The 144,179-nt window shown below is 34.0% G+C and overlaps 1 protein-coding gene across 1 annotated transcript in view; it reads right to left on the bottom strand.

The window, feature by feature from the left end:
- Positions 1-143,792: 143,792 nt before the first annotated feature.
- Positions 143,793-144,179, bottom strand: part of LOC149561767 (pentatricopeptide repeat-containing protein At1g11290, chloroplastic-like) — a 4,072-nt gene continuing 3,685 nt past the window's right edge. The window contains exon 1 of the mRNA XM_089825310.1: positions 143,793-144,179. This exon is cut by the window's right edge and continues 3,685 nt beyond it. The gene's annotated coding sequence lies outside the window, so the exon portion shown is untranslated.

The following is a 144,179-nucleotide window of genomic DNA, read 5'->3' on the forward strand; positions in this document are numbered from 1 at the left end:
TAACATTGATGTTGGCCAGTTCCAAGCCATGGTTGGGAACCTATCTGCATCACAACATATTACTTTTTCACCTTGAGATATTCCTAAGGACAAACCTAACCATAATGATCCCCTTTATCTCAAAGTCTTCATCCATAATGCAAAATTTAGACAAATCTTAATAGATGGAGGAGCAGGACTGAACATCTGTACTCTTTAAGGTTGTCAACAATTTGGGTTATTCTGAAGATTATGTGGATCCCTCTCGAAGAATCACAATAAAAGCTTATGATGATGGTGAACGCTTCTCTAGGGGCATCATCACATTACCTATTAGAGTTGGTCCAATGACTAAAGACACATTGTTCCATGTCCTAGACATCGAAATGAATTGCAACATGATACTAGGATGCCCTTGGCTTCATGCTATGAAAGTAGTCCCTTCTGCATATCATCAATTTTTGAAGTTTTCCTATCACAACATAGAGGTTACCATCCCCGGTGATCCAGATCCTTTCCAATTTTGTGCTAATCTAAGAGATGGTACTGCATTCCAAATCCCAACAAACAATGAAGCACAACCCAAAAATCCCTCTAAGTATGTGGATGCTGATATACTGCTCAGTAAAGCCAAGGAAAAGATGAAGATTGAAGAAAATGGGTGTGGAGAGTACTTTATGTCTCAAGTCTCTCACATTAGGGAGTCACTAGTTTCTCCCCAATCTCATGGTAAATCACAACCACTTCAAGCACAACATTCAGAGATGAGTACAAAGAATGATACTTCTATCAATGAGAATACATCCATATGTATTGAGAAAGCAAAAGCAGAACGAGAACCCACTTTGATATCTCCTAGCAAGTATGGACTTGGGTTTACTATCATGGAAAAACAAGGCTATGATGGCTATAGTGGTCTTGGATCTCAGAAACAAGGAATCATTGAACCCATCACTACAAAAGGATAACCTCCTAGTTTGGGGCTTGGATTTAAACCATTACGAATAGGTCCTCCTAGTACTACGGTACCTATGTGTAAGACTATGGATGTTTTGAACGATGAAAAGGCATCTAAGGATATCCCACCTAAAACCAATAATCCTCTAGCTTCTAAGCATAACCCCAATGACCCAATTAAATCAGATACCCATATATTTACCTTCAACCAAAGCCCATTCAACACTGATGATGACATCTCCTCAAGTTATCTTGAACCTTTGGACTGGGACCAGCATGGACCACCAATTTTTGATCGATTCAAAAATGATGACACTCTCATAATGGACTTCAAAGGCATTATGATTGAAGATCATAAAGAAGTAGTTTCTCCTAAAGAGAACACATTGGCATATTTTGGCGAGTCTACTCCACCTTCTAGTTACAAAGCAAAAAGAGAAAGAAATAGCAAGCATAGGTCTCTTAGTGAAAATCAAAAGGTGCCATTAGACTATAAAAAATCAAAAGCTAAGAAGCTCCCAAGGATACAAAATGAAAAATATGATACCACGAATATCAGTGTTCCAGTGTTCAACATGCCACAAAGTCTTTTGGAGTTCTCTCAATCAACATTCATGAAGAAGGTCATTGGTCTCAACCCTCCCTTATATCCCTTTGTTTATCCCCAAATCCAACTACCTACTTTGTCTAATTACCAAAATCAATCCTTTATCCAACAAGCCTTTGCATATGTCATCATCAGTGAGATCCCACATGATACATCTATTGAACCAATTATCCTCAAATTCCTTGATTCACAAGAGATAAACATTGTCTTACATACGGTACACGATGGTATCTCTTGAGGCCTTTCTAGTGGTTTGATTTTAGCTACAGACTCAGAAAAAATCCTCCATAGTTATGGTCAGTCATGGATTCAGAGCTCATCAGCTAGTAGCACCAACAACAGATATCTTCTCAGCATTTGTCAGTGACATTCTTGATTCCCTCTAAAAGTCCTGAAAAAATATCAAAAAAACAATAAAAAGTCATGGAAAAAAAAAGGATGCCTTGAAGAAAACTTGGCAAACAGGCATCTTGGCACGAAAATTTGAGTCAAGAGAAAAATTCTATCCAAAAGTGAAAACCTGGCAAACAGGCACTTTGGGCAAGTACCATGGTGAAAACCTGGCAAACAGGTGCCATGTGTAATTAGTTATTGCTCCTCCATCTATCAGGATTTCATCTGGTCTTTTCCCCCTCCATCATTCCTTGATCATATCATTCATATTGCAAGACATCCTTGGTCCCTTATCATGGCTCACGAACTGGTTAATGTCCCTTGTTACCTTGCTTAAGCATCACCAATCTACACACACACTCTGTTATTGGCCTTTGTACATAATTTGCATCTTGTCTGGGGGCATATTACCTACATGGTGTGTAAGTTTGAATTTGAACTAGGGGCATACCTCTAAGTTATTTTTATCCATTGGATCTATCACATAATGGATTGGAGCTAACACTTGTATATGCTTATACAATCTTGAAAAAATCCTTAAAAATCATAAAATGTCCTGAAAAAAGTCCCTAAAAATCATAAAATGTCCTGAAAAAATCCCTAAAAATCATAAAATGTCTTGAGAAAATCACTAAAAAAATAACATGTCCTGAAAAAATCACTAAAAATAATAAAATGTCCTGAAAAAATCCCTAAAAATCATAAAATGTCCTAAGAAAATCACTAAAAATCATAACATGTCCTGAAAAAATCACTAAAAATCATAAAATGTCCTTAAAAAACCCTAAAAATTGTAAAATGACCTGAAGAAACTAATCATGCAAAAACATCAAATATCCCCAAAAACCCTAAAAATCATAAAACTCATCAAAAATTTGCAATAAAATTTGCACATTTTCACTATGGATAACCACCCCTTTTGTATAAACACTTGCACTTTGCAAACTAAAATCAAAGCGCTACGCTTCAATGCCAATCATAATATTTGTACAACATGAACCAACAATTAATCCAACCAATCACTATGAACTTATCAACTAAATCCACAACTAGAACTATCACATCATCAACATGTCAAATGTCATCTCAACACCTAAAACACTAAAAAGCAAGTAATAATGGATAAGGATAGTTGTTGGCTCATGCTGTTTAGTGAGTGATTTATTTTTTTTGCTTTTTTTTTCTTTGATCATGTTCCTATGCCACTCGATGATATAAAACTAATCTATGAGACTGGCCGGGATGGTTCATGGTCATCTTTTTTCATTTCTATCTATTATAATGTACCTTTGAGAGTCTAGGGTATGTACATATGCCTCAGGAAGGACAAGCTCATTCTCTATTTGCATCATGCTTGTTTACACAAAAGGCTTGCATTTGCGCTCTGGCCCTTTATGCCATGATGCGTTGCACTCTATTTCCCATATCAAAATAAAGCTCCATTTGACATATAGTGCACTTTTTAGAAGCAAAAGTCTTTCCATCATACTAACATATCCTCATCTCATCTTTCTTATTCATCTCATTCTCCATCACCATGATCATGTCTTCTGATTCACCAAATCATCTTCATCTTGCATTCATGCATTCCTGCATCATCCTACACTGTCAATCAACTTTCTGTAGCTTTTCGCCTGGTTTAACCTTAATCTCACATTTTTCTCATCATATTTGACCAAATATGACCATTTTTGATGATTTCCCTCATGTTATGACATCTTTCCATCATTTTGGGCATGCACACACAGTTTCGAGTCATTTCGCATCTAATCGGGCTGATTCTGGGCCCCGGAGCCTTTTAGGGCGCAATCCACACTTTCAGGGCACAGTTGGGCTTCCCAGGTGCATCATTAAAGCACTTGGTACTGTCAAGGTGCACTTGGTCATGCCAGCTACATCATTGATGCACTTGGTAGAGTTTTGGTGCACTTGGGGACCTAGGTTATCCAAAATTGCTCCCGGAACCCCTAGGTTGCACTTCGGAGGCCATAACTTTTGCGTTTCAACTATGATTTACAAACTGTTAGTTGCGTTGAACTCATATCTTCCTTGTGAACAAAATGAGCTATCATTTTCATTGTTTAGTCACTTTATGGAGTGTTAATCCTTGCAATTACTCTTGGGCTCCTAGTTGCCCCCCGTCATGTTGACTTTGGACCCCAGGGCCTTCTTGGGCACATTTTTCACTTTCTGAGACCACTTGGGCTTCCTAAGTGCATCATTGACACACTTGGTACTGTCATGGTGCACTTGGTCTTACCAAGTGTGTCAATGATGCACTTGGTTGAGTTTTGGGCGCAGTTAGGGACCTAGGATACCTAGAACTGCTCTCGAAGCCCCTATGTTGCACTCCGTAGCCCATAACTTTTGCATTTTAACTCAGAATTGCAATTTGTCAGTTGTGTTGGATTCATATCTTCATTATAAACAACATGAACTACAATTTTCATCATTTTTTGTCTTTCTTGAGTGATAACCCATGCAATTATTCTCGGGCTATGGATTGACCCTGTTCTGCACTCTAGGCCTCATAACTTTCACATCTTAGCTCTGATTTGCGATCTGTCAATTGCTATGGTTTTGTCTTCTTTTTTTCAATAAATTGAATTATCATATACTTATCTTAGTCAATTTCTCTAGGGGGTACCCATATATATCATCCCTACTGGGGCATGTTGTGGCTTTCTCATCAGTTATTCTTTGATACAACGCTCTAAATCACATTGTATCAAAGAGGGACAAAATGTAGACACTCAAAAATGGTTCACATCTACAACTTCATCAATTATTCATACTAATTTTTCCCATTTTCTCATTCTACTAACTTTGATCTTTTGGCCAGATTGACCATATTTCATCATTTGTATCCCCTTTCACATCAATTTCATATCAACTCAGAATCATATCAAATCAACTCAGAATCACCCCAAATCAACTCATAATCACTCAAAATCAGTCCTAATCAACCAAAAACATATCAAACATCCCAAATCAATCATAATTTATCCACTCCTAGGCATTGTTGTGGCTTTCAATATCTTGGAAACCTATCAACTTATCAATCTGACCTTAGTACTGTCATGGCTCTCAGTGCAAGGTCAAAATATCACTCATGTCATTCAATCTTTGACATTTTTGAGGCTTTCAATGTTGGATCATGGCATCATTTACCATTTTAATAATATTGACAGCGTTTGTCGATGTTATTATGATCAAACTTTATCAATCAATTTCAATCCTTTAGCATTTACAATGTCGGTTAAATGTTACATATAACCCAATTCATGTCATGTGTCCTTGGCATGTTATCAACTTCAATCAATCAATTTAACCATGGCTTTGGTCTACCTTTTCATCATCTTATTCCATATCCATCATTGTCACATTTTTGTCAAAGGATATGGTCGCATTCATTTAATCAATTTGGCCAATTATCTACTAATTTTCTCTATAGGATTAAGTAACCCATAATTTAATCCTATTCTTTCTAATTATTCTTCCTAATTATCATCCTCAATTAATTAATTTTATTAATTAATTGGTTTATCATCTGCAAAGCATGGAAATTCTTAATTTCCTAAGTTCCATTTTCCATAATTAATTCCATTTTCTACTAATTCTTATTCTGTGGAATAAGAGGAGTTTTAATTCAAATATTCCATAAAATACTCCATCATCATGACACTTGGATATGACACCTCATGGATTCTCCTTTGACACTTGGCTGAGATTTGTCATAATCAAATATTATAACCTCTTATGCATGTCCCTATTTGGCTTATTCGTCATAGATTCTTGGCTTTAAGTGGGTTGAGGAATCTTATGACGCGTCATAGATTCTCTTCCAAATTTGACTTGCATGTGTCATAGAATCTCACAATTGGCATATTCTATCATATGCATCATAGGAATCTCTTACCACATCGCACATCTATGGGTGACAAATCCAATGCCCTCACTTTGAGTGTTGATTATAAAATGAACACTCTTTCTCTCATTTTGGGTCCTTGAATCCGAATGCTTAAGTTTTGAAAGTCCAAATCTTTGAATCTTTGAGTCTCTACTTCTTTGCATGTTGCATTCTCTCTCTCACATAAAATCACACTTCAAGTATTCTCATGGCATTATCCACATCATAGGCTTTGGCTTCAACCTTGTGTGCACTATAGGTGAATTGGAGCTACAATCATTGGAGAAGAAAGAAGAACATGGAAGCTACAAATGAAAAAGGGGGTTTCTATTGCTTTCTTAATTAGTTTGGCTTTCATGGTAGACTAGTGGGTGCTAATACATGTTGATTGAGTTTATGATTTGCTCATAGTGTGTTATGCATATTACCCATTTTTTTGGTCCTACAGAAACACTCGATGTCAAGGGGGAAGTGTTAAGAAATAATGTTTTATATGAGTTGTCTAAGAAATCCTAATGCACAAGAAGATCTTGATAAGATAAGTAGTTGTACCCTTGACAAGAAAACAAGTGTCAATTCCAAGCTAGGAAATGTATTATAAAATGAATGAGTGTGATGTAAGACTGATAGGCATAGGTGTGAGGGTATCAAGTAGCACATGTTTCTAGGTTTTTACCACTTGGAAGATTTTTTTCAAGAATTTTTTCAATTTTTTTGGTGATACATCAAAGTGCCTATTGGTAGGTTTTCACTAAGATGGTCATTTTTTTAGGACATTTTATATTTTAAAGGATTTTTTCAAGATCATAAGATATATATAGATAGCTGAGACATAAGAGCCTTAAGCATAGAATTACTTTAGATGTAAAATGTTGATAGGCTCAATAAGTTCTTCCCCTTCAGGAGGAGAGAGTAGATATTCACCAGATCCAAATATTGTTGTGATGATGTAATTAGCCAACCAGTTAGGCTCAAAATTTCCTTTCTATTTGTTTTTTTTATTCTGAGTTCTCTTGAAGAACAAGTTCACCCATTTGGAACTCATGAGGATGGACCTTTTTGTTGTAGCTAGTAGACATCCTTTTCTATTAAGCTCTCATGTGATCAAAAGTGGTCTTGTGGTGCTCATCAAGGGTTTTTAGCTCATGTCTCCTCATAGCTCAATGGTCTTCATTAGTGATGAATCCATGTAGGGAGACTCACAATGAGGAAATATTGACTTCTAAGGGTAGGAATATCTCATAGCCATAGACTAGTGGAAAAGGTGTAGCCCCTATAGGGGTACATATAGTGGTCTTGTAAGCCCATAGTGTTGTATTGATCCACACATGCCAATCTCTGCTTGATTTGTAGACCATTCTATGTAGGATCTTTAGAAGTACTTTGTTAAAGGCTTTAGCTTGGTCATTCCCTTAGGGGTATTATATAGAGGAACAATGTTTTTTTATCTTGAATTTATTCCAAAGTTCCTTAAGGTCCTTATTTTTGAGTTCACCTCTATTATCAGTGACAATGGAGGATGGGATACCATAGTGACAAATGATATAGTTGAGAATGAACAAGGAAATATACTTTCCTATAATAGTAGATAAGGGTAAAACTTCAAGCCATTTCATGAAGTATTCAGTCACTATAATGATGAACTTGTGCCCATTGGATGAGCTTGGATGAATTTTTCCCACCAAATAAAAGGCCCATTGTTGAAAAAGCTAATATGTGATAGAAGGGATAAGCTCATGCCAAGGGGCATGAATCAAGTTGTCATGTAATTGACACTTTTTTCAAGATTTAGTATATTTGATAGTGTCATTCTACATAGTTGGCTAGTAGTAACCCACCCTAAGTAGTTTTTGAGCAAGTGAAAGGCTATTAGAGTTTTCCCCACAAATGTCATCGTGGGCTTCGACCAATGCCTTTTCATTATCTTCGAGTTCTAGACACCTAAGAATAATTTTGTTGAGACCCTTCCTATATAGATCACCAAAGACAAGGGTATAGTGAGAGACATTGCGAAGGAGTTGGCATTTTTGGTTGTGTGTGAGGTGTTTAGGAATTATTTGATCACAAAGGTAGGAGAAGATAGTGGAATAACAAGAGGAGTCATGACTACCAAAAATAAAAATTACATGATTGTCAGGGGAGTCATATGCAGGGTGCCATAATTCTTCTACCAACAACTATAAGTGAGAGTCATGCTCTTGCTATTGTAGAATAGATGCTAAGGTGGCCATAGCATCCACAACCTTGTTTTCTACCCTAGGAATCTACTGGAATGTTACAACTATGAAGTAGTTAGTAAAAGCATCGATCAATTTCTTATAAGAAATGAGCTTGCAATATTTAATTTGATAGTCATTATTGACTTGATTAATGACAAGCTAAGACTCCCCATAGATGTGCAATTCTATAATCCTCCATTCTAGAGCCATTTTAATCCATTGGTTAAAGTCTCATGCTCTACTACATTTTTTGTGCATGGAAAAAATATTTTGTAGGACTTTGAGATTATATAACCATGAGGTGTGACAAATAGGACTCCTACACCAACTCCATTATGGGTGTGTGAGCCATCGAAGAAAAATTTCCACATCCTCTTAGTGACATACCAAATGGAGGCATCAGGAAAATAAATTTGCATTACAGCATTATTTTGTAATGGAACTTAGTAAATTTATCTGTTATAGCTTGTCCCTTAATGGCTTTGCATTTGACATCCTAAATCTCAAATTTGGAAAGAATCATCATCCATTTAGAAACCTATCTAGTGAGCACAACTTTACTTAGTAGGTACTTAAGGGAATCAATTTTTGCAACAAGTTGTACCATGTGAGAAAGCATGTAGTACCTAAGCTTTTGGGATGCAAATACCACTACAATAATTTTGTTTTCAATGTTGTAATTTACTTCATAAGCCACCAAAGTATGACTAATGTAGTATATAACACATTTTTTTCCGTTATCACTTTGTGCTAGTAAAGCTCCTAAGGAAGAATCTATAGCTAAGATCTATAAGATCAATGGTTTCCCTAGTATAGGTGGCATCAATATTGGAGGTTCAGCCAAATATCCTTTGATTTGATCTAAGGTCTTCTAACATTTCTCATTCTAGATACACATGGAGCCTTTGTGCAAGTTTTTATTGAAGGATTGTCCTTTATCAGCTATTTGAAATAAAAACCTCCTAATAGATTGAAGACATCCTTGAAGAATTCATAGTTGAATAATGTTCTTAGGAGGAGGCATTTCAATAATGGTTTTCACCTTTTTTGGATCAACTTCTATGCCTTTTACAAATGTCTTGATGTGACGCCAAAAGTGTACTTCTTGGGATTTAGCCTAAGTTGAAATTGTTCCATGCAGTCTAATATCAAACTCAAGTCATCAAGGTTCATATATATTTTCTTAGACCCAACTAATATGTCATCAACCTACCCTTCCCCTTCCATATTCTTACGCATCATGTCATGGAAGATAGTAGTCATAGCTCTTTGGTAGGTGGTTTCTACATTCTTTACTCTGAATGACATGACATTCCAACATAAAGTATCCCATGCACATGTAAAAGCCATTTTCTCTTGACCCCAAAGGGAAATTTTGATTTGATTGTATCTAGAGAAGCTATCCATTAAGGTATGCATTTCATAATCTACAGTCATATCCACTATCATGTCTATGTTAGGAAGTGAAAAATCATCCTTAAGGCATGCTTTGTTCAAGTCTTTGAAATCTGTGCACACATGAATAGACTTATCATGTTTGGACATAGATAAAATGTTAGAGATCCACACTACATAGTCAAAAGCTCAAATGAAGTTTGCACTTAATAGTTTCTAGAGCTCATCTTTTACTAGTGATTCCCACATGAGGGTGCACTTTTCTCAATTTTTTCTTAATAGACTTCACATTAGGAGAAATGGATAGGTGATGCATGATAAGATCTATGTCTAAGATAGGCATATCTAAATAGGTCTAGGAAAAAATTATCTTCTTTTCTTGGAAGAAATTAGTGAATTTCTCTTTTCTTTAGCAGCTAGTGATTGAGAAACATGAATGATCTTAGGAGAATCTTCTGTACCAAGATTGATAGGCTATGTAGGTTCAATAAGAACTAAAAATCTATCTTGGAAATATCTTGATAGATTACCAAGTACCCCATCCTCAAGTGCCTCAAAGAGGTTTTCACCCTTGGGTATGTTTTTATTTTTACTTTTTTGAGTTTTAGACACTGCCATGAAGTGGTTTTCATCATTTGGACACATTTTTTTCATTTTCCTTTTGATTTTTTGACTAAGGTACTTGATATCTATTTTTGATACGAAAAATAGGTTTTGAAGGGAATCTAAAGCCCTTTATAGATCAAGAAATTTTCAAAGAAGCCTAAACCAACTAAAACTATAGTCCAAAGGTGAAACAGGTCACCCAACAAGACATAGTGACTACGGTGGCATCACAGATAACACAATACTCATCAGCCACACAACCAAGTTTTGAATGGGCACCTGAAAACCCAAATAGGTTTTGAAGGGTGACTGAAACCCTATACAAAAAAAAACATGTCACCAAAGAAAAGGTGACTAAGGTGGAAACACAAATAAAATAGAACACTACAAACACAAAAAATAGGTTTTCACCGAGCTCCTGAAACCCCATGGTGAGACACACTACAAAGGACTAAAGGCCAAAAGAGCCAGGGGATAGTACAAAGAACAATAGACCAAAAGCCAAGAGAGCCAAAAAAGGATAGCCAGATTAGACTTTCTCTTTTGAACCTTTCTTTTTAGACCACAATGCCATATCAAAAGAGGGATTGGATAGCTTGACCTTCTTTCCTTTTACTATAGTCCATCCATCCTCCACAAAACTAGTAACCTTTTGCCATTGAAAATCAACACCATCACGACCAGAACCAAAAACCCCTGAAGCCAGGGAAAAGGCCACAGAAGAGGAAGTGATAGTAGAAGCCATAGACATAACAACAACACCTTGAGAAAGAACCACAGGAGGAACTGCCTTGGAAACCCCATAAGCCAATAGTTGATCCACCAACAAGATGCTAAGAGTGGATGGAAAAAAAACATAGTAGTAGAATCCATACCAGAGATTGGGATAAAAAAATCAAGAGATAGACCAACTGCCAACACAGAAGGAACTAAAGGAGGGGATAGACCAAAAAGTACAATAGCAAAGCTAGAGCTAGGAGTCGAGCTAAATCTCCCACTAATAAGCTAGATGCAAGAGCTGAGTCAGACACATAAGCTGGAACTGCTGCCGGGTAAAAGCATAGATTTGTGTCACCGTTTGTGATATAAAAACCTGTTTTGGTCAAATCTCATTTCTCTATCAAAACTCAATTTTAAAAAAAAACTAAAAATACCACTTTATAGATTTCAGATTCAATATCATCATTATATAAATTTTTGAGTGTTTTGATTAGTTATATTATGTTATAATCTAAAAATATTATAAGTCGATATTTCAATATTTCAGAAGATGCTCTCTCAAAAAATGAAAAAAAAATACTAAATCATATCAAAAAAATGAAAAATATATATTTATCACTAGAGGAGAGAATCCTCTTCATTAATATGTAATTTTTTTTCAAGAAGGTATAGATTTCATAGGGAAGTTTTGATAGGAGGAAAAAACTGTTAGATTCTGACAAGGTCGAACTTGAGTACTTATAACAAAGAAAATATACATCAAAAATAATTATTTCTTTTTTTGTGCACTAGCTATACATGTCATCTATAAAATATTTTCAAATCATAACAAAAAAAGATGATTTGCACATACTTATTTGATGGGAACTACATCCTACATTTTTTACAGTTAAAAAAGGGACTTCAAAATAAAATAAAATGAATAAATTCTTAGTCAAAAAAAAAATAATAATTATAGGCATAAAATTCATACAATTCTACACATTTCATCAGTTTACATCATCTTCATATTTTAAACGCAAATACCATTTTTTTTGTCATTAATGTTGAACTATCACATTCTGATATCACTTTTCTTTATAAAAGGTGACACAGGTTTGTGCTTTTACCCTGCCATAAGGATAGAAACATAAGTTGAGCCAGATGTAGAAGCCAGAGATGCTTCCATAAAGCCAGACACAAGAGTGGAAATTAGACAAGGGTGAGATGTCACTACTAAAGGGACAATCATGCCAACTGAAGTAGCATTCAAGTCTACCTCCAAAGTATCCTAAGAAGATTCATCATTCCCAATAGAGGAATCTTTTCAAATCATGTAGTGATCATCTAAAATCCCCTTCCACCAAGAAGGAGACTTCTTCAGTGTAGATTTTTTAGAAGAGCAACATGAAGCAAGATTACCAATCTTGTGGCATATCTTGCATCAAAAGGGATTCCTTCATAATCAAGAAGTAGGTTCCAAGAGCCATGCAGAGACTTCAAAATAATCATTTCAAGAAGTCCCTTAGAGATGCCAATCTCAACCAGGATATGGGCATACAACATCCTAAATGCATTAGAAGATGTAATATCTATCAACAAGAAATCCCTAAGGGCTTCCCCCACCACCTCCAAGATAGAGTGTAGCCAAAGGTGAAGGGGGAGATTCAACAACCTAACCCATAGAGGGATCTTATTAAAAGATTCTGTCAATGGGTCAAACTCCTTATACCATGATTTATCCATCAACGGAAACTTCTCCCCCCATGAGAAACTATGGCTCAAAATGGCATTTCTATCATCAGTAGATTTAAAATTTCATAATGAAAAAACCCCTAGAAATAGGGTAAATATGAGTTGTTCTTGTAATGAATGGCTTCCAAAAATGAGAGATCTCAGTGTGTAGCTCTAGTAGAGATGGCCAAAAACCCTTAAAATGAAATTTTATAGCTTTGGAAGAGAAATGATCTACATAAAGAGAGATCTCATCAACAATAACTGGCTCTAAATCAATCATTATCGGGTTTCTAACTACAAGTGGAAAAGTATCTCGGATTCCTAAACACATAGGCTACCCTCTAATGCCTACCTCATAAGTAGTAACATTAGCATAAGATATTGTAGATCTGCTAGCACCTGGAGGTGTAGACACCATAGAGAGAACAATAACTGGCCATAGCCCAACCCTAATGGAGTTAGGGAGGGCAGAATGACCCTCAACAAGGGTAGAGCTGAGGAAGTCATTAGAAGCTAGTGCTACCACCATAAAGCTAGATGCAGGAACTAAACCGAGCGTAGAAGCCAAAGTTGTCACCAAAAAGAGTTGAAACCACTGCCAAAAAGCTAGATGCAAGAGCTGAAACCACTGCCAAAAAGCTAGATGCAGGAGCCAATCTAGACATAGGAGCTGAAGCCACCACCATAAAGCCAAACACAGGAGCTGATTAAGATGTAGGAGCCAAAGCCACTACAAAAAAACTAGATGTAGGAACCAAGACAAGCATAGAAGAAAAAGTCATCACCAAAAATCTAGATGCAGGAGTCGATCCAGATGTAGGAGCTAAAGCTGCCACCAAAAAGCTAGATATAAGAACCAATCCAGAGGTAGGAGCCAAAGTAACTACCATAAAGCCCCTAAAGTTTATTAGGAGGCCTTTAATGCATAAAGGAAGTTATGCTTAGTTTTTATTAACCCTTGGTCATAAGCACTACAGACAAGAAGTCCCACTATTTCACCAAGGGTCAATGGAAAAATATTCTCAATTAAGATCCATAGTAGAGAATGGCCCTATAGAGACTTAAACCTTGGTTGTAGGCCCTACAAGCAAGAAGCCCCACCATTTCACCAAAGGGATGAGCCCTAAATTTATTAAACCTTGGTTGTAAGTACTATAGGAAAGAAGCCCCATTATTTCACCAAGGGTCAATGGAAAAACATTCTCAATTAAGATCCATAGTAGAGAATGGCCCTATGGGGACTTGAACCTTGATTATAGGCCCTTCAGGAAAGAAGCCCCACCATTTCAACAAAGGTACAAGCCCATAAATTTTATTAACCCTTGGTTGTAAGAACTATAGGCAAGAAGCCCCTTAGTATGATTTAAGGGTTCTACAAGAGCTTTCTTACACTAGTTAGGAACCCTTGGCCATGATAGCCCATGCTTTTCATAAATTTGTAGCCTTTTCCATAGAACTCAAGAGAAATGGGAGTAGTAATTGTGACCTCCTCAACATCTTCTTCTTCCCTATAAATCTAATCTCTCATGGCTTGGTCTTCTTTTTCTACTACTAAGGGAGTAGAAGACTAAACAAAGGTCCCAAAAATAGTCATAGCAGAAGCTAAGGGCTTTAGTTTCTTACAAGGTTTCCCAAAAGATCTAGAAAATCATCAATAGAATCTAGATTATATTCTCCCATACCAAGGCTCATCATTTTCAAGTTTTTTTTCACACACCTCAAGGAATGGTTTGAGATCATAAGAAGAGCGATTATGGGGGACTAGCATTTCAATAGTAGTGATCATTTTGGTAGACATTGAATTATCCCCTAGAATCACAATCTCAGTACCATTGAAATGAAATTTTATACACTAATAGCATGTTGATGGCACAACTTTCATGTCATGGATCCATGGTCTTCCTAGCAATAGATTATATGCCAATAGGATGTCCAAGACTTGAAAGAACACATCTTTTTCAATGAGACTGACATGGATAGGCAACTTAACTAGGCCTTTAGAAGGTCATTCAACCTCATCATATTATTTGATAGTGATATTCCATCTAGAATCAATATCAAATTTAGATGTCCCTAGTTATTGGATAACATTGAAGGAGACAATATTTAACCTAGCACCATTGTCTATCAAGACTTGATATACACAAGTACAAAAGATTTGGACTTTGATGTGGAGAGCTACGTTGTGGGGATGCCTAAGTGACTTGCCATCTTCTTCATAGTATGTGAGGTAGCTAGGTGAAGAAATATGATTGACCATAGTTTGGAATCACTTAGCATCAATATCTATGGGAACATTGGATGTCCATAAAGAGTTTTCAAGGATCTCCTTGTACAAAGGAGATGATTCTAACAACTCAAAGATAAAAATTTGTGTAGAGGTTTATTGTAGCTGACTGACAAGATCATGTAGTTGGATATGGTTGGAGTAGCCACTTGTTTGGATGAGGATGCATTTTTAGGATCTCTTGCAAATTTGAGGACAACCTTGGATTGAACCCTAGTGACAACATTGAGTGTCTCGCCATATGAAGAGGAAGGTTCTACCACCCTAAGAGTTATCTTAGGTTGAGTGTCTCTATAGTTGTGTTAAGCATTGTATGTTTTTAGAGCTAACTTGTCCTTTTCATTGTCCATGTCATAGTTGGGTTTGCTTGTCAAATTTAGGACCCATCGTGAAAATATGTTCAATAGGTTCCAACATGTTTATGACATTTTCTACATTAGTGTAAATGTAGTTGATCTTGGCATCGCCATTTTTCTTGTTAGCATGGGATGATTCTCCTTTTTCATATTCAAGTAGGGGTTCTTTAGAGGCCTTATGATACAAATTTTTAACTAGGCCATTTGTAACAACCTTTTCTCCATCAATGAGGTTCTGAATAACATCCTTGAGCTTGAAACAATTTTTGATGTTATGTCCATTACTCCTATGATAGTTTGGAAAATGATCATCCTCAACCAAATAGGCTTGATGGGTGGATCATAAGTGTTGGAAATATAAGAGTAATAGAGAGGTGAAGCATGAATTATTTCCCACAAAAATAAATCCCAAATCCCTTAAGTGTCAGTACAAAACATAAACTCTATTGAAACTATTGTTACTCAGTTAACTCACAAGAAATTGGTTAATACTAACAATATGTTGTAATTTAGAAAGCACTATAATATCAACTGTAACTCAGTAAATACTAAACATGAAAGTCTTAAGATGTAAAGTTTGATTAAACTTAATTAACTTAGTTACATACACATAAAATAAATAACATGAACACAAGTGACACCAAGATTTAAAGTGGAAACCCAATTTGGGAAAAACCACCAATTGTAACTAGTTACTATTTTTCACTCTCTTGAAGTGAGCCCTGTTAGGAGCCAAACTTGTTAAAGGTTAACAAATATATTATTAAGTGTGACCATATTAGAATATTTAATAACCATGTTAGCAATGGCCTTGTTAAAGGTCTTTAAACACTTCAATCTAGAAATGTCACCTTGTTAGAGGAGTTGGAAAATAGCTATTAGGCTAACTCTGTTAAGAGATTTAGTTCACTACTACAATGGTTAAAGAGTAAAAATGAAATGACCTGATTGTTGATACAACTAAATTTCTGATTTCATATCTCAATTATGGCTCAAATACTTGATCCTTCTTGATTAGATTAATCTTTGCATCCCAACAAGGATATTCTGCTTATCCTTCCAATTAATTTTCTCTAAGCATCTTCTTATCTTCCACACATTCTCACTCATTTATTTAATCCTCAACTTGACCATATCCTTATATCATGTACATTGCCAAGTCATCTTGAATGCAACTTATAACAATAATACTTCATCTCTTTAGTTGACTAGAACCAACAAACAAATCCTTTAAACTCAATATGCAAAAACAAGAAAACTCCCTATTAGCTGATCCTACTCGGTAGATACTAACACTAAAATGATTTTTCTATGTTAACCAAGTAAAATTGGTTAATAATTTAACTTCATAAACTTACTTTAGTAATTGAGTGATCTCAATTAACATTGGTTTCATCCAACTTTCCTTTGTTAACCAAGTGAGCTTGGTTAACACTAAACTTCTGTGAACTTCTCTTTGGTGCCTGAGTAAACTTAGTAGACACTATCTTCTAAACTTGGCAAACACTAGAATACTTGGTTGACATAGGAAATTATCTTCATCACCCAAGTGAGTTTGGCATACACTAACTAGTAAAGATATGGCATTTTGTGTAACATCAAAGACAATATACAATTGATCAATTGTTTTCAACATTCTCCCTCTTTGGCATTGATGGAAACAAAACATGTCATCATAAAATGAAATTTTAGGAAAAAATAAAAGGAAAACATCCTTATTTTCATTCTAATTCTCATCCATGAGAACTCCCTCTATCAGTGTGAACTCCCTCTAATGTCAATCTCTCCCTCTGATTTCAATTTCTCCCTCTGTAAAAAAACTCTCAAATTTTATACTTCATCAAACTCTTCCTCTTTGACATCTTCAAATATCTAGAAAAATTAATTTGATAAAGAGAACTCAATGTTTAAATCATATGATAGAAAACTCTCCCTCTTTTAGATTTTTGTTTATATGACAACAAACTTCTCCCTCTTTGACATCTTATGCCAAAGAAAATATACAATGAATATCAATGTACCTGATATACTAATTCATATGCAATCTCCCCTTTCATTACAACATCAACTTGACTGATCTTCATCATGCTCTAGTTGATGCATCACTAAATTTTTTTTAGTGAGCTTTAGATAGGGGAATAACCCCTATCTTACCTCTTAGATACAAAAATACATCCTTAGGTAATGGCTTGGCAAATAGATCTGCAATTTGTTCTTTAGTATTCACATATTCCAATGTCACCTCTTTGTCTTGCACCAATTCTATCAACAGATGATATTTTATTGTAATATGCTTGGTCTTGGTATGCATCATAGAATTCTTTGATATATTTATTGCACTAGTGTTATCATAGAAGATAACCACTCGATCCTTGATTTCTACCTTCATAAATGTTGATAATTTTTTGTACCAAACAATATTGGAACAATTGACTATTGTTGCAACATACTCTCCCTCTGCTATAGACTAAGAAATGCAATTCTTCTTCTTCCTTGTCCAAGACACTTAGTTTCTTACCAAGAAAGAATGCTCCACCATTGGCACTCTTCCTATTATCAACACTTCCTACCCAATCTACACTAGTGAAGGCTTTCAAATCTAAAGTTCATCCTTTCTTGTACCATAATCCATAATCTTTAGTACCCTTTAGATACCTCATGATTCTCTTTATTACTATCATAGGATTTTCTTTAGGATTAGCTAAAGATCTTGCCACCATGCCAACTACAAGAGCAATATAAGGCCTAGTATGTACTACATACTAAATTTTTCCAATCATAGATCTATATGTGGTCTAATCTACCTCCTTGGAATCATAATTTTTGGAAATCTTATGTCTAGTAGACATAGGTGTTCCAACTACCCTTGAATCCTCCATTCGAAACTTCTTCAATATCTCCTTGATATATTTAGATTGAGTAATGTAGATGCCATCTTTCTTCTATTGAATCTAGAAGCCAATAAAGAATTTTATTTCTCCAAATATTGACATTTCAAATTCCTTACTCATTTCCTCTAAAAAATATTTGCAGAAATCATCATTTCTAGTAAACAATTTATCATTCAAAAATATTTTTGCCAACACAATTTTCTTGTCTAGTCCTTATTTGATGTATAGGTTGTTGTTATCATTTTTCCTTTGAAATGAAATCTTCATGAAATAATTATGAAGTCTTTCATACCAAGCTCTGCGAGCTTTCTTAAGACTATACAATGCTTTGTGTAGTTTACAAACCATATCCTTTCTACCAAGATTTGAAAAAACTTTAGATTTCTCTATGTAGACTTCTTCTTCTATAATTCTATTCAAGAAATAAATTTCACATCCATCTAATACACTTTAAATCCTTTATTTGTAGCATAATAAAGTAAAGTCCTAACACCTTCTACTCTTGCAATAGGAGAAAAAGTTTCACCATAATTAATACCTTCCTCCTAAGAATAACCTTTGCATACTAACCTTGCTTTGTTTCTTGAAACTTCTCCATCCTCATTCAACTAATTTTTAGAGACCCACTTTGTGCCAATTACATTCTTATCCTTGGGTCTAGGAACAAGATTTTAGGTCTTATTCCTTTCTATCTTTTCAATCTCTTCATTTATTTATTCAATCCAAATTTCATTATCCAAAGTATCTTTAACTATTCTAGGCTAAAATTTAGTAAGAAAACATCTACCTTTCAATTTTTCCTTGTCATTGTACTTTTTGTCTTGTCTCCAATAATTTTCTTAGGTGTATGGTGCCTTCTGACATATCTTGCTAATATAGCCACTTTGGATTTAAAACTTGTTCCACTTTCCTCACCATGATCTTTTGCATCATGCTCAAGTCCCATTATCTGTGACTTGGGTCCTTTAGAATCAGACTCAAGTTTGGAATCAGACTCAAGTTACACTAACTACAACTTGGTAGCTTCTGATAATGACTTGGGTCCTTCAGACTATGACCCAGGTTGCACTAACTACAACTTGGGTGCTTCTAGAGATTTTGGGGACCCAAGATGTGATGTGTGCTAACTTCCAATTAGATTAGGCAATGCATTAGGTTCAAAGTAAAAAAACTTTTTGTAGTCTTCAAGTTCTTTGTTGTTCTCTTCTTCACTCTTTTCTAAAAATTCTTCAATCTTATCATGCGCACTTTCTATGATCTCATGAGTGGTTAGATTCAAAAATTTGTATGCTTTACTTCTACTAGAGTATCCTAGGAATATACCTTCATCACTTTTGACATTGAATTTACTTTTCCTTGTCTCCTTCACAACTCTAACTAGATACCACTTGAATTTTTGGAAAGCTTTAGACTTATCTTTTAGATACATTACTGTCATCATCCTAGAATAATCATCAACAAATAAAATGAAATACTTATCTCCACTATAGCTATCTATATCAATAGGTCCACAAAGGTCTGTATGAACTAGCTCCAAGACTTCTTTAGAATGATAGTTATTTCTTTTAAAACTTGTCTTCCCCATCTTACTAATTTGACAATTCTTGCATAGACCCATATCAGGTTTCCTTAGACTAGGAATACCTCTTACTCTTTTGTTTTTTCTTATCTTGATTAGGTTATACAATTTCACATGGCACAACCTTTTATGCCATAACCAAATTTCTTCCACTTGAGCAATGAAACATTAACTTTCACATAGATCTAGGTAGAATAGGTTACCTTTTGTTTGATTTCTAGACCCAACTAGATTTCCTTTTCCATCTAGCAGCTTGGCGTTTTCATTCATGAATTCTACCTTGAATCAAATGTTATTCAATTGTGCCACACTTAGTAGATTATGTTTTAATCCTTCAACCTAATAAGTATTGTCACATTTGAGTTCATTGGCTAGAGAAATACAACCTTTTCCTTTTATGCAACATGGTTCATTATTTCCAAATCTTACATTTCCACCATCATAGTGTTCCATATGTTCAAACTTTATTTTATCACAAGTCATATGATAAGAACAACCACTATCAATAATCCATGCATCATTTTTTCTAACATGAGAAATAACACCATCTTATTTTCTTCATTAATTTAATTCATCTTTTACAACAATGTAAACCATTTAATCATCATCACTATTATCAGAATCTTTAGCCATGAAACATTACTTCTTACCTTTATCCTTGTAGTTTTTGAAATCCTTCTTGCCTTTATGCTTCCTATTCTTCTTTTCATCTTTGTCTTCTCCGTTGGACACCTTGCAGCAATGTGACCAACTTCTTCACAAGGAAAATAAATTAGAGGAATTTTACCTTTGTACTTTCCTTTGCTTTTGGGATATCTTCTTACAAGCAGTGCTTCAATCGCTTCAAGTAGAACTGTCTTCCTCTCCACTTTCAAATTGGTGGTCTTTATACTTTGCAACTTTCTTCTTGAGTGACAACTTGGGTTCAAATGAAAATTCAAGATTACTAGAACTAGGAACATAATTATCATAGTTATCTAGCTTAAATGCTCTCAACCTTCCCACTAGAGCATCCAAATTTATCGTATTATTGGGATCACATATTGTCTCTTGAATAGTTAACACTTTAATTGCAAAGATAGGAATAAGGGTTGTAAGTACCTTGCTTACAACTATTATATAATCAATTTTCCCTCCAAAGGCATTGATTTCCCTTATGTTAGCTTTGATTCTCTCAACATATTTTGCAATATTTTAATCTTCCCTCATCTTCATCTGATCAAACTAGCCTCTCAGGATTTTTTCCTTGGATCATCTCACATTATCATCACCTCCATAGATATCTTTTAGTTTGGTCCACATCTCATGAGTAATAGCACACCCTTTGACTTCATCAAATTCAACATAGTTAGGAGTGGGTGCAATGTCAATCATCATAATATTATGTTTCTACTTTTCAACAATCTCTTCCATAGTCAATGTTCTAGTAGGAGCCTTATATTGGGTATTCAAATATTTTAGACCTGAATCATTGATGGTTTCCATATGTAGCTTCATAAGTTCCTTTCATGCCTTGAAGTTATCTTTTTTCAACTTGGGAATCTCTCTCCTATAAGGCATCTTGATCTTTAGCCTAGGTCCTTGAAACTTTCTCTGCAAGCACCAAAAGCTCTGATACCAATTGTTGGAGATATAAGAAGAGTAAATGAGAGGGGAGGGGTGAATTAGTTACCACAAAAAATAAATCTTAGATCCCTTAAATATCAGTACAAAACATAAACCCCAACAAAACTATTGTTAATCAGTTAACACATAGGCACTCAGTTAGCACACAGGCACTTGGTTAACACTAACAATATGTTGTAACTTAGCAAGTACTATAATATCAATTGTAACTCTATAAATAATAAACATGATAGTCTTAAGATTTTAAGTGTGATTAACCTTAATTAACTTAGTTTCATACACATAGAAGAAATAACATGAACACAAGTGACACCAAGATTTAATGTGGAAATCCAATTTGAGAAAAACCACCAATTGCAACTAGTTACTATTTTTCACCCTTCTAAAGTGAGCCCTATTAGGAGTCAATCTTGTTAAAGGTTACAAAAAAAATAGTTAGGTGTGACTCTGTTAGAGGATTTAATCACCCAGTTAGGAGTGGCCTTATTAGAGGTCTTTAGACACTTCAATTTAGAAATGCCACCTTATTAGAGGATTTGGAAAATAGTTGTTAGGATAACTCTATTAAGAGATTTAGTTCATTGCTACAATGGTTAGAGAGTAGTAATGAAATGACCTAATTTCTAATCCAAGTAAATTTGTAATTTCAAAACTTAATTCTGACTCAAATGCTTGATCCTTCTTGATCAAAATTGATCTTTACAACCCAACAAGGATATTTTGTGTACCCTTCCAATTCACTTCCTCTAAGCATCTTATCTTCCACACATTCTCACTCATCTTTTCAATCCTCAAATTGACCTTATACTTATATCATATACATTTTCAAGTTGACTTGAATACAACTTATAACAATAATACTTCATCTCTTTAGTTAGCTAGAACCAACAAATACATCCTTTAAAATTAATCTACCAAAACAAGAAAATTTGTTGTTAGCCAACCCTACTTACTAGATACTAACAAAAAAATTATTTTTCTATGTTAACCAAGTGAACTTAGTTAACACTGCAACTTTGTAAACTTCCTTTGGTAATTGAGTAAGCTCAATTAACACTAGTTCTATCCAACTTTCCTTTGTTAATCGAGTGAGCTTGGTTAGCAGTAAACTTCTATGAACTTCTCTTTGGTTCCTGAGTGATCTTGGTAGACACTATCTTCTAAACTTGGCAAACACTAGAATGCTTGGTATATATAGGAAAATGTCTTCATCACCTGAGTGAGCTCGACATACACTAACTAGTAAAGACATGACATTTTGTGTAACATCAAAGATAATATACACTTGATCAATTATTTTCAACAATAGAGTTGAGAGTTGTTTAGAAGTGTGACAAGGTTATTTTCAAGCAAGATCTTTAGGAACAATTCATAGGATTCTACCATTGGTGTATAGACAATCTTTGGTTAAGACAATTTCTTGTTTATGTCAAAGATTTGAGACTTTGAAGTCTCACATTGTTTGGTACCATAATGGCATTAGAGAGATTGAAGATTTATTCCTTATTCTTAGGAGCATCCATTACTCTATTATTGACAACATATTTGTTTTTTTTCCAAGCATTTTTTTGTCTTGCCATTTCCATTCCCATTTTTTGTCTTTTTATAGCATAATGTCACATTTCTTAACAACAACATCCTCAATATGGTAAGAACTTTCAATTATGTAATTGAAGGATGTGAAAATTTTTTTCCTAAGGTCATGGTAGAGTTTAGGTACAAGTGTTTTGAAAAAAATGTCAATCTTCTTGGTCTCAGGAATCTGTTGAGGGTACCTAGAGTGTAAAGATCTCCAACACTAGAGGTATGTAGAAAAAGGTTCAACTTATTTTTTCTTGATATTGCACAAGTCTAGCATAGTGATAGGATGTTGAATGTCAGATGAATATTATTGAATGAAACATTGTGTGAGTTCATCAAATGACTTGAGGGGAGGCCACAACTTTGATAACCATTCCATAGCCTAGCCCCTCAAGTTCCTAGGAAACAACCTCATAAGATAAGTATCTTCATGCATAAAGTCCATGCTAAGATAATATAAATGTCTTACATGATAATGAGGATTTCTATTTCCATCATATTTTTCATATTTAGGAACCTCTATATCCTTAGGAAATGAAACCATGTAAAGAATTCCATCGAATGGAAGAGCACATATAGACTCTACAAAAGAAGTCTTAGGTTTCTCTTTGGAAACTTGTAATTGAGCAAGTTTATTTTTAAGTTCTTTCATTTCTTCACTCAATATTTCAGCCTTCGTAGGTTCTCTATTTTGAATGAATCTTTGCACATCAAATTCATGAGGGATTTTCCATCCCTTAGCTATCATGTATTAAAAATATTAGTCACCATTTTGTTCTAAGGCTTTTAGCATCAGCCTTTGGGAAACCTCATCTTTTTGAAATCTCATAATATCTTCACTGGTGATTTCATCATTGACCTCAATTTCATTATGTGACTATGAGTGTCTAGGTGGTGATGGACATGCTCTTGTATTTATTCTAGGAGCTCTAGGAGGTGTGTTTTTTCCATCATTTCCACCAAGAGGGATGTTATCAAAAGGATTACTATAGTAACAATGTGCATGTCTATTTTCAACATTATGTGCATGAGCATATACTTCATCTTGATGAAAAGATCTCTCCCTAGTGGCCATGAGTATAGCCTCTTGTAGCCTTTCTTTTTCACGCATGCTTTTTCTTCTAGGAAACATTTCCTCTCTTAAGAATGCATGGTGAGAGACACACTATCTTTACACCTATATGTATCAAAGGGCATATCAAAAGGGTTCTTAAAGCTATAGAGAATATTATGCCAAGTTTTAGCCACTTATGGCTTCTTAGACATAGGTTCCTCCCCATAAGGTTGCCCATGAGGATGCCTAGTTGGATTTTCCAATTGTTCAAAGGTGAATGAAGGATGGCTTCCTTGATCAATTTAGAACCTAGTCATAGCCAACATGTAATGATATGTCTTCATCTAATGGAATGAGATAAAGCTTTTTAGATTTGGGGCTTGTATGTTCAAGAACTATCACTTGTCAAAAGATGAAATAAGTGACTAGCTTGTCAAGAGTTCTCAAGAACTTACATCACTAAAAAATCAAGCAAAGAGGGTAAGCAAGAAGCTTGATAGCAATTAGCTAGAATAACGAGATAATTGGATTTTGAAAAATGACAATTAGTGATTTTTTAGCTCATATCTAACAAACTAGACCTATTTTATCAACTTAGAATAGCACGTAACACAGATTTTGGACTAGACTCAAGTAGGACAAAGTGATAACAACCCTAAATCAGGTATAACAAAATTATGACTCAGTTTTGGAAGCAATAGAGGCTGATCAATATTTCTTAGAAGACCAAGTGATACAAGATCAACAACAATTATTGTATGATAGACCTTTCTACATTCGAGCGATACTTTTCACTCATATGACCATTTTTCTTAAGAAATGTGATAGACTTGTGTCATGAGCCCAAATTAAAAGGATATATGAATATTTAAATAACATATTATATAATGATAATAATTAAGAATAATAATACTATAATCTATTATATAATAGTGATATATTTGACAATATAAAAAATAAAATAAGATATAAGATTATAGCATAATTGTAATGTAAAATATTATATTATAATTATAATATTAATGAGTTAAATAAATTAAATAAAAATAAATATTTTGATTATATAAATGATATCAAATACCAATAATAATCTTTTAATGTACCAACACGGTTTATATTATGAAATGGACATATTCAAGGATAATATTATATAATTGAGAATTAAATATCATTAAAAATAATATATAAAGAAAATATACTACGTAATAGTATTAAGATTAATAATACTAGTAATGTAATCAAGATTTGTGAATATGAATTGTACACACACACACACACACATGATTTAATAATAATAACAATAATGTTATTAATAAATTATGTACATTATTATTAAATAAATATTGGACATATAAATATATATTAATTATAATGTTGTACATTATGGATTGAGAAAATATATGGAACAATATGATATAAACTAAAGTTTTAATAAAGAAATATGTATAGAATTATAATATGATAATATATAGTCAATATATTATTTATGTTAGAATATACGTTATGATATTAAGCTTGTTGATGTAAATATATAAGTTATATTATCAGTAATATTAATCAAATAGCATGGCTCTATGTAATGCACCTATAAATATAATATCAAGGATATGATAAGGAGAACAATGGTGAATCAACAAGAAAGTGTCGGGTCATCATCTAATAAGAAGCATATGTCAAACAAACAACTTGGAGGGAATGCATTCAAGTGATCCTAAGAGAGTTGTGATTAAATACATATAGTGATAGTACATGGAAGCAATGTATGGATAGGGAAAATTAGATAAAAATGAATTAGGGGGCCTACATACTTAGAAAATGATCAATTGCTGGAGGTCTTGATTAAAGGGAGTATACACCTACAAACATCTTCAAATTGGCATACCAATTGCATTCCACTTTACTATAGGCCAGTCAAAACATTAGCAACTCTAAGAAAAGTAATCTTGATAGCATCTAGCATTTGTGAATGACTTCATCACAAGATAATATCCACACATCAATACTACATCTAACTCGACATTGGGAGTTTTAGGGATACGTAGCAATTACAAAGAAAACACACTTGTCAATTTAGAAATAATCTGAAGGACTTGGAATGTGATAAAGAACTATTGTGGCATTCACATTTTCCATAGATCTAAACCATGATAATGTCATCTTGGATTTAGCATGTAATATCTAACTTAGCCATGAACAATAAAAAGAGAAGATATTATTCAAAAATGGAATTCCAATCTACATGCTCAGATTAAGCTGTAGACCTACAAATCAGGATCTCATATTTAAAATAAACTATAATTAGGAGCAGTCCCAAATATAGCCCCAACAAAGCTAACATATCAGACAAGTAATCAGATTTTATCTGCAATGTCCTATCAAACCAATCAACTGCAATATATTTTGTATATACCTGAAGACATATCAAAAAGAGCAGTCAATATATAATTTGGAACAATATAGTTCATGTCACACTCATGTTTAGCAAGATATTAGAAACACCCACATGCATATCAGGAAAAATATGGAAAAAAGGGTACAAATAAGGAAAAGCCATAAATAAATGAATGACCCCCAAAAAGGGTTCATTACAAATGGTATCAAAGTTAGCATCCTGCCAGCCTATAAATCATTTATTAGGAGACTTCCATTTCATATTCAATATTACATTTTGGAAAGAAATAACTATGAGAAATGGTGGATCTGATTAAGGAAGAAGACTACAATAGAAAAGATATTGATAATGAGGTTGACAGCCCTACAAAAAGATATTAAACACATTTTGGAGGGTGATTACACTATAGATCAGTACTACAACAAACTAACACATATCAAAGATAGCTATATATTATACACTCAGTGTCTATATCTCAGAAGATACATTATACTTTTGAGATTTGTTATAGATTATGATATATATATATATATATATGTATATACATATATATATATATAAGGGCAAGAAAACTATATATATATGCGTATATATATATATATATATAGATATAGATATATATATATATATATATATATATATATATATATATATATATATATATATATATATATATATATATATATAAGGGCAAGAAAACTATTGATATGCTAGCGAAGATATTGTATGGAGAATAATAGTGAATATAAGAAGAGTTATCTAGTGATGCATAGAGGTGTAATCGGGAAAAAGAAAAGACTAATATAAATTTTGAAGAACAATAAATACACCCCACAAAGTACAAAGTGTTCAAAACACCACTTAACACTATGACTAAGATTAAAGGTGAATAAATAAGAGCTAAGAGATGGTAATAAGATTGTTGTCAAAATACAACCATATTAAATAGTGACAATGAACATTATTACCCATCAATATAAATAATCCATTTCAACTTAGTATGCTACTATGCAATGATATATGAGTGTATTTTGATGTCTTGTCAAAGTTCAAGGAGCTTCGGTAGGCCCAATTTTTTCAGTGGCATTGATGAGACTACCATAGTTTGGAAGGGTACATGAAACAATAGTCTCTCTAATCAAATGCAAAATTTAACCAATCAGTCTCGATTATATTATGGAAAAGTTGGACATGATAGAAGGATGGTTTTCTTCAAAATTGCAAAGAGGAGGATCTACCTATGTTGTCTTTAATGACTGAGTTGAGACATCTATTGAAAGGTATGTGCCTATAATTGATACATATAGATGTCTAAATTAATATAGATTTAAGGAATTCAGTGTTCATATGACAGATAGTGATGATGCATTGAACGAATGGTGATGTGAATAAAAAAGTCACAATAAGGAATTTAGTAACAAGTGCAGTCAAATTAAAAAGGGAAAATATTAGTTATATCATATGGAGTCAATGTGATTGGAATGGTTCCAACAAAGAACAAATAGCAATACTATAAAGAAGTGTTTAAAAGAATTCTGACTATGATTTACAACATTTTAAGAGTAAGGATTTGAAGACACCTATGTCAATAATATATATGTGGCATTGATATCGACTAATATAAAAACAATGTTGAATGAGTATGACAAGGCAACCATCTCCATTATCACCAACAACTATAATAAAAAAGCTTGACTTATCCATAACTATAAAAGGATGCCATCAAATGAGTATGGAACAATTAATAAAGACCAATAGCCTACTACACATTATCAAACATCTACAGATGTCATTTTGTATATACTGAGCATAAGGAAAATTAGATGTAAAGAAAGGACTTGGGCGATGAGATGTTAATATCAAATATTGTGTAGAGTGCTAGAAAGATGATGCTATATTTTAGAAATGAAACAATACGATATGTATCAACATCAAGAGATGACCATTGGGTTTGAAGTGCTTAGCCATCATAAATATCAGTCTATAGTAAATGAATCTATTTTAAAATACATACAGTGATGACATAGTCTCTACATATGATTATCGAATTGCAAGGATGACAATGGAAAATATGATAGAAAAAGAACATCATAGGAGTTACAAAAATATGTTTCCAATTGTTCAATCAAATCTACCATGTCACCAAAGTTAGAGTAGAAGTTGTGCATAAACATTGGCAATCTTGAAAATGTGTTGTGTAATAGTTAACAATAAGTTTTAGATTACGGTAAAAGCAGGTTTTGAAGGGACCCCGAAACCCTTTAACAAAAAATAGAAAGATAAAGCAATACAACCCAACCAAGAAAAAACCTGCAACAAACTGAAGAACAGAATCAAAATCAAGTTTTACAGGGACCTGAAAGCACTAGAAAAGTCCAAGAAAAAACTAACCCAAGTTTTACATGGACCTGGAACCACAAATAGTCTAAACTATAAAAAAACTAGAAACCAAGACCAGAGACCCCAACCAGCGGCCAAAACCAGACAGGCACCAAACCAAAGAACCCACCCCAGAGCCACTATTGCAGCTCCAGGATAATTTTAGCTGCTTCCTTGCCAATAGCAATAGTCTCTTTAGTTGAAACATCATCCATAGTAGCAGCAGCTTTCATAGCACTCTTCCTGGAGCTTTGCCTTGTTCTTTTGCTCAGACCCTCAGCCGAAATGATATCTTCATTTGCCCTTTTGCCCAAGTTAGTAGCGGCTGCCCAAATACTCGAGCTGACCTGTTCCATTTTAGTGCTACTCTCCTTGATTAGCATGGTGAGGTTCTACTCATAGTTGTTAAGTTTGTTAGGGATGTCTCCCATTTGTCCTTCCATATGACAAAGTTTAACATTGATAGTATCCAGGTTATGTTGCATAATTTCCACCTTTTTCTTCAAACCCATTATTTTGTTGTAGATCCAGGAATCAACCTTGAGACTAGTGTCGGCTTTCTCCTTAGCAAAATGCAGGAAGGTAAGCATGGTGTCCCTCTGCATATCATCACAATCATCTTCAACAATCTTGTGTGGGGGGGGGAGCAGATATAGTCATTGATATCCTCCATATCCAGTTGATCCTCCTTTCGACCCTCGGCATAGTCCTTAGGATGAGCAAAGTCCTTCCTTTTTTCTACCTCTATCACCTTAATAGGAGAAGCAGTAATAGCTGTATGGTCCTCCTTATTCTTCTTAGCAAGATTCCCGACATTGTTATCTTCCACTTTATTACCCCCGCTAGAAATAACCTGGTTACCCTCATTATTAGATTTACTCTGTTCAAAATTACCTTCACTTTTGTTTTCCTCTTTTTGTTTTTCATTATTATCTTCAATTTTTGAATACCCGTCTAAATTGGAACTTAACTCTCCAGTTTCAGTATCATCCTCATCCTTAGGTTTCCAATTCTCACAGCTTTTCGAATTCTCAGTCTCAGATTCCTCATCCTCAAGAACTTGAGAGGCAGAGGGTTTCAAATTCAGGGCATTTTCTTTCCCTTTAATAGAGTCACCCTTTTTACTCTTAATGGGCTCTTTCTTCTTGTCCTTAGAGGGAGTAGAGGCAATGTGCTTGTTTTTACAATATCCCTCAATAAGAAGGATCAGACCTTCATGAAGAATGGGTCGGGATTCCTTTTTCTTATGGGCTTCTAAACTATTAAGTAAAGAAAACCGCAAAAAGAAGGGGAAATAAATTCTATCTTTATATCTGAAATGATTTAAAAAAACAAAATGACATTTATGAACATAGTTAACAATAAGTTACCTAGTGATATCTTCATTGAAATAAACATATATGATCAAAGATGGGATGGAATGATGTTTTTTTTAAAACAATTAAATTTGTTTGTAGTACAATTACAAATGATGTTAAATTAGGGAAAGAATGCAATTAAAGTCATAGCATATATGCAAATAACCTAAATTCACTATCGTGACTTATAAAGAGGTGCATCTATTCAAAATAAAAAGATATCTTTTCATTTCACAAGATATAAAAGAAGAGTCTTTTTTTAAAATTTGCAAAAAAGTATCTATAGTTTGAAGAGAAACAACAAAACAAATAGAAGAAATATATGTTCAGATATTTTTATTTGATATATATCAAATTAGAATAATAGGTGGAGTGTGAGGAGTATTAAAAGTGAGAGGAATATGAAGAATAGGTGATATATTTGATGAATATGTATGTGAAATAAAAATAAATAAAATCAGAACTGTGTGTATGCTAATAAGAAGAAATCAAATGTATGTGAAGAATAAAATAAGATTATTTCAAAATAATAAAAATGAGAGGATAAAGAACAAAATATTGAAGTAAGAGAATAGAGGAGGTTATAAAGGATGATATTTTTTGAATATAAGTGTGGGATTAAAGCAATAAAAAGTAAAAAGAAACACCAATTACAAGGCAAGTTACGAGAGCATATAGGCTCGAGTACATAGTATGGGACCTTGTCAATCAGCAGACTACCAAAGTACTAATTGATACATATAAAGTACATCAACTCATTGAATTATATTGAAAATTTCATAAATGGTAAATATATGGTACAAGTCATTTCAATATGTGTGTGTGTGTGTGTGTATACAAAAGTATAGATGTGAATATATAAAAAATGAAAAATAGATAAATATTGAATTAAGGGTCTAATTCTCATCCACATTATGATATCTTAAGGTATGGAGGGAGAGGTAGAGTAATTTTGGGCACATGATGGATATCCTCTAGGGAACCGCTTGTAGTCTATTTCAAGCACCCTTTGGCACTATAAGTCTTCCATCTTATGATGATCGTGATAGGGAGAGAGAGAAATATTCCTATACCCTATTTGAAGAAATCTTCCAAATGATTATGTTCATTAGATTAACACTCATCTTCTCATCCACATTAAGATATCTTAAGGTGGGGAGTTTGTGGAGGGAGAGGTAGAGTAATTTCGGGCACATAATGGATATCCTCTAGGGAACCGCTTGTAGTCTATTACACGCGCCCTTTGGCACTGTAAGTCTTCCATCTTATGGTGATCATAATAAGGAGAGAGAAAGATTTCTTCCAAATGATTATGTAAATAAGAAAAGTGATCATCACAAGACTCATCTTTCTTTGGAGCTATTATATGTTAATAACTATTTCTATTTACAGGTTCCATGATCAAAAGGCATATTGGGGAAGTATATTTTATAAATCATTCCTTTTACTCTACTTCAATGTGAAAATTAAATTATAGAGAATTAATAAAGAATGTATGATGTGTCTGCATCATGTATGCTTTGTGCCTTCATGCATCATCTGTCTTCATCATGTATGCTTTGTGTTTTCATGCATTCATGTATCTACTTCATGCTTTCTTTGTGTCTTCTTGAATTAATGTGTTTACTTCGTGTCTACTTTGTGTCTTCATGCATTAATTTTTATACATTGTATATATTTATATTTCATAATTTTGTTAGCATAATCATTATTTTAATAATCTAAAATAAAATGATCAAGGAATAGGCCATTGATTTTAAGATTTTAAGTTGAGTGGAAATTAGGAATTGCTTGAGGACAAGCAATTTGAGGAAGGGTGGACTTGTCATGAGCCCAAATTAAAAGGATATATGAATATTCAAATAACATATTATATAATGATAATAATTAAGAATAATAATACTATAATCTATTATACAATAGTGATATATTTGACAATATAAAAATAAAACAATATATAAGATTATAGCATAATTGTAATGTAAAATATTATATTATAATTATAATAGTAATGAGTTAAATAAATTAAATAACAAATAAATATTTTGATTATAAATGATATCAAATACCAATAATAATTTTATAATGTACCTACATGGGTTATATTATGAAATTGACATATTCAAGGATAATATTATATAATTGAGAATTAAATATTATTATAAATAATATATAAAGAAAATATACTATGTAATAGTATTAAGATTAATAATATTAGTAATGTAATTAAGATTTGTGAATATCAATTGTACACACACACACACACACACACACACACACACACACACACACACATAGATATGATTTAATAATAATAACCATAATGTTATTAATAAATTATGTACACTATTATTAAATAAATATTGAATATATAAATATATACTAATTATATTGTTGTACATTATGGATTGAGCAAATATATGGAACACTATGATATAAACTAAAGTTTTAATAAAGAAATATGTATAGAATTATAATATGATAATATATAGTTAATATATTATTTATTTTACAATATAATACAATAAACGTTGTGATATTAAGCTTGTTGATGCAAATATATAAGTTATATTATCATTAATATTAATCAAATGACATGATTCTATGTAATGCACCTATAAATATAATATCAAGGATATGATAAGGAGATCAAGCATTTCAGAGCAGCAATAAGTTTAGGAGAACAATGGCGAGTCAACAAGAAAGTGTCGGGTCACCACCTAATAAGAAGCATATGTTGAACTAAAAACTTGGAGGGAATGCATACAACCGATCCTAAGAGAGTTGTGATTAAATACATACAGTGATAGTACATGGCAGCAATGTCTGGATAGGGAACATCAGATAAAAATGAATTAGGGGCCCTACATACTTAGAAAATGATTAGTTGCTAGAGGTCTTGATTAAGAGGAGTATACACCTATAGGTGTCTTCAAATTGGCATACCAATTGCATTCCACTTCACTATAGGCCAGTCAAAACATTAGTAACTCTAAACAAAGTAATCCTGATAGTATCTAGCATTTGTGAATGACTTCATCACAAGATAATATCCACACATCAATATGACATGACTCTATGTAATGCACCTATAAATATAATATCAAGGATATGATAAGGAGATCAAGCATTTCAGAGCAGCAATAAGTTTAGGAGAACAATGGTGAGTCAACAAGAAAGTGTTGAGTCATCACCTAATAAGAAGCATATGTTGAACAAAAAACTTGGAGGGAATGCATACAAGTGATCCTAAGAGAGTTGTGATTAAATACATATAGTGATAGTACATGGTAGTAATGTCTAGATAGGGAACATTAGATAAAAATGAATTAGGGGCCCTACATACTTAGAAAATGATTAGTTGCTAGAGGTCTTGATTAAGAGGAGTATACACCTATAGGTGTCTTAAAATTGGCATACCAATTGCATTCCACTTCACTATAGGCTAGTCAAAACATTAGCAACTCTAAAAAAAGTAATCTTGATAGGATCTAGCATTTGTGAATGACTTCATCACAAGATAATATCCACACATCAATACTACATCTAACTCAACATTGGGAGTTTTAGGGATATATAGCAATTATAGAGAAAACACACTTGTCAATTTATAAATAATCTTAAGGACATGGAAAGTGATAAAGAAATGTTGTGGCATTCACATCTTCCATAGATCTAAAGCATGATAATATCATCTTGGATTTAGCATGTAATAGCTAACTCAGCCATGAACAATAAAAAGGGAAGATATTATTCAAAAATGGAATTCTAATCTACATGCTCAAATTAAGCCACACACCTGGAAATTAGGATCTCATATTTAAAAGAAACTATAATCTAGAGCAGTCCCAAATATAGCCCCAACAAAGCTAACATATCAGACAAGTAATTAGATTTTATTCGCAATGTTCTATTAGACCAATCAATAGCAATATATTTTGTATATACCTAAAGACATATCAAAAAGAGTAGTCAATACATAATTTGGAACAATATAGTTCATGTCACACTCATGTTTAGCATGATATCAGAAACACCCACATGCATATTAGGAAAAATATGGCAAAAAGGATACAAATAAAGAAAAGTTGTAAATAAATGAATGACCCCCAAAAAATGGTTCATTACAACTTGACATGTCATGTGATAGCTCTCATAATAGTGGTACGATAGTTTGATAGGCATGAAATATTGCATGATATTTCTTCGAAGGTCATGCGATAAAGGGCCTATGAACAATGAAAATGCAATTTAAGGATAAAAAATCCTGTGTTTCATGTTGATTTCTTGAATGTTTCAGACTAGAATATATTGTTGATAGTATAGGACTTTAGTTTGCAACAGAAGACATCATGGTTTTAAAATAGTAAGGGAAATTCACATGTCTCAAATAGTTGGACAAGGAACAAATAAACCTTGCCAACACAAGAAATTGGGATATTGATGTAGAAGCATCCTAGGGTTGTTTGCAATCTTGCATGTTAGAGGAATTTTGGTGTGTAGTTGTGGTGCTTGGTTGTTATAGGGCATAGTTTATGCCTAGGAGCTCAACATACAGTGTGATACTCGAAAATGCTTAGGACCTTGGCATGGTATTGGAGTTTGACAATGCCTATGGTGTTTAGTATGCATGGGAATTTACTAGTGCTTGACTTCATTTTTCTCAGACTTAGCTTGGTTTTGGTTCTTGTTAGTGTTGAGTTGTTTGTGAGCCAACCTTTGGCATTTAATTTATGAATGGGTATTTAATTTGTGTTTTATCCGACTTATGACTCAACATAAATTTAATGTAAGGGATTTAATTTATTTTGTAATGAATTGGGATGAATTTTAGCTTAGTTAAGTATAAGTAGGGGGTCTTGTAGAGTCTTTAGGTAGATGGTTATGAGGATCTATCTTGGAGAAGAGGATGTGAAATTTGAAGGGCTAGTAGTTGTATATTGAGGATTAGGGGATTGCTTGCTTGGTGGACCTGAGGGTACAAATGTGGATTCTTCTTGGTATTCTTATCTAGTTGTGGATCTGAACTAGCTAGAATAATGATTATAAGTTGGAATTTATGGGATCTCATAGAACTAATATTGTAATTGTTATTTGTATTTGGCCATAACCCAAAAGGCCTTATAGTTAGGCATATTGCATGTAATAAGTTATTTCTATGAATAAAGAGTTGTGATTTGGTACTAGATCTTGCATTTTTTTTTCTTTGTTGTTGTGTTTCCATTGTGTGGTTATTTTTTGGGAGCTAGGACATATCCTTTGGGGGTTCTTCTATCTTACACTACATTAGGTTGTACCAGAGTGAGGTTGTTCCTATGTATATGGATAGATCACCAAAGTTGAGGCAATTTGCATTAGGATTCTTGTATTTGTGGAGCTGATTATTGAATCTATTGCTTAGGGTTTGCAAAAAAATGGAAGATGCCTCAAAGAAGATTAGACCCTAGGAAAATTGATGATCTTAGTGATGTTGTGGGAGAAAGGATCTCAGAAAATATTAGAGTAGAATTTAGATCTGAGATTGCATTAATGAAGAGTGATATGATTTCAAAAATTTGAAGTGCTTTAGGTGATGTACCTAGGCATGTGGGTACTAAAGGTAGTTATGAAGAAGTTTTTGAAGACTTTGAAGTTGCTAGATCAAGTGGTGATGAGAAAAATAATTGCGTGGAGAGGCCTATTGGAACTAGGGTTGGTTAGTTTGCTAGACAAGGATCTCAGTTGACATTGAAGCATAAGATTGTAGGCTTCTAATTTGTTAGGTACTTTGACTCTTGAAGACCTATTTGATTGGATTGGTGAATTGGAAGACTACTTTGAACTTGAGGATATTGAAGATCCACTCAGAGTGAGGTTGGCACAAACTAAGTTGAAATAACATGCTTCTCTTTGGTGGAAGGAAATACAAAGAGACAAAGAAGAGGAAGGTGAAATGAAAATCACTAGATGAAGGTTTATGGTGAATAAGTTGAAGGCTAAGATCATTCATGTTGATTATGAATTTGATTTTTTTAAGAGGTTATAGAATCTAAAACATAAATATATGTCTATGAAAGATTATACCAAGGATTTCTACAAGTTGACTATTTGGTCTGGTCATAGAGAATTATCAAAGGAAAAGGTAGCTCAGTAAATTAGTGGTTTGAGATTCAATATTAAGGATGAAGTTGGTATGCTAAATATTTCTTTAGTTGAGGATTCTTATCAGTATTCTCTAAAGGTAGAAGATAATTTGAAGAGGAAAAGTAAAGGTAATGTTAGAGGAAAAGAGAAGCGGGATAGCTCGACACAAGCTAAACCGAGTGCAGAAGGTGAACTAAGACCTATTGATCAAAAAAGGATAGGTGGAGGTGGGTTTAGAGGTAATTGTTTTAGATGTGGTCAAGAAGGTAAAACATCTTTTAAATGTTTCCATGGTAGAAAAACTATTATTTTGAATGAGGTTAGAGTCTAGGATAGTCAACTTGAGCAAGGAGATAGTTTGCTAGTTTGGTGAGTACTAGTTGGTGAGAGGACGCTGGATTCTTGTTAGAGGACTAGTTTGTGGTAAAGTCTATAAGGTGATTATGGATGGTGGTAGTATTGATAACCTTGTTGCTAAAGAGATGGTTCAAAAACTTCGTTTAAAGAGAGTGAGACATCCTTATCCTTATAGGATTGGCTAGTTATAAGGTAAGCATGCTTTGGAGGTGAGGGAGAAATGTCTTGTTGATTTCTAGATTGGGTAGTATAAGGATTAAGTGTTGTGTGATATTATGGACATGAATAGTTGTCATGTGTTACTTGGTAGACCTTTGAAGTATGATTGATTGTGTCAAGAATGTGTTTACTATTGAGAAAGGTGGCTAGAAGTTTTCCTTGATTCCTTTACAAAATGAAGAGCTTGGTGGTAGGAACCTGAGTATTGGTAGTGAATTAAATTAGAAGATTCTGAGAAAGTTGGAGATCAATATGGAAAGAAACCTATAGCACACTAAAGATGGACATGAATAAGTAGTAGAGGAACAAGGGAAAGAGTGTACAAGTTGAAGACTTGGAGGATATGTATGTGAAGAACCAATTTGGGATTTATGTGTTGAATTCCACAAGATATTCTTCCAGCTACTAGGACATCTTTTTGAACCTAAGGTATCTAAAGTAGCTAGGTTTTTTTTAAATACTACATGTTGGAGGGATTTTGGTGTGTAGTTGTGGTGCTTGGTCATTATTGAGCATAGATTATTCCTGGGAGCTCAACATACTCTAGAAGCTCAGCGTACACTATGATGCTAAAAAATGCTTGGGAGCTCGACATGGTCTTGGAGCTTGACAATGTATGTGGTGCTCAATATTCTTGGGATCTTAGCTATGCTTGGGAATTTACTAGTGCTCAGCTTGGTTTTACTAACACTCAGCTTGGTCTTAGTTCCTATTGGTGTCGAGTTGTCTGTGAGCCAACTTTTGACATTTAATTTATGAATTGGTATTTAATTTGTGTTGCAACCAACTTGTGGCTTAGTTGGGTATAAGTAGGGGGTCTTGTAGATTTATTAGGTAGATGGTTAGGAGGATTCATCTTGGAGAAGAGGATGTGAAATTTGAAGGATTAGTAGTTATGGCTTGAGGATCAAAGGATTGCTTGCTTAGTGGACTTGAGGGTACAAGTGTTAATTCTTCTTGGTAATCTTATATAGTTGTGGATCTAGGCTAGCTGGGATTATTATTGTAAGTTGGATCTTGTGGGATCTTTCAGAATTGATATTGTAATTGTTGTTTGTATTTGGCCCTAACCCAGAAGGCCTTACAATGGGGCATATTGCATGTAATTAGTTATTTCTATGAATAAAGAGTTTTAATTTGGTATCAAATCTTGCATTATTCTTTCTTTGTTGTTGTCTTTCTACTGTGTGGTTATTTTTTAGGGGATGTGACATATCCTTTAAGGATTCTCCTACCTTGCACTGCATTAGATATCAAAATACAAAAAATCCTATGAATTTTAATGAGATGTTTGATGTTAAAGAACATTTACAAAGGTATATTCACATTCTAAGACACATGACAAGAAATACTACCTATGGTCATAGTTCATTACTCAACACCTTGGCCACACTTAATGCCCCTTTGCCTCGCACCAAGTGGTTACCCATGAGAGATATTGGCTTTTTCATGGAAGTGTCATTGGCACAATAAAGGGCACAAAAATGGTGAGTGTAAAATATTGGGGTGATCTGGGTGGTCCATTAGGATCAGTCTATGCACTAAGATGTTGAGCTAAAAAATAAGGTAGCTTCTATCCTATGATGTTTAGAAGGGGCTTCCATTTTTAGTACTCTACTTGCTCACAATATAGGACAGTTTACCTTGAGGCAAGTAATGGACCTTGTAGCCATAAGAGTACCTTAAGCATTCTTGCCTAAAATTTTTCTCATGGCCCCAATCCTAGAAGTAATCATACTAGGAGAGGACAAGAACTACATCTACCAAGATTTTGTATCCTTGATAGCCTTGAGTTTATAGTGGGGTAGAATAGCTAGGATTACTTGTCCCCACTTGGGTCATTCCTCTTGATTGCTCAAGAGTAGGCCCTCTAAAGGATTCTAGAATACACAAAATGGATCCACTTTTGTAGGTCAAGATTTTTGATTCACCACAAGGGTGAAGAACATACTCTCCTATTCCAATCATTTCTCGAAAACACACCAAGAAGATCAATTATGCCTCTTACTTTCAAAATCTAAGGGTGGTCAAGATTTCTTATTCATCCTAAGGGTGAAGAGCATAGTTTCCTACCACCAAAAGACCCAACTTACAAGTTTTATGTGCTTACAAAAAAAATGAACAACTAGTATATTTCCACACTCAAATGAAAGAAATACAAAAACTCTTGTTTATTAGTTTTTGTGCTTATAGGCAGTCCTGCAAAAAAGAGTTAGTAGCCTCTTAGCATTGATTCTTTGACATGCATTCTTTTAGGGAAATTTTGAAAGAAATTTTAGAGCAACCCTACAAACAAAAATGTTAGTACAAAAAGGGTTTATTCCAAAATAAGATTAAAACTTGCAATAAGCCTTTGCAAAATAGTGAATAAACCTAAAAAATAGAAAGAAAAAGACTCAAAATTGATCAAATAACTCAAACAATAGTTAGTTCTAGGAAAGTTGATAGTTTTTTGTTGACAGAGTGTTGTATGATACTTTTCAATATACTAGGATGAAACTTCTTCTTTATGTGGTATTTCATATCATACTCCTATGATAGAAGTTGCTATACTGGTGTGATAGAATCTAATATAGGTGTGCAATACTTTAACTAGTAAAGTATCACATTACAATACTAAGAAATATTGTACAATACTGATAAAGTATCACATGATAATTATGACTACAGAAAAAAAAACATAGAACAACAAGCAAAAATGCAAGACAAAAATGTAGATAAAGAGGCTAAACCAAGATGTGCTACCCCACGATGGGTACCAACAATGTACACTAGAATCATGCACCTCACAAAACCCTTCTATCCAAGGTTTTCCATAGATTGGAAAGCTTGGCTGGCAACTTAGAGCTCTGTAGTCATGGAGTGCAAAGGTTGTCCATAAGCATGGAAAGAGCTCTTAACTGAGCCTTAGAGACACAACCCTTGCTGGTAAACAATGAAATGAGAGATTCTTTAGACAAGAGAAAGAGTGAGAATGTCAAAGAAATCTAAAAATGAAATGCAAGAAGTTAAGCTATGCTAGAATGGAATGAATGAATGCAACTAACAAAGTATATGAGAGTATTACAACCCGTGCTAATTAAGCTAAGTGATCTAAGCTATTGTATAAGGAAAATAAGATATTGTAAATGCATCTAAACTAACATGAATATGAAAAGAATGAGACAAGAAGCAATAATTTCTCCACAAATGCTCCAAGAATCCATAAGTAAACTTGCAACATAACATTAGCTCAAAATAGCATCCTTAGAGAGGGAGAGAGCTCTCTCTTTTAAAGATGTACAAACAGTTGAGATCAAGATCAAGAAATAAGGGATAAAGGGTCAAGGTTGACTTTTGGCATGATCTATTTGCAAGATCATGTCAACAAATGAGAGAAAGTTGACTTTTCATGTGAGACAAAGTCTTTTCTTTTAGTTTGCAAATAGGAAAAATATTTTATGAGTGCACTTTGAGTTGGTTAGAAGAATGGGATTTTTTATTTAATTAAAAGGGGACATCTTATTTTAATCAAATATTGACTTAGGTTATTATAGTCAAACTATAGATTAAAATCAAATAAAATTATTTTTAGCAATTTGGCTTAGGCAAATGCTTAAATAATTTAGCCAAAATGCTGAGAAGGGGGTTGATAGTCTAGATGACCATTCCTAGGTGATTACAATAACTAGTAATGAATGAATGTGTGTGTGTGTGTGTGTGTGTGTGTGTGTGTGTGTGTGTGTGTGTGTGTGTTCCTTATAAAATTTCTAATGCTAAAAGATTGGATAGAGTAGTGATCAATAAAAAGCACTCAAGAAAATCATACATTTGAAGACTAAGTCCCTACAACTCAGCAAAAATTGATATTTACAGAAGTGCTATGATAAACTAGTCACATCTTGTGTGGAGCAAGTCAAATGATTTCTATTAATGTGGATTCAATCTAGGAAGTAGTGGGTGTATAATTTGTATGCTATTAATCAAATATGTTGTTCCTCATTTAGTGGATAGTTCTCTCCTTCTTTCTATCTTTCTAATAGTGCTAATTTTCCTACTCTCTTATTGTTAGTTTGTTAGTTAGGAAGTTTTTTGTTATAAATAAGAAGCTACCTTTCCCATAAGCTAGCCTAGATAGAGTGATATTTTCATGTAATAACATCTTTTCTAATACCATATAAAGTGTTCTTTTTAATCCACACTTTTGAAAACATGTATAAAGTAATGAAGTTTTGAGTTCATAAGTACATAAATAGTTCTATATATACACATCTGAGAGGACCCACTTGGTGAGTAATCCCTTTTAATTTCAGCATTGGTTTCCATTAGTTTAATTTACTAGTTTTGGAATTTTTATATTCTTGCAACCACTAGAAGAAATTTCTTATGATTGTTCCTATGGCCAAAGGTGGCATACTAATTTCATTTATGATGAACCAAAAATTTATTGTGGTTATTTGCATAAGTTCAGCTTAGCATTATAATTTTGTCAATCATTTAAATTATTACAATTCCAATCAGTTAATTTTTTATATTGTTTTATTTAAGTTGTAGGTTAGTATGACTCTAGAGGAAACTAAGTTAAAGAAATTCAAGTTCATATCTCTAGGTTGACAAGTAAATTAACATTCTCCATGAGAAAGATAGTTGTTCAATATAGATGTCCAATCCCTAAGTTGAGTTTTATAGAATAGTTATTGACCCAATTGGTAATTCTAACATTTATGGAATCATTGTTTGGGATGGTGTCAAGATAACAACCTATTGCAGCCATTAGTTAAATATTAATTTCATTTCATGTTTTCAGTACTTATACTTAGTTTAGTGAATTTGCAAATTAACTTTAATTTCAAGTTACTTCTCACTATGAAATTGAATGTATAGAGGAAGAAGAAGAGATGCCTTTGACAAATATCACCTAAATGGTTCTTATCCTAGAAATTAGTTAAGAGATATTTTTGTCCACCAAGAAGAAGAAGAGAAGAAATCTTATGTTGATGGTGTTCCACATCTAGCTCATTCTTCATCTTCCTTAGAAGTTCCTTAGAAGAATAACCAATTGATCAAAATTATTTTTCTAACATATCATCGGTCTTAATAGAAATTTGCACTATAAGTGGTTATTATGATTTTATTTATTTATTCAAGGAGGATAATGACATATTGTGATCTTTTACATTGTAGATTATGTTTGATGTGGTATTTAATTTAACAATCTAGTTGATTTAAAGAAGAGTGTGGTATTGAGTTGATGAACTTCTTAAAGGGGAAAACTATTTTTAGTGAAGTGAATACTTTCATTTACAAGTATATTAACTTATTTAAGATAGTAATAAAGTTATTAGTTCACTTTAATGTATATATGATTATTACCCACATTTTTTTATTTGAACATCGACATACTTCCAATATACATAAGATTTTGGCAATACAATCTAGAAAATTATAAAAGCTAACCCTAGGATATTATATTTAACCATATTGTTCATGTAGACTCACAATATAATTAAATTTGATTAACTATATTTAATATTTTAGATCAATGATAAACATTCAATACGATGGATTAATTAGTTAAATTTCCTTGTCATAAAGAGTTGTCTAGGGTATTAATATAGGAATTAAAATAAGGATTGTATAAATCTATTTACATTAATAACCTTGTTAAAATAATTAATAGATGTGTTGGTTGGTTACATCATGATGAATTTTGGAATGCATTTATCTTATGAATTAAATTTGTTGAGTTGATTGGAAATAATGCTAATACTATTTATTCTTAAATAATGGAAGATTGACTTTTTAAAGGGGTCACTATTTAAGTTTTAAATTTATTCAATTAATTGAAATATAAAATTATCAAATAAAGTAATTATGAAAGTAACTTAGAGAAATTTATTTAAAATTATTATGGGTATGTACAGGATCATGGTGAGTCAAACTATACCCTTTACTGGCAGTGTAAAATTAGCAAATTGGGTTTATGTCAACTTGACATGTAATTTTGAACTAGTTATGAAGTTTATATTAAAAATTTGTAAGAATAGAGTTTGTAGGAAATTGAATGTAGTCTCTAGAATATAGGGTGTTATTTGAAAATAATTTAATATGATTAGTCCAAAAATCATATTTTGATGTAGTAGTACAAAAATTTTAAGGAAAAAATAAGAAGTAGGTGTATATCTGACCACCTTAATCATAAAAAAAATATTTTTATAAGATTATAGATATAATAAGTAGACTTATGCCTAGATGTGATGCATATATTTGATTACATATCTAAGGACATAGTAAATTTGTTCTAAAGGTTCAAAATAGGTCATGGCGTACCCTATGACCCCTTTCGACTCATTCCATGACAACACACATCCCTAGAAATCCATATTAAATTTATTCTAATTGGTTGAAAGGGGTCATAGGGTATCCTATGACCCCTTTCAACCCATTCAATGACAAGTTATGTCCCTAGGGGCCCTAGGTTTCCTAGGGACATATTATATATGTTGTAATGGGTTGAAAGGGGTCACAGAGTATCCTATGACTCCTTTTGACCTATTCCATGACAATGTACATCCTTAGGGGTTCTAGGACCCTTAGAGACATAATGAATTTATTCTAACGGGTTGAAAGGGGTCATAAGGTATGACCCCTTTTTAACCCATTCCATGACAATATATGTCAATAAGGGTCCTAGGACTTCTAGGGACATAATACATTTTTTTTAAAGAGTTAAAAGGGGTCATAGAGTATTTTAATCGCATTGCAAGATATATTGTCAATTAGTGTCAAAACACTTAGTCATAATGAAAAGACACTTGTAATTGAGTTTCCATCCTATAGTGCTAACTCAACCCACAAAGGAACCAAGAAAAGAGTGTTAATCTTGCAAGAAATTTCAATTGAGTTGCAGTGCCAACCAAGTTGATAGTTCACACCAAGTTATAGTGTCAACCGAGTTGACAATGTCTACCAAGCTCTAGTGTGAATCAAGTCAAAAGATTTTTCTAGAATAGTAAGAAAGCTAGTAGTGTAGTGCAAATAGAGTCAAAAGTGTCTATTGAGTAATCAATATGAACCAAGCATCCAATATCAATCGAGTGTTAGAGTTAGCCAAGGTGACAGTGGTGCCAGAGTATCTTCAACATCACCCAAGTAAGTCATTGGACCCGAGTTCCTACACTGATTTAACTTGGTGATTATTTTTGGAAATAATTTTTTTGTAGTTAATGTATGTAAGAACTATTTGGATGGATATGAGTATAAGGTATTTTGGTTATCCAAAGATGGAAAAACCATAAGTTGAAAAACATAGTATAAGCAAATATGGAAGAGCAGATTGTCTAGAAGGCTACAAGCAACATAAGGAATGGAAGAGACTCATCTATCATAGTTAGGTGATTAGTTTTACTTAATAGGATCTTCATCAACAATCACAATTTCATTTTAGAGATCAATTAACTAATTCATCCTAATAGGTGCATTAGTCCCAAATCCTCTAATAGGGTGGACGTAATATTCCTTTGCAAAAACACCTAATAGATTGCATACTTAATTGTATTGTATAAATCCTTTTACAAGGTGGACCTAATAGTCCTTTTTACTCTTAACTGAGTAATATCATTAGAAGTGATCAATTGTAAGCCTTAACATGCCAAATTTACTATTATAGTAGTGAAGCATTATGGGTTTCATTCCCACCCCAGTTTTACCTTCTACTTGGAGGGTTTCTTTACTAAATATTGTGATATGGTGTTGTTACTTTACAACTTTATGTTTCTTGCATGCAAGTATATTGGACAACTTAATAAACTAGATTATAAGAGGAAGTTTAACAACTATATTAGGCACCTATATTATATTACATTTCCAACAATTGGTATCAGAGCAAGGCTCTCTTATCAAAAAGTTCAACAACTTGAGAGAAAATATCAAGAACAATGGAAGTATACAAGCTAGAGAAATCCATTGAGAATGAAAATTTGGATCTACATGTGGCCATGGAGAAAATCAAGAAATTGAAGGAGAAAATCTCGTAATCTCTAAAAAGAAGAAAAGAATTAGTAGAAAGGACGAGTGACAATCTCTACCTAGAATAAATAATTGAAGATATTTGCAAAGAAAGAATTTTAGATGAAACAGATGCTACAATAGAAGATCTACTTGGAAGGAACCTTATTCTTCAAGAAGAAGTTAGAAAATTGAGAAGAGAATACGAGATTCATTTAGTCAGAATATGTAAAGTCATGGAACAAAAGAACCAAGCTAAAAATGACAAAAATAGGGTAGAAGAAGATAAAAGATTACTCAACACTAGGATAGAAAAAAAAGACAATGAAATCCACTAGCTTTCACTACATCAAGTAGATATGGAAAATTAGTTGAATAATGCAAATCAAGAAGTCATCAATCTAAGGAAAGAAAAATAAAAGACTCATGAATGATCTTAGAGAAGAAAGAGAAACCAATGAAAGAATGATAAGATCACAAGAAAGCATGGATCAATTAGTTAAAATATCTTAGAAAAGACACAAAGGAAAAGTAGAATTGGGCTACACTAAACAAGGAGAGTCGTCACTACAATGAGCTCAAAATAATAAAATACCTAGATGCAATCATCATGGAAAGACATGAAATATGTAAAATAAATGTTGGAGCAATGAAAAGTCAAAGTTTAATGGAAAATGTTATAGTTGTAACAAAAATGGACATAGATGATAATGAAAGAGATTTGACCAATGAAGATGCCAAAATGTTTTTCAAGTTCCTTGCTAAGGACTAGGCTAACATCCTCCTCAAAGGGAAGGATGAGAAGAAGCCCAATTAGGGTTGTTTCCTCTTTTTTTTATATGCTTTTAGTTTGTTGGTTAAAGAAATCTGATAGTTTTAAGGTGGTTGTGCCTTTTTTTTAAAACTTTTATAGTTTATGTTGTTATGGTATAGGAAATAGTAGTTTGATTCCTGCTAAAACTCTTTGTTTGATCTTTCTAGGTGATGTTTTTTTTATTATAAGCATTGGGGGTGTTTTTGATTATTGGTGTTCTACTAGTAGTTTTTTTTTTTTTCTATTGTAAGGGCCAACCCCCTTGTTTGGCTACTTTTTAGTTCAAAAACAAACATGGACATAGAGAAAGTGAATGCACAAAGAAAACTAAGTTTGAAGGAAAATGTTTCACATAAAACAAACAAGGTCATAAATCTTTAGAGTGTAAAACCAAGAATTGGAATCCTGCTAAACAACTTGCTAAAGAAATATTTGGTTGGGATTACAACACTTCGTGCAGATGTTATTTATATAGAGAATTTGGACACATTGGAGCTAATTGCATGAGGAATCATCTCAAAAAAAAAATCCTACCTAAATATGTTATGTATGAAAATAACTTGGTCATCTAGCAAAGAACTACATGAATCAAGACTCAAATGAAGCAATAATGGATGAGGAAGTCTCTAGAAAATTCAAATGAAAATAGTGAGCTTTTTGACACCCAAAGCAATGAATTGGGTGATTCAACTATCTCTCCTTGAATGGGAAAGGAGACCATTTGAGCTTTGATCAAATTCACATTCCACACCAGTTCTAGACATTCAAGCATGAAATTTTATATCAATATATCATATGCACTTGGACAAAAGGAAGTCTTAGACTTGATTGAGCTATTAGTTCTAACTAAGTCACTCCTTAAGCCTACCTGAGTTGTTAGTCCTAAGCAAGTGTGGGTAGACTCAACCAAGCCACTGACTCAACCAAGCATGGTTAGTTAGTATGTTTTGAGCACTTAAGGGTTGCAAACCAAAGAAAACTTCTCTTACCTACCTAGGTATAGAGTATTAAATGAAGCCCTAGAATTGAAAATTGATAATAATAAAAAAGGGAGAAATCACAGTCTCATTTTCACCATAAATTTAGAATTTTATAGAGAGTGTAGCATTCCTCAAGCCCCATAAGTAATTAAGCACAATTTTTTTGAAAGAAGAGTCTTAGGTGATATTAGTATTCTTTAGATTCCTCACCAACTAAGCATCATGACAACATCATCCAGTGTAAAGGTCAAGAAAGGTTCATAAATGTTGGTGAAGAGCTCAGATTGCATTCCTTTAAAGTTTAATCTTTATCCAACAATTGTCAAGGAGAAGGATCCCCAATGAGAACACTCATCAATTCCTCCAAATGCACTTCTCATCCATGACATCAGGTCATTTTATTATTTCTCTATTCAAGAACTAAGGAATCTTGAGCTAGATTATGCATATGATGCATTGTGTGATAATGATGTACTAAAGTTAGAACACAAACATCTAGAGGTCAAGGTTTTGGCCCACATCATCCACATGCCAAAAAACTTCCAAGTCAAATGCATCAAGTTTATACTAAGCCAAGTCCATGATATGTCATTCTAGTTGGAGCAGACCTATCTGGTCACCAAGAAGATGATGAATAGAATAATAGGGTATATGTTGATAGAGAAACCTAAGACTACCAATACCCTAGGTTAGAAAGAATTAACAAAGCTAACCCTAGCTAAATGGGATGGAAGAGGTATGAAGTTGAACAATGTGACATACATGGAAATCAAGTTTGGTATCCATGTCATTGAACACAAAATCTACAATTCAAGCCATGAAAACAACGTACCATGTAAGGCAGTGGACTTGGCATAAAAAATTGTCAAGAAGAATCTATCTTTTGACCTATCTAAGCTTCAATGCAGCTGTTTAAGAAAGAACATGGAGAGCATTCAGGTCTCAAAGGAAAACACATATAAGTTTTGTTTTCTCTTAGTATCTTTCTTATTTTATGTTCAAAAACTATTTCTTTCAAAAGGAAATTTTGTTTGGAAGAAAGATACTCCAATTCTATTTCATATAAATGAATTCATAAGTGAGATGGGTGAGAACTTTGAGAGCATCATGGATACATACTTTGATAATTTCAAGGAGAGGATGTAGAGCAAGCTTAGGATCTTTAAGAAACTTGTAAAGGATTATGAGTAGGATATATGTTTCTTGGTTGACCATGATAGAGTTCACATATAGGCAATAAAGCCAACTATAACATGGGTTAAACCTCTATCATATGAGTTAAATATTGATGAGACAAGAGACATTATTGAGGCTCTCATCAATGAGCTAGTAGACCCCAAGGCTACCTATTTTGGGATATATGATGAACCTAAAAAAAGAATCTTACTTGAGATTTAGATCTCTCAAATTCTAAAAAGAGAAAATAAGAGACTAGAAAGAATTGGAAAGAAACTTACAAAATCAAATTCATCTCCTATGATCATTGAAGGAAAAGGTGATGATATAGAAGAGGAAGAGGAAGAAGCAGAAGAAGAAGAGGTAGAGGAACCTCCCAAAAAGAAGTTAAAGACCCCAAAGAGGACTACAAATTCTACTCCTATGATTAACACCTCTAAGGCAAGAAAACCCAAGAAGAAACTAAAGCTACAGGATGAAGATGAAGATGATGATGATGAAGAAAATACCTAAATTTTAATTTTGAAAAAGGAACCTCCTACCTTTGAGAAATAGCTAAAAAACATAAGGGAAGGTAGGGGTATGGTAGGTTATCATTTAGGTATGAATCCAGAAGCAAGGAAGAGTGGAAATAGGTTGAGAAAGCATTAATTGAGAAAATGGCAAGATAGAAGTATGAACCTTCTAAGCTTAAAGGGAATGCTCCTAAAAATATACTAAAGGCTATTTCACATCTTTGGGATAGTGCAACAAAAAGAGAGAAAGATATTAGAAAGAAGACCCTAAGGAGTTTTATGCCTAATCTCTTTGATAAGGAAACCAAGGAGGAAATGACAAAAAATGAAATCAAACAAAATCCAAGATTTAAAACTTTTCAAGTTTTATCAAATAATATAGAAGATGTTTTGAAGTCCACAAAAAAGACATGGAATGAATTTTTTGACATCAATGAAGAAGGAGACCTACTAAAGGTTCTTGCATCTATGAAATGTGGGCCTTTGAACCTCACAAACACTTCAACATGGTCATTACCTGTGAAGTTATTCTAGGATAAACATGGTATTATTTACCCAAGACACTAGACAGTGCAACCTGTTACCTCCTATCTAAAGGGTTTTTGCTTATTAGATATCCTCAAGTTCAAGGTGTAAGAAACCAGACCCTCTAAGAATGAAGGATTTAAATAAATGCAATTGATCTAAGTGAATGTGCAAAGTATTCTATATGAGAGATGCAATTTATTCTATTAAACAATAAAAGAAATTAAACTAGATGTATGCATTGTTAACCTAGATGAGAATCTAAAATGATAGAAATGTGGAAACTAGAAAATAAGGTGAGTACTCAATTCGACAGCAATTCAATAGCATGAAAATTCAACCTTTGTAATGAAGAATTAGGAGTTCCTTAAAAGGAATTCCTGGAATACTCCAATTGTTGAGATCGATTTCAATCAACGGTCATGATTGAAGATGAGGTTCAGTTAAGATGGAAGATTCCCAAATTAGAGGGAGTTAACTAGCTCAGATCTGAGTGTAAGAGTTAGCCAGCTTAGATAGACTTTAGTTTGAGAGTAAGTGATCTGGGTCACTTCTAATTTGGTCAGTAGTGAACTAGGAATTTCCATTCTTGAACTAAACATAAAATTAGGAGAGATATTTAATTTAATAAAATAAGATATGCTCTCATAATTACCTTTTTCTATTTAATTAAGTAATTCTATTTAATTAATTAGAGATACTTTTCTTATTTAATTAAATAACTCCATTTAATTAATTTAGGAATAACTTCCCATTTAATTAAATAACTTTGTTTAATTAATTTAGAAGTAGCTTTTCCATTTAATTAAATAATTTCATTTAATTAATTAGAATAGGCATATTTATTAAATTTAATAAATTTAATTCCATAGTACATTAGCCTTAGGAGATAATTTAATTTAATAAAGTATGAATACTTTAGATTAAATTAAATTGAAATCAAATAGGTTTAATGTGCCTAATATGAGTGTGTACTATAGGGATTAAATAATGAGTATGATGAATACTAATTAGAGTTTTCTGTATCTGACAATTAAGTCAAGTAGCGAGTAGCAGAATGAGAATTGCCTATTAGAATAGGTCTTAAGAATTGATTAGAAATAGACTAGAATTGGTTGAGATGGCAATGAGCCAATTTTGGGGTATTACATTTTGCCCCTCTTTGAATGAATGTGCAAGAAGCATGTTCAATTCAAATAAAAATCAGAAAGCATGATGCGAAGATGAGATTGGTTTCGAAGTTGATGATATAGAGACCAATTGATAAGCTTTTAAGGATTATGTCTAGAATAGAGGTTAATCCCAAGGAATCCAAGCAAAATACCTAGATACCTAAAATTGATAAGCATTTAAAAGGTTTCTTCATAATGAAGTTTGACCTTTAAGGATATAGATAGAACACCTAGATACTTGAGATTGAAAGCATTTAAAAGATTATCTCTAGAATGGAGCTTAACCTTTAAAGGATCTAGATAGAACACCTAGATACCTAAGATTAATAGAATTTAAAAGATTATCTCTAGAATGGAGCTTAACCTTTAAGGATCTAGATAGAACACCTAGATACCTAAGATTGATAAAATTTAAAAGATTATCTCCAGAACTAAACTTAACCTTTAAGCATCCAGATAGAAGACCTAGATATCTGAGATTGATAGCATTTAAAAGATTATCTCTAGAATGGAGCTTAATTTTTAAGGATCTAGATAGAACACCTAGATACTTGAGATTGATAGCATTTAAAAGATTATCTCCAGAATGAAACTTAACCTTTAAGGATCCAGATAGAACACCTAGATACCTAAGATTGAAAGTATTTAAAAGATTATCACCAGAATAGAACTTAATCTTTAAGGATCTAGATAGAACACCTAGATACACGAGATTGAAAGCATTTAAAAGAATATCTCCAGAATAGAGCTTAACCTTTAAGGATCTAGATAGAACACCTAGATACCTAAGATTGAAAGCATTTAAAATATTATCTCCAAAATAGAACTTAATCTTTAAGGATCTGGATAGAACACCTAGATACCTGAGATTGAAAGCATTTAAAAGATTATCTCTAGAATGGAGCTTAACCTTTAAGGATCCAAATAGAACACCTAGATACCTGAGATTGATAGCATTTAAAAGATTATCTCCAGAATGGAGCTTAATCTTTAAGGATCCAGATAGAACACCTAGATACCTGAGATTGAAAGCAGATAACAAAATCAAATTATGAGACATAGAATCATCCCCAAAACAAGGCTTGATCCTCAGGAGTCAGGGTTTAGACTGTCCCCATACCTATCCATCAAAATCTAAGAAGATTTGTTATAAGATTGATCAGTTGATGAAAAGATAAGATAGATAGCAAAGATGCTAGATAGAAGGGAGCAAGATGCCCCAAGTGATGAGATGCCCCAAATGACGAGGACATAAGATAGGAACAAGATGGCCCAAGTGATGAAGATTCAAATTGATTAGAAATTCAAGTTTAATGATGTAATCATCCTGCCCCCTCGGGAGTGAAATTGAAAGATGAAACACCAAAAATATGATGTAAAGAAATATGTTGAGAGATATAAAAGAAATTGAAGATTCAGTAGAATATAGAAGAGATCAGAATGATTGAAAGAAAATTTAGAGTTGATTTGAAATGATTGCGAGGTTTGAAGACCAAGGTTGACCAAAAGTTAACCATATTTGGCCCTAGTTAACTTGAGTTGACCTTTTCAAAAATAAAATTTAAAAACATGAAGGATTTTGAGTTGAAAAGATTCCAAGAATCGCAAAGTATCAGAAAGATTTGGGTTGCACAAACCTTCAATCGCGTCAATCCCCAAAATTTTAAAATGCCTTTTTAAGGCACTTAGGTGTGTCAGATTTTGAATTCAATCTTCAAAATGGATTCAGAATGGTCAAATTAGCCGGGGGTGATTTTTGCACAAATTAGAGCACTTTGAGAAATTAGGTCAACTGCTATATAAGGGCCCAAGGGGTCATTTTCAATTCATTTGTGCTTTTTGTCTTGTAGTGAATTGAGCTTTGAGAGAGACATGGTAGTGAACATGAGATATCATCATTTTGAGTGCTCCATATGACACAACCGGCTAGTAGACTATGGACCACCAGTGAGTCATCAATTTTTAGCATGTTTTAGGGTTGTCCAAATAGTCTTCATGCGAGACTGTCCTTTCTCACACGAAGATGATCTCTTCTCGCATGAAGAAATAGGGCGCGTTATTTCTTCATGCATGTCTATGAGGTTTCTCGCATGGTAGACACCCACCTCTCGCATGAAGAACAAGATTCTTTGCATGCAAGAACTTTCTTTCTCATGCGGGGATTTCATTTATCATGCAAGGAGATTCTTCACATGGAAGAGGGAAACTTCACGTGAGAGTTAGAGATCTTTGCGTGAGATCTTAAGATCTTCACACGAGAACCCCATGACAATAGTGTTCAAATTTTTTGATTTTACACGTAAAATTTGCATTTTTATTAGCTTTTTTTTTTCATTTCATTTCGATACTAATCTTTTTCTTGTCATTTTTTTTTGTGTGTGTGTGTGTAGGAGGTCTTTCATGATGTCTCATTCATAACGCATTATCCACCCTATGGAGATTTGTTACAAAGTCTCGATGATGTTGATTGGGCACACATTGCTCGATTGGGTTTGTCCTCACTATGTCAGATCCCAGCTATGATGGTGAATCACAGCTTACTCATAGCTTTGGTGGAGCATTTCCATTTAGAGATGAACACCTATCATTTTCTAGTGAGGGATATGATGATCACCCAAAAGGACATCTAGATACTGCATATCCTATTACACAGAGCCAGAGTGGTGTATGATATAGTGCCCTCAGCAGGCACAGAAGCACTTTCTATTGTGTTTGAGAGGGAGATGCAGAGAGGTCAAGCCATCAGCTAGGATGGGCTGATGCATACATATGGGCTGACACATAGGCTGAAATCTATGCTAGCTATATTCTTGAGTTGCTTCTTCTATCCTGATAGAGGACAACATGGTTTGGGGTGTGGGTGAGGAGTGATGCTACACTAAATTGTAGAGGTGTCTGAGATTTTTGGGTGGGGTTAGTGCATGGTGGCCCACTTGTACCATGAGATGCACAAGATATTCTTCCATGAGAAGAAGACTATGGTCGCCAAAGTATATGTGCTTCAAATTTTGGCCTGGGAGCATCTTCCCATATGTAGGCCAATTTTTGAGGATGCTAGAGAGCTAATGGAGCCTTACATTTGTCGATATCGAGGGCACATTACCTAGGTCTTCCTAGGTAAGACAGAGCATTGCAGACACATCTCGATGACCTAGTCTCCATCATATGGCATCCTTGGTGAGAGACTAAGGACTGGGATGATGCCTCTGAAGAGCTGCCCTGGTTGTTCAGCTCATGACCACTGTTGGGGAGGACAACGCAGATCATAAAGAAATTTGTAATTTCATAGGTGTGGCAGCAGTACGGCCGACCACAGGATATTTCTTAGGAGTATTGTGCCTATGTAAGATTGGTTAGAGATGTAGGGAGAGGGTGGCCTCCATGGATGGATCCTGGTAGATCTATGATAGATGTACATAGCCTAGTTGTGGTTTAGTAGGACTACCTACTAGAGGTAGCAAATGCAGGGATGACACCTGCATATCAGGCTTATTTTATCAACCATCCATTCCCAAGAATTACTGATCCATTGGGGATGGCAGATCAGGCACAGAGATAGGTGCCTTGATAGTAGTAGGACACTCAGCCACAGCCATAGGTCTGGCACCAGGTATAATAGTTGCAAATTCCCCCATGGCAGATGGGATTAGACCCAAGTGCCAAGGGTAGTGGGATAGGACATGGTTGGTGGTAGAGGTAGAGGATGGAGTAGGTCCCATAGCAAGAGGCTCCACAATAGTAGGTGCCACCAAAGTAGTAGGTGCCACCACAATAGCAGGCACCCCTATAGTAGCAGGCACCACCACAATGGTAGGCACTTGAGATACTTGATGAGGATATTCTAGATCATCCTATAGCTGGGGTGTAGGATACGGTATGACACTACCAAGAGAAAATTCATTAGGCCTCTCAACAGTTGGGAGATCTATAGATACAGGTAGCTGTCTGGGACTCACAGCTAGTGGAGCACTAGCAAGAGATTGATCGATGGAGAGAGAACACTAAGACTACTGAGTAGAGATTGGAGATTAAATAGGAGGATATTTTCCTTTAGTTGGCTTAGGTGGCTTATTACTTTGTTACATATTCAATAGTGGTGCCTAATGAGGCTATGCAGGTGCAGCAATTTTCATAGTATGCTCGAGAGTCAGAAGGTACATGACCTCCTACTAGACCTAACATGTCACCACCTCCTCTTCCACTTGTGGATCTTGCTCCTACTCCTCTTGGAGATGAGAGCATGGGACAAAGTTAGATGATATGCATCTAGTTGAAGATTTTTGATCTCTAGCTATGTATTGATTGGTGTGCCAACACCATTTTGTATCATTTTGATCGATAACACTCGAGTAGTGCCTATTTTTGTACTAACCCATTCTTTTGAGATATACATATATATGAAATTTTGAGTTGAGTATCAATGCACATGCCATTGTTTCTTTTTCTTTACTTTGATGTACATGAGATGTGAGTATGATGATTAGGAGATGTATGTTGTACTTTGATATGAATGCATATGGATTCTAATGTGATGTGATGTGATTATGAGAATGTAGAGTAGATATTATGAGTATATGGATGCAATGCATATGGAAATGGACTGACATCTCATGTAGTGTTGCATGTTTTTGCTTGACAGTGATAGGTATTTCATTGAGGAGCACGAATCGATGAACCAAATGCTTGTGCAACTATGATGAAACCTAACATGTTTGAAGATGCCCCCAATCCTTCCTCAAACAAGGGTGAAATAGAATCACAACCAAATTGCATGCTTATGCAAGTGAAGTATCTAATGCAAGACTTATGTTAAATGCAACCCTAGGTTTGGTTACCAAGCCTCAATGATTTATCATCACTAGATATAGAACAAAGCTCGTATGTTGTACAATTCCTACTGACATTGCAATCATGGGAATATGAATAGAACATATGTTATAGGTTTGTCAAGATTAAATGTAAGCATTCAAGGCACAAGAAGCCATAATGACTAGAACATTTGTCCCTTTTAATATAGCAAGTGAACATAAGCATCAAAGCATAAATGCCAAGATGACTAGAATGTTGCTTGCATGATAGACACGACAAACAAATGGGAGATCCATCTTATGCTAAGTAATTAGTATTTATTCTGTTTGCAATGACCCTTGCGTTCATAACCTAAGACAAAAATGTGCTAGGTATACTTGCAGTGGCCTGTACATTCACTTAAGAGGATGAGTATCAGTATATACTATAGCATGAAGAGTTCACTCCAATAGACAAGGAGAAGTACCAATGTTATTGATGTATTCGTATAAAAGGAATCAAGGTACACCCGGCCATCCAATTTGAGATGGAGGCTCTTATAGTGGACACCCCTCTCATAGGAATATGTCAACTAATTGGAACTAAACTACAAACAAAAAGTGAAGAAAAGATCATGCCCCTAGTCATTACTTCTCTAATCAGAAATGACATCATCGAGTTGCTCGAAGTGACACGATAAAGTAAAAACAAAGCAAACAAAGAAAAAGCTCTACATATCCAAACAAGTATGTCCTTTTGAAACTATTATTTTTCCTAGGATTGATGTCAAGTGTCAGTGTCTAGAACATGTTTGAAAGAAATCTCTTCAGTAGGGTGACAATAGTTGGCAGACGTAGTCAAAATGACTGGTGACTAAAGTCAAAGAGGAAACTTCAAGATGAAGAACCTAAAGTGGACTAAGCGATAGTAGGTAGACACAGCCAAAATGAGTGGTGACTAATGTAAGAGAGATCTTCTATAAAGGAATCTGGAGACATGACCCAATCAATAGTAGGGAAACATAGTTGAAACAACTGGTGACTATTGTGAAAGAGATTCTATGAGGAGAATCTTGAAAATAGTACACTAGCAACAATAGGCAGACGCAGTGAGGACCACTGATGACTGTCGCAAAGGAGATTCTATGAGGAGAATCTCAAAAAGTGTGACACTGAAGGGGAATACCCTTTGAGTTGTAACAAGACTCAATCCATGGATACATGAGCAAAAAGTAAGAAAAGTAGGAAAGTGAAAGCATGAAAGCGACTGTATAGAATAGCTAGAAGATGCGCTGCAAGATGGAGCATTGGGAACAAGAGGTGCCTGTTTACTAGATTTTCACCTTCTTGGTAGGATTTTCCTTTTTCTTGCTACCATGATGCCTATTTCAAGGTTTTCACCAATGGCACTTTTTTTTTTTTTCAATTTTTTTTGTATATTTCTCTTTTTGATTTTTTTGTATTTTTCTTTTTTTTCATTTTTTTTGGTGTTATCATGGCGCCTGTTGCTAGGTTTTCCCCAGGGTAACAATTTTTTTTAGGACTTTTTCTGAGTTTTAAATTTTTTTAGGACATATAGATATGTACAAAGAGCTTACTGATATCAGGTCAACTATAAAATTGCTTTAGGTGGAGAGTGTTGATAGGTAATTTAAGCACTTCTCCTTTAGTTTTGAAAAGCTAATAGGCATCAGATCCATATACTATAGTAATGGTGTAAGGACCGAGCTAGTTCAATTCAAACTTTCCTTTTTGTACTTGTTGTTGTTGATTCTTAGGGTTCTCTCTCAAGATGAGATCACCTAGCTAGAAGTCACGTGGCTTGACCCTTCAATTGTAGCTTCTTGCCATTCATTGTTGATATGCTCACAGATGATGACATGCCACTTGTTGTTGTTCATCCAATAACACAAGCTCTTGAAGCCAAGCTATCCTATAGTCATCATCAATGATAAGGCCATTCATAGAGATTCTCAAGGTAGGAATCTTGACCTCTATTGAAAGCACAACATCTACCCCATACACCAATGCAAAGGGAGTTGTGCCTGTTGGAGTTCTAATGCTTGTCCTATATGCCCACAAAGCTAGATTGATCTAGAGATGCCAGTCTCTCCCTGATTTGGTGACTTTGCAATGAAGAATTTTGAGGATTTCCTTATTGGATGCCTCAGCCTGGCCATTACCCTGGGGGTAATAAATGGAAGACCAATGTTGTGTGATTTTGAATTTCTTGCATAGTTCCTTGAGGTCTTTATTCTTGAATTGTCCTCCATTGTCAGTAATGATTGAGGATGGTACACCATATCTCTAGATGATGTAGTTTGTGATGAAAAGTATTATAGTTTTTCCATTAGCAACTGTGAGAGGTAATACCTCTACCCATTTCATGAAATAATTTGTAGCTGTAATAATGAACTTATGTCCATTAGAGGAGGTTGGGTGGATCTGCCCCACCAAGTCGAAAGCCCATTATTGAAATGGCCATGTTGTAGTACAAGGAATCAGGTCTTTGGCTAGAGCGTGAATTAGATTCCTATGTAGCTAACACTGCTTGCAAGACCTAGCATACTTGATAGCTTCTTTCTCCATTTTGGGCTAGTAGTAACCAGTACAAAGGAGTTTGTGAGCTATTGTTAGGCCATTGGAATGAGCTCTACAAATGCCCTCATGAACATCAATTAGTGCATGTTTGGACTCTTTAGGTTCTAAATACCTAAGGAGTGTTCTGTCGAGACCTCTCCTATACAAATCATTAGCAATAATGACATAATGTGAAGCATTATGAATTAGGTAACATTTCTCATTCCGAGTTAGACCTTTCTGAATGGTTTGATTGTGAAGGTAGGAATAAATGTGATGGTAACAAGATTATTCTTGTCCTATAATAGAATAGATCATCTTAGAATTAGGAGTTTCATAGGCTGGGTAGTGTAATTCTTCCACCAAGAACTCATGTCAGAGATCATTTTCAGGCATTTGTAGCAGGGAGGCCAGACTAGCCATGGCATCAGTCACTTTATTATCTGCTCATGGAACTTGCTAAAAGGTGATGTGTGTAAAATACTTCTTTAAGTCATCAACCATGTGCTTATAAGGAATTAGTTTCTCATCCTTTTTTTGGTACACATCATTAACTTAGTTGATGACAAGCTGAGAGTCACCAAATATATCTAACTGATCCACTCTCCATTCAACTACAATTTTCATGCCATTGATCAAAGCCTCATATTCAACAATGTTGTTTGTACAAGGAAATAGAATCTTGTACACTTTAGGCAATGAGTATCTTTGTGGTGTAATAAAGAGTAATCCAGCACCCAATCCTTGTTGTGTGAAGGACCCATCAAAGAACATAACCCATGTGTGACACATGAGTGTCAGAATCAACTCATCTAGGAAATCAATGTTCATTGGCAGAAGACTCTGTATGGGTGCATCGGTTAGTTGATCTGCAATTTCCTATCCCTTGATAGCCTTGTGTTCAATGTATTGGATGTCAAACTCACTAAGTATCATAACCCATTTAGCCAATCTAGCTATGAGAGCTGCCTTACTAAGCAAGTACTTTAGTGGGTCTATTTTAGCCATGAGCCTCGTAGTGTGGGCAAGCATGTAGTGTCTCAACTTCTGGGAAGCAAAGACAATTGCCAAGCAATCTTTATCAATAATGCTATAGTTTTTCTCATAAGAGACCAGTGTCTGACTCAAGTAGTAAATAGCCCTTTCTTTATTGTCATTATCTTCTTGAGCCAATAGGATTCCCAAAGATGTTTTAGTGGGTAAAATTTATAAAAGAAAAGGCTTCCCATGAATGGGAGGCATCAGGATTGGCGGATTGACAAGATAATGCTTGATCTATGTTAAGCTTTGCTCACAATCTAGTTCTAATTAAATTTCACACCCTTATGTAAGGTCTTTGTGAAGGGCTGAGATCTATCTGCCAATTGTGAGATAAACCTATGGATAGATTGGAGCCTTCCCTATAGTCCTCTCATCTAATTGATATTTTGAGGTGGTGGCATGTCCATTATTTCTTGTACTTTCTCTAGATCTACCTCAATTCCTTTTGCAAAAATAATGTATCCCAATAGCTTCCCTAATATGACACCAAATGTGCATTTCTTAGGATTGAGTCGAAGACTAAATTATTCCATATAATCTAGGATGGGCCCCAAATCTTGCAGATGAGTATTGTGTTTAGCACTTTTGACCAAGGTATCATCAACATAGTCCTCCATGGTTCTATGCATTATGTCATGGAAAATTGTAGTAATAGCCCACTAATATGTAGCACCAGCGTTCTTCAAACCAAATGGCATCACATTCCAAAAAAAGGTTCCCCATGCACATGTGTAAGTTGTTTTCTCCTAGTCTTCTGGAACAATTTTTATCTGATTGTATCCAAAAAAACCTTCCATAAGTGAGTATATCTCATAGCCAGCCATCATATCCATGATCATATCAATATTAGGGAGCAGAAAGTCATCTTTAGAACATGCCAAGTTAAGATCATGATAGTTTGTACAAACCCTGATAGATTTATCATGCTTGGAAACTGGAACAATATTGGATATCCATTCATCATAATCAATGGCACAAATGAAACCATCTTTTAGGAGTTTCTCCAATTTTTCTTTGATGAGCAATGCAACATGAGGATGCATTTTTTGAAGCTTCTATTTAACTAGTTTGATGCCTGGCGCTATGGACAAGTGATGCATGATAAGATTGGGATCCAGTCCTAGCATGTCAGAGTATGTCCAAATGAAATTTATTTTCTTTCCTTTGAAAAAGGCAATGAATTCTTCCTTCTCTTCAAGTGATAGTGACTATGCTAGATGTATCATATGAGGATGTTCTTCTATGCCCAAGTTAATTGGCTATGTCGACTCTATCAACACTGATGATCTCTCCTAAAAGTGACTAGGAAGTACATCAAATATCTCATCCGTGGGTGCCTCAAAGATGTTTTCACCCTTGCATACATCTTTTTTTTTTTACTTTTTTAGGTTTCGATACTTTCACAATGTGGTTTTCACCATCGGACCTTTTTGCATTTTTTCTTTTTAATTGTCTGACTGAGATATTTGATGTCAGCCTCAGTCATGTTGACACTTTTCTCATTGGTGGAAGACATTATAGGTTTGATAGCATTGAGGTAATAGGTGAGAGCATAGTCATTCTAGAACATGGGGACTTTGCTAGATGCATTGGGGTTCCAGTCTATAAGCTCAGGATGTGTGAGTGAGAGAGTAGTGGCTGGTTCAATTATGTTCATAGTATAGTCATTAAGTGTTTGGACCAAAAATTTGAGACCTATGGCGACCTCGTCCATAGGTGTGTTCAAATGCCTCGGAGTATGAACGTTAGTAATTGATGACTTTAGGACACTAGTTGGATCCAACCCATGTGACCTAACCCTAGACATTTCACCTACTTAAATTTGGTTTTTATAGACATGCACTTGGTCAATGTCTTTATCAGTAGTCGCTTATGAAAGAGAGTCAAACTCATATTCCTTAGAATCAATGCTACATGGTAAGAGATTATATAACTCCCCAACAATGATAGGGGCATATTCACCTTCATCCTCTGGGTTCTTACACAAATACTCAACATGACATGACTGACTAGATTCTCCCTTTTCTAAATGATATTTGAGTTGCTTAGTATTGTCCTTAGAAGAATCACTAGTATCATCGATAGTGCTAACATGTGGCACAAAGTCATCTGGCTTAGCAAAGAATTTAGTGACATCATAAGGGATACGATGATGATAGGAATCCTTATCATCAAATTCTTTCTCTTGAGTATCTGACTTAGCTTGTGACTCATTTTTAGATGAACTCTTAGGTGTTGGTATGAATTTATATGGTCCCAAATGAAAATGAACCTTCTTAAATCCTAGGCTAGTTGTATCATGGTTGCTTCGAGCTCTTGCTTTGATAGGATCAATTAGGCCATTGTTATTGCACCCAATAGGGTCAATTTCATTGTAACCAAAATGCTTCATAAGCCTAAGACCAGGCCCATATTTCTTAGGAGTGATTTCTTGAGCTTGATTTGTTAGGTCTACTGGAGCCTCTTCTTTGTAAAGCCATGCAGCAATGGCTCTATTTTCACTTTCATCTTCTAAGGGAACTCTAGTCTTGACAAAAGTTCCATTATACTTAGTCTGAGGTGTCAACACAAATGGCTTCCTTGCCTCTTAGGGTCTCCCAGAATGTCGAAGAGACTCTGGAAGAGATGTTAATGATAGCACTGGTTCAATGTGATACTCTCCCATGCCAGTTTCTTTCAATTTGAATTATTGCTCAATTTGTTTTAGCTTATTGTCATGATAATCAGTGGACTCATGGTTAGTAGGGATGAAAGTTTCAGCAGCCTTGAGCATATTGCAGGTATAGCTAGTAGTGGCAAGAATAGTAACTTCAGAGCCATGAAATGGGAACTTGATGCATTGGTGGTATGTGGATGGCACAGTGTGCATCTCATGTATCCATGGCCATCCTAACAAAATGTTGTAGGCCAAATGTCAAGCACCTAATAGGTGACATCCCTTTCTACAAGACCGATGCAAATTGGTAAAACCACAAGACCTAGAGACTTTCTTTCTACTTCATCATACGCTTTGATAGTGATCTTTCATCAAGGATCAATATAGTCCTCAAAATAATTCAATTGTCTAAGCAGAGTAGTAGAGACAATATTTAGGCTAGCATCATTATCAATGAGTACCCAACAAACACTTGTCTATTGGATCATAACCTCAATGTATAGAGGTTGATTGTGTGGGTGACTCAGTGAGTTATCATCCTCCTTGGAGAAGGTCATAAGATAAGGAAAGTTTAGGTGACCTACCATGGATTGGAATCGCTCAAGATCAAGATCTTAAGGAACATCAGCCTCAGTGAGGGCTTTATCCAAAATTTGTCTATGAACAGGTGAGATTTTAAGTAGCTCAAAGATGGAAATTTGAGCATTAGTTCACTTCAATTGATCGAGAACACTATAACTGGTTGCTGCCAAGTTTGTTGTGGGTTTTGCACCTTTTCCAGATGGTCCAGCAAGGGCTTTGTCTTTGTGTTGTTCAAGATTTGAAGTAGGAGGCATAGGGCCTTTGAGCACCAACTTGGCATGAGAATGAGTGACAACATTAGCATAGTGTTTCAAAGGCATATTATACATTGCATTGAAAGTAGGGCCCCTCAAGACAAATGGTGTCTTGGGATTTTCATTATCTTGCTTGTCCTTAATGGTAATAACTTCTCAGTATTCGGAATCCATAGGTTCAACCATGTGAATGACATTGTCATCATTGGAATATGTATAGTTGACCTTATTGTAGGGTTGTGGTTTCAAAGTCTCTCCTTTTTCATAAGCTTGGAAAGGTTCTTTGAATGCCTTGTGATTCGAGTTTTTGTTATGTCCATCTACCACAAGATCACCAGCATCAATCATGTCATGGATTTTATGGTGCAAGTTTATACAGTTGCTAGTTTTGTGTCCCTTATTTTAGTGATACTCATAGAATGAGGTCTCATTCCACCATGGCGGATGTGGTTGTGGATCATAGGGATGAGGATTATCGATTGATGAAATAAGTTTATGTTGTAGTAATGTTTAGTAAACCACATCCAAAGGTTCTCCCAAGGGTGTATACTCTCACTTGGGGTGTGTTGCCCATGATTTTCTTGGTTTGTTCCTAGATGTTTTTTTGTTAGGGGGAAGTTTCTTAACATTTTTGGTCACTTTGAGGCTGTTTGTGAGATTAAAGGCTACTTTAGAAGGTTTGGGTTTGACATTGTCAATGACTCCATCATGTGCAATTTCTCAATTCTTTTTGACATATTTGGTTTTATCCCTGTTGGAAGTAGAACTTTGTTTTATGTCTCTCTAAAGAGTGAGTTCACCTTTCTTGACCATAAATTCCTCGATACAGATAGCCTGTGTGATCATGTCTTCAAAGGTATATGGACCTTGAAGTTGGACTCTGTATCCAAATCAAGTAGGCGGTTATCAATGAAAATTTCAAGCTTCTTAGGGCACTGGCTAAATCTTCCCTATTGCAGGGGGTTGTTCATGGGTTCTAGTCTCCTCCATCCTCGTGGTACTGGTGGGCATGTCACGCTAGTGCTACCGGTCATGTTAAAAAGTTTACCAGGCGCACTGCAGTTTATAGGGGGGCCGTGTTGCACCGATTCTTGCAGTCTAAAAAAAATGTCAAGCTTCTCCATTTCTAAAATTTTGTGGGAATACTTAGTGTATAGTTGTCTCCACCATTGGAGGAATGTGAGAAAAGCTTCTCCAACTTTCTATTTAAGGTTGCATAGATCTTAAATATTGACAGGGTGTTGTATGTTATGAGAATGTTGCTGAACAAATATATTGGCAATTTTGTCAAACATCTTGATACTAGGAGGTAAATGTGAGAACCACTCCAAAGCTTGACCACCTAGGCTTCTAGGGAATAAATGCAGGAAGTATGTTTGTTCATGTATAAACTCCATAGATAAAGAACCAAATTCCCACAAGTGATCTTGGGGATCAGTAGTACCAAAGTACTTGTTATATTAGGGTAGCTCTATGCCTCATGGAAAGGTGGCATGTTTATGCTTTTGTCAAATGGAAATGTACAAAGAGAATCCAATGTGTATGTCTTTGTGGGTTTCTCTTTCTCATGCATCATCTGAGCTAATTGATCTTGCATAATTTTCAATTATTTTTGGGGTTTAGAAGTCTCATTTTCTTCTTCAGGCGTGATAATGGTTTCAACATTGAAATGAGAGGGTAACTTTGCTCCCTCTTGGGCAAGTTTGAGAAAGTTATTTTCTTTCTCTTCATTAAGTAGGATTCCCATGACCTTTTGAAATTTTTTATCTCTTCAACATTTTTCTATGTTCGAGGAGTATTTCCACCTCTTCCTATTCCTCATCGATGTCATGGTCTTTCTCTTTCTCTTTGTCATTCCTAGGTGGTTCTTGATGTCGACTATAACTACAATGTTCAAGTTCACGATTAGTCATTATAGGAACGTGTTTAGTCTCACTGTGTTGTGTTTCAAAAGGTCCTCTGAAAAAGGAATTAGACATCATGTTTGGTAATGCAGGACCTCTACCTATCTCAGTATCCTCTTGGTACAAAGGGTTCCCAATTTGTTGTAAGTTTATGGCAAATGTTTGCTAAATTCGAGGTGACCTGGTAGGTGAGGCAGATCGTGAAGATGCCTCACTAGCCGAACTAGATATAGATTATGTAACAAAAGGTAAGCGACCTCTGCCATAATTATGACCCCTAACACAACAACGTCTAAGCCTAAGAGGATAAAACATGTTGCCACTTCTAGCCGCGACAATCATAGACAATGACAAGAAGCTAGAACCTGGACAAGGACTACACTAAGACTAAGTCTCAAAAAGGACAAGATAATAGGAAGAATGATGTCCATCAAGGCACAAATGGTTTTATTTAAAGGCTAGAATAGCTAGAGATTATGACCAATGTGATAGAAAGTATGACAAGCATTAAGAGACAAAGATAAAAGATAACTTAAGAGATGAGACCAGTCAAAGTACGAGACACAAGTCTTTAGCTATCAAAGTGTCATTTTTTCAAGACTATTCACAGATAGAGAGTGATAAATGGACGTAGAAAAAGGTAGCATGTACGCTGCAGATAGCTAAAATAGACCAAAAGTGGTAATGTTGACACAAATTATCATGCAAGAAACCTTTATAGGCCACACAAGGAAGTATTCTAGACTGCGTGAGATTATACTCTGTGACATGCGAAAGTTAGTGATAGTGTTTTAATTTTGCATGAGAAAGTTTCATAGACTGTGCAAGGACTTGGGAACCGCTTGAAGATAAATAATTTCACGCAAGGACAAAAATGATTTCATGCAAGACTAAAAAAGTTTTACACAAGAAGGTAGACTAGTTTTACAACAATGTTTGATTTTGAAGAGATTTTGAAAATTTTAGACTATTCGAACAGATTGGGTAGATTTATCAAACAGATTGGATTGGACGGATAGCAAGGTTGACCTAGTAAGATGTTTGGACAATGTTTTAGGATTCAATCAAGGCAATGTGTTTGAACAAGATAGTGGGAAGAAAGTAGTAGTCAAAAATAGTCCTATCGAGGGCAAAGCAACTTGACAACATAGGGGAGCCTTGACATCTGTTTGTTGTAGATAGTTTTGGACTTGTGTATGACTCAAGAAAAAACATGCTTTTATTGCTAAAAACAAAAATTGGTAGAGAACAAAAAACCTTTGTTCCACATCTTATGCACATGTGTGTACCTCACACAGCCCTTTCATCCCCTAGAGGGCACCTGTGTTTTTGGTATATTCAAAAGGCTCAATAGTATATGCTAAATGAATGCCCTTATGGTAGGGGACAAGCACATATACCACCTTCAAAAATCTAGTAGCATGCCTATGGTGAGTTATACAAGAGAGATTCTTCCCCCTCCTTGCACAAAGATTATACCTCCTTTCAGAGGTGAACCGGGTGGCTTCTAACTAAGAGGTTTTTACTTGGCTTCCATTCATATTAATTCCTAGTGGCTTCACAAGTAGAGTTGAGACCAGCAACCCACACCAACATCTAAAAGTGCACACTACTTTCTTAGCAAGCCAGGGGCCAACACTGACCAGTGCATAGATAGAGCTTCCCCTTGATATGTAATATCAATAATCAAGGGGAAGAAATTAATCTAGCCTTGGAGTCTTTCACTCTACAAAGCATCTTGATTATAGTGAGTTGGAATCTCTGGCAAAAGGAGTGTGCTCACTTGGGTCATTCCCAGAGATTGGATCGCTTTGGCAGACCCTCTAAAGGATTGACATGGACTAGTGGTCTGGATTTAAGGGTTAGAGTTTCTAATTTCCCTCAAGGGGAAAGAGGATAATCCTCTACCTTATTTCCTTTCCCAAACATGCAAAACAAATTGATTACCCACTTAGTTTAATCAATCTAGACTTATCCTTCCTCAAGATTCTAATTCCCTAAAAGGAAATCATCATCCCTTCATAGAAAAGGACTTGTACTAGAGAACCACTAAGTTGCTTGCCTTCTTCAAAATGTCATCTTTTGAAAGTGTCTAGTTTTTTTATTCACCCTTGGTTATGGCCTCCAAGTGGTGAAGAGCATAATCCCTTATTCTTCCATCTTACACCCTAGGAAGTTCACAAGCCCCTAATTAGACTAGTTTGAAAAATAAGAAAAGAAAACAAACTATTTTGTGGGTTTTAAATTTGATCTTTAACAAGCATATCTTCAAAAATTGTCCTGCAAGAAAACTATTAATCCATATTTAAGTGGGTTTTAGAAGGAATCTTCAGCAAATCTCCTACAAACAATAGTTAGGTTGCAGCAAAAAACTAGAGAACAAATTAAGACAAGCATGTTAATGAAATCAGATAATCTGAAGATCAAAAAATGCTCAAAAATTAAAGCTGTTGTTATAAGATCTCATGCGAGATCTCTGACAAAGCTGTATGAAATTATTTTCTAGCCCACGGGAAATTCCTTTATGGCCTGCATGAAGAAAATAGGTGTTGCGCAAAGTTTCATGCCCTCGGGCACTTTCTCGAGCAACATGTAGAGAATCTTCGCACAAATATTCAAAGTCCTTGTGTGAAAATGAACAGTCTTGTTCAAAGATTCAAAATTTGTATGAAATCGTATGGATAGAGAACACAAAAATGATTTTAAAAATGTAGAGGATGCCTAAGAAATTGATTTTCTTGGCCCCACGGTGGGTGCCAAAAATGTACCTGTGAAATGTGGGCCTCTAAACCTCACAGACACTTCAATGTGGTCATTACCTGCAAAGTTATCCTAAGATAAACATGGTATTGTTTACCCAAGACACTCGACAGTACAACCCGTTGCCTCCTATCTAAAGGGTTTTTACTTATTAAACATCCTCAAATTTGAGGCGTAAACAACCAGACCCTCTAAGAATGAACAATTTAAATAAATGTAATTGATCTAAGTGAATGTGCAAAGTATTCTATATGAGAGATGCAATTTATTCTACTATACAATAAAATAAATTAAACTAGATGTATGCATTGTTAAGCTAGATGAGAATCTAAAATGATAGCAATATGGAAACTAGAAAATAAGGTGAGTACTCAATTCAACAGTAATTCAATAGCATAAAAATTCAACATCTGTAATGAAGAATTAGGAATTCCTTAAATAGAATTCCTAGAATACTCCAACGGTTGAGATCAATTTCAATCAACGATCAGGATTGAAGATGAGGTTTAGTTAAGATGGAAGATTCACAAATTAGAGGGAGTTAACTGGCTTAGATCTGAGTGTAAGAGTCAGTCAGCTTAGATAGACTTCAGTTTGAGAGTAACTGATCTAGGTCACTTCTAATTTGATCAGCAGTGAACTAAAAATTTCCATTCTTGAACTGAAGAGAAAATTAGGAGAGATATTTAATTTAATAAAATAAGATATGCTCTCATAATTACCTTTTTCTATTTAATTAAATAATTCTATTTAATTAATTAGAGATACTTTTATTATTTAATTAAATAACTCCATTTAATTAATTTAGCAATAACTTCCCATTTAATTAAATAACTTTGTTTAATTAATTTAGAAGCAACTTCTCCATTTAATTAAATAATTTCATTTAATTAATTAGAATAGGCATATTTTTTAAATTAAATAAATTTAATTCCATAGTAAATTAGCCTTAGGAGATAATTTAATTTAATAAAGTATGAATACTTTAGATTAAATTAAATTGAAATCAAATAGGTTTAATGTGGTAGGGATTAAATAATGAGTATGATGAATACATATTAGGTTTTTTTGTATCTGACAATTAAGTCAAATAGCGAGTAGCAGAATGAGAATTGTCTATTAGAATAGGTCTTAAGAATCGATCAGAAATAGACTAGAATTGGTTGAGATGGCAATGAGCCAATTTTGGGGTATTACAATTCTAACTATAGAAGAGTTTGATCTTGAGAAGATTGTTATAGAAGTAATAACATCACTTCCTACCACACCACCTAAGGAAACACTTGAGCGACAACACAGTAAGTTGAATCCAGTTCAACCAAGCTATTAAGTAAAGTATTTTCTACCTTCATTGAGTTCTATCATAGAGGCAACCAAGAAGTAGATCCCCATAGCTTCAGCCAAGAAACAACAAGCTCCCATAGTCTTGATCGAGTAGCAGTAGAAGGACTTGGTTGATAAAGGAAAAGGTATAGTTCATTCTTCAACTATCCAGAGTAAGAGAAAAGACAAAGGAAAAGGAATGATAATTGATGATATTAATCTTGATTAGGAGATTATAATCCTAAATTAGGACAAATCAAATCTATCTACTAAGGAAATTAACATTTTGCGAGAGCTATGGAATAAAAGAGAAAAGAAACAAATGCTAAGAGTTGAGAGAGATAGGAGAAAAGTCTTGGAAGACATCAAAAAAACATTTTTAGATGCTATATCTCTTTAGGTAAATGATAAAGTCCATATCATTGATCAATTAATTGATATTGTACATAAGTTCAATGAGGGTATTGATGGGCATGACAAACTCCTTATGAAAGCTAAAAGGAAGTTTGAAAATAAAGTGCTAGAAAATGTAACACAAAAGATAGCAATTGATCAAGTAGAACTATATACTTTGATTTCTACATTAGAAAATGTTGTAAATAATGTTGTATCTTTATTTGTAAAGTTGAGTGATTCCACTAGCTTTACCAAGGAAATTAAAGGTAAACTGGCCAAGATTGACACAAACTTGAAGGAAAGTGCAAACCAACTAGCACTTAATCCAAGATCTAGTTCCAATGATTTTGTAAAAAATAGATTTTTGACAGATCTTCAGGCCAAATTATTAAGGGAAGAAGCCAAAAAAAGGGAAAAATTGGTTGATATACAAGGTATGATACTTTCCTACATGGAAATTATGTAGAAAAGAATGGATCATGCAAAGACACTAGTCAAAGCTACAAATCAGTCAGTTGCAAACCATATGTATGAGTTATAAGTAGAGCTTCAGATTGATCTACACATTTTGAAGGTGCTACAAGATAACTAGAAGACTTTGTCTATGATTTTGAAGGTACACCATGATTTTCTTTCTCATTTTGGCATAACACTAAATAATTTTTAATTTGTAACAAAAATAAGGGGAAAAGTATACTAAGGGGGAAAGTGTACTAAAGAGAAATTATAATGTATATATTTATACATGTAAAGGGAGATATGTATAGGAAGGAGAAAATATGTGCAACAAAGTAGATATGTAAAAAGAAGAAAAAAAAAAATTTTGAAAAATCAAAATAGAGTTTTAGTTCAAACCGAGTTACAAATCTTCAGTGCAAACCAAGCTTCAAAATAGAGCATACTCAAAGGGGCAGTTTGACTAAAGCAATTTGTTTTTCAGATCTTATGTATGATAAGTGTTTTTGTCACTAATGCCAAAGGGTGATATTGTTAATGTCATTGCAAGATATATTGTCAATTAGTGTCAAAACACTTAGTCATAATAGAAAGATAGTTGTAACCAAGTTTCTAGCCTATAGTTTTAACTAAGCCCACAAAAAAACCAAACAAATAGTGTTAACCTTGCCAGAAACTTCAACCAAGTTTTAGTGCCAACCAAGTTGATAATTCACACCAAACTGTAGTGTTACCTAAGTTCACAATGTCTATTGAGCTCCAGTGAGAATCGAGTCAAAAGAGTTTTCTAAAATAGTAAGCAAGCTGGTAGAGTACTGCAAATCAAGTTAAAAGTGTGTATCAGGTGATCAGTATGAACTAAGCATCCATGATCAACCGAGTGCCATAGTTAGCCATAGTGACAGTGATGCTCGAGTATCTTCAACATCATTTGATTAAGTCATTGGACCTAAGTTCCTACACTGAGCTGACTTGTTGAGTATTTTTGGAAATAATTATGTTGTAGCCAACCTATATAAGAACTATTTGGATTGATATAAGGTATTTTTGTTATCCAAAGATGAAAAAGACATAAGTTGAAAAACATTGTATAAGTGAATATGGAAGAGCAAATTGTCTAGAAGGCTACAAGAAACACAAGGAAAGGAAGAGACTCATATATCATAGTTAGGTGATCAATTTTACTTAAAAGGATATTCATTATAAAACAATTGCATTTCAGAGAATAATCCACTAATTCATCCTAACAGGTGCATCACTCCCACATCCTTTAATAGGGTGGACCTAATAGTCCTTTGTAGAGACTCCTTATAGAGTGCATACTTAATTGTATTGCATAAATCCTTTCACAAGGTGGACCTAACAATCCTTATTACTCTTAACTAAGTAAGATCATCAGAAATGATCAATTGTAAGCATTAACAAGCCAACTTTATTAATGTTTTAGTGAAGCATTGTGGGGGTGGGAGTTGCAAGGGAGAGATATTGTCGGCCACTGCTTCCTCCTTCCTATTGTTCCCCTTTGTGGTAGGGGGGAGTGGAAAGAAGGAGATAGTAGTTAAATGAGAAGAGAGAAAATAACTGACCAACCGAGGCAACTCTATAAAAAAGGATTGTCCATGAATTTTAGGGTCTTCGAATCCCCGCATCCAATACTTCTATTCTTTGTGAAAAGTGCATCCTAATTTATAGATGAAAATGCCTTGTTGTAATTTGTTACAATCTAAGGCATAAACAAAAATAGGGATAATTCCTTAGTTCTTGCCAATATCCATGCCAAGAAATAAGAAACATAAATCTAATAGCCCAAACAAGATGTCCAAATAAGAACATCCACACCCAAACAGATAAACTATGGGCCTCTCATCCTATCTAGAGAACTTGATATAGGTAGCCTATAGAATAATGGGACTTCCTTCATTCTTTGGATCATCTGGTTGAGCTAATACATACAGCCTTTTAAGTGGCCCATACTACCCCAAAAAGTATACCTATAGTTAAAAGAGAAACAATTGTTGCAAGCATGAATGCTAATGATATTCCTATGGGCTAGTATTGTAGATATGTTACTATGATGGTATGTTACATTCGTGAATTAGTTTGTCATTGATGTCAATATAGCAATTTTCTGTGGTATCTAACAGACGAATAGCAAAAAGATCAAGTTGGTATAGATAGCTAGTTGAGTATTCTAACTATCTAAAGTTATGAGAGATACTTCTGAGTATCTAGTATATGCAATTAATGTTGGAAGATGAAATGATAAGTTTCAAAGAAGTTATGTAAGTTTTGGTGATGTCCATTTTGAGATAGAGTTTATAGAGGTGTGTTTTGGTAAACTTGTTATATCTCTTAGCAGAGTTGTTATTCTAAGAATCAAGGTTGAGGATATGAAGAAGACATATTGGTGATGATGTGGCTAATTTTTCTTGTCATAATATTGCATGTATGGAAAGTTATTCAAGTTGCAAGGTAGAAGATTAATGTTATCACTAAGAGTAATGTGTTCATAATATGGTCCTATAATGATTAATTGAGAAGGTCTAACAACTAAATCAAGAAATTTTTTTATGGACTCAATATAAAGGAAGGACATTTTCCTTTGTCTAGCATGGATGAGATGATATGGGTGAGGATAATATTTTAAGCAGTAGTAATAGAAAAATGCAAAGTTGAGTAGAACAGACTGAAAGTGAAGAAAAATTCATTGCCAAGGTTTTGCTAAGTTCTCCAAGGTTTGTAAACTAGTCTACAAGGTCTAATAGTGTTTGGTTCAGTTGATAGAACAAAGGAAAGAAGAACATGACACTAAATTGCATGTTTTAGTAGAGAGCTCTTCTTGTAGTTGAAATTGCATGTTTGGGCAGTGGGCTCTTCTTGCATACATTGTACTACAACTCCTAACAGGGTTAGAATATCCTAACAGGGACTCTATGCAATAAATGTTGTAATAGAATCCTAATAGGGTCCATCCTCTAATAAATAATATTTATATTAGTACATCATCTTGTGGGCATCATTCCCACTAGATTTTTCTCTCTGATCAAGGGTTTCCCTAGTTAACATATCTAGTATAACTATTTATGTGCATCTTATTATGATTTTTGTTTACTTTGGTTGAATGGTTAAATTTTTTTAAAGAAGATAAATGTATTAATTGTTGGATAAATAATTTCCCCCTCTCAATTATCTTCATGGACTATTGTTTCTAACAATTGGTATTAGAGCATTAGGTCATCAAAGATAAAGTTTAACAACTTTGGGAGATTAGTGGTGAGAAGATAGTCCTAAGTTAGATAGTGGAAATTTTGACATAGAGGATAGAAATTCTTGGTGAGTTATCCAAAGAAAACATAAAGATCAAGGAAGGTATTGATCTAGTTATGAAAAGAGAAAAAAGGAGGTATAGAAATTTTTTCTTGTTGGACATGTAATGAGTTCGGTCATTTTTCATCTACATGCCCTAAAAGAGTAAGAAAAACTACAAAGAGTTTTCAATTTGATGAAGATGAAGAATTTAAAGAAAGTATGGAAAGATTCTTAAAAGATTGTGATAATGAGCTTGAAATGGTTAAGGAAAAGGAAGTAGTAAAAGAGATAGCTTTGGTAACTTTTGTTGATCTAGAGGCTAACCATGAAAATGTAGAAGTTATCATTCACAATGATTTGCAGAATGACAATTAGATTGAAGAACTAGGATCTCATCCTAGAGAAGAAGAAAGAGTTGAGTTTAGAACCCTTGAATAGAATGACATTGTAGAGAGAAGGAATGGGTTAGTAATAGAAGATGCAAGAGCTATGTTAGCTTAGAATGAGGTATCGAAGACATTTTAGAGAGAAGCTATGAATACAACAATCTATACTATGAATAGAGTGCAAGTCAAGAAAGACACAAACAAGTCCCCTTATTAACTATGGTTTGGTCACTCACCTACAGCTAAATATTTTAGAATTTTTGGTAGTAAGTGTTATATCAAAAGAGATTATTACATTGTTAAGTTTGATGCTAGAAGTGATAAAGGTATGTTTCTTGGTTATTCATTAAAAATCAAGACTTATAGATGTTATAATCAGAGAACTAAGACTATTATGGAAAGTGGAAATGTAAGAATTGATGAGAAATTTAGGATACAAGAGAGAATAGTTGATTATTGTAAGAATTTGGCTTAGGATAGAATTCACCCAATATAGGAAAATTTATAGTCAATCTTCACCGATTTGATGCTCTGGACTCAATGATGAGGTTAGATCTAGCTCTAGACCCTCCCAATTTCTGTGGATCCTCTAAATTTGTGTTGAAGTATTGAAGCATGAATGCTCTTGAATGGCTATGTGATGAGAATCCTCATCAGCTCTGATACCATGTAAGAATTTGGCTTAGGCCAAAATTCACCCAAGAACTAAAGAACTCAACACAAGCACATAATAGACCAAAATAGAAAGAGTATGATCAGAATGATGATGGTCATTCAATAACTGAATTCAAGAGTACACTAGGAGTACCTAAACATAAAGTCCTCAAGAGAGCTTCTAGAATGCATAGAAGTTAGCATCATGATATGTCATACAAACAGGCACATGTCCACTAGATATGGGTTATCCACCATTAAGCACAGGATTAAGTGCAATGATGTGAGGATAAGCCTACAATGGTGTAGCACACAAATTAGTCGTGTAGACAACATGTGCTAAATGAGGAGTGTGGATAACTATGTTGTCATCATGACAACTTAGTGAATGATGCATACTCCTGTGTTGTAGACACCATCTACATAATTAGAGTTGTGTAACTTAATGAGAGTTCACAAACTCCTAAGTGTATCACTAAAATAATAATAAAATAATGCAAAATAATTAAATAATGCATTAACCTAAGTAAAACTTAAGTGTAATAAGTAAATACTTATTTACACCAACAATTACAATTCAAATGATGATGTTGTTACTAAGCCAAGGAATGATGAGATATTTCTTGAGACTAACAATGATTTTTAGAATGAAGGAGAACCATGGCAAGAACAAAGATCAGAACCTTTGGTAGAGCCAAGAGTTGAGATAGAAACTCCTACTTTAGGAAAGAATATGATAAAGAATCACCCATCTGAGAAGATCACTAGAAGCAAAGATAAAGGTGTGATGACAAGAAGTAGAGTCAATGAACTATGTTTGATATCTCAAGTTGATCCTAAGAATGCAAATGAAGCATGTAAAGATGATTATTGGAAACAAGCTATGAAAGAGGAATTGGATCAAATAATAAAAAGTGAGACATCGGCATTGGTCCCTAGACTAGGAGACAAGAATGTGATAGGAACTAAATGGGTATTCAGGAACAAGATGAATGAACAAGGAGAAATTGTAAGGAATAAAGCAAGATTGGCATGTAAAGATTACTCACAACAAGAAGGAATAGAATATGATGAGACCTATGCCCCAATGGCTAGGATAGAAGCAATAAGATTATTCTTAGCCTATGCGACACAAAAAAAATTCAAAGTATATCAGATGGATGTCAAGTCAACATTTCTGAATGGAGAACTTGAAGAAGAAGTGTACATCAAGTAGCCTAAAGGGTGTTCTTTGATAGATGATAAGGACATAGTATGCAAACTGAAGAAAGCATTGTATGGCTTGAAGCAAGCACCAAGAACCTAGTATACAAGGTTGGATAAGCATTTGACAAACCTTGGATATAGAAAAGGTATGGTAGATAGTAATCTATATTAGAAAGAAACTAATTATGGTTTGATGATTTTGGTAATATTTGTTGATGATATCATATTTGGAAGAAATGATGAAGAAAGTGAGAAGTTTGCAGAAGAGATGAAGAAAGAATTTGAGATGAGTATGATAGGAGAGATGAAATATTTTTTAGGATTACAAATTGTACATAATATTTAGAAGGAATATTTATTTCTTAGACTAAGTACTTGAAGAATTTACTAGAAAGGTTTGGTTTGTAAGCATATAAACCCATTGGAACACCTATGCTAACTGGACATAAGTTATCTACAAAGGATGATACACCTACTATTGAATAGAAGAAGTATAGATCTATGGTTAGATGTTTGCAATATCTTTCTCACACAAGGCTAGATATAGCAAATGTAGCTGGAATTATTGTGAGATTCTAGGATGATCCCAAAGAAGCATATTATGTAGTAGTCAAAAGGATATTTAGATATCTAAATGGATCATCAAAGATTAGATTGTGGTATGATAGATCTAATGATTTTACTCTAAGTACTTATATTGATTCTTATTAGATAGGAAGTATGAATGACAAAAAAAAGTGCCAGCAATGGAGCCTTCTTTCTTAGAGGAAGATTGGTTTCTTGGCTGAGTAAGAAGTAGGATTATACATCACAAAGAACAACAGAAGCATAACATGTTGTATCAATAAACAATTATAATCAAGTTGTTTGGATGAAATAGATGTTGAAGGATATAAGCTTAGAAATTAGTGAACCTATTGTCATACATTATGATAATGCAAGCACGATAAATATGTCTAAGACCAGTGTTGCATTCGAAGACTAAGCACATTTCTATTAAGTATTGCATGTTGACAAAGAAATTTGTAGATAAGGAAATCAGATTGGAGTATGTGAGAACCAAAGAGTAGATTACAAATATATTCACTAAGCCTCTTCCCAAAGAGACTTTTGAGTATTTGCAAGGTATTCTTGGGTATATGCCCCTTCCTACATTAGAGTAGAAGATGCAAAAGTGCATCAAACTAGTGGAATAGATCACCATTGTTATCTAGACTAAATATTGATGCTTCCTATATGGGGGAGTATTTGTGATGGACAAAGTCATCTAGGACTCTTGTTAGATGTTGTTTTTGTTAGGATAAACCACAGACATAAATAAAAACTACATGCAAATATAACTAATAACAAAAAATAATAGATCACATAGAAATGAACACAAGGCACCAAGATTTAACATGGTTCACACAATCCCTAAGCTACGTCCACCAAACAGCAAGTCCGATCTTATTACAATCCAGTGATTAAAACCTGATTACAATCTATAATCCCTTACAGCTCAATACCACCACAAGAACCAATTTCTCATCACAACATAATGAAAAAATACCCACCCCTAAACCCTTTTATACAAGTATTAAATCACTTTAGGGTTATAACATGTCGGCAATAATTAGCAATAACTTTAGTGGCAAATCTATGAATGGAAAATAGTACCAAAAAAATTTCTACGAATGGCAAATAGTACCCAAAAAAAAAATTTTGAGACGATGCCCTGAACCCCACTAATTATGAAGTATGTACAGTACTTTCCTGATCAGTCACCACAATCTAACAATCTCCCACTTGGGGACTGATCAGGCTCCACACTAAACAAAAATCTCCCACTTGGAGACTGATCCTATAGCAATACCACTATCGCATGGGGTTCCCACTGGATCAAACCACCCTGGAGTCTGCTATTCTTTTATTCATGGTCAGTCTAAAAGACCAATCGAAGCTGAAGAGGAGTTCAGCTTCTCTCATGTTACAACCTTTGTCAACATATCTACTAGATTTTCATTGGTATGTATCTTCTCCAACTTTAACTATCCATCTTCCAAAACTAACCGAATGAAATGGTACTGCAACTGTATGTGTTTGGACTTAGAATGCAGAGCTGAATTCTTTGCAAGATGAATGGCACTCTGACTATCTGTGAACAAATAATTATCCTTCTGAGGATGTCCCAATTCTTCCAAGAAGAACTGAATCCATATCATCTCCTTGGCTACCTCTGTAGCAGCAACATACTTTGCATATGTAGTGGATAGAGCATTAATCTTTTGTAACCTAGAAACCTAGCTCACGGCTGCCCCAATAGTAGTAAAGACATAACCTGTAGTACTCCACCTGGTATCAATATCCCCTACCAAATTTGAGTCAACATAATCCTATAAATAAGTAGTAGAGCCCCCAAAGTGTAAACACTTATTGGATGTTCCTCTCAAATATCTGAGAATCCACTTAACAACATTCCAATGCTCAAATCTTGGATGACTCATATACCTACTAATGACTCCCACTACATGGGTAATATCTGGCCTAGTGCATACCATAGCATACATTAAGCTTCCTACAGCTAAAGCATAGGGTACCTTGGAAAGCTTATCCTCCTCTTCTTGTGTCTTAGGACATATCTCCTTAGTGAATTTCAAATGACCAGGTAAAGGTGTGTTGATAGCTTTAACATGCTCCATAGAGAAACATTGCAACACTTTCTCAACATAATCAGCCTGAGATAGCATCAATGTTCTATTCTTCCTGTCTCTGCAAATCTTCATACCAAGGATTTGTTTTGCTATCCCCAAATCCTTCATAGCAAATTCATGTGCTAACTAGCATTTCAACCCCTTAATATGATCCATGTTAGACCCAACTACAAGCATATCATCAACATATAAACATAAAATAATGTAGCTATCATCATCCAAGCTCTTAAAATAAACACAATAATCTGAAAGACATCTATTATAGCCATGCTTATGCATAAAAATGTCAAATTTCAGATACCATTTCCGAGGTGCTTGCTTCAAGCCATATAAACTTTTTTTCAATTTGCACACTAAGTTTCCTTACCTTTGACCTCAAATCCCTATGGTTGAGCCATATAGATTTCTTCATCCAAATCACCATGAAGGAAGGCTATTTTAACATCTAGCTACTCTAAATGCAAATCTTCAATAGCCACAAGACTTAAAACAATATGGATAGAAGTCATTTTAACAACAAGAGAAAATATCTCATCAAAGTCAATTCCCTTTTTTTGTGCAAATCCTTTTACAACTAACTTGGCCTTAAATGTTTTCTAACCTCCTTCCTCTTCTTTCAACCTATAAACCCACTTATTCTATAAAGCCTTTTTACTTGTAGGCAACTTGCACAAATCTCATGTCTTATTCTTTAGCAAAGAGTCCATTTCATCTTTCATTGCAGACTCCCATTGAATCTTAGTATCCACCTACACAACTTCATAATAACTTTCAGGTTCACCAGCATCAGTAAGTAAAATAGAATACAAAGAGGGAGAAAATCTTTGTGGAGGTCTAATTTTCCTCATTGACCATCTAACATTCACTGGTGTGTGTGATATTTTTTTTTGCAATTGTTTCACATCACAAGGAATGGCTAGAACAACATCTTTTGGAGTATCATCCAATACTACATAATCATCTTCTTTCTTCTCATGTTGCTGCAATAGATCTTTGTACAACACTTTCTCATTGAATATGACATTCCGACTTCTAACAATTTTATGATTTTCAAAATCCCAAAGCCTATAACCAAATTTATTAATGCCATATCCAAAAAAGACACATTTCTTTGATTTAGCTTCTAGCTTGGTTGTATTTTTAGAGTCTATATGAGCAAAAGCTTCACAATCGAAGGTCTTGAGAAAAGAATAACTCACCTTCTTACTAGTTCATGCCTCCTTTGGAATACCACAACCCAAAGGAGTAGAGGGACCTTTATTAATCAAATATATTGTAGTATTGATAGCCTCTACCTACATGTGTAAGGGCAACCCAACATGCAACCTCATGCTCCTTGCGCACTCCATTATAGTCTTGTTCATGCATTCAGCCACTCCATTTTCCTGTGGAGTCCTTGAAATAGTTTTCTATCTATGAATACCATTAGAGGAGCAATAATCTTCAAATTCATGACTACAATATTCACCACCATTTTCAGATCTGAGATATTTTAATTTCTTACCAATCTCATTTTCAACCAAGCATTTTCATTTCTTAAAAGTTTGAAGTACATCAGATTTCTATCTAAGGAAATAAACCCATATTTTTCTAGTTGTGTCATCAATAAATATAACATAATAATGAGAGCCACCAAAGGAAGATACCTGAGCTAGTCCCCATACATCTGTATGCACAAGCTCTAATTTTTCCTTTTTATTTTCCTTCCTAGTCTTTACAAAACTCACTCTCTTTTGTTTTCCATACACAAAAATTTCACAGAAGTCCATATTAACACATTTCAGACCTGGTAAAACTTTCTTTGAATGAAGTACTTTCATACCTTTCTCACTCATGTGCCCCAGTCTGTTGTGCCACAGTGCTATATCAAAATCTACAATAGCTATTTGTTCTTCCTGCTCAACTACAACAATTGTTCTTGAACATTCATTTTTCTCTAAAACAATCAAAGTAGAAGGAACAATATGACCTGTACAAAGATATAAGATGCCTACTTTCACACCTTTTTCTACTACAAGGGAACCTTTTGAAACCTTCTAATTTTTATCATTAAAAGTAACTACACAACCCTCATCACCAAGTTGTCCCATTGAAATTAAATTCCTACTCAGACTTGGAACATGTCTTACCTCATGTAGTAGCTAATGATTCCCATTCTGCAACTTAATCTTAATTTTTCCCTTTCCAATAATTTGACAGGGTTCATTATCCCCCAAATAAACAAGCCCAAAATCCCCTTGGACATAACTAATGAAATAACCTCTATGAGGTGTAGCATGAAATGAAGCACCAGAATCTAAAACCCATGAATCATCTACAATTTCTAAAGACAGAAGCAAAGCATCCTCTTCAGATTTGTTACTTACCACATTTGCCTCCTTCTCTCCATCTGATTTATCTCCTTCATTTTTCTTTCAATTTCAACAATCTTTCTTTTTGTGCCCTGGTTTCCCATAGTACCAGCAATCATTTGGTCCTCTCGATTGAGATCTCCCCCCCTTTGACTTTCCTCTTGATTTCCAATGATTTCCAGAGTTACTTCCTCTCTTAGTCATTCTACCCCTGCTTTGTGCATTCAAAGTACTTCCTAATGTAGATCCACCTAAGGATTTCTTACGATTTTCCTCACTCAAAACAACATCGATCACATCATCATATTTTAGGGTACTAGATCCAAGAATAGAATTACTCACCACCATTACCAAGCCATTCTGACTTTTAGGCAAAGAACACAAAATCAAGAGAGCCCTGATTTCTTCATCAAAATTGATACCCACAGAAGATAACTGACTAGTAATAGTATTAAACTCATTTAAATGATCTGCAACAAATCCATCTTCTACCATTTTCATATTATATAAATGCTTCAAGAGAAATGCCTTGTTTGAAGCAGAGGGCTTTTCATATAGTATCGCTAGGGTTTTCATCAAATCTTCTATCATCTTTTCTTTTGTAATATTAAATGCCACCAATAGTGCCAAGCATAATCGAATGGTTCCGAGTGCCTTTCTATCCAAAAGATCCCATTTAGCCTGTAACATAGTTCCTTGATTCTTGGCTTTGCCTTCCAACGACTTCCATAAATCCTTCTAATATAGATAGTCTTCCATTTGCATATTTCATAAATAGAAGTTCTACCCATTAAACCTGTCAACCCTTAGCTTACCCTCATTTACCATTGCTTCCACTCAACCATGAGACTCCCACTCAACTATGATACTTTCCTGCAGAGGATAACTGAAAAACAACTAGGCTCTAATACAACTTGCTAGGATAAACCACAGACAAAAATAAAAACTACATGCAAATATAACTTATAACAAAAAATAATAGATCACATAGAAATGAACACAAGGCACCAAGATTTAACATGGTTCACCCAATCCCTAGGCTGCGTCCACCAAATAGCAAGTCTGATCTTATTACAATCTAGTGATTACAACTTGATTACAATCTGTAATCCCTTATAGCTCAATACTGCTACAAGAACCAATTTTGTATCACAACATAATAAAAAAATACCCAACCCTAAACCCTTTTATACAATTATTAAACTACTTTAGGGTTATAACATGTTAGCCATAATTAGCCATAACTTTAGTGGCAAATCTACAAATGGCGAATAGTACCAAAAAAATTTCTACGAATGATGAATAGTACCAAAAAAAAAATCCCCACTAATTATGAAGTATGTACAGTACTTTCCTAATCAGTAACCTCAATCTAACAATTTTTAAATAGTTTCTTTGGACACTTGAGCTAGTAAGAATCAATTGTTGCAGAATTTGATGTAGTAAGGTTGGTTGCTAAAACCTTTGACATTGATGTTAATGCGGGAGAAGTTTGGCATGAAAAAAATCATGGAAAAACATACACAACATTATAGTTGGAGAAATTTGGCATGAGTAAAGTATGTTTGGAAGAAGTAGACCATGGAATGATAGTTTGACATAAAGCACATTGAGGTATATCAATAGGGAGAATGATTGATGAAGAGGATTTGAAAAGAATATGAACAGTCTTTTTGTTGGTATTCTTGGAACTAGATGTTTTTCATCTATGTTGCCATCAATTCCAAAGGGGGATATTATTGCAAGCATGAATGTTGATGATATTCCTATGGGGGAGTATTGCAAATATATTACTATCAAGGTATGTTACATTCATGACTGAGTTTATCATTGATGTCAACATAGCAATTTCCTATGGTATCTAATAGAAGAATAGCAGAAAGATCAAGTTAGTATAGATGGCTAGTTGAGTATTCTAACTATCCAAGGTTGTGGGAGATACTTCTAATTATCTAGTATATGCAATTAATGTTAGAAGATGAAATGATAGGTCTAGAAGAAGTTATGTAAGTTTTGGTGATGTCTATTCTGAGATAGAATTTACAAAGGTGTGTTCTGGTAAACTTGTTATATCTCTTAGCAAAATTTTTATTCTAAGAATTGAGGTTGAGGATATGAAAAATACATATTGGTGATGACATGGCTAAGCTTTCTTGTCATAATATTGTGTGTATGTAATTTAATTCAAGTTGCAAGATAGAAGACTAATTTTATTGCTAAGAGTAACATGTTCTTAATGTGGTCCTATAATGATTAATTGAGAATGTCTAATAGTTGACTCAAGTAATTGTTTTATGGACTCAATATAAATGAAGGACATTTTCCTTTGTCTAGCATGAATGATGTGATATTAGTATGGATGATATTTTAAGTAGTAGTAAGAGTGGAATGTGAAGTTGAGCAGAGTAGAACAGAAGTGAAGGAAACTTCATTGCCGAGGTTTTGCTAAGTGATCTAAGATTTGATATTTGGATCTAAGGTTCATGGCCTAGTCTACAAGGTCTAAAAATGTTTGGTTTGGTTGACAGAACAAAGGAAAGAAGAATATAACAATAAATTACATGTTTGAGTAGTGAGCTCTTCTTGTAGTTGAAATTGCATGTTTGGGAAGTGGGCTCTTCTTACATACATTGTACTATAACTCCTAACAAGGTTGGCACAAATCCTAATAGGGTTGGAATCTCCTAATAGGTATTCAAAGTCTCCTAACATGGATTCTATGTATTAAATATTGTAATAGACTCCTAATAGGATCCATCCTCTAACAAGGAATATTTATATTAGTATATCATCTTGTGGGCATCATTCCTACCGAGGTTTTTGCTCTGATCAATGATTTCCCTAGTTAACATATCTAGTGTAATTATCTATGTGCATCTTATTATGGTTATTTTTTACTTTGGTTGAATGGTTAAGTTTATTTAAAGAAGATAAATGTATTAATTATTAGATAACTAATTCACCCCCCTTCCCTTCTCAATTATCTTGGTGGACTATTATTTCTAACAACAATGGATTCTAAGTAAATAGGGTAAACAACTACTTTTGGATCTAAATTTCCCAATCGACTAATCAAAATGAAACAAAATCAATGATTGAAACATATCTTTTTTTTCTCTCTACAATATTTTTATTTTCAAATTGAAGATAATTTGTTTCTCTCTCTATATATAAAATCATTCTAATATTATATTAGTAGGGTGGCTAGGGAGGGGTGTAATACAAATAATTCTTTCCCTACTACACCCTATATTGTAATGGGATTCAAAGGATGGGGATGGTCATTTTGTAGATCACTAGTTCAAATTTGGGTGTTGCCTTGGTCATTTAAACAAATAGAAAAGTCTTTATCAGAAGATCCCCCCCCCCCCCCCCAACTATAGCTTGGATAGTGAGAAGGAAGAGAATCGAAGAAATTTTTATCACTTACTATAGATGACATGTTCTTGACCAACATATGTAGGAATTGGGTTGATCGATGATGTTACTCTTGACCCCTTTTCGCACTCATCTAGATTGCTCTTCTTGGATTGGTTTCTTGATTGACGATCATCATTGAAAAACAATTTAGAAGGAAAATTTAGTTTATTTTAGTTCCTAATCTATAATGCACCTTTGATTCCATCGTTACCAAAGAGTAACACTCATCATAAAAGTACTATATGTGTAGTTCAAGAACAGTTAGATTCAGAACTCTTTACAAAATAATTTTCAAAAGAAAGAGAAGCATAAAATAATTAAGTAGACAAAAAATGCATCAAAAAGAACAAAAGAAAAAGGATTTAATTTTGGAGTTCACCAAATTTTGGCTACATCTCTAGATTTTCAAACTTGCAAGATCTATGCCATTATTATGATGCAAAACTTTGTACATCACCATGGTCTTCCATGGAGTCAAAAACTACATTTTGCTTCCATACTGTGATGACAAGAACTTGTTAGCATCTCGTCTAGTCCTTATGTCACTTTTACAATTCTAAGCTATGAAATTGTAACTCTCTCTCTCTCTCTCTCTCTCACACACACACACACACACACACACACACACACACACACACACACACACACACACACACGCGCGCGCGCGCGCGCGCACGCGCGCACACACGCACACACACACACACACACATGCACACACACACAATAAGAGTAGATGAATACAATGGAAATTAGGCCTTAAGTCATGAAAACTCTCTCAAGAAACTCACTAAGTTCTTAGACTATTAGGATTAACCAAAAATAGAAATAAAAATTGCATACAAATATAACCAATATCAAAAAGACATTGCACATAAGAGAATACAAGACACCAAGATTTAACATGGTTCATCCAAACCTTAGGCTATGTCCACAAAACAACAAGTCCAATATTACTATTATGTAGTGATTACAATCTAATTACAATTTGTAATCCCTTACAACTCAGTATTTTCACACAAAGAAATTATCACATCACACCTTATGAAATCCCTAACCCTAAGCCATTTTATAAAAGTATTTTTTCCACTTTAGGGTGAAAATTGGTTACAACATGTTAGCCCAAAAATGTTGATAAATAGCCCCACTGAGGAATTAAAGAGTATGTACAATACTTTCCTAATTAGTCACCATAAACTAACAATCTCCCACTTGGAGAGTGATTAGGTTCCACACAAGACAACAATCTCCCACCTGGAGACTGATCTTGTAGCAATGTTGCTACTCCATGAGGCTCCTACTAGATCAAACCACCCTGGACAATATTGTTCTATAATTTTGTTCAGTCAAGAAGACCAACCAAAGCTGAAGAGGACTTCTACTTCTCCCTTGTCACTACCTTTGTAAGCATATCTAATGGATTTTCATCTATATGTATCTTGTCCAACTTTAACTATCCACCATCCAAAAATAACTAAATGAAATAGTACCACAACTGTATGTGTTTTATCTTTGAATGTAGAGTAGAATTCTTTGCAAGATAAATTATAGCACTCTAGCTATCTATAAACAAATAATTATCCCTTTGAGGGTGTCCAAATTCATGCAAGAATAACTAAATTCATATCATCTCCTTGGATGCCTTTTTGGTTGCAACATACTTTTCCTATGTAGTGGATAAAGAATCCACCTTCTATAATCGAGGAACCCAAATCACTACTATCCCACCAAAAGTAAATACATAACCTACAGTACTCCACTTGTTATTAATATCCCCAACCAAATCTGAGTCAATATAGCCATGTAAGTTAGTAGTAGAGCCTCCAAAATGTAAACACTTGATAGATATTCCTCTCAAATATTAGAGAATCCATTTAACTACATTCCAATGCTCAATTTTAGGATGACTCATATACTTGGTAATGACTCCCATTGCATGTGCAATATCTGGCCTTGTACATACCATAGTATACATAAAGCTTCCTACAGAGAAAGCATAAGGTACCTTGAACATCTTATCCTCCTCTTCTTGTGTCTTTAGATATACATCCCCTTATTTAACTTCAAATGAATAGGTAAAGGTGTGCTAACAAAATTAACAGTCTCCTTAGAGAAACTTTGCAACACCTTCTCAATATAATTAGCCTAAGATAATGTTAATTTTTCATTCTTCCTATCTCTACAAATTTTCATGCCAAGGGTCCATGTTCAACATAGGTACAAGCATAGCATCAACATATTAACATAAAATATTGTAGCTATCATCATCCAACCTCTTAAAATAAACACAATGATATGAATGACACCTATTTTATCCATGCTCATGTATAAAAATATCAAATTTCAAATACCACTGCCAAGGTGCTTTCTTCAGGACATATAAACTTTTCTTCAATATGAACACTATGTTATCCTTACCCTTAATATCAAATCCATGTAGTTGTGCCATATATATCTCTTCATCCAAATCACCATGAAGAAAGGTTTTTTTAACATCAAGCTTCTCTAAATGCAAATCTTTAGTAGCCACAATACTTAAAATAATGTGAATAGAAGTCATTTTAATAACATGAGAGAATATTTGATCAAAATTAATGTCCCTTTTCTATGCAAATCCTTTTACAACAAACCTAGCTTTAAATATTTTCTTACCTCTATCCTCTTCTTTCAACCTATAAATCCATATATTCTATAAAGCCCTTTTACCTGCAAAAAACTTACATAAATCCCAAGTAATATTTTTCAACAAGGAGTCAATTTCTTATGTCATTGCAAACTTCCACTAAATCTAGGTATCCACCTACACAACTTCATTATAACATTCAACTTCACCAACTTTAGTTAGTAAAATAGAGTACAAAGAGGGAAAAAATCTTTATGGAGGTCTACTTAGCCTTGTCAACCATCTAACGTTCATTGGGGTGTGTGGTATTTGTTGTTTTGAAGCATGAGGAAATGTTGGAAGATCATATTTTAGAGTATCATCTAATGCTACATAATCATTTTCTTTCTTCTCATGCTACTACAATAGATCTTTGTACAAAACTTTCTCATTGTATATGAAATCTCTACTTCTTACAATTTTCTAATTTTTAAAATCCTAAAGCCTATAACCAAATTTATCAATTCCATATCCAAGAAATACACATTTCTTTGACTTAGCTTCCAAATTGGTTCTATTTTTAGAATCTATATGTGCAAATGTTTCACAACTGAAGGTTTTGAGAAAAGAATAACTGGCCTTCTTACCATTCCATGCTTCCTCTAGAATACCACAATCCAAAGGAGTAGAGAGACCTCTATTAGTAAAATATAAAATAGTATAGACAACCTTCTCCTACATGTTTAAGGGAAACTCAACATAAAACCTCATACTCCTTACATGCTCCATTATTGTCTTATTCGTCTATTCAACCACTCAATTTTCCTATGGAGTCCTTGGAATAGTTTTATTTCTATAAATAACATTAGTGGAACAATAATCTTCAAATTCATAACTACAATACTCACCATGATTATTAAATCCAAGACATTTTAATCTCTCACTAGTCTCATTTTCAACCAAGCATTTCCATTTCTTAAAAGTTTGAAATACATCATATTTATGTCTAAGGAAATAAACCCATACTTTTATAGTTTCATCACCAATGAATGTAACATAATAATGAGAGCCACCAAGGGAAGATACATGAGCTAGTCCCCATACATCTATATGCGCAAGCTCTAATTTCTCATTTTTCTTTTTCTTCCCACTCTTCACAAAATTTACTTTTTTTTTCTTTCCATACATACAACTTTCATAGAAATCCATATTGACACATATCAAACTTGGTAAAACTTTCTTTAAATGAAGTACTTTCATACCTTTCTCACTCATGTGCTCAAGTCTATTGTGTCACAACATTACATACCAAAATCAACAAGAACTATCTGTTCTCCCTAATCAATTGCAACAACTATTCTTGAACATTCAATTTTCTTTGAAATAATTAAAGTAGAAGGAATAGTATGACTAACAAAGATATAAGGTACCTACTTTTACAACTTTTACTAGTACAAGAGAACCTATTGAAACCTTCCAATTTTTATCATTAAAAGTAATTATGCAACCTTCATCCTCAAGTTTTCCTACTATAATTAAATTCCTACTCAGCCTTGGAACATGTCTTACCTTATGTAGTAGCCTATGATTCCCATTCTGCAACTTAATCTTAACTATTCCCCTTCTAACAATCTGATATGGTTCATTATCCACCAAAAAAAAAACCCAAAATCCCCTTAGACAGAATCAATAAAATAATCTTTATGCGGTGTACCATGAAATGAAGCCCCAAAATCTAAAACCCAAGAATCATCAAAACTTTCTAAATAAAGAAGAAAAGCATCCTCTTCTAATCTTTTACTTACTGTTAGCAATTTTACCCTCTTGCCAAAATTTGAATTTTTAGGTGATCAGCATGTCCAATAGTCATATTTTCAAATATTCAAACATTCTAATATTATAGGGATACATTAAATACCTTATCTTATACTTATATCCCTAGGTTTCAAGCCTTTCATGATATATCCTGATGAATGTTTCAAGTCATGACCATGTGACTACCTTTCACCACCTGGTCCCAGGTTGTTAGCACTTAATCATTAAGGAAGCCACAAAGGTGTGAAATAGTTAAATCTATAATTAGCTCAGCTTTGCAACACTTCATGCTAGCATTTGGTTAATATTAGATTGTGGTGACTGATCAGAGAAGTATTGTACATACTCCATAATTCCTTGGTGGGGTTTGGGGCTATTTTATCAACATTTTATGGCCGACATGTTGTAACTAAATTTAACCCTAAAGTGGAAAAAATATTTGTATAAAAGGGCTTAGGTTTAGGGATTATTTCATTATGGTGATGCAAAAATTGCTTCTTGTGGTGGTATTGAGTTATAAGGGATTATGGATTGTAATCAAGTTGTAATCACTAGATAGTAATAATATTGGACTTCTTGTTTGGTGGATGTAGCCTAAGGATTGGGTGAACCACATTAAATCTTTGTATCTTGTGTTCTCTTTTATGCGATCTATTATTTTCTTTTCTTATTTATATTTGCATGTAATTATTATTTATATCTATGGTTTTATCCTAATAGTTAATAGTGGCATAGCCATGATTTACACTTGGTCACGTGATCACATTATCAAATGTATATGAAGAAACATCTTAGAGGGTCCACATCTTCTTGAATTTTAGATCTTCCTAGATCAATGGTAAGAATATGCATGCTTCTTGAAGATACATTAACTTTAATCAATTCGGAGAAACAACAATTTTCCACATGTTTGAGTGGGGTCTCTTGCTTTAAGTCATGCATAATAATCAACAAAAATATCTCCACTATAGATCTCTAAATAGATCTATGGCTATCATTTTGTCACTATAGAAAAATGCAAGATATTTAGTCATAGCAACATAACGATACTGTGCCACATGTCTCAATGGGCCACTTCATTTTTGTGGTTGATGGATATGTCAGAATGAGATGATAGTTGTCTAAGTTTTATCTATGCTTTACAAAAGTAGGCCAAGTTCTTAAAGTGTCGTTGTCCACCATTGATCTCAAAGTAAATCTACAAATGTCACTTTTTCGCTATAGAAAGTTGCTAGATCTTTAGCCATGGTGACATAATGATAGCTCGATACATGGAGGTGGTAGGACTAGCCCATTCAAGGAGTTGTTGAAGGTATTCTATCATGAATGAGGCTACAATTGTTAGGTTACTATTCATTACAAATATAAACACAAAGAGAAAGGGTATTTTGTCATGACTATTTGATCTTCCAAGATCAACAGATGTTGCTTTATCACTATGGAAAGTTACACGATGAATATATATAGCGAGCTAGTGATGATGCAACACATATCCTAGTGGTCCCATCATAGTTCATAAGTGTTTGTATTTTCTCCACCTTTAGATTGAAGATAAATCTAGGGTTATCATTTTGTCATTATGGAAAGATGCATAATTTTTAGACATAGCGACATAATAACAAGTTGACATGCGTCTTAGCTGGCCCAGGTAGTGAAGTCACAACTAGGTGAGATGGTGGTCAATCTGATGTCTTTGCATGGTTGCAACAATTAGGGGAAATGATCAACAGTCAGTCATGACCATGCAAAAGGTATGCTATCAGTTACGTTCTCAGTGATTGTGAGGTCACAAATATTTGATCCCATAGGGAATTTTGATTGTGAGGGCATGACTAGGTGAAATCTTTAAGCATATTCCTCAGTTGCATGATCATAGGTGTCCATGATGTAGTTAAGGATTAAACCACAATGCTACAAAGCCTTGAACAAATTATGAAGACCCTATGGTTCCTAGGGTCACTAACATTTGATGTTAGCCAAGAAAACCATGATGACGATGTGAAGGAAAAAATTCATGTAGTTTCTAGGTTGTAATAGTTAGTGAAATGAAGAGATAGAAAGCTACAAAATGATGATAATAGTTAGTTTGATGGTGTTGTAGCTTCATAAGATTAAAATGGCTAATAAAGACAAAGGTGGCAATGTTGTGACTAAGGAAAAGGTATGAGTCAACATAAGTTTGAATGCTAGGATGAGGTGGAAAAATGTTCTAATATCATTGGTCCATGTGGTAGGTTGGATGATTGATCTTGTTTGACTTGCTGATATATCTACTTTGGCAATGATCAAAAACACATAAGTAGTGGCTCTTTAATAACTAGACCGATCTTCTTGATCATTTGCAACTACTATTTTGCATTCCCCATGCCTAGTGAATGTATTTATGTCCTCCTACTACTTTGGGTTATCTATCTACCTACTCTTTCAGTTATAGTCATTGTTTCTATCCCTTCCAAGGTTGAATATGTGTATAGGGATCAAATTTTTGCATTGAGTGGATAACTGATCAAATCTCTTTAGATTTTGGTGTAATTGTTCTCTGCAACCTTAATGTAGGTAGTTGATTTTGATTTTGGATTTTGGATTTTGGACCTTTTCCAAGGATCGATCTTTTCTCTTATTCTATAGCAGAAGTATTCTATGTTCTTCTATTGTAATTTCCTTGCCTCTAAATTAATATAATTCTCTGTTGTATCTCTTTCTTTCATTAATGTACTATGCAATACCTTCCTGTCTTGTGGTAATGTATTGTCTTTATTCTTCAACAGTATGATTGTATCTACTTGGCCTTTGAATGATATAGAGTGAAGTCTCTTTTTTATAGTGTTCTTTTGGTTTCTGTTCTGCATATAGTTGTTCAGTTAAACAAGAACCGAATCTATATACTTTGAGGTTATATTGATGAACTATGAATTCTTAGGTAGAGATAAGGTTGAATATATTATTTTGGTTATTTTCCCCCTTAAGATTAGATTAGGTAGTTTTGTTTTATGCATTGCTTCTCCCTTTTCTTCCCAAATAGTAGTTAGATGCACTCTGATAGTAAGGAAGCCAACCTCCTCTAGAGACTCAATCTCATAGTTCAAGTCCCACAACTTGGAGATTATTTCCATGTTTTACAAGGTTGCCTTTAGGCAAGGGTGCAAGCTTTTGTGAAAACACTTACCAAATTTTCCTCCCCTTTTGGTTTATCTCCTTTATTGTTCTTTTGAGTCCAACAATATTTCTTCTTATGCCTTGGCTTCCCATAGTACCAGCAATCTCTTGGTCCTCTAGACTGAGACCTCTTTCCCTTTGAATTTCCTCTTGATTTCTGATGATTTCTAGAATTACTTCCTCTCTCAGTCATTCTACCTCTTCTTTGTGTGTTTAAAGCACTTCGTGATGTAGATCCACCTAAGGTTTTCCTATGAGTCTCCTTACTTGGAATAACACCAATCAAACCATAAAATTTTAGGTTATTAGATCTAGGAAAAAATTACTCACAACCATTACCGATTCATTCCAGCTTTTAGGAAATTAACACAAAATCAAGAGAGCCCTAATTGCTTCATCAAAATTGACATTCATAGAAGATAAATGACTAGTAACTATATTAAACTCATTTAAATGATTTGTAACAAATCCACCTTCTTCCATTTTCATATTAACTAAATTCTTCATGAGAAATACCTTATTTGAAGTGGAGGGCTTTTCATACAACTTTTTTGGGGTTTTCATCAACTCTTCCAATGTCTTCTCTTTTGTAATGTTAAACATCACCAATGGTGTGAGGCATAATCGAATGCTTCCAAGTTCATTTTTATCTAAAATCTCTCAATCCTCACTTGTCATAGTTCCCTATTTAATGGATTTTTCTTCCAATAGCTTTCATAAATCCTTCTCATAAAGATAGTCCTCTATTTTCATTTTCTATAACTAAAAGTTTTGCCCATTAAACTTATCAACCTTAAGCTTACTCCTATCTTCCATTGCTCCTACTCAATCATGAGACTTTACTATAGAGGATAACTAAAAAAAAACCTTGGTCTGATACCACTTGTTAGGATTAACCATAGACAAATAAAATTACATGCAAATATAACTAACATTAGAAAATAATAAATCACATAGAAGAGAACACAAGACACCAAGATTTAATGTGGTTCACCCAATCCTTGGGCTACCTCCACCAAATAGTGAGTCCAATTTTATTATTATTCAATGATTACAACCTAGTTACAATCTATAATCCCTTACAATTCACTATCACTACAAGAAGATATTATTACATCACACCTTATGAAATCCCTAACCCTAAGTCATTTTATACAATTATTTTTGCTACTTTAGGGTTAAAATTAGTTACAACATGTCGGCCCAAAAATGTTGATAAAATAGCCCCAATTTTTTTTAATATGTAGTATGGAGTATGTGTTAGAATAATGTCCAATACAAATTTGTCTTTCTAGCCTTTTTACTTTCTTGTCAAATATTTAATGGCATATAATTGAAATTATCATGCATGCAATTAAACATTAAACAATCATGAAAAGTAAACATGCATCACCACATAACACTTGAGATTTTGGTGACCTAGAAACCCTCTAGGAATAAGAAAGTAAAATTGGGGTGGGGGTGATACCCACAAAATTACTGCATAATAGATTTCAACCACTTTTAATGGTTTTCCCTGTTAAAGGATTTCTACACCCTGTTAGGAGTGTTCCTTGTTAGAGGACTTAAAAACATTCAACTTAGAATGCCACCATGTTAAAGGATTTACATAGAGTTGTTAGGCCCACCCAAGTCCATGGGATTTACAGTCACCTTCTCAAAAGAATCTTTTATCCCTCTCTAAGGATCTCCTATCCTTTCCCTGAGGATCTCTTATCCTTCTCCTAAGGATCTCTTATCCTTCTCTTGAGGATCTTCTATTCTTTTTCTGAGGCTTATCCACCTAGTTGTTAAACTAACCTAGCAATGTAGGATTTCAATATCTAATACAATGGTAAGAAAGTATTAGAAAGGTTTTGACCTAATAAAGATTGCAACTCTAACCTTGTAGATTTTAGATCACTCTTCAATTCTTTTCTTTTCTTGGCTTTTCTTCCTTACAGTGCTGACAACTTGTTCACCCTCCAAGATCTGTCTCCTTGAGTTCTTCCACTCATCATGCCAATGCGCTCTATGGTCACTTGATTAACTCAGAGTCTTGATGCTCTATGCTTACTTCTCACTATGTCATCTTCTTGACACTTCAGACTAGCCTTCTCTTGGCTTCTTCACATGACCATACTTATGACCAACTCCCTTACACTCGCTTCATCTCTAACCTATAACTCCTTATAAAGAAGTTATGTTCTTTATTTCCTACTCAAATCTTCCTGCTCATCAATTTGATTTGATTTGAGAGAATGATATTGTTTTCCCTCCAAATTGTTTCTTCCAAAAACTTCATGATAAGTCCATCAGTATTTTCCTTGAATTGGTTTGCATGGTTTACATAAAATTATGTGACATCTACTCATCATCCTTATCATCTAGCTAATTCACAAAATTCAATGTAACAAACTCATCATTACTAATTTGGTGAATCTTTTTGTCTTATCAATAATGCAGCAACTCGGCATCATTGGTTTACTAATGCTCGGCATTAATAGGGTTTGGATTTCTTGGCATCCTCTATAGTTTTTGCTTTACTCGGCTCTTGAAGCTTTCTTGTATTGCTCAACCTCTACTATTTTCTTGATTCATTTGGCTTCTATTTACTTCATAGTGTTTGGCTCCTATTGGATCCTGAGTTACTTAGCTTCTACTACATTCTTCTAATGCTCGACACCTTTTGTGTTACTCGACACCTGAAGGATTGCTTGACACACACTAAATTTGAACTTGCTCAACTTTAACTAGTTTTCTCAGTACTCACAAATGAACTTAGTCAGGTTCTACAAATGACTTAGTTAAACCTTACATCTTTTATGTGTCTTAGTGTGTCCATTCCCTATGTCTTAGAGTATGTCATCAATACACTATTCCATCAATGGCTTAGTTGATCCTTATACTTCATTACAACATCATAACTTCAACCTTTCTCTAGGTGCTCTAGTTACATCTTATTGATTGCCTCCTCCTTGTCAATCAACCAATTGATAGTGTTTGGATCACTTAATCAATTGTCATTCCTGCAAGTAGCAAGTTTAACATCAATGAGAAAACAATGATTGAAAATATTCTTTACCAATTCCATCATTTTTCATTCATGATCTTTTCAATCATTTCCAATAGTATGTATAGTACTTCCCTAATTAGTCACCACAAACTAACAGAGACCACTTACTTACTTGCGAGAAAACTCTCACCTCCTCAAAACCCTTTACTAAGACCTCAAGAAACAAGAACACTCTCTTCTCACAATATTTTTATCCTTAGAGTTTTCTCTTCTCTAGACTTGTTTTTTCAAAGAAAAATAATAGCCCTTTTATACTAATTCATTTCCTTATTTGGTTTAAAACTAAATTAAAAAACCATAACCCCAAATCTCTCAATTTTACCACTATCCTTAAGAACAATGGCTCTTATAATTTTGAGCTCAAATGACAATATTCAAAATTAAATCCCAATCCAAATAATGAAATTTGTTTTATTTATTTTTTCTTAATAAGGATAAAATGACTATCCTCAACATCTAATTAATTGGGATAAAATCCTCTTGCTTCTCTTTTTAAAGATCCCAACAATCATGATAATTAAAATAAATGAAAGGCTGAAATCAATGCCAATAAACTCAACTGACATTGTGATGAGACTAGATTTTGCATGTAGTTGGTTGAAGATAAAACCCCCACATCATTGATTTTGGTTAGTTAAAATTATCACCACTAGTCAAATATAAACTATCTCACTTTAAGTTCCAAGACACCATGTAGCCCAATGGTTGAGGGGCATGCTTGCAACATAATATTGGTGGAGTAGTGCCAACTTTTTGTGCAATTGTTAAAGATGCAATATATATAAGACCTATATTATCCAAATTGAAGATTTGTGTCAACAAGAAAATGGAGAGAAATGCAATTAGTGTGAAGAATATTATTGGTGCTCTCAATGGAATAAGAAGAAATAGAAATGAAAAAACTATTATTTGGAGGGTTATTACATTTCCTTGGTAAGTCATCATTTGAGAAAAGATTACTTGTGTTGACTAGAACATAAGTTGTACAACTCTGAGTAGAGTACTTGGAAGAAGAGAGAGACTTGGTGATCCTCTTTGAACTATGAGAAGCACAGATCCTACTAGTTTAGTTATTTTCTCTAGAACATGGTTGTGACCATACATGCTTAGAAAGAATTGAATTCCCATATTCAAATACTATGAGAAAAAAAGAAAAACCATTCTCATATATTCACACCTTATTATAGAAATAGATGTAAATTTGTTGAAGCATCAAGGAAGAAAAAAATAAAAATAAATTTTTACTATTAGTAATGTTGATCATGAAGCCTTATTGGGAGCCCTCAAGAAGAGAGTTAACCCTTTAGGAACACTTCACTAGGTAATACTAACTTACAACAACATTTCATATGTTAATTATATGCTTAAAATATAATTTCATATATTCATAGGCATTATCCTCTTATGTTTATGCCTATCGGTACTTATTATTAAATGCCTATAATATTGACATTTTGTGCAATATTAAGATGTAGGTCTCATCAAGAGTAGTAGTGCATGAAGATATAAAAATTTTAAGGAGAAAAATGAAGAAAATTATATGATAGATTGATGGTAAAAATCGTAGTGCATTGATGGTAAAAATCGTCACACAATCTAATCCAGAAACTGATTTACAAAACTATGATGGATTGTGGAAATTTGATCACATTAATTATATGATAGTTTGGACTCTAGGATTTTTTGTATTTGTGTATATAATACAGTTGTATCAATGATATACATAAGGAATTTAGTATGCACAATGATGTACAATGTGTACCTTTTGTTCCATCTACATATTACTTTGTATGGAAAATATGCATTCATATTTTTGTCATTCAACTATAATTATGATGAAACACTTGAAATATTGCAAATATGAACTTGTGGATTTATTATTATTTTTCATAAGGTTTTCTAATTTGTGTTTTCATATAATATATTGCAATGGTAAATTCTTATAATCATCTATGTAACCATTTAGCCTATTAGTCCCTATTGGTCAAAGGTTGGTCAAAGTGGTTAAAGTAGTCAAAGTCATCAAATAACATGGAGGGAGTATATAAATGATGTTTTTAGTTCATCTAATTAATCTTGTTTATATTTACAAAGTTTGTAGTGTCATTGACATAATAGTCACAAATTGCAATTATTGTAAAAATTTGGTCGATTGACCCAAAAAGTTCATTGTGCCATCAACTCATTTGCATCTTTAGCTTCAAATGGTTAGCTGGACCATAGTGACACCCTTTTTTCTACCATGGAGAACCTATAACATTCACCATCACCCTACACTGAAGCATCCCCAAGGTGCACTAAGAATGTTTGGACAACGATCTTTTGAAGGTCACAACTCAGAGCTTGTAAGGGTTTTAATCGATGAACTATAAAATGCTACAAGACTATAATATATATTTCTGCAACAACCTCTCTCACTTTTTGGAGATTCAAATTCATTTGAATTTTGCATAGCGATCTCACTTGATGCCAAAACTTGTAGTGTTCCTCAGTGAATTGGTGCACCACTATACAACTTTCAAACTATTCATTGTGACATCAATTAGTCTATGCTATTAGCACTAGATGGATAGGTACAACCTAGTGTTCCATGTTTTGATCGCATAGAACCTATAATGTTCACAACCGCCATGTACTAAAGTGCCCACAAGGTGCACTAAGCACGTTTGGACAAAAATCTTCCAAGGGTTGTAACTTAGAGCTTGTGAAGGGTATTAAAAAATTTGTTGGGTGATGTGACGCGCTCCCCTGCCCACAGGTGGTTAATTATGTGGTGTTCCATGTTCACTAATAGTCATGGCTTTTGGTGCAACGGCAAATGGGCCCCACAATTGGTATCAGAGCCTGGTTTTGGCTTGGTCATGGGTTCAAATCTCCCTGGTGCCTTCCCGACCCGCGTAAGCACCTGGTATGCGCGTCGAGGGGGAGATTTTTGGGTGATGCGATGCGCTCCCCTGCCCACAGGTGGTTAATTATGTGGTGTTCCATGTTCACTAATAGTCATGGCTTTTGGTGCAACGGAAAATGGGCCCCACAAAATTGTCATATGCTACATGATCGTGATATTGGTATCTACAAAAATTTCCCACTTCTAGAAGATTCAATTTTTTTTGAATTTGACACAATGATCTCTCTTGATGTCAAAACTTGTAGTGTTCGTTAGTAAACTGGTGCACCACTACACAACTTTTAAATCATTTTTTGTGGCTATTGGAATACTTTAGGATAACTGAAAGGGTGGGTGAATTAGTTATCCAAGGTCTAGATGTATAAATAAAACTTTCACAACTTAGTGAACCCATAAAACATTATTCATCATGCATGCATCCGTAAGATTATGCAATCACTTAAAATTTGTAGGTTACTATCAAATCAACTTGCAAAAATGTAAACATGAAACATAATAGATTCATTAGCACACTTGATACAATGATTTACATGGAAACCCAATCTGGTAAAAAATACCAGTAACATGCTACTCTTTTTCACTCTTTTGAAGTGATGCCTTGTGAAAGACCAAGCATGTTAAAGGTTACAATAGACACTATTAAATGCGACCCTACTAAAAGATTTCAATCAACTTGTTACGAGCGAGTCTTGTTAGAGGAATTTAGACCATTCACTTGGAATGTCACTTGGTTAAAGGATTTACAAATGACTATTAGGTCAACCTTAATCCAAAGGATTTACCCTAGATCGATACAATTATTAGAGAGTAACAATAAGGCTTAATCTAATAACAACTTACAATTCCATTTGCAGATTACAGATCTCTATTCCAGTCCTCCATTCTAGTTGGCCTTCACTCATTGTAGCTCTGATAGCTTGTTCACCTTTCAAGCATTCATATCCTTAAGCCTTCTTGACATGCCACTGTAGACTCTTCTCTTAGCTCACTAGATGAAGCAAAACCCTTGACTCCTTTTCTTCTTTAGGTTCTCACATATGAAAACCTTACTTCATGACTAGCTATTCCTATAAATAGGAAATTAAGATCTTTTTCCACTCATTCTCCATCATCCAATTTAGGGTTACAATGGATTAGGTAGGATACAATGAATTTAACCCACATTCCACATCTCTTCTAGAAAATTCTCCTTGAATCTTCTTTGAATTTGCCTAAAAATGGTTCACTTTGAATTCTGTGCCACCAGCTCATCAATCTTATTTTCCACTTTGTTTATATAATCTAAGAAAACAAACTTGTCAGCTCATATCCATCAAATTCATGATCTTTTAAATAATGCAATAGCTCGACATTATCTAGCTTCTAATGCTCGGCACATACTATGTTTCTCAGCATCCTCTATGAAATTACTCGGCACAAACTAAAATTTACTAGTGCTTGACATCAACTAAACTTTACTTGGAATCCATTGTTCTACTTGTCATACACTAGAATAAGCATTTAATCAACTCCAACAAATTTTTTTCTCAGCTTGCACTATCTTTTCTCGACACCTACTATCCACTCGGTCAAGCTTGGCAGACAAACTTTGTGTAACTTGTTCTTCTAAACTTTCTTAGTGTAACCAACCTTTGTAACCTTAAGTAGATTATCAATACATCATTCCATCATTTTCTTAACTAATTCTTATACTTTTTTACATTACCATAACTCAACCTTTCCTCTAGGTGCTATTGTTACATCTTTTGATCAAATCCTCTTCATCAATCTATTCTCAACAATCTCCCTCTTTGGCATTGATGGAAAATCAAACTGATCAACCAAATGGAAAACACCTTGGTCAACCAAATTGACTAGGTTAAAATAGTAAGACCAAAAAAATACCAAAGAGAAAAGAATTCTATGTATTGAAATCTCTCCCTCTATTAGAAACTTCCGTCTTCTCAATAGGTTACAAAACTCTTCCTTTTGATCAATATTTTTCCTTCTGATCAATACAATTCTCCCTCTATGATCAACAAAACTCTCCCTCTTTGACAACAATGCCAAAGACACAGGCCACAAACCTATCAAATTAATATGTAGATATAAGATTTTTCAATTTCTCCCTCTATTACCTTTCTTGTGACTAATTTGAAGTTTCATCTTTTTTATTACTTTAGGCAGCTCCTAAAGTAAGATCTTTTGCATCAATGTGTAACACATGAACATCATCTTGTTTGATGCAGGGCACTCCTCTTGTTACTTAGATAGCCTTTGTTAGCGGTATCACCCCTAGTTTACCTCTTAGATACTCATGAGCATCCTTAGGTAATACTTTTGTGAAGATATCAGTGATTTTCTCTTTTGTGTTAATATATTCCATCTTCAACTCTTTATAAAGAACTAACTCTCCCAAGTAATGATACTTGATTGTAATGTGCTTAGTCTTTGTGTGCACCACAGGATTCTTTGATATATTGATAGCACTTGTATTATCACAATAAAGTGTTACTGGGTCTCTGATCTCTTCCTTCATTTCTTTGAGTAGTTGTTTGATCCATACAATATTTGTACAATTTACATCATCAACAACATATTCAGCTTCAATAGTAGATTGTGAATTGCAATTCTATTTCTTGCTAGTCCATGTAACCAACCTCTTGCCTAAGAAAATGCTCTTCCACTAGTGCTCTTTTGATCATCAATGTTTCTATCCCAATCAACATCAGTGTAGGATCTTAATTCAAATTTTTCATTCTTCTTATAGTATAGTACAAACTCTTCTATTCCTTTCAGATATCTCATTATTCTCTTTATAGCCATTGAATGATTCTCTCTGAGATTGGCAAAGAATCTCGTAACCATCCCTACAAACAATTCAATGTCAAGTCTACTATGTACTACATATTGCAATTTACCAATCATAGACCTATACAATGTTTGATTCACCTTGATAGAATCATCATTCTTTGACAACTTGTGTCCTATCACCATAGGTGTACTTACTGGTTTGGAATCCTCCAATCCAAAAGTTTTCAATATTTCTTTGACATACTTTGATTGAGTGATGTATATACCATATTTCATCTGATATACTTGCAAACCCACAAAGAATTTGATCTCTCCAAAAATAGACATTTCAAAATATTAGTTCATCTGATTTGCAAAATCCTTACATAAAGCATCTTGTCCTTCAAATATGATATCATCAATGAAAATTTTAGATAACAAAATACCTTTTTCTTTCTTTGTATTCATGATTAGATTGTTGTTATCATCAGTCCTTTAAAATCCAATCTTCACAAGATAATTATGAAGTCTCTCATACAATGATCTTGGTACTTATTTCAAACCATATAGAGCTTTATGTAGTCTACATACCATGTTCTTGTTGTTAACATCAACAAATTCTTCTGCTTGTTCTATGTAAACTTCTTCCTCCAATATACCATTCAGAAATGTAGATTTAACATCCTTTTGATAAAATTTGAAACCTTTATATGTAGAATAAGCAAGTAAAGTCCTTACTCCTTCCAACCTAGCAATGGGAGTAAATGTCTCTCCATATTCAATTCATTCCAAACTAATCTTTCTTTGTTCCTTGTGACTTTGCCATGTTCATCCAACTTGTTTCTAAATACTCATTTGGTGCCAATCACATTTTTATCTTTTGGTCTAGAAACTAGACTCCGTGTTTTGTTTTTCTCTATTTTTTCAATCTCTTCTTCCATGGCTTTAATCCAATCCATATCTTCTAATGCATCCCTCACTAATTTGGGTTTTGATGTAGCGGACTCTCCTTAATACAATAAACTCATAATAAAAACAAATAAACAACAACAAATGTGAGAACAAAATATGGACTTCTTATTATCATTGCAAATGTAGAATTAGAGAATTCTCAATTACAATATGTTAACCCAAATGGGCACCTTCATTACAGTAATCTGCACGATAGTGCTACAAACTATCACCCTGAGTTGTTCTAGACAATGTTCGAGCCTTTCTTAAATAGGCAGTTTTATGCTACCTGGGAAGGTTCTAGATGCTCAAACTTAATACCTAGGGTCGATAAACCCTAACAATACACATAGAGTTGGCCAAATACATCTTTGACAAATTATTTTAGAAATTTCGATAGCCCAACTTTCAAAGGCCATAAATCACAAATTATTGCTCTGATTGGCTATTATAACCACTTTTTAGAAATGTCAGCTTCTAATTTACAGGCTCAAAATCATGCTAGTTCCCTTTTCTTGAGTTTTCAGACCTCATCTGGGCACCCTAAGGCCTCCAACGATGATCCTAAAAGTTTTTTTGCAAAGTGTTCCATCGAATATCTTCAATAATTTCTATGATGCTTAAGCTAGAGCAATCAGATTTTTATAGTAAGCTTATATCTCTAAAATGAACCTTCCTATAGAAAATGAGAACATTCTAAGCTCATATAAAAAAAACTTACTAAAAATAGCAAGTTCCCATAAATAGTAACCACCCTATCTACTATCCCTTATTAAAATAGAAAACACTAAAAATAAAATAATTTTGGGTGATGCATGATTTTCCCTTAGACCTAGGATGCTCCTGCATTAGACACCTAGGGTAATTTGAGAAGTGACCTCGTCATGTCTCAAGTGTTCAGAGGAAAACCAAGATGGTTAACCCCCTCCCTTGCTAGCCATGATGAATCCTCTGCTGGTCTCCCTTTCCATTTGACTAGATATTCCTCATAAGTTCTATTTTTGGTACTTTTGCCAACACAACTATCCAATATCTCATCAATCTCCTTTGTAGTTAAACTAGCTACTAGAATACTCCACTGTGCTTCTGCAACTTCATCTCCATCACCTCCTTCATAGTACTTTGGCCAAATGTAAAATATTAAATACTGGTGAAATATTCAATTCATCAAACAACTCCACTTTATAAGCATTTCCAAAATCATGCATTTTCACTATCTTGCATGGGCTAAACTTCTTCATCTTCAACTTATTATACGTACCCACTAGAAAATGCTCCTTCCTCAAATGAACCATGACTTCATCTCTAATTGAAAATTCCTTATACCTCCTTTTCTCATCTACCTTAGCATTATATTGTGTATTCATCTTTACGATGTGCTTCCTCACCTCCTCATGGATTTTCTTCAAATGTTCAGCAAAATCTTCTACTTCAACACTACTTATCTCTCCTTCAGGGTAAACTTTAAGAAAGCCACCTCCAAATAATAATAAAAAAATATTGGCGAATCTCTCATTATCTTTTTTTTTTTTTTAATTATTTCTATTGGCGAATCTCTCAATTTTTAATTCTAAATATGATTAATATTGGCGATTATTTTTGAATCATAATTTTTTTTGTATAAAATATTGATGAATCTCAATAATAATAGGAAGTTCATTAATCACCATAGAATATTACAAATCAAAATTGAACATTTTTTTACTTCGTGGAATAATATGAGAATCATTACATATACTTTAAATCAATAGTGAAAAATAAATATTGGTGATATATCCCTAAAGTAACTAACAATTATGATAATTATTGGTCAGTTCAATTTAATTTCTCCAATAATATATTATATTTAGGTAACTCAAATCTATTCATGTAACAAATATTGTAGCAAATATTTGAGTTTAAATTTTTGAATAAAATAAATTATTAAGCGATTTTAAATATTCTATAACCAAATTTTATAAAACTATGGCGATTTAGGTTGTATCAAATCTTAAATTATTAGCCAAATTACTAGCCAAAAAATTCTAAAATTAGACAATTTACGAATATTAGCTAGTAAATTATACCCTACTCTCCTTTATCCAAATGTCTCAATTTAGAAGCATTTCTAGGACTACTCCCATACACAATCTGGAATGGTGATTTACCAATACTCCTATTGATAGAATTATTATATGCATATTTGGCCTATGGTAAAATTATATCCCATCCTTTTGGTTTATCTCCAACCAAGCATCTCAAAAAAATTTCCAAACTATGATTCACAGCTTTTGTTTGTCCATCAGTTTGTGGATGATGTGATGAACTGAACTTCAAATCTATCTTCAACTTCTTCCGTAATGTATGCCAAAAATCCTAACAAATTTGGTATCTCGATCTAAAACTATACTCTTTGGTAAACCATATAGTCTCACCACTTCTTTGAAAAATAACTCTACTACATGAACAACATCACTAGTCTTCCTACAAGGAATAAAATGTGTCATCTTTGAAAACCTATCAACCACCACAAAAATAGAATCATGCTCGCACTATGTCTTTAGTAATCCAAGAACAAAATCCATGTTGACATCCTCCCATGGCTTCTTTGGTACAGGTAATGGCTGATACAACCCCGTATTTTTCTTAACTACTTTCACCATTTGACATACTCGACAACTTTGTACAAACTTCATTGCATCTTGTTGTAACTATGGCTAGTAATAATTTTTAGCAACCAAGGCTATAGTTTTATCTCTTCCAAAATGTCTAGCCAATCCTCCACTATTCTTCTCCTTGATGAGATTCTCTCTCATTGAACTTCTAGGAATGCACAACTAGCTTCCTTTGAACAACATATTATCCTAGATCATGAAATCCAACCACTTTGTCCTGTCAAGTATAACAGGTTCTTTACAAGCCTTCCACACTTCACCAAAATTAGAATCATCTAGATACAATGTATTAAGTTCCTTAAACCCAACCATCTCTATCTATATTTCTATCAGCAAAAGTTATCTTCTATTAAGAGCATCTATAACTTTGTTTGACTTCTCACTTATGTGTTTCAAAACAAAGGTATAACTCTACAAAAACTCAACCCACTTTAAATGCCTTTGTTTTCAATTTTCCTTGACTATTCAAATATTGCAAAGCTTGATGATTAGTATACAAAAAAACTCCTTAGGAAGAAGATAGTGTCTCTACTTCTTCAATGCTTGAACTATAGCTAGCATAAAATTGTTGATCATAAACAAAATATTTTCTTGTTGCACCATTCAACTTCTCACTAAAATAAGCAACAGGTCTACCTTCTTGGCTCAAAACAACTCATATTGCAGTACCACTAGCATCATAGTCTACTTGAAACACCTTGTTAAAATCAGAAAGTGCTAAAATAGGCTACTCAGTAACTTTCTATTTCAACGGATTGGAACTATTGTCTGCTCCTATAGTCCACTTAAACTCTTTCCTATCTCCTCTCATTGTTTTAGTCAAGGGTCCACAAATACTGCTAAAACTTCTTATGAACTTTCTATGAAATGTAGCCAATCCATGAAAAGATCTTACCTCTATCGTAGTCCTTGGAGTAGGCCATTCAAGGATAGCCTTCACTTTCTCTAGGTCCATTTTCATATCTTCTCCTAAGACTACAAATCCCAGATACACCAACTCTTTCCTTACAAAACTACACGTCTTCAAGTTTATCAACAACTTTTCTTCCCTCAACTTATCAAACACCTTGTGAATATGAATCAAATTCTCCTCTAATGTCTTAGTAAAGATCAAAATATCACCTAGTTAAACAATGACAAACTTACCTAGAAACTCCTTTAGTACCTCATTCATGAGCCTCACGAAAGTGCTTGGTGCATTGGTTAGCCCAAAAGGCATGACTAACCACTGATACAGTTCTTCCTTTGTCTTGAAAGTAGTTTTTCACTCATCACCTTATCTTATATGAATCTGATGGTACCCACTCTTCATATCTATCTTTGTGAAATACTTAGCTCCACTCAAATAGTCCATAATATCATCCATCCTTGGCAATGGAAATCTATATTTTATTGTGATCTTGTTGATAGCATAAGAATCTGTGCACATCCTCCATTCTCCATTCTTCTTTGGTGCTAATATTGTTGGTACAACACATGGACTCAGACTCTCTCAAATCAACCCCTTCTATAGTAACTCATGAACTTGCATGTTCAACTCTTCACTTTCTACTAGTGTCATTCTATGTGTTTCCATGTTTGGAAAACTAGCTCCTACAACCAAATCCATCTAGTGACTAATCTTCCTCATTGGGCGCAATCCATTAGGTACATTATTTGATACAATATCAAAAAACTCTTCCAACATATCTACAACTTCTGTGGGTACCTCCTCTACTTCTTCTTTACTATCTTTAGGAATTATGGAAAAACACATATGCTCCTATTTCATACCTTTAAGGAACTCTTTTCCATCAACAAAACATATTCTGGTAGGACTACATACCTTTTCTTCCTTATCCTTCAATGGCTTCAACTTATGTTTCACTCCATCCTTAGAGTGTAGGTATTTGCTCGCCCATCATATACAACATGCCTATCAAACTGCCATAGCCTACCCCAACAACATATGACATATGTCCATAGGTATGATATTGCATAGTACCTCATCATGGTAGCTTCCAATCTTGAACTTCACTAAGAACTTCTCATTGACCATGACCTTGTGGTCATCTTGCACCCAAGCAATACAATATGGACGTGGGTGTTTCTATCTCTTTAGCTTCAATTTAGTGGCCATTATTTCTAACACTAGATTTTCAGTACTTCTACCATCAATGATTACATCACAACACCTATCTTCACATCTGCACCTTGTGTGAAACAAACTCCTTCTTTGATCAGGTTTAGTCTCACCATTCAGCAAGAATCTTCTGTTAACTAGGCCTTCTCCTCTTTTAGCATCTTTAGAATGTGAGGATCTTCCATCTTCATCAACATGTGCAACTCTAGTTGGTCCTTTAGTTCTTCAATTTTTCCTTCTTCTCCATAGTGAAAACATTTTCCATGGAAGCCTCCTCTTCCAAATCCTTGTCCTCTGCCTCTTCCTCTCTAATCTCTATCATTCTAATCATAGAAATGATTGGAATTATTTCCCCTTTGGTTTTGATTTCTACTTCTAGCCTCATGCTTGTTCTTCTGATCATCATTACGGCCTCCATAAGATCATCCACTAGATCTTCCACCATGACCTCTTCCACTATTCTTATTGTCAAAATTCTTGTTCAGTTTCTCCTCAACTCTTAGGGAAAATTGGTATGCCTCCTCAATACTGCTCATTTGAACCAAACTTAGCTCATCCTGAATGCTTGGCCATAACCCATTAATATAATGGGTGACTTTCTCCTTATTAGTTTATGCATGGTTGGTTCTAATGAGAACTCAGTAGAACTCTTTGGTATACTCAAAAAAAAAAAAATTCCTACCTACATTTTCTTCAACAGATCAAGTTCATAATTCATGGGAATAAATTGTCACTTTAGTTTATCTTTCATTTGATCCCATCTGGTGATTTTATCTTTTCCCTTTCTGTTTTGCTCCAACTGAACCTCTTGCCACCAGATATTCTCATGTCCCTTTAGTTTTTCCTTTGCAAACTTGACCCTATCAGGATCATCAATATCTTCATACTCAAAGTACTCCTTTAGTTCATTGATCCAATCAATCAACTCCTCTGGGTTAAGATTTCTCAAAAATGTGGGAACCTCAAACTTAGGTCTTTTTCCAATCTTGGAGATGGCCCTAAAAAGCCTCTCTTCCTTTGGATTTAGAACTACCTTTGCTTTAGCATTTTATTTTGCTTCATCATCATCCTCACTTTTGTCTCTTATGGGAAGATTCATTCCTCTACGCATTTTTTCTTCCAATGCTTGCATTTGTCTTTGGAGGGCTCAAAAACCCTCAGGTGTAACACTTATAGCTCTTCTGCCATGCTCTCTTTGTGGAGGAATTTTCGCACTTTCACTAAAACCCTAGTATAAACTACTCCATAATCGGTGATCTATCTACACACTCAACCCAAACCATGGTCTTGGTACAAACTAACTCACAATTGGTAATCTGTCTACACACTCAAAAACTCTAGCTCTAATACAACTTGATTTAGGAGACTCCCCTTAATACCATAAACTCATAATAGAAACAAAGAAAAAATAGAAAATGGGAGAAAAATATATGGACTTCTTATTATTGCCACAAATGTGGAATCATAGATTCTGAATTACAATATATGGGCACCTTCATTACAGTAATCTACAAGATAGTGCTGCAAACTATCACCTCGAGCTATTCTAGACAATGTTCATGCCTTTCTTAAATAAGTAGTTTTATGCCACTTGAGAAGGTTCTAGATGCCCAAACTTAATACCTAGGGCCGACAGACCCTAACAATACACATAGAGTTGTCCAAATACATCTTTGACAAATTATTTTAGAAATTTTGGTAGCCCAACTTCTGAAGGCCATAACTCATGAACAGTTGCTCCGATTTTCTATTATAAACACTTTTTGGAAATGCTAGCTCCTAATCTACAAGCTCAAAACTATGCTAGTGCCCTTCTATTGAGTTTTTAGACCTCATCTGAGCACTCTAAGGCCTCCAACAGTGAGCCTAAAGATTTTTCTACAAATTGTTCCACCAAAAATCCGCAATAATTTCTTTGATACTTAAGCTAGAGCAATGAGATTTTTATGGTAAGTTTATATGTCTAAAATAAACCTTCATGTAGAAAATGAGAACATTCTAAGCTCATATGAAAAACTTACTAAAAATAGCAAGTTCCCATAAATAGTACTTTACCCTATCTACTAGCCCTTATTAAAATAGAAAACACTAAAAATAAAATATTTTTGGGTGATGCAAGATTGCCCTTACACCAAGGATGCTCCTGCATCAGGTTCCTTCATACTTAGTAAACATATGTCATTTCTAAATATGTTTCATGTCATTGGTCTAGCATCTTTATCTCCAATAATTTGTGTAGTAGGATGATGTCTCTTGACATATTTGGACAATATTAGTTCAACTCTTGTTTCTTCATTTTGTCTTTCAAATTTAGAGTCACTATGTACATCTCTGTCAAGTAGCTCAACATCTCTTTCATGTACACTAATCTTAGAAGTAAAATGTTCTCCCACTTCATTCCATAACTTGACATCTAAATGTAGCTTGACATTCATAGTATGTGACTCGGCAGTCACTGAAACTTGTTGTTGGTTTATAGCTTTCTTTACAGCATCTTCTTTAGCAGGTATACCTTCATAAGAGTATAAAAATATTTGTATTCTTCTACTTCTTTCATAGGTTTAGCCTCATGCAGACACCTAAATCTGATTACACCACTAGGTAATCATATTTAGTCATCTCCTAGGACATTATTGATTAAATATTTACTATTTAATTAATTAATTGTCATTCCCTTGTTAATTTATTTATTTAATTAACTATAGTCCAATTGATAAAATCAAATGATCATCCAAAATCATTTTATCAATTAAATCCCAATTCCTCTATTAAATTGAAAAAATCTTCAAATCTATTCAATTTAATTCCATACTCTCATTTTATTGAATAAAACATTTTATAAAATACCTAAAATCCTAAAACCCTATCCTAACCCCTAATCCAACCCATTCACCGATACTAACCTCACTTAGCCTCCTAATTAACCCATCCCATCAAAGCTAAATCACTTACCCCCCTAACCCCCCTTCTAAGCTAATCCTAATCCCCTTCTAATCATGTGCACAACCATAAACATGGGTTAAGACTTGCTAACCCAAGCCAAAGTCAAAAAATATCTTCTCCCCTCACCCTCCAACATTTATCACTCTTACACATCTCCCATCCTCACTCGTGACTCTTACATCCCTCTTACATACTCAACCACCCTCATCAAGCCTTTCACCAACCCATTTCCTATCCTCTCACACTCATTCTCCTTGTGACACTTCTCACCTCCCCATTCGTGCTAAAAAAGCACAATCCTTGTGCTTCCTTTTGAGTGCATCCTGACCCTCCGTCACCATCTCATCATCTTGACATCTTGACCCTCCATTTCTCCAACCCTTGGCCTATAAATTGAACCTTCTTCCTTCAAAAAATCATCCACCTTCCCTACAAAGTTATAATGCTATTTTGAGAGCTCATAAACTATCAAAATACTATTATAATGTTGGAATCACTCCATGAATCCATTGTTGAAACCTTGCTTCATTCACTCCACCCATCCATCTAAAGCTTGAGCATATCTTGGGAACATACACATCTTAAATTAGGGACAAATATATTGCATCATGATGTTGTACCATTAAGAGCCTACCATTCTTGGTTTGTTTCCTTTTGTGGTGATAAAAATCAGTCCTATCTTAAGTGTTAACTACTTTAGTTGTGTTAATGCTTTCTTTATTAGTTAGTATTCAATTTGCACTACTAAACTAGGTGATACACTTCATATGCTTCTGTATATTCATCAAAATTTACATTTTCACTTTTCACAACTTTTTTAGTGTTAGTATTCAAACACTAATAAGCTTTACTTCTTGTAGAATGTCCTAGGAATATACCTTCTTCACCTTTTGCATCCAATTTACCATTCCCAAAATATTAAAGAATGTAACATGTACTTCCAAATACCTTCAAATATTTTACATTGGATGAGTAACCATATTATAGTTCAAAAGGTGTTGAATAAGTACCTTTCTTGAATTGTACATGATTCAAGGTATAGATAGTTGTAGTTACAACTTCTCTCCAATATTTCAAAGCAACATTCTTCTCCATGATGAGTGTTCTAGCACAGTCCATTATAGATCTATTCCTCCTTTCAACTATTCCATTTTATGGAGATGTTCTAGGGGTAGATGTTTTTCTTTTGATTTCTCTGTCATTACTGAACATCTCAAACTCATTTGATGTGAATTCTCCTCCTCTATCAGTTCTCAAACATTTTAGATTTTTACTTGTTTTCTTCTCAATTCTTGCTAAATACCAATTAAACATTTGGAAAGAATCATATTTCTATTTTAGAAACATAACTTCCATCATTCTAGAATAATCATCAACAAGAAGCATAATGTACTTATCTCCTTTGTAGCTTTGCACATCAATTGGACCACATAAGTCAATATGAACAATCTCTAGTATTCCTTTAGAGGTATGATCTTTACTCTTAAAACTTGACTTTGTCATTTTGCCTAACTGACATTGTTTGCACATTATATTATTAGGCTTCTTTAACTTAGGCAAACCTCTAACTTTTCTTATGTGACTGATACTAACTAGGTTATCAAAATTGACATGACATAACCTTTTGTGCCATAGCCATACATAATCAAATTTTACAACTAGACAAGTAGCATCCTCTATATCAAGATAGAATAGATTACTTCTAGTTTGGTCACCCTTTCCAATTAGTTTCCCATAAGTGTCATATATCTTCGCAATCTTGTCTACAAACTCAACCTTACATCCCAAATTATTTAGTTGTGACACACTCGAGAGATTATAGTTAAGTCCTTCAACATAGTAAGTATTGTCACATAAATTTTTATCTATGAGCTTGATAGAATCTTTTCATTTTATCAAACATGGTGCATCATTACCAAATCTTACACTATTTCCATCATAGTAATTTAGGGTAATGAATTTACTTTTGTCTCCAGTCATGTGATGTGAACATCAACTATCAATGACCCATCTATCATTCTTGTTCACACAAGTCATAAGTGCAATTGTGTCATCTTCATCAAATTCATCCTTCATTACAACATATACCACTTCATCATCATGTTCATCAAAATCATCCCTTTTTTCCTCTTTAGCAATATAGCAAGACTTCTTTCCTTTGTCTTTGTAGTCCTTATTGTCTTCATCTCTTCTACTCTTGTATTTGTCACCACCTCTGTAGTTCTTCTTCTCTAGACATCTAGCAGCAATGTGACCAACCATATTGCAATTGAAACAAGTGATAGGTAACTTACCTTTGAAATTTCCTTTACCTTTGTGGAATCTTCTTGCTAGTAGTACTTCAGGTTGTTCTACATCCTCCTCATCTGTATCACTATCATTGGACACATACTTCTTATTTTCCTTTTCCTTTTTCTTCTTCTCATCAAGTTCCTTCAATGACACCTTAGCTTTGAAAGTAGATTCAATCCTTTCAGGTTTGTAATTATAAAATTTGGATAGCTTAAAAGCAATGAGTCTACCTACCAAACCTTCAAGTGATAGTTTATTCTCTAGTATACATCTCAATTCTTGAATTGCAGAAACTCTAATAGCATATATAGGTAATAGTTTCCTTAAAAAAATTCTTAATACAATCTAATCATCTATATTACTAGTAGCTCCTTTTATTGCATTAACAACTTCTTTTATTCTTTCAACATATTGAGCAATATTTTCACCTTCTTCCATTCTCATATCATCAAACTTACCTCTGAGACTTTCAACTTTGGCTCTTAGAAAATTTGCATCTCCTCCATAAATAGTGGTTAGGGAATCCCACATTTTCTTTACACTATCAAGACCTTTGATATCATCAAATTTAGCATAGCTAAGGGCAGAAGCAATCTCAAGCATTGCCTAGTTGTGTTCTTTCTTCTTTTTCATATCCTTAGTAGTTGGGGCACCAACAGGATCAGCATGCTCAACAATAATGCTATATTGTGCATGATCTCCAAGTCCTCCAAGGTTTAGCTTCATCAAACTTTTCTATGTAGGAAAGTTATCTCTATTAAGCTTGGGTGCTTCTCTTTCTGACATCTTAATCTTTATGCTTCTAGGTACCTACAAATTAGTCCTCTTAAGCAGATGGCTCTGATACCAATTGTTGGAATACTTTAGAATAATTGAGAGGTGAGGGTGAATTAGTTATCCAAAGTCTGAATGTATAAATAAAACTTTTCATAGCTTACTAAACCCATAAAATATTATTCATCATGCATGCATCCATAAGATTATGCAATCACTTAAAACTTGTAGGTTACTATCAAATCAACTTGTAGAAATGTAAATATGAAACATAACAGATTCATCAACACACTTGACACAATGATTTGTGTAGAAACCCAATTTGGGAAAAACCACTAGTAACATGCTACTCTTTTTCACTCTTCTAAAGTGATGCCCTATGAAAGGCCAAGCTTGTTAAAGGTTACAATACACACTGTTAAATGTGACCCTGTTAAAGGATTGTTAGGATTGAGCCTTATTAGAGGACTTAAGACAATTCACTTGGAATGTCACCCAGTTAAAGGATTTACAAATGATTGTTAGGTCAACCTTAATCCAAAAGATTTACCCTAGATTGATACAATTATTAGAGAGAAACAGTAAGAATATATCTAATAACAAATTACATCTTCATTTGTAGATTACAAATCTCTATTTTAGTGCTCCATTATGCTTGGCTTTCACTCATTGCAACTCTAATAGCTTGTTCACCCTTCAAGCATTCATATCCTTAAGCCTTCTTGCTTAACATGCCAATGTAGACTCTTCTCTTAGGTTACTAGATGAAGCAAAACCCTTGACTCCTTGTCTTCCTTAGGTTCTCGCACATGATAGCTTTGCTTCATGACCAACTATTTCTATAAATAGAAAATTAAGATCTTTTTTTGTTCATTCTCCATTGTCCAATTTAGGGTTAGGATGGATTAGGTAGGATACAATGAATCTACCCCACATTCCATATCTCTTCTAGAAACTTCTCCTTGAATATTCTTTGTATTCACCTAAAAATGGTTCACCTTGAATTCTATGCCACCAGCTCATCAATCTCATCTTCCACCTAGTTCACATAATCCAAGAAAACAAACTTGTCAGCTCAGATCCATCAAATTCATGATCTTTTAAACAATGTAGGAGCTCTACTTTATCTAGCTTCTGATGCTTGGCACATACTACGTTATTTAGCATCAACTAAACTTTAGTTGACATCTATTGTTCTACTCAGCATACACTAGAATAAGCATTTACTCGGCTCTAACTAATTTTTTGCTTGTCTTGCACTATCTTTTCTCGGCACCTACTATCCACTCAGTCAAGCTTGGCAAACAAACTTTATGTAACTTGTTCTTCCAAACTTTCTTAGTGTAACCAACCTTTGTAACCTTAAGTAGATTATCAATACATCATGTCATTACTATCTTAACTGATTCTTGTACTCCTTTACATAATCATAACTCAACCTTTCCTCTAGGTTCTATTGTTACATCTTTTGATCAAATCCTCTTCATCAATTAAATAAGTGATAGTACTTGAATCTTATAAGAAATTGCCTTACCAGCAAATAGTAGGTTTGACATCAATGACAAAACAATGATTGAAACATACAATCTCCCTCTTTAACAATCTCTTTCAATCTATTCTCAATAGTGGCATCAATTCACTAGCACAATTAGCTCTAGATGAGTGGGAAAACCTTAATGACACCCCTATTCCAACCATGGAGAACCTAGAACATTTGCAACCACCCCACACTGAAGCATCCCTAAGGTGCACTAAGCATGTTTAGGTAGTGATCTTCTAAAGTTTATAACTAAAAGATTGTGAGGAGTATCGATGAACTATTAGATGCTACATGACTATGATATTGATGTGTGTGAGATTCAATTTTATTTGAATTAGGCACAATGATTTCTCTTGATGCCACGACTTGTAGTTTTCCTTAGTGAATTGGTGCACCACTATGAAACTTTTGAACTAGTTGTCATGGTATCGATTCATTGGTGCCGTTAGCTCTAGAGGGGTGGGTGAACCCTAGTGACACCCTTGTTTTGACCATGGACAAACTAGAACATTCACAACCACCCTACATTGAACTATCCCCAAGGTGCACTAAGAATGTTTGGCCAACGTCCACAAGGTGCACTAAGCATGTCCATGAAGCAATGTTATTAGGGGAATAAAAGGTATCTTGTGAGGGGTATTGATGAGCTATAAGATTTTACAAGACCATGTGGTAGAACCATTTTATAGCCTATCTCAATTTTGTGATATTCCAATTATTTTTAATTTGGCACAAAATTCTCACTCAATGCCAAAACCTAAAGTGTTCATTAATGAATTAGTATAGTAAGATTAAATGAATAAGATTTGATAAGCCATGAACAAGATTCTAATTAACAAGATTCCAATGTCGAATGATATTTAAATTAACAATATCTCAATGAACATCATTAAAATAAATAAGATTCCATACACCATTCAAATACAAATGTGCAAAAAATCACAATAATATAATATATCAAAAAATATAGTCATATACGAATATGACACAAATGCATGTCAAAATGTACATTGATATACAAAATGTGGCACACACCATCAAAATATTTCTTTGAAATCAATGTTTATACATACAATGTGGAATATGCCATCACAAAATGTGTCCTAAGGCATCCTTGAAAAATTACAATATCCTATGTTGTCGGTGGATCATCAAAATGCAACCTCTTTGACATAGGCTCCAAACTCACTAGTTCCTGTATGAACAAAAAATAGAAAATTCAAATTAGACTAGTTAATTTAAATAATTTGTACATATCAAACTGAAATTTATTCAAATGCATATTGATCAATAATGTAATTAAAATTTATAAAACTTCATTTACCTCTCCCCATGCCTTCTTGTGGCACTTAGGAGTCCTCGTATAAGTCCTCAAAAAATAAAGGATCATGCTTTTGTCAACCTAAATATGTTTGTATGGTTGTCAAATTGAACTACTACTTAACCTATAACACCATAAATGATAGAATAATTAATTAACATTATAATGAAGAATCCAAATAAGAATTTACCTTGGATGATATCTCCTCCAGAAATGTCATATGGGTCATCAAGATACAAAGCTTTGCCAACCCCCCTCCACTACCCTAGGTGTTTCCTATGACAAACAAAATTAAATTTGTTACAATAATGGCAATCATTTATTTATAATCTAAGAAAATTAAGATAAGTAACAAATAAATGATAAATATACATACAATAGGGCTCTAGTTGTCAATGGAAATACACAAGGCTCTGCAAGGGTGAATCTATGTTGGTGCATCATCAATGGACACACCCTATAAAATAAATAATGCAAAAACATTTCAATAGTAAAAAAAAGTCAAAAGTATGTGTGTGTGTGTGTGTGTGTGTGTGTGTGTGGACTTTTAATAACTTTAGAACACCTAATTACCTTCCATTTTCAATTAAATGTGGCACAACCCCCTCACATTATTGCCCACTGAGATGTAAAAATTGCAAGGGAAATAAGATGATAAGAAGTGTATAATTAAATATAAAATAGGAAAGTAATGATTAATAAAATAATGCATAATGTGGAGGTCTCAAGGCCAAATAAAATGGCTGAAATTATGACATTGTCCACCTCTCTCATCTCCTCCTTTGGCATAATTTGAACATAAAGGAATCCCATACATGTACATAAGTGTGAGGTTGCCAAAATAATTTTAATATAAATATAAATTTTAAATTGACAATGTTGTGACAAATTGAATATTTAGCTTACTATAATAGAAGGATTCCATGGTTCTACCTAACCCTCCTCCTCTCCTATAGGAGTTGTGCATGTCTCTACAACAATGTGTGTTGTATCATCATCCACAACTTCAAATTGAATCTATGCATCACTGATGGGACCCGGGAAAATATTCTTGCACATAATGCAAGTATGGGGTACATAGACATGTGGGGTATTGCCTAATGTACTAGTGCCAACATCATCAACATGAGGAGGCAACAATAACCTAACTTGGATGACTAATAGACTTCTCAATCTATGAATTTATCTAGTAGACTCTAAGCTAGCCTCAGTGATGACATCAGGATGTTGCACTAGAGGAGGATATTGGGGGATACTTATGTGGTGGCTTTCCTCCACTTGAAAAATGGTCTATCCTTCAGAGCTCCTCCTCCTAGGCCCATGTTGGGCCTCATGCTTCAATAGTTCACTTTCTTCCCAAGAAAAAAAATCAGCATACATCTTTCTCAAAAAATAGAAGGGCACCTCCATATTGTTGTGTGGTGGTTTAATAAAAACCATCCACCAATGATCCCAAAAATTAATCTTAATGGCCTCATTGTTGCACCATTTTATTGACAATCTTGGTTTCTTATGGTCAACCTTTTTACCAGTTTTGGGTCACAAAATAGGTCAGTTAAATATTTTTTACTATTTTCAAGGGTCGCAACACCATCATAATCTAAGTTTCCATCAAACTGGGCATGCATCTGGTCATGCCAACAAAGAGTTGCATCATGCTACTTGGTAAGGGTCTGAGTATTACCCACAATAGTATTGAGGGTGGATAGCATGGGAGATAATACAAGGATATTCTTAGAAGACTATTTGACAATCCTCAATTGATTTAGTTTTTCTTGTATTCAATCGTGAATGCATGGAGGGTTTTGTGGGGGTAAAAATTCATTTGCAGGTGGTTGTGGATTGTTTTGGGGATCAATGTTTGGCAAGGGAGTGTTTCAAGGTTTTTTTCTATCATCCATGCTAGTTTATATTACAAATAAGTATATACTTATAACTTGAATGAACATTTTATAAACCAAATTTTAAAAAAAACATACATTTTCATTTAAATAACCTAAATTTTAATAAAAATGAATGAAATGAAGTGCAATTTTTTTTTAATGACTTACTTATGCTAGGACGAAATCTTGGGTGAAAAAGCTACTGTAGAAGCTCATATACCTAATCAAATTGGTCAAAGTTCATTTGTGATGCCATTAGAATTGGATAATATGACAAAAACAAGTGTTCAACCATTTTCTAAACCCATACATAGGTATCCAATAAGGTTAGTATTTTTTTTTTGCATTGGTGTTAGGATTAGGAGAAAATTGTGAATACAAGTTGTAAAACACTTTTGGACATTTTTCAACTAGTTTTTTTTTTTCACATCGCTAGGTTTTGGCCCACCACGATTTTCCACATACCCTTATTGTAAGTAGGATTTTGAGTTTTCTTAAATGTAATTAGTTAATATAAATATAAGGTATGTATAAACAAATTTAAAGACTAAAGTCAACTAAGAATGAGGATATTTTGACCCTTAGGGTTAAACTTCAGAGCTAAGATTTTGGTTCAATTAAGCATGAATATTTTAAATCTTTTTCAGTGTGGGAGGCATTTTCTTTTTTCTCATAGCTAAGTGGCTAATATGAATTGAGGGCTTAGTCAACCAAAATTAGGTAAAACCTAAAAAATCTATTAACTCAAAGAGGATATTGTAATGTATTTAAGATGACTTATAGTTGTCAAGTGTAGTGTTACACCATGGTTGCAATAGAACTACACTTCAACCATTACTAGGACTTATTAAAAAGTTCTCAATTAAACTAAAGTAATACAAAATTTAGGCTTGATTAAATAAAGGATTGGGTGCAATCTCTAAAATGTTAGTGTTCTAATTGAGATTAAGGGGAATAACAATGTTAAATATGGGAGCATTATCCTATTGTAAATTTAACTTGTAAAGGGGGATTACTAAACCTGTTAAAAAATTTATTGATTGCATTAACAATAAATTTCATTGCATGTCATCAAAATTATACTAAGACATGGTAAATCTAAGTGGTTTTCCCATTAATTTATCCCCCATGGATTTTTTTTCTTTTTTTTTGTTAGGTAAACGGCCAAAGCCTAGGTTATTTATTATTTTTAAGATTAATTATTATTGTGTTAATCGCAAGTAGATTCAAACCAAAGACCTCCCCAATGAGAGGCTCGCAATTTACTAATGTGTTGTAGGCTCTTGCCTATCCCTTATGGATCTTATTAATGTCGTAATGCAAAATTTTATTTAATCAAATAATAGCTAGGGGCTTGAAACATTATATATAATGTTGAGATGGGGTTTTTGGTTTTGAGTGAAACCCTATTTAGATGGTTAATTTAACCCTATTAGCTTATAAATTAGTCCTAGATTTAATAGGAAATATAATTTAAAATTAGATAACCTAAATTTAATCAAGGGTAGAATGAACATCTATTAATTCTAATGTTGACAATTATTAAGTTGAACTTAGAACCTTCATAAATTTTAAAATTTGGCCACTTCAAACTAGTGCAACTCAATCTATTAAAGACAATCTATATAAGGATAGTAGGTCAGATGATGAAGCATTGAGTTAGTATATTAGAAAAATTAAACTCCAAATTGGTTGTTACTATGCTTGGAAGTATAGTAAAATAAATGTAAAGGTTATAAATATTGACCTTATTCACTAATAGTGTTCTAAGTCATTTGACTTCTTATAACCCTAGGATTTAGGGTAAGAAGCCCTCACAACAAGATTAAATGAGCAATGTTAAATTGTTGTGATAACAAAATTAGAATGAAAGTGGCATTATTATGTAGAACTATATTCACAAGGTGAAAGGAGCCATGATAACTAGATAAGTAGGAGAGAAAAATTACACTCTAAGATAACTTGTAAATTTGTCAAATTAATATGATGTATGTATAAGAATACAAATTTTTAATTTGATAATTCTTAAGTAAGAATAAGCTAGAGAAACCCAATAGACTTAGTAGTTCAAATTTTAGCATGTGTATAATGTAGAGGATTGAAATAGAGAGTAGAACATGAGAATATTGAATAGGTGCACCACTATATAGATCCTAGTAGGGTAATGATGAAGGATTATATGTTAGAGCCTTGATTTATATTGTAACTAATTGAAATTAATATCATTATAAGTACCCTATGGGACACACACTTTGGTTTGAGATAGGATACTTCCTTAACCACTAGATGTTGAAGGACACCAAGCTATATATTTACTCATATACACTAGTGTGGAATTCATTGAACAAACACACCCCTTGATTCTATTACCAAGGGCATGTAAGGTTCTTATCAGGAAAGTAGAACTAGGATCATGTGGATGTGATTAGGGAATTCCCATTTTTTCCCTTGTAGATTTCTTCTCTATTTTATTCCAAGGTATGTAAAATGAATCACAATCAAATCCATGTTGCTAGAAGACCACCAATCTTGCACTAAAGAGAAATCTACAACTTATTATAAGTATAGGTAGAACATCACCCTTTCTCTCTTTCCCCTAAGTGACCTTGGTACAACCACTTTGTGTTGTTGTAAAAAATTGTTAAGTAACATGAATTATTTCTTTGATTCCTTATTGAGAATCCTTTTTATTTTCTTGTTATTACCAACAGTGTGTAATATAAGTTGGATTACTTGGCTAGTTTAATTTTGATTGTCCCATTTTTCCTTAGGGGTGTATCTTTTTTGTTTTAATTAATGATTTACTATTGTGGCCATGCTTGAGTTTCTTTTAGTTATGAAATTGAATATCCTTTTAACCTTTTCCTTTAAGTTTACTTTTTGAAGCATTTTCTACTGAAAAAGTTGACAAATTATGTTGCAATGTGACTTATGGCCACAACCAAGGATGAGTCCTGATGAATCATGTAGAGGGTAGAGCATTGGGAAATGTTCATCTACCTTATAGATTTTAGGGTTACTAGAGAAAACCCCCTTGCAATCACCCTTTCCCATGTGTTTAATATTAGGGTTAACTGATTCCTTAGAATCATCTTCATAAGTGTTGTATTATTTCTTAAACTTGGCAAGGTTGTGGATAAGAATTATGTGGTATAAGGACCTTGTGCAATGATAGGCATATTCAAAGATTGGACCAAGAAATTATCACTCAACAAAGCTTCAAAAGTTGGTCTTATCTACATCTGGAGTAAGGCTTAGTTTTTAATTGTATCATGTTTCAAGCTTAAGGAGGTCCCACATATCATATACACTTATAAGAAATTTTATTGTAAATATTGGGATTTGAGAGATTATCAACATGTTCAACCACTTGTAATTGAAGATTATGTAGAAGAATATTTATTGTTACCCTAAAATTGTTGGAGGTAACTTGTTCCATGGTATAATATTTGACCCAAAGATATTTGAAATACCCAATCTTGAAAACTATATCAACATTGAGTACGGATGTGTATTTGGAAGATAATTTGGAATCCTTAACCAATAAGATTAAGATCCAACTAAGTATAGGTAAGAACCTAGAATGAGGTATCTATTAGGATTAACCTCAAATAAAAATAATAGTAATATGCAACTATAACCAATATCATAAAATAATAGATCGTATAAAAGAGAACACAAGACACCAAGATTTAACGTGGTTCATCCAATCCTTGGGCTACATCCACCAACAACAAGTCCAATATTATCATTATCTAGTGATTATATTTTCAATCCCTTATAGCTTAATACCGCCACAAGAAGCTACAATATCACCATTACATTATCAAATCCCTAACCCTAAGCCTTTTTATACAAGCTTTTGTCACTTACAAAATTAGGGCTAAAATAATAGAAAAACAATAGCCAATGCCTTTTACAATATAAAGACATTTTTGGCTTTAGGGGCGCTACCCCCAAAAACCCCCATAGGGGTGTTGCCTCTTGACCCCACCTTGTATTGCAACAAGGAGTGCACCTGGGGCACTACCCCAGGACTTTATTGTGCAATTATTTTGTTCACTCAAGAAGACCAACCAAAGCTAAAGAGGAATTCAACTTCTTCCTTGTCACTGCCTTGGTAAATATATCTACTAGATTATCATTTGTATGTATCTTCTTTAGCTTTAACTATCCATCATCCAAAACTAATTGAAGGAAATGGTACTGCAACTATATGTGTTTTTTCTTTGAATGCAGAGCTAAATTCTTTGCAAGATGAATGGCACTTTGGCTATCTATGAATAAAGAATAATCCTTCTAATGGTGTCCCAATTATTCTAGGAAAAACTAAAGCCACATCATCTCCTTGGTTGCCTTTGTAGCAGCATCATACTCTACCTCTATAGTGAATAAAGCATTAACCTTCTATAATCTAGAAACCCAGCTCACAGTTGCCCCACCAATAGTAAATACATAACCTATAGTACTCTGTTTGGTATCAATATCCCTTGCCAAATCTAAGTCAACATATCCCTATAAATTAGTAGTAGAGCCTCCAAAATTTAGACACTTACTAGATGTTCCTCTCAAATATCTAAGAATCCATTTAACTGCATTCCAATGCTCAATTTTAGGGTGACTCATATACCTACTAATGACTCCCACTACATGTGTAATATCTATCCTAGTAGATACCATAGCATACATCAAGCTTCCTAAAACTAAAGTATAAGGTACCTTGGACATCTTATCCTCCTCTTCTTATGTCTTTGGATACATCTCTTTAGTCAACTTCAAATGACCATGTAAAGGTGTGTTGATAGCTTTAGAATTCTCCATAGAGAAATTTTGCAACACCTTCTCAATATAATCAGCCTGAGATAATGTCAATTTCCTATTCTTCCTATCTCTAAAAATCTTCATAGCAAGGATTTTTTTTCTGCCCCCAAATCCTTCATAGAAAATGCATGTGCTAACTAGCATTTCGCCCCTTAATGTGATCCATGTTAGACCCAACAATAAGCATATCATCAACATATAAACATAAAATAATGTAGTTGTCATCATCCAACCTCTTAAAATAAAAACAATGATCTGAATGACACCTACTATATCCATACCCATGCATAAACTTGTCAAATTTCATATACCATTGCCAAGGTGCTTGCTTCAAGCCATATAATCTTTTCTTCAATTGGCATACTATGTTATCCTTACCTTTGACCACAAATCCCTGTGGATGTGCCATATATATCTTTTCATCTAAATCACCATGAAGGAAGGTTGTTTTAACATCAAGCTACTCCAAATGCAAATCTTTAGTAGCCACAATACTTAAAATAGTACAAATAGAAGTCATTTTAACAACAGGAGAGAATATCTCATCAAAATCAATGCCCTTTTTCTGTGCAAATGCTTTTACAACTAACCTAGCTTTAAATATTTTCTTACCTCCATCCTCTTCTTTCAACCTGTAAACCCAATTTTTTTATAAAGCCTTTTTACTTGCAGGCAATTTACATAAATTCCATGTGTTATTTTTCAACAAAGAGTCTATTTCTTCATTCATTGTAAACTCCCATTAAATCTTAGTATCCACCTGCACAACTTCATCATAACATTCAAGTTCACTAGCATCAGTAAGTAAAATAGAATACAAGGAAGGAGAAAATCTTTCTAGAGCTCTACTTAGCCTTGTGGACCATCTAACATTCACTAGGGTGTGTGGTATTTGTTGTTGCAGTTGTTGCACATCATGAGGAATTGCTGGAACATCATCTTTTGGAGTATCATCTAGCACTACATAATCATTTTCTTTATTCTCATATTGTTATAATAGATCTTTGCACAACACTTCCTCATTGAATATGACATCCTTGCTTCTTACAATTTTACAATTTTCAAAATCCCAAAGCCTATAACCAAATTCATCAATGCCATATCCAACAAATACGCATTTCTTTTACTTAACTTCCAACTTGGTTCTATTTTTAGAATCTATATGAGCAAATGCTTTACAATTGAAGGTTCTAAGAAAAGAATAACTCACCTTCTTACCAGTCCATGCTTATTCAAGAATACCACAACCAAAAGGAGTAGAGGGACCTCTATTAATCAAATATAAAACACTATTAATAGCCTCTTCCCACATGTTTAAGGGTAACCTAGCATGCAACCTCATGCTCCTTGCACACTCCATTATAGTCCTATTCATGCATTTAGCCACTCTATTTTCCTATGGAGTCCTTGGAATAATTTTTTGTCTATGAATACCATTAGTGTAGCAATAATTTTCAAATTCATGACTGCAATGCTCACCACCATTATTAGATCTAAGACATTTTAATTTCTTACCAGTGTCATTTTCAACCAAGCATTTCTATTTTTTAAAAGTTCGAAATAACATCAAATTTCTGTCTAAGGAAATAAACCCATACTTTTCTAGTTGCATCATCAATAAATGTAATATAATAATGAGAGCTACCAAGGTAAGATACATAAGATGGTCCCCATACATCTATATGCACAAGCTCTAATTCTCACTTTTATTTTCCTTCCCTATCTTCACAAAACTCACTCTCTTTTATTTTCCATACACACAACTTTCATAGAAATCCATATTAACACATTTTAGACCAACTAAAACTTTCTTTGAATGAATTACTTTCATACCTTTCTCACTCATGTTCCTAATTCTATTGTGCCATAACGATGTATCAAAATCTACAACAATCATTTATTCTCCCTACTCAACTGCAAAAACTATTCCTAAACATTAATCTTTTTCTGAAATAATCAAAGTAGAAGAAACAATATGACCTCTACAAAGATATAAGGTGCCTACTTTCACACCTTTTTCTACTACAAGTGAACCTTTTGAAACCTTCCAATTTTTATTATTAAAAATAACTACACAACCTATATCACTGAGTTGCACTGCTGAAATTAAATTCCTACTCAACCTTGGAACATGTCTTACCTCATGTAGTAACCAATGATTCCCATTCTACAACTTAATCTTAACTTTTCCCTTTTCAACAATCTGACAGGGTTCATTATCCCCCAAATAATAAAGCCCAAAATCCCCTTGGACATAGGTAATGAAATAATCTCTATGAGGTGTAGCATGAAATGAAGCACTAGAATCTAAAACCCGTGAATCATCCACACTTTCTAAAGATAGAAGCAAAGCATCCTCTTCGAATTTTTTACTTACCACATTTGCCTCCTTGCTCCCTTCTGGTTTATCTCCTTCATTATTCTTTTGAGTCCAACATTCTCTCTTCTTATGCCCTATTTTACCACATTACTAGCAATCTCTTGATCCTCTAGATGGAGACTTCTTTCTGTTTGACTTTCCTCTTGATTACCCATGATTTTTGGAATTATTTCCTCTCTCAATCATTTTTCTTCTACTTTGTGCATTCAAAGCACTTCCTAGTAAAGATCCACCTGAGAATTTCCTACAGGTATCCTCACTCAAAATAGCACTGATCACATCATCATATTTTAGGCTAGTAGATCCAGAAATAGAATTACTCATAGCCATTCTAGCTTTCAGGCAAAGAATACAAAATCAAGAGAGCACTAATTTCTTCATCAAAATTAATACCCATAGAAGATAACTAACTAGTAAGAGTATTAAACTCATTTAAATGATCTACAACAGACCCACCTTTTTCATCTTCAAATTAAATAAACACTTCATGAGAAATACCTTGTTTGAAGCAGAGGGCTTTTCATATAGTTTTGCTAGGGTTTCCATCAACTCTTCTATCATCTTTTCTTTTGTAATATTAAATGTCACCAATGGTGCCGGGCATAATTGAATGCTTCCAAGTGCCTTTCTATCTAAAAGATCTTAGTAGTCATTTGTCATAGATCCTTGATTCTTGATTTTTGTTGCCAATGACTTACATAAATCCTTTTGATAAAGATAGTCTTCCATTTGCATCTTCCATAACTAAATTTTCTACCCACTAAACTTGTCAACCCTCATCTTACCCTCATCTAACATCACTCTCACTCAACCATGAGACCTTCCCATAGAGGATAACTAAAAAAAGAAAAAAAGAAAAAAAATGATAACCATCTAGCTCTGATACCACTTGTTAGGATTAACCTTAGACAAAAATAATAGCTACATGCAAATATAACTAATATAAGAAAATGATAGATCGCATAAAAGAGAACACAAGACATTTAGATTTAACATGGTTCACCCAATCCCTGGGCTATATCCACCAACAAAAAGTCCAATATTACTATTATACAACTCAACACCACCACAAGAAGCTAAAATGTGACCATTACATTATGAAATCCCTAACCCTAAGCCTTTTTATACAAGCTTTTGTTGCTTACAAAATTAGGGCTAGAATAATAGAAAAATAGTACCTGATGCTTTTTACAATATAAGGGATTTTTTTTGGCTTTGGAGGTGTTGCCCCTGGAAACCCCTACAAGGGCATTGCCCCTTAATCCCACCCTATACTGAGACAAGTAGCACACTTCGAGCATTGCCCCTTGACCCCATCTTAGGGGCACTAGCCCCAAACCCCCGTGGAAATAATATGGGGAGAAAATCATGTCAAATAAACCTCCAAGTCTGATTAGGCTCCATCTCACAATAGTATCAATTTTGGAGTTTTTGACCAACTTCCAAGAGGAAGTCAAAAACAAAGGGGGGAGGATTTAGGACCCCTTCTCTTATGTAATTAATAAAACCCTAACTTTATGAATGTGTGCCTCATTAGAGGGTAAGATATGTTGAGTATGCTAGATAGTGTGTTTCATTTGAAAGATAAGTGATGACTTCCTTGAGAATATGTTGTGAATTCTATATTGTCTCTTTATGTATAACATTGGTATAAATTGCATTTTGTGTAGGGATGTTATTTAGATTATTTCTAGATTTTTGATATGTCATCAATTGAAGGTGGTGAGAACCCTTTTGAGAAGGATATAGCTTTTTGTTTATTTCATGATTAGATCTCCTATTTGATAATATTAAGTTGATGTGTTTAGAATTTTGATATATCATTGTATTAGAGTAGAGTCTATGTTGATGACTTCATGATACTTCATGCTTTACCAAGGATGATTGACTCTGATGGTTAGTATGATAGAATGATTCAGTATTTATCTTCATAAGAATCATTAGGAATTGTAGATATATTTTACATGGTAAAATTAATGTATGGAATTAACTTCGTCAAGTGAATCATTGTATTTGTAACATTATGAAGAAATTCATTGTGAGATGTCAAAATTACTATGTTTATGTTTTATGGATCCATACTATATTGATAGGGATTGGAGGCATAGGGTGTGACACTTTTACATTATGACTTTCTATTGGATTTATATTGACATTATTATGCATGCATCCAGAATTAACCGACTTTAGTAATTTGATAGATTATGAACCTATCCTATTATGTTTTATCTCATGTTGATAATTGGATAATGACCTCATTGTGGTTAATTGAATTCAAAGGGTATAATATTGTGATGAATATTTTCTTTTAGGATGATTCAAAAAAAGGTGAATTAATTTAATGAGATGTGATTATGGTTCTAATGTGAATGATTTAAGTTATGCTTTGTATAATAGAAAATATTAAACTGAATTGGTTGAATGTTGATTCAAATTATGTGGATGTTATGATTTTTTCACTTTGTCTGTGATTTCTTTGACTATTGATGTTTTAATTGAGATGTGCAAGAAAGTCCATGGAATAAAATTCAAAGAACTCAGACCAAACATGTGTAAAGTAGTAAGCCAAGGTTGCATTTATTGAAGAGGAAAAACCTCATTTGTAATAGTACTTTTTTTCCATAAACATGTTGCTTGCATGTATGTGTAATTGTTATTTGTAAATGTGTTATTTCTAGGTGGACATGCCATGTGTGTTGTGATGTGTATTTGTGGTCACTTGACACATGTAATGTTTACATGTGGAAATGATATGTCCACTTACAAACATTAGAAGCATATCTTGATCATAGAACTGTTTTGGAATCTCCAATTGACCCAATTGGTTAGAAAGCATTAGATTCAGTCAAATCACTTGGAATGCATATGTAAAATTTACATGGGTTTTTGAGGGGTCAAATGAAAAATTAGGTTTGAGTTTAGGCAACTTTTAGCAAACCCACTTGGTATACATATGGGTAAAGGTCATTTTAAACCCTAGGACAACTCGTAGTTGACTTGGGAGGCCTTCCAAAAGTTGGTTCCAAGATGGACAAAAATAAAACCAACTTTTGGAAGCAAGACCTTGGATAAGCAACCTTCCAATTTGATGTAGGAAACTTTTTACCTTTTCAAAGCCACCTTTAGTTGCCAAACATAGTAACATGTAAGTGGTTGCGAAGAGGGACCTACGCGAGCTCATGCTTTCTCCAAGAGAGTTGTGGGAAATGTGTAGAGCATTTTAGTGGGTCCCTCCATTATTGGCTAAGTATTCACCCACTTTCCAACTTTAGAGACCATCAAAGAGTTGGAGAATTTTGGAGATTTTTGAACAAGGCTCTTCATCAATTTTCTTGTCCTAGCTTGGCAAAGATTGGTCTTCCTCACCCATTTTTATTTTATGTTCTTGATGAAAATGGTGATTGCAAAATGTTGTATTGTGTTTATTGTATTGAGAATATGTAATGTTGCAATGCTTGATTATAAGTCTTCTTGTTGTTGAGAATTTTGCTTATTGATATGTGTTGTTATGGGAGTGTCAAATGGCCATCGCTTCCTTGGGAGGTAGAGTTGACCTTGGGGGTGAAGGGAGGTGACTTCTTTGAGTGTAGAGTCTCTCCTCAAGGATGAGATGGATGCAACAAGGATGTATGGGCTCTATGTGTCCCTTTCAGATTTAGGACATAAGAGGAGTTATTGACTAGCAAGCCTTATCAGGGGTCATAAGGATTTTGAGGTTTCTATGCGATAGCAATGTGTATTTTCTATTGCATTGTGATGGAAAGTGTTCTTATTGATATATGTGGCTTTCTCCTTATTGAGATATCCACCTTCACCCCATTGTTGACATTGAAGGCCATTGTGAAGCTTGGGTGTTTTATGTATATAGTTACAAATTTGTAAGTTCTATGTTTTGTGTACTATGAGAGTGTGTAACCTGGTTTGGTATCTAGTTCTCATGCCTAATGGGTGGCCTTGTAAATGCCTAGGTTGTGAGGTTAGCTTTCCATGGCTAGTACAATTTTATTGTAGGTTTATTTGGTGGAATTTTAAAGCTTGGGAATGAAGAATGGTATTGCCTTGTTTCCCCCATTGTTCTATGATAAAATTTCTATTATAATATGGAGTTGGAGAGTCTCCCAATTTTCTTGTAATTTTTTATTCTATTGTTTAAGTTGAAGCTAAAAATGGAAACATATAGGTTATGTTGATGCATATATTCATTGTGAAAAATAAATGAGATTTGAGTTTATAAAAGCTTTGTTTCCCCTCTATGTTGCTTGTATTTGCCCTCTATGTTGCTTGTATTTTCCTTGATAAATAGGTTGTTGTTAAGTGTTAAAATCTACCTATAATAGGTTGAAAGTTATGTTTTATTGGTATAAGTAAGACTTGTAAAGATAGAGAATTTTATATTCAAAAATAAAGAAATCAGATTTTGACTTAATAGGGATTTGTTGATGTTGGTTATGGGTACTAAATGAAAGAATGGAAGTTGGTTAATGCTAAGAAAAAGTTCTGCTTTAGTTTTATTTGAAGTGTAAATGTGGAAATATATTGTTTTGTTAAGACAACATTGGAGAGTCTAAATTGCTTATAGAGTTTAAATATTATATGTAGTAGAGTGTGTATAAATCATTTTGAATCAAATTATAAAAAAAAAATACCATGTGAAGATCTCATTAACCCTCAAATTTGAACAATCCAAATATGTACATACTTACATACTTGGTTGCTAGTTTAAGAAAAACTTGGTATTTCTATTATTGAAGATTGAGCTCAAAAGAAAATAAAATAAATGTACTTTTGAGAAAAAAGAAGGCATGGCAAAAATTTGTTTGCAGGTCATCCTTCCCTAGTATTGATACTATAAAGTTGTCCTATATTTTTTATAGAACAAAGTGAATCAATAAGAAGAAGCAAACCACTTGAATATAGATATATATACACACACACACACACTTAAGAAATATGAAGTTTTAAAACAAATTATGTTAGAATTATAGTTTTATGATATTTAAAGTTAGAATAGAGTTCCCCAATCTCTCTAAACTTACAAAAATTTCTAGCCCCTTAGAAAACATTCTTGAAATGCACAACATGATGGTGCACTAGACAAACCATTTTCCAAAATATGACAGGGGTATTAGACCACAACAAGAATTGAACTAAACATTTCCATTTTCAACTTGGTCCTGCATTGATAGGTTTTTCTTTTATCTTTTATAAGTTGGAAATAACAAGATAATAACCTCTTGATATCCATATTTTATTGAGCATTTTAAGCTGAAAGAAACTTACATATAGACAACTAAATTCAATAGTCTGACAACCAAAACATCCAAAACTTTTCTATGATGTATCATTTCATGTAGGCCATATAATAGCATATAAGTGTGTTAGTGAAAAAAATTTGTCTTCCAAGAAAACATTTACAAATTGACCCTAAAATTCCTAGACAAGAAGACTCAATAAACACTAATAGTAGGGTCGCCTCACAATTGAAAAATGTAAGCGCCCTCTAAATTATTTGGGTAGAGCTCCCCATGCAAGATTTGTAATGAATTTAAATACTATAGACATAGATGCCTTTAACTAGAAAACACAGAACACACACAAACATCCACTTGTAAACATGATGTAGATGCAAAGAAACTAAATAACAAAAGAAAACAATAAGTAAATGATACAAAGCTCATTTACTCAATCATTGCATTATAGAAGAAATGTTGAAAGAAAGATGAATTATTCTTTCCAAATACATGAATAAGAAAGGCCCAAAGTCCAAATGATAATTGTGGTAATAATTATATGTTTCAAAACTTTATTTAGAGAGAACCAAGATAATTCAAAGATTGACATTGATTGGAAAACTTACACACAAACTCAAAGTTTTAATATACTAAAACTTTCCTCCTCTAAACACAATAAAACAAAGAAAGATTAGTTGCCTAAAACACATAAATTACTATTCGAAAAAATATCTCCCCTCCTATAGTGCAAAGTCTACAAAAAAAAAAACAATCACCCTTCCATGTCTTTCTATTATTTTTGGCTCTCTTCTGGTAGCACAAAGTCTGCTCTCCCTAAGCTAAAAACTGGAACCCTTCTTCTATCTTTTTGTAGCTTATTTAACCTCTTTACTTTCTGATGATGTCTATTAGTTATAATAATTGATTCTTGCAACTATCAGGCCTTGGAATCTGCCAATGGTAGAAGAGATACCAGTCTAATTCATTGTATGCATATACATGTATGTTCAAGTATTGCTCATGCAACTCAGGGACATTTGGTCAAACGCATGGAACGCATCATCCTTATGATAGACCTTTCTCCATGCAATTATGATTGGATATGAATTTGATCCAAGCTAAATACCTCCACCAGTACCTATGTCCTTCTTTTACAAATGGGCTCTCTTGACTTGTTCCTTTACATTCTATAATTCACATTTGATGCTTCATTCCTTGTCACATTCCACAAATCTCCTTGAATGGTAATTTTCTAATTGATAGAAATCTCTTCATAGTAACATTTGAGTTCATTCACCTCCCATCAAACTTTGAATACATATGAAACTTTCAAGTTACTACTCGATCTTCATGAGCAACTTAATTTATCATCGTGGCTTGTATATCGCATTGGTTCTCATGGTAGACTACTATTGATCAAATTTCATATATGAACAACTACCAAATACTAAGTTGGCATACCATTGAATGATTTGTAATGCTTCCCTTGATTTTGAGTTCTATTGTTGGTGTGTCAAAGATCAAGAAATGAACTCAGATAACCACAAGGCTAGGCTGGTGTAGACTAAGGCTAAATGATTGGCTTCTTCAAGTATACTTGATCTTGATTCAAAAGCACTGACTCTGTCACAAGATTTTGTTAGGAATAAGGTGTCTCAACCTTGGATAATTCCTATTCTTATTATTTGTTTTGTAAAATTTATTTCTTGCAAATAATGTTGATGTGTTGGCATCTTGAATTGTGTATAAGGAGATCATAGCTAAAAGGGTTATGATGGATTCCTATGACATGTAAGAGCTATGTTAGGAAGATTCATTGACAGGTGAAGACATGTGGCAACTAATAAATTTTAGTACTATACACTCTACCCCAATAGTGAGGTTCGGGGCATCAGCTTGAAAATTTTTTTAGGGTTCCCATTTTCTTAGAGAATGGTAAAACCCTAATACGGTTACCTTTGGGAGTAACCCAAAAAGTGAAGCACATGTTATAAGCATTTTTACAGTTGCAAAGAGGTGTATGCGAAAAATTATATTTTTCATATTGTGAGTTGCTACTAGAGTCTTCTATTGTCACTGTTGAACTTGCATTGCAAGTGTATTGTAACCTTGTGTTGAAGATAATATATTGTGCAGGTTCTAGAGGGGTGGGGTTGTTTTACCGAAAGATTTTTCCCCACCGAAAAATCTGTGTTATGTGTTTCTTTCTCTATCTATTGTCTTTATGCTTAGTTGGCTAAAATATTGCTATTTACATGGTATTGAATCCGTAAGTGTAAAATATTTTAATAGGATTTGCACCATACTTTTCTTAAGAGATTAGTGCAAGAAGTTGCTTCTGCACCTGAGTTTCCTTATAGATTTTGTATTAAGGAGTGCCCTCAATTCATTTAGGAAATGATAGCATAATATATGAATATTCTGATCTTAGAATTCCAACACAACTTCAATGATTTAGAAGTTGCCCCATCATGATATATATATATATATATATATATATATATATATATATATATATATATATATATCATATGTGCAATTAGACCATCATTTTTAACATTGATTCCAAAAGCCCTTGTGCTACCATCTTTTGATGATTCATAGAAAATGAGAAAAATGAATTCAATTTTATCAATTCTGCAAACATTATCTTTCCATTCGGACTAGCTTTCTTGGAAAATAATCCATGTTGTAATTTGTAACTGAATGATGGCTTGAATCATGACCAATGCACTTAGAATGGGAGACGCATTCGTTGGGTTTGCACCAAGATCAAGTCCTCCATGATTTTTCAACATCCCCCCATGAGAAATTTCCTCACAACACATAAAATTTTGCTTGACGAAAAAGGATGTTGAGTGCCAATTTTTCTCAACACAAAGTAGTACCAAGTGGCAGGAAGACAATGCCGAGCTAGCTCAATACAAGAGTACACCAAGTAAACTCAACACTTAGGCAACTCAGCACAAGACTATGTCAAGTGAGCTCGACAACAAGGGATGTCGAGTGAGCTCAGTCACCATTACAGGTGATGATCAATAGAAGAGGATGTCGAGTGAGCTTAGTCACCACTGTAGGTGATTCTCAGCATAAGAGGATGTCGAGTGAGCCTTGTAGAAATAATAGAGTTATAACCTAGACAAAGACTAGACCGAGTGAGAATATGACAGAATGCCATTAAAATGTAGAGGGTCAAAGCATGAAGATTTCAACAAGGAACTTCTCAAATGCAAAACATGAAATAATGAATAAAACACAAGAACAACAAGATATGTATGCCTTCTTGCTTGCTTGCTTATATTCTATTCAACAAAACTATTACAAAATCTAGGAGCATTTGGCTTCAACCAGAAAACCCTAAAATCTTCAAACTATTAAAACTTTAAACTTACAGCTCTAATGGTTGCATGCCAAAATGCCTGGAGCAATCACTACTTCACAGGTCGAATCAATAAAACTTATAGAATAACAAGATGAAACATGTGCAACTACAAACATGAAACAACTTCCTTCTATCTTCTAAACTTTGACTTGATCTGCTGATTGATCTCCTTCTTTGTTTTGTGCTCTTGCACTTCTCTGCTCTACTCTTCTACAACTCTAACTGATTGAATGAACTAGATTCATTCCTTTTTGTCTCTTTGCCAAAAATGGTTTCCTTCTCATTTCAAAATTCAAGCTCACCTACTTGCATTGAATTTTATGACTGTTGCAGGCCATCAAGGTGGTAGGTGGGCATTTGGCTCTAGGGGAAAACCTACTGCATTAAGTATTTCAACACTCCCCCTTTGTCCTGAGCCAAAAAAAAAAGGATCACTCTTAATCCAAATTAACTACACCAAGACTCTCTTTTAGGTGCACAAAAGTTCCAATGCCTAATGGCTTTGTGAAAATGTTTACTAGTTGCTACTTAGACTTGTAATATTCCATCTTGATATCCCCATTCTCCACCAATTCTCTAATGAAGTGATATTTGATCTCTATATGCTTACTTATCCCATGGAAGACTGGATTCTTGAACAATGTAATTGAGGATATGTTGTCACAATAAATTGTGGTTCCATCCTCTTGCCTTTCATTCAATTCTATTAAGATCCTCCTTAACCAAATAGCTTGACATGTTGTTGTATTCACTACTATGTATTGAACTTCTACTATAGATTGAGAAACAATAGGTAGCTTCTTGGATGCCCATGAAATTGCACCTAATCCCATATGAAACATGTATCCAAAAGTGTTGTTCATATCATCTAAGCCTCCATCCCAATCACTATCCGTGTAACCAACTAACTTGAAATCATTTTTTATAGTATACAAAATCCCAAATCCCTTGGTACCATTTGCATACCTTAGGATCCTCTTTCCCATTTGCCAATGAGAATCTTTTGGTGTTTCTATAAATCTAGAAATCAGACTTACTGCATGCATTATGTCTGGCCTAGTTGTAGTCATGTACTTCAAACTTCCAACCATGCTCTTGTATAGTGTTGGATTCAGACTTTTTCTGCAATCTTCCTTGCTCAACTTCAGACCTACTATTGTTGGTGTTGGGGTTGCTTTACTATTGTACATCTTGAATCTCTCCAAGATCTACCTTGCATACTTTTCTTGAGAGATGAAGATGTCATCATGCATTTGTTTTACTTTTGTGCCTTGAAAATATTTCAAGAGACTTAGGTCTATCATTTCAAATTCATTCTTCATAGCCTTTTTGAACTCATCAATTAGGAAATTATCATTTTCAATGAAGATCAAGTTATCAACATACAAGACAACAATCAACACATCACCATTTGTTGCCTTAATGTATAGTGTGGGCTCACCATTGCTTTTGCTAAAGCCATTTCTCATCAAATATGAGTCAATCCTATTGTACCATGCTTGTGTAACTTGCTTGAGCCCATATAGAGCTCTCTTCAATCTATAAACTTTGTGTTCTTCACCTATAACTTCATAACTAGGTGGTTGCTCTACATACACTTCTTCCTTCAATACACCATTCAAGAAGGAAAACTTCACATCTATTTGATATACCTTCCATTTGTGCTACGCTGCAATTGCTATGACAACACACATGGTTTTCATTCTTGCAACTGGGGCATATGTCTCATCATAATCTCTGCCATATTGATGCTTGTACCCCTTGACCACTAAACATGCCTTATGCCTATCTATTTTTCCTTCAACATTGCACTTGGGCTTGTAGACCCATTTCACTCCAATTATTTATTTCTTGGGAGGTAATGTAGTTAACTGTGATGTCTCATTCCTTTCAATAGCATCTATTTCCTCATCCATGACATTACACCATTTTTCTTCATTCATAGCTTCCTCAAAATAAATTGGATCACTATGAGAAAATAATGCAAAATTTACACTCTCATCATAATCTTCATCATACCTTTCATCTTGGTATATCTCCCTTAGACTCTTGGTCTTTCTTGGCAATAGGAAGGTGAGAGTGGGATCTGAATTTTTAGTATTACTGCTACTACTATTTTGTATACTAGCTCAAGGTTGTCTTGATGTGCTTGGAGCTGTTACTCAACATGTTAAGTGTTACTTCCCTTTCTGCCTTTTTCTACAATCTATATTAGTTGCTCCATCATCTTGCTGATCACCAATGCCATCTTCTTCCTCTTCAATAGTAGGCACTTTACTTGAAGTGCTTGAGGATTCATCTACCAAGCCATCCCATAACTAATTTTCAAGAAACTCCACATCTCTTGAAATGATGATCTTCGTGGCAATTGGATCATATAGCCTATAAGCTTTTGATTCCGACCTATACCCTATGAAAATGCACTTCACACCTTTGTCATCCAACTTTTTCCTTTATTCCTTACGTACATGTGCATATGCTACACATCTAAGCAATCTCAAGTGTTCAATTGTCCAAGCCTTAGGAAGAATCTTGTCACAAACTGACTCTATAGGACACCTGTTGATCAAGTACACAGCTATTGCTACAACCTCTCCCCAATATTCAATAGGGAGTCCTTTTTCTTTCATCATGCTTCTTGCCATTTCAACAATGGTCTTGTTCTTTCTCTTACCCACTCCATTTTGTTACAGAGTATAACTAGTTGTAAGCTCTTGTCTTATGCCATTTTTCTTGCAAAAATTTACAAACATATTGGAGATATACTCCCCTCCTCTATCTGATCTAAAGACCTTAACATAGTGTCCACATTCTTTTTTAGTCAGGGCTTTAAATTCAACAAATTTATCAATTGCTTCATATTTGTTCTTCAAAAAATACACCCATGTCCTACAACTAAAATCACCTATGAATGTCATAAAATAAGTACTCCCCCCAATAGAAGTAGTTTGCATAGGGCCTACCAAATCAGAATGCACCAATTCTAATGGTGCTTTAGCCCTTCTAGAATTTTTAGAATTAAAGGGAAGCCTATGTTGCTTACCCAAAATACAAGCCTCACACTTGTCATAGGAATCTACTATGCTTGGCAAACCATCTATCATTCTTTTCTTGGACAACAAATTTAAACCAACAAAGCCAAGATGTCCATACTTGAGATGTCAAATCTTAGAGGGGTATTCAATCACACTCTTAAGAGTTGATTGCTGATGTACTTCTATACATGCATGCTTGGGAGGTGCAACACTGACTTGAGAAGAGAAACATGTATCTATTCTCAAGGGGAACATCTAGTTCTTTGTCATTTGGACTGTTGCAAGTAATCTATTACTCTCATCCTTCTCACGAATGACACACTTGTCATTTTCCATCAGCACCTTGTATCCATTTTGAATGAATTTTCCAAAACTCATCAAATAGTGCTTCATACTAGGGGCAAAATATGCATTCTATATTTCTTTCTTCTCACCTTGCTTGGTGCAGACCATAATAGATCATTTGCCCACTATGGGAATGGTTCCATTATTTCCCATCTTAATTTTAGACTTAAAATTATTGTCAATGAAAGAGAATAAACTTTCATTACCACTCATGTGGTTGCTACATCTGCTATCTAGGTACCATACCTCAGGGATTCCTTCTTCAACAATGTTACACATGATGAAGGTTGTGGGATTATTTGCATTTCTCATGTTCACATCAGCCACATTAGCATTCTGCTTTGACTAATCACCCTACTTCTTCCAGCATTCACTTGCATAATGCCCATACTTATGATAGTAGTAGCATTCAACATTGCTCTTATTGGAGTTGTAATTCTTCTTACCTCCTTTAGAGCTATTTTGAGAAGTCCTTGCTCCCTCTCGGTTGCTTGCTCATCTTGAGCTTTTTGCACCAACATTCCTTTGACCATTCCTTCCATGACCTCTACTTCTTGAGCCTCTACCAAAGCCATTTCTTGCTCTCCCCCTGCCTCTTGAATTCTCTTGAGCCTTGAAAGACTACTCTTGGGAAGTTATTGCTGATCCATTTATCTAGTGCTCATGGGTTTGAAGAGTTCTCATCAACTCATCCATGGTCAATGTGGTGAGGTCCATTGCTTCCTCTATGGTCATGACAAGATTGCCATATTTCTGAGGCAAACTCCTCAGTATCTTCACTACAATCTTTTGCTCATCATATTCTTCTCCATTTGACTTGAGTTGGTTTATCAAAGTGGAGATTCGTGAGCTGAACTCTACAATAGGTTCATTGTCCCTCATCTAAAGGTTGTCAAACTCTCTTTTGATCATTTGTAGCTTCACTAATCTAATCTTATCAGTCCCCTTAAAGTTTGTCTCAAGGATGCCCTATGCTTCCTTTGCATAATTTCCTGCTACAATCTTGGGAAAGACTGTTTCTATCATTGCTGCCTCAATAAGACTTAATGCCTTTGCATCCTTTCTTCTTGACTCCTTTAGCTAAGTCTTTTGATTGTTAATAAGGGTAGCATACTGAGATGGGTATGTCACATCATCAAGTCCATTTATCACAAACTCTCACAAATCATTTGCAACCATTATGGTTTTCATCTTCTTTGCCCATGTATCATAGTTATGTCCATTAAAGGACGGTGGCTACTACCATATCTTTCCTACATCTCCTGCCATGTTAAATAACCTAGAAAAAAAATACCCTAACTCATTGTGGATGTGGGGCCTTAAAGATCTAATACCATATGAGAAATTTGCTCACAACATATAAAATTTCACTCGGCACAAAGGATGTTGAGTGCTAGTTTTGCTTGACATAAAGCAATGCCATGTGGCAAGAAGATGGTGTCGAGCTAGCTCAACAAAAGAGGACACCAAGTGAACTTAGCACTTAGGCGACTCAACACAAGACTATGCCAAGTGAGCTCGTCAAAAAGAGATGCCGAGTGAGCTTGGTCACCACCACAGGTGATGCTACAAGTGATGCTCAACAAAAGATGATGCCGAGTGAGCTCACTAGAAATAATAGAGTTATAACCCAATCAAAGACCAGACCGAGTGATAGTATGATAGACTACCATTAAAACATAGAGAGCTGAAGGATGAAGATTTCAACAAGTAACTTCTCAAATGCAAAACATGCAATAATGAATAGAAGACAAGAACAATGAGATATGTATGCCTACTTGCTTGCTTGCTTATATTCTATTCAACAAAACTATTACAAAATCTGGGAGCATTTGGGTTCAACCAGTAAACCCTAAAATCTTCAAACTATTAAAACTTTGAACTTATAACTTTAATGGCTGCATACAACAATGCCTAGAGCAACCACTACTTCATAGGTTGAATCAATAAAACTTACAGAATAACAAGAGGAAACACATGCAATTGCAAACATGAAACAACTTTCTTCTATCTTCTAAACTCTGACTTGATCTGCTAATCAATTTCCTTCTTTGCTTTGTGTTCTTGCATTTCTCTGCTATGCTCTTCTGTAACTCTAACTAATAGAATGAACTAGATTCATTTGTCTTTTTGCCAAAAATGTTTTCCCTCTCATTTTGAAATTCAAACTCACCTACCCGCATTGAAGTTTCTGACTATTGTAGGTTGTCAGGGTGGTAGGTGGGCGTTTGGCTTCAGGGGCAAACCTACTGCATTAAGTATTTCAACACTCCCATCTTCCTATGTTTGACATGACATATGGCCACAAAATAGTGAGTAGTTTTCAAGACGATTAGACTTTTCTTTTCACTCACTCCAATGACAATGTTGAGTAGCAACTTGATTTTCATATCATAGTAGTGCAAGACCAAAGTTCCCAACTACTGGTTTAAAATTTGGTGTTAGAAAAGTGTGATTGGAATGCAGATCACAATGAACTACACAATCAATCTAACACCCCTCATGCATATTCTAGCCTGTACTAAGCATTCTAGATTTTTCTGATTTTGATTGTATAAGAGAGGACACTTTGATTATTTTCAACACAGTGTCTAATCAGGACCACAATATTTCCATGTTGAGCCAACTCCAAACTTCCTTAAGAGCTTATGTGCTTATGTTGTTTAATGATTATAGTCTAGTCACTAGGATGAACTTGTGAGAAAATTCCTGAATTACTTTGCAATGCTTTGAACTATTGCTAAATTATCTAGTGAATTAGATGGATCAATTGAACCTTTCTGAACTAGATAAACCTATTTAAACCATTGAACTCATGCTTCTGGAATAGAACTCTAAACCTCTGCAAACTGAAATTTAAATTGGACTTCTAAATGAACCCTGCATTTTGAGCCTTCAAACTTTTGAGTCCTTTGTACCAAGATGAATCTTCAAACTTAGTTCAAAAAGGTTCAAAACATTGCACTTCAAATTTAATTACTAGGATCAATATGGGTACCAACAAAGTTATAACTAAACACAATCACAATTCACTTTCTAGGGGTCAAACAATTTGGAGGTAGAAGTAAAACATAAATTTAATACATGAAGAGTTATCTTTAAAAGCAGTTTCACAATAAAGCTTATGCAAACTAACTATAGGTAGCACTATGGTGGTCAATTTGGTTGTCCAATTAAGAAATCATTCAATCTATTTCCATTTAAAAGACAAACACTATATCATATTAATTTTAGAACAATATTTGAGTCATGAGAGGAATGAAACAAGTTATATTAAATCAAATGATTGATGTCTCATATGAAATTAGTAAGTCTAATGACTTGCTCAATAAGTTGATTCCTTAGAGTCCACAAATAATAAAAAAGCTAAAATATGTAATCTCATGTTCACTATTCTCTATGAAATCTAGATTCCACTAAGTGACACATTGCATTGTGGCATAGCCTTTGGCTGCAAAAGCACAAAGAAGATTCAGTGTAGCCAATACTTGGCAGTAAGACCCGATCATTCTCCTTCCGTCAAGAATTTGTGACTTCTCGAAACAATAATCTCCATTAATGTTATCTCCCCTATAGGTAGGAAAATTTAAACCATTTATATCTTTGAATGGTTTAGATAAAAGTTTTGCAAGTTGTCCAATCATTCTACCTACCTAATATCTATAAGGACAATATTAGATTTTAACTTGAAGAAAGAGGATGTATAAAAGATTTATTAGGAAAACCAACTTTTCTAAAAGGTTTCAATCTTGGAGGATGAAAATATACAAGATTTAAGGCCTTTTTGAAAGATGGTCCTAAATTTAGGATATCGACAAGATCGAGATAGAAAATGAAGAAATTAAAAATAAAAAGATTAATTGAACGAGCATAGATGACACTGACAAAAATGTCTAAAATTATAGGATGAGTAATTTACACAATGAACAAGACAAAGAACTCCAACCTAAAAGGCACCCTGCAAACATATCTTATGAGTGATGTGAATAATCATCTATTCTTGACACACCAACTAGGGTGGTTGCTAATTGTGGAACAAAAATAGTGTAGAGTTTGGAGGCATGACCTTTTCATTCAAATAAGTTAATTATTCTATCAAGGTAGCATGATAGAAATCATAAACTTGCAAATGAATATGCATATCGAATAAATGCAAATAAATATTAAATTAGTATATTTAACAACAATCCTAGTAGCATAAATCAATAAACAAATCATCTTTTCACAATGATTCTATAAAGAAAGAAAGAGTTTTATGTAGTATTTCCAAACTAATTATCATGAGGCAGTAGAAAACATAAAAATAATAAATTTGAACTATAATACTAATAGCAGTATTAGACTAAAAAAATCATTTTTACCCATTTAGCTCTAAGAAATAATACTTTCAAATAATGATTTCAAAAGCAAGAAGAAAATTGAATTAATACTACATTAATTCATGTTGAAAAACAAACATGTTATATGTATATTCTCTAATTAGAACAATTCAATTTATGTGTTCTATTATTTCAAGATTGTAATATTGAATAAGAAAATAGTTTCAAGAGACTTTAAATGCAAATCAAATTCCTCTGAAGGCTTTAATGTTCTTTCACAGTCTCCTAGTAAAATAAGGAATTTACTAAACCCCTTGTAAATTGTAAAGATGAACAAAAGAAACCAAATAACTCACTCATATTGGGGGAAGCCAATATTTAACTAGAGATAATAAGAATGCAAGGTTTTATGTCTATCTTCAATGTGATATGATAAATGACAGTTTTTTAGTTTAAGAATGTTCTTCTAATTTCTCGTTTAAACCACAAGCAAGATGATCAAAAAGGTAGTGTGTCATCACACCATATTTCTTATAGTCTGACCTACTTTGATGGGGTTTACAAACACAGAACAAGCCTCTTTGATACCACTGTACTGTTGAAGATGGTAGCTATGATAGAGATCTTTATCTCTGGAAATAAGGAATTTATTACCATTATTTTTATTATCAGTTAAAAATGACACTTATGTTTAAATTATAATATTAAATGTAATGACACGTCATTCTTATGCATTGAGGCATAAATATTCAAAGAGTTATAATTAATTATAGGAGTTATGGGAATCTCAAGAGACCTTTAGTTATGATGTGAAGTGTCTCTCCTATTGTTATATATTTGCTTCAATAAAGGGATATTGTACACAAAAACATTTCATTATCAATAAAGATATATTTCTGTTGTGTGGCTGGGTTTTTCCCTTCATTTTGGAAGGCTTTTCCCAGGATATTTCTGGTGTTTATTGATTCATTTTTGTTCCTTCTTATTGCTATTTATCACCATTGATTTCTAGACTAAAATTTAACATGGTATCAGAGCCTGATTTTGATAATAACATTATAGGAAATTTTCTTTTATTTCTTCACATTTGTGCTTTCAGATTATTTACGGTTGAAAAGAGTAAATGATATGTTCAATGGAGGAGTTGTCAGTTCATTGTACCATTGTTTTATGAAGCCTTGAGATTCTACTATTGAACTTGTTGCAATAGCCCCGCTTGTTATATTTTTTCAGTTATATTTCTTGGTCGATTTCCAAATCATTTGATAATATAGGTGTTGCCATTTTGGTACTATTTTTTTAATATTTGTCGTTAGCTTTATTGTAATCTCATCTCTATAACCTCAAGTCATATGGGAAGTCAAGGATCGCCGATATATTTCTGGATAGTATTTGGTTCTGATTTATAGGAGAAAATGCAAGGAAGCACATGCATACCCGTTCTCTATTGAAATCAAGCATCATCTTCTTGTCTGGTATCATGTTAATGGAGTCTTCGATTTTTCTATGAGGTTGCATTTTTATTTTTAATTGCATCATGAGTACTATTTTGATCTCTGTATGAGTAGCTCTTTCATGTCGTGAAATTTTGCATTTATTTAATTTAATTATTTTATCCAATTGATACTCTCATAGTATCATTTTTTATTGCATTTAATATTCCTTCTCGGCAAACAATATTGTTATCATACCTTTTGTTGTAGCACTCTAAGCATTTCAAATCTTATCATTAGAGATATATTTTATCATCCACGATGGAAGGGTCTTGTTGTGGCAATTACATTTGATTTCCTTTGTCTTACTTGTGCAGGTGGAATTTGGTGTGTACTCCTTATGATCGAGTGCTTTATTGATTGCCATGTTTCCACATGCACGATAGAGTTTTTATTATTATTCCTTCTATCCTTGTTGATAGTGTCGATCTCAGAGGCATCCAGTCATTTACTCTATGTAACTGTTCTTTGTGGTGGAGTAATCGTATCATCAATTTTTTGTCTTTGTCGTTTTTACTTGTTATGGAACTATCATTTTGGAGCTATCTTTTTTAATATTACTGTCATGTGTCAGTTGGCCCATTGAAAGGTTCTCGCCGTTCGAATGATTCTTGGGGTGGGTCATATGAGAAAGAAAGTTGACATATTTGTTTTTTGTTTCTCTAGCAAGCTTGTGCAAACATCTTTTCTGGAGAAAGAATTTCTACTGTAGAATGATTTTTTTCTGACAGAGACTATTCAAGCATATAAAGTACAAGATTATTTTAATATGGGGATGCGTATAGTTTTGATATCATATGAATTTCATTAAGAAAAGCCAAATATCATTCTACGTCATGAATTTAAGGTGAAATAAGGACAAATCTGAAATGAAATAGACTACTTACGTGGGCATGTTATAGGTCAAGGGAATAAGGGTTCTGACATCGCCACCGGATGGAAGATAAGGCACAACATAGATCCCCCTGCTTTGATGTTGAAACGGTGGATACATCTGAAATGGCAACACCTCAGGAAAGGCCCTTGACTGCTTTGCAAAAGAAGAAGCGATGGCACTGGATGTTTTCCCTTGCCCTTCATCACTCATTTTGTCCTCTCTTATTCCGATCAAGCAAGGGATGGAAGGATGCCAAATTGTAACTTCAATCAAGATACACAAACAATAAAAAGTTGTGACTAATAAAATTCTGGAGGTTGTAGATAGCAACTGAATTTCATAGGAATGCTAGACTTCAAAGAGGTGAAGTAGAAGTTTCAACAATTGGGTGGATATGAAATTCAAATCTAATAAGACAATTAGAGATAAGTTTTTATATTGGTCATGAATTGTTATATCTAATAATAGTGTTTCCTTATAATATTTGTTCCTACATGATAAATAGATTTTATAAATCTTTCCTGACTACAGGATGCAACAAGAATCATAAGATATGAATGTTGCTTCAATTAAAAACACATATTTGTGTTCAGATATGAAATTTAGAGGGAGTTGTTCTTGGTTGGGAGGGAGTATTTATAGTATCTCTTCTTTTCTTTACATGCTTTTAATGTTTGGGGGCTTTGTAGAATTTGAGACTTAAATGTAATTAAGTCTTGTCTTTTGTTATGCCTATTTCTTTTTGTGTGAATAAATGAGATTGTAAGATCAGCTATGATAACTCTTTCACTATGCGATAGTGAACATCTTGTTGAAAGAGTCCATGATGTCATCACGCTGAGAGATTCTGTGATGGGAGTTGTATGTCATGTTGAGAGATTCCATAACAGTTCACATTGAGAGAGTCTATGAATAAAAGCTTAGTTGCGAGTCTTGCAAATCTTTTCATGTTGAGTGATTCCATGAATATGTGTATTTGTTACAAGTTTTTATGTTGAGTGATTTCATGAATGTGTATTTGTTATAGGTTTTCATGTTGAGTGATTCAATGAATATGAGTAATTGTTACGGGGTTTCATGTTGAGTGATTCCATGAATATGAGAAATTGTTACAGATTTTCATGTTGAGTGATTCCATGAATATGAGTAATTGTTACAGGTTTTTGTGAATCTTATAAGATATATTTATCATTGACATTTTGGTTGCAATCTTGTGTGATTGTTCAACCAAAGATCTCTCTTTGGCTAAGAGGGAGTGTTGAAAATGGTAGCTACGATAAAGATCTTTATCTCTGAAAATAATGATGTTATTACTGTTATTTTTACCATCAGTTGAAAATGACACTTATGTTTAAATTATAATATTAAATATAATGACATGTGCAGTTCACATGTATTGAGACATGAATATTCGAAGAGTTATAATTAATTATAAGAGTTATGAGAATCTCAAGAGACATTCAGTTATAATGTCAAGTGTCTCTCCTATTGTTATATATTTGCTTCAAGCAAAGAATATTGTACACAAAAATATTTCATTATCAATAAAGATATATTTCTGTTGTGTGGCTGGTTTTTTCCCTTCATTCTGGAAGGGTTTTCCTAGAATATTTCTGATGTTTATTGATTCAGTTTTGTTCCTTTTATTGCTGTTTATCACCATTGATTTCTGGACTAAAACTTAACATGTACAATATTTCAATCTCTCAAACTATGTCTTGCTTGTATTTTACATTTGGGTATTATTCCGTTTAACGTGATTTAGTAGAAAATAACAATCTAAAGCTATAACATGTGAAACTAATTTCTGAAATAAGAGCCATATAATAATTCTGCTCTCAAGAAATAAAAGGATCTGTCACATTATGGATCATTTAAAATACAAAAATTTAGTAAACTAAATAAAATGTCCGACCTTAATAACTATATTTTGGCTCCCAATTTTGGAGTGGTCGTTTGGGGATCATCTTGCTTTGCCAAAACTAGAACTTGAGTTCAGAACAGAAAATAGCCACAACAACCATGCTACTAACAACAGCATAACACCTGAAGCAACTGAAACTCAAACAATTGCCCATAGGTCACAAAAAGCAAGCCAAGAGATCTTTTCCAAGGAAGCAACCGTCGACTATATACAAAAATTAAGTAGTTTTAGAGGTTGAATAGGGTGGAATTAGCTGTGATTGATCATTCGCATTAGCCCTTGAGTTTTGGGTTGAATTTGGATGCAACAAAAAATTGAGGGCAAAAAGACGAAACCAGTATTTCAGTTTGCTTGGATACTGAGTGGCCAAGGAAAGGAGGAGGGCAGACCAAATTGAATGTAAAGGTTGAAAATTTGGGTCGATAAATTTCTATTGTGCACCATTTTCGCACGCTATGAAAAGAGCTTGGGCACTTTTTCCATTCCCAGAATCTTGCCACATCTTACATGCCTGAAAAAAAAATTTAATTAATTGCTTTATTGATGTTACTGATATATAATAACACACCGACAAAGACAATGACTTACCTGCACTCTCTTGCATTATATATGGAAAGCTAATCTACAATGCCAATAACAGACTGCCAAAAGCCTTATATGTCAGTAAATTGTTGAAATCTTATTGGCTTTTAGCAATCTATTTAATCACTAGATTTTTTGATTGCCCTCGCAATGGTTTGCTGCCATAGCTGGAACTAAATGTAATCTTAACTAGATGACAAAATATATTACAATTAATCCAAATAAATGACCAGAAGACAAATGTTGATTGTGAACTCTGAAAACAATTCAATGAAACGTCAACACTATTCTAAAATAAAACAGTGTGTAGAAGTAGTGACGTGCATTTTGTTTTATCCGTATTATCCACCATCACCAAAATATCCACAGGAGCCTTGT

Source organism: Cupressus sempervirens, chromosome 4 (genome assembly GCF_028749045.1).
Source record: "Cupressus sempervirens isolate cs-2001-9-10 chromosome 4, ASM2874904v1, whole genome shotgun sequence".
Lineage (NCBI taxonomy): Eukaryota > Viridiplantae > Streptophyta > Pinopsida > Cupressales > Cupressaceae > Cupressus > Cupressus sempervirens.